The sequence below is a fragment of the Haemaphysalis longicornis genome, unplaced genomic scaffold (genome assembly GCF_048455015.1).
Source record: "Haemaphysalis longicornis isolate Haplotype H1 unplaced genomic scaffold, Haemaphysalis longicornis Haplotype H1 scaffold_8, whole genome shotgun sequence".
NCBI lineage: Eukaryota > Metazoa > Arthropoda > Arachnida > Ixodida > Ixodidae > Haemaphysalis > Haemaphysalis longicornis.
Window position 1 is genome coordinate 185,146,853 of NW_027526445.1, and position 144,179 is coordinate 185,291,031.

At 48.1% G+C, this 144,179-nt stretch overlaps 1 protein-coding gene across 1 annotated transcript; it reads right to left on the reverse strand.

Annotated features, from left to right (window-relative positions):
- Window positions 1-22,739: 22,739 nt before the first annotated feature.
- On the reverse strand, window positions 22,740-83,255 carry LOC144148619 (monoglyceride lipase-like). Its single transcript, XM_077680130.1, has 8 exons — window positions 82,864-83,255; window positions 44,510-44,578; window positions 42,243-42,355; window positions 41,733-41,869; window positions 40,104-40,214; window positions 39,038-39,211; window positions 24,239-24,370; window positions 22,740-22,931 (listed from the first exon to the last, which is right to left on the reverse strand). The coding sequence occupies exons 1-8, from the start codon at window positions 83,253-83,255 to the stop codon at window positions 22,827-22,829; spliced, it is 1,233 nt and encodes a 410-aa protein (XP_077536256.1). The 3' UTR covers window positions 22,740-22,826.
- Window positions 83,256-144,179: the final 60,924 nt, after the last annotated feature.

Sequence of the window (144,179 nt, forward strand, 5' to 3'; positions counted from 1 at the left end):
ACAAAAAATAAACTGCACTTAGCAACGTACTTACTGCAGCTTTTTAAGTATTTTTAAAATGTGGAAGCGGTACTTACAAAAAAATCCACTGAGCAGCGACTATATAAAAAAATTAAAGACGCAAAAACCTCCCTCTGAAACACTCAAGGTAACGGTACTCAATGGGGCCGATGGCTATAGCACGTTACGAAAATTGCAATGATCAGCGTCGCCGCTATTAAGACGATAATATTTGTCCGGCTAAACGCTTTTCTGTATGTCTGTCGGTCTATCGCTAGAATCAGCGGGGAAACCGGCTGTGAGCCTTAACTGCCGAGCAAATGGGAATTCGTGCGAGCTTGGTACGATGAAGAGGAACGTTGAGGTTGAATAGAAGGTGGAGTAACGATTTGTTAAGAACGAAGAAAGTAGAAACAGGGGAGAAAGGGAAGAAGATGAGCAAACGAGTGCGGCCTGTGGGGTACCAATGTGGAAGGACTCGGAATGGGATGGTGAAGTTAGGGGGAAGAGTGGATTTGGAGTGTAGGAGTGTAAGTGTAAGGAAAGGGGAGAAAGAAATGGCGATGGTGATGCGATTTTACGGGAACAAACGAGGGAAGAGTTGTGTAAGAGCCAGAGTGAGGGAACGAAAAAGAAAAGGGAGAGAGATGAGAAAGTGTAGCGGAAAAAAGGTGAGATGAGGGGAGGGCTAAGTGAATGAAAAAAATGGTGAAGTGGGGAGGGTATGGTGAGTGCAGAACTCAAATAGAAATGAAGAGAAGGAGGAGCTGGAGGAGGAGGAAAGATAGGAGAGAAGGGTGAGGAGGTTGAGCACGAGAAAGAATTAGGAGCGGAAGGGACTGGAAGAGGAATCGATGATTGAAATAAAAAAGACAGATGGGGAAGGGAAGCAGACTGTTGAGAAAAGGGGAAAGAGGAAAAGCAGGATAGAGATGTGGAATGAATAGGAGGCGGGATGCGACGGCGAAAGCAAGGGGGTGGCGGGGGACAGGTCGATGGCGGTGGCGTAGTGAAGGCGTAGTAGTGGCGCAGTCGTAAATGGACAATATGATGTAGAGATGGTGTTAAAGAGGGGGATGAAGGACATGTGTAATAGAAGGAGGACGATGTAAGGGGAGGGAAGGACTAAGAGGGAGTCAGTCGAAAAAAGTGAAAAGGAAGAACGGAATAGAATAGACGAAGAAACTTTATTAACACAAGGATGGCTACTCGGATTTGATGGGTTCGGCTTCGGTGAGGGGAAGCACGGCTGAACTTACATTCGCAAATTGGCGCCACTAGCGAGGGTGAGGTCCCGCAACGAAGCAAAACCTTGCCTGCCTATAGTTGCGCGGCAGTACAACCAGGATTAGAGAAACGTACTGCTGCTCATCCCGTACAGTTCCACTCGACTTGCCTGGTGCCCGTCCAAAGAAGGGGTCAAATGTTTATTGTGGCCCCAAAAGTGCCTGCCAAGCGCGTGGAAAACTGCGTAGGATTGAGGGGAGGGGGTAGCTGTATTCTGGCGACGTGAATGGCGGGTCGGTCCTTTTGTAGACTGTAAGTTCGCCCTTTGTGAGTTATATATTCTCTGAGCGCAGCCTGAGTTCGAGACTCGTGGATAAGAAACTGGAGGACGCGCGATTCTCCTGCGGGCAAATCCTGGTCGCTGGTAAGGATGTGGCTGTATAGTACACCCAAGGGAATTTCTTGTAAGTGGGACAGGTTTCTAGGGAGTTTTGGTGAAGTGAAATTAGATGGAAGCAGTTACAAATAGCAGCGCTCTGAGTGTGCGCCGTCTTATTGCGCGAAATGTGCTCAGTGTCCTGGCACCCAGACTACCATAATTTCAATTGCTTTGGTGTTGAATAGCTTCTTTTCAGACATCTTTACGGGCGCACAGATCAAATTTTTACAAGTTGCAAGGTGCAGCGCGCGGGTTTCTTTTGGCTATTGATCGGAATAGTGGTATGTGGCCTATGGTAAAGCTGTGTCTTAAAGGATAATTTGTCCGAGAGAGAGCAATATTTCTTGAAGTTGTAGGTAGTACAGAATGGGCTTGGTATCCCCCAGGCTTACAATATTGAATGTTTGGTGGCAAATGGTGTTGGTAGAAACGGAACTATGGGCGTTACACTCGGTGATTTGCGCTTCGTTTCAACGCCCTTTCTTTTTGCTGGGGTTGACTTTTTCTAAACATTCTTGGACTCGCTGCCTTCGTGTTGACAACGAGGAAGTCAGCCCACGGGGAGTCGTTAAAAATTGGTATGCTACAGGGCTTCTCGATGACAAAATTGCAAGCCGCGCATGGCCGGAAGGGGGAAGCACTCGTAGGAAATCGTGGCCATCCTGAAGAGCTTTCATGATCTTCAATAGAGAAAGGGGTTGAGCGTACTTGTAAAGTTTTTCAGACTTGCTATGCTTGCGAAGGCTAGTGGTGACTCGAGGAGTTTCTTATGTAACACCTTGAACTAAATACGTGAGCCTTAGCCACGAAGCAAGAATAAAATAGGAGGGGAAACAGAGCTTCCTGGGGCAGCCTGATAACGTCACAAGAACTTGGCGAACGTCAAGTTTCCGCCATCTGTCGGCAAACGAACGTAGTACGCGGTCATCCCCACGGCCGGTGCACGTTCTGTTCACGCTCGCCCAGTCCAACCCGGCCGCGGCATCGCGTCGGCATTTCAACGGGCCGCCGAAACATTCCGTGGCCGAAGCGAGAGTGTGTGCGCTCTTCTGCTGTAAATCTCACAACAAACGTGGGCACCGAACGACGCACACAGGACGACGTAATAAGCATCGTTCGGGTTTCCGAAAAAAAAAAGACACTGGAGTAAGTTTCTAATTTGCAAACACTCGTTGAAAGTTTCTAGGATAGGTCAAGCGCTGAACGTCCAGTGCTTAGATGCTCTGAATCAAGCGCATCTAAGCACTGGACGTGCGCTTTTCGCCTCCGTGTATCTCGCAACGTGTATTCACGGTAGTACACGGAAACTGTCATGTTTTTAATAATACAACTGGTATAGCACAGCAAGTCACAACCTGGTCAATTTCACGCAGGACGGAAAAGGCGCGGCCTATCTAGTCGACATTGCAATGGCTGCAAGGGTACCAACGATAACCAAGCGTAAGGGTGCTGCAGCTGCGTGGTTCTTGAGTGCTACCAAAACTATGGCAATAACTACTAAAATCACTACAGCGAAAACTACGGAAGGAAAGCGTGTCATCTTGTGTAATTTCGCAATGAAGTTTTCAGGATCCAGTTCAGTATTTGTTAAAAAATCAGTTTTGTTTTTTTGTAAAGCTGAGTTGTCGAGTTGATTTTGTCCCTTTCGACAACGCGAAGACAGTCATAGTTTTGACATTTAAATCTCCCCTATATTTTTCACGTTAGGGTGGAACTTTGAACACCCGCCTGTGTACGCCCACTTTCTCCATGGTTTAATTGTAGCAGTAGCCTATTAACCACAAATACCTTCTTAATACAACAACGGCTTCTTCAAAATCAGTGGTCAATAAAAATTCTGCGAGGAACTTAAGCCGAAAGCCGTCACCGGATCATTCGTTAAACTTCTGGACGGTTTCTTTGGTGATCTACAATGTTCTTGCCTATTTCTTCGAAATCGTTTTGTCGTCTCTTGGCGCCGAATACATCGAATCGCACCTGATATTCGGATAAGGCAATAGGGGGTAGTTGTGTAAAGCCACTGTTTTTGAGGGCATGAAGATGGAATATGACGTCAAAGGCATGAATGCGTAGAAATTCTTTAGGGTTCTTGCAATTTCTCCGAATATTTACTTCAACTTGTCTCGAATGATAGTGGGAATTTCCTGTTACACCTTACCTTCTTAGGTGAAAGCTGTTTCATAGCATCGGAGAGCGCCCATCATAGTTCATTCAGGTTATTCGTTCTATCTTCTACCTTTGCCCCCTTCATTTCTTACAGAATGCATTAGTAGGTGAAAAAAAATGTTATATTTCAATCTTCCACGATGTTATTCTCTCTTTTGCTGTTGTGGGGCTTAATATATCCTAGACATGAATGTAAGTAATCTTGCTCGTGGTGATGAATTTCATAAACTTCTCCAATCCGATTTCGTGCCCAAACTTTGCTAAAAACAGCTCAGAGGGTCGCGGTACCGTATTTACGGGTATCTCTCTGTGTTTTAAAATATTTCACTCAGGCTTTTGCTGGATCTTTTGCACTTAAAGGTGCCGATGATATACAAATCGCTCTTACTGCTTACACTGACTGCATCTTTTCGTGCAGTGAGCACGAAGTTCTTCTCAAATGGCTTTCTAGGCTCCCGTACCTTTCTCTTATTTTCTGTAAGCTTAGTCCTTTCTTCAATATGGCTGTAGAGAAAGGGACGATCCTCCGAGAAACCTCCTGATGATTCCTTTAATCCTGATTATGCTTATGGGGCACGAGAGAAACAGCGCTACTTCTTTCACAGCATCCTCCCCCGCGCAACAATGAGAGAGCATAGTCCGTGTCCAAAAACTGCTTAGTCCCAAAGAGTTCCTTTTTAGTCCATGTAAGCCAAGAGAGTTTGACACTTCGCGCCTTCCATCTCCACCTTGGCGTTGGTGGACCCACGAACCGAGCACCTGCGGCCACTAGTGGCAGTCTTGTGAGGAGACTAGCTGAATGTTTGTCCTTCTTGGCAGCAAGTATTACTTGCTTTTTCCGCCTCATACGATTTTTCCTAGTGGCACCCGGGTACATGTAGGAAATATTCGAAGAAGGCTTCCCTGTCCAGGAGATCATGCGAGTTGAAGTCCTGGGGGCTAATTCAGCCCTGTGCCTTGACATGCGGCGCACTCTACGCTTTTTCGCTGAAAACTGCCGGTGCCCACGGGTATTCTTCCCATCCGCAACCTTTAGCTTGCGGCGCCAATACTTCCGCCGTGGGGTTGAGTTGAGATTTAAAGCAGCTTCCTGCTCCTCCATGTTCGCACGTTTCCTTTTGACAGTTTTTGCTTTGCTAGTCATGCCCACCTTTTTCTTCGGAACCATACGTATTAACTCTAAAGGACAAAGGTCGCGCCATAACAAACATTTGTTTCCGTCTTCGACCAGCACATCAATCGAAAGCATCTTGGGCTGTGTACTCTTGCAATTTCCTTCGTTATTCGCTTGAGGTGCACTGAGAATACACGGTTCCTAGATTGTTAATTGTGATGTCAGGTTGTTTGTGGTCGAGTCGTTGCTGATGGCCTTTGCTTGCGCTAGTAAAACCGTGCTATGGATCATTGCCCCTTGATCTGAAACTTTATTTTGAGTGGTAACCTGCTTGTACTCAGTCTCTTCGGTGTTAGACACGAGATGGCTGGTTTCCAGCAGCGTTACACCGCACGAATTCACATTCGGTTTTGTCGTAAGGTGGCATTTGTCATCCACTGCTGCATTACGTTGGTTCGCGTATGAAGTATCGGTACTCTTCCAGTATTCTTTCATGGGATTTCGGTGCTCCTGCAGCTCTGCGTATATTCGACCTCTGTAAGACGCAATTAGGTTTTCTCGGGCTCTCTGCGCTTGGTCCACTTTAAATTCAGCCTTTGCCTTTGCCATACAAACTACTTCATCAAACTTAAGCGCATCTTCAACCTCGGCCTCAAATTCCTCGATGTCCACGGTGTCTTGAACTTTTCGATTAATCACTTTCAGTTTGTCACGATATTCAATTAAATTAAGAAGTTCCTTCAACTCACTTATTGATGGTGTTTCGATTGGGAGGAGGTCTCAATCTTGGCGATGATGGACGTGATACCTTGACGGACGATGCGCCGCCTTTGAAGTAGGGCCTCCATACTCCGGTCGAGCGTCGCAAATTCCGTAAAGGCTGGCGACCGGGCTCAGAGGGCACCAGTCGGCATCGTCTCCGCGTCAGTATCGGCCCCGAATAGGATCATCATGTCACGCATCGTGCAGATATCTCCTAAGGGTCGGCTTGCTCCATCTTCTTCTTCTTAAGCTGCTCCGATGTTCCTCGAATCGCCGTCTTCCATCTGCGGCTTCATTCTGGCTCCCGAGAGGTGAGAGGGCGGCCGAAGAGAAGCAAAATGCGCTGAATGTGGCTCACATCCCGAGGTCCCTTGTCCGGTGTTTCGGCACCAAAAATATGTAGAGAAAAGGACGAGCCGCCGAGAGACCTCCTGATGATTCCTTTTATCCTGATTATGCTTATGGGGCACGAGAGAAACAGCGCTAGTTCTTTCACAACAATGGCCATGGCCAATCTGCTTTATTCGAGGCTGCATTTAGTGTACGTGCGAAACCTCTATATTTATTGTCGTATAGAAAAGTAATCCTGATAATTTAATTGAATGCAGAACTGCTAATTTTAAGGCAAAAGCCTTTACGGCCCCTTCCCGCGAAAAAGCGCGTTGTCGCAGTTCTGCTGTCAAGGAAATTGTAACAGCAGTAAAGAGAAAATAAGTCACGGACGCAAGTCACCCGATCGGATTAAAATTATGGTCAGCACAGTAGCAGCTTAGTGCTATAAGAACTGTGTTATCCCCGAAAGTCGCGACCATAGAATAATAGTCTGTAGGAAGATGAATTAGTTTATTCAGTGCCTAGTTAGGAAGCCAATGTATCCCAGGCTACTCCATATTACTTAATGGAGGGTAAAAAACCGGGTTGAAAAAATAACAACTTCACGACAAAAATGTTGGTTAGGTCCCGTTAATGTCCACGAAATGTCCTCCTGGGTTCGTTTTCATGGATTTGGTGTGAAATGCTGACACCGTCGGTTAATACTTCGAGGCGGCACCTGTTGAGTAAAATAATGTATTTAGGGCATGGACAACCTTACTTTGATGACCAGCGTCAAAGCATGGACATTGTAGAATTTCTAGACACATTATGCGATGGCTAGCCACTGGCAATTTTTAGTACAGTTCATTTCTTTGCCGGGGGTACAACGGGAGTAATAACACGCGGAAAACATCTCCCTCAGGCTCTCCACATACACATTATGGTGAGTTCGAGCACTTGATTCTGAGCAAAAAAAAAAACGTGTGTAGGCAACGCCGAATCGAACACAATATAACGGAGTTTCCACATTTCACGGCAGCTCGACATTTCATCGGAACTGGCCGGGTCTATTGCGCACAGAGAAAAGCGCTTCGTGGGGCCATCAAACCATGCCTCTGCCGACAGTTACCACTCAGTTGTTGTTTTGCCTTTCATTGTGACACGTATATCTTGACCTACTGGGGAGAATTTGGGAGCTTTGAGGGGCTATGAGCCCTCTTCACTAAATTCACAAAGCTATGAATTTGAAGCGTAAACGTTAAAGAATAGTGTGAACCGCGTTACACCAGGACGTGATGGCGTGTATGTAGAACAAGTGCACAACAGCCACACCCGACCCCGATTCTATGGAAGCTGTGTCGTGTGCAAGTCTGCTTGCTGGCTTAATTCTAGCAAGAAGACGAAGAAATGAAAGTGAAGAGAGAGAGAGCAAGGAGTAGTGGGAAGGACGTTGCACGTGTGGGAGTGTGGTAAGAACAATGGTAGTATGAGTTTGCGCTGTTCAGCTCGGCGCTGAAGCAACAACAAGCTCTTGTAGACTGGGCCCTGGAAATGGCACGGGCTCAGGCCTCCTGGACGTATGAGGCTGACCCCTTCAACCCTCACTCCCTTTCCTTCCCGGCTAAATGAACAATTATTACTAACACTTCTACAGATGCATAAACGGTGTAGCGGAAAGGAAAGGTGATTGAAGTAATTATCGCCAAAAGACAGATGCGAGAGGACAGAAAGCGATATAAATCTTATTTTTCAGGAAAGAAAAGTTTAATAAGCATCGCCAGGCCTTCGCCTTGAAAGTACGAAAGCGGACGGAAGCGTTAATGTCTTCTTTTGCTCGCTCGCAAACGACACTTAAGTTAGCGGCCGTCTTCAATGTTGTTTGGAAAAGATCCATTGCCATTATTTGCCCGGACGAAATCCTTCGGAAGTTACTCTTATCAAGTTCATTTCAGCGAAGGGTATCAACCGAAGAAAGGAAGCAGATTAAAATAGAGTCCAACGGGTTTTCCGTGATAAATATTTGTCTCCTAAAATGACCTTTCAAAGAAACGTGTGCACTCCGCAAAGATTCTTTGTCAGGGGAAATAGCACCGAAGTGACCTTAGGCGTCCTTCTGAAGTCAGTAACCTTCAAAATTCCTTCGATTGTAACCGGGACTTCATACCTTACTGTGATTCATTTGACTTGAATTCTGACCTTAATGAATTTGCAGCATACGCCCATTGTCATTGCTGTTCATTTGTCTTACACTTGTGGAAGTTCCTGGAAAATTAAAAGATCTATATTTATTCTCCTCTTTTGCCCACAGAACTTTTACTGTAGTGACGGGGTGTCAGTCACAAAGCTAGCAAATCATGATTTATGAGAATTTTAATTGATATAAGCTGATTTTATTGCAATAAAGCGGAGGTAAAGCGAAAGCAAGCGGAAAGTCAGGCACCCTATTCTCCTTAGTTTGTTCAGAAACATACTTTCGCAATATCAGTGCTGGTATATCCCCTAACCAATGCCGACAACCGTCAAAGAAATAAAAGACAGTTGAATGAACAACATCTAATCACCCCAGCCATGACCTGAATGCATGAGCATAGCGGTCAACCCAAATGTTGAAACTCATCTCTCTCATCGCTTAGCTAGGAATTAAAATGCGTAATTGGATAATCAATCTGCGTATTGCGTTGTGAAAATTCTGGGAGTGCTTATTTATCAGTCATTGCGTTTTTTGTGTGAAATGCTTTCCGAGAAATAATCGTTCACAATGATTACCTGCAAGATTTCAAATTCACGTTGTTAAAACATTTCGGGGAACCACAATCTATGCAACGCTAAAAGTGATTCCACATTGCCCAATTTACTAATACTATAGCACTTCTTTTTCGGTCAGCGAACGCCGGCACAAAATTTTGTGGATTCACATTCCCTCTTTTTTGCATTTCGTTAGTTGGGAAGACCTATCAGTTGCTCTGTTTCCGCTTAAAAAAGAGGTTGACAAAAAATTTTGGGACTTTTGTTACACGTACAGCTATATTTTTTGAAGCGGCTAGATAATATGTTAGACTTCAAGGAACCTTGCAATTTTTTTTCGATGTTTCCATAAGTGTAAATGTTTTCGTAATGCAGTTGGAACCGCATCTAGTACTCCAGTACACGGAGCAGTGGGTACAAATTACCTGCTGTCACCAAACTTTAATGCTGTGAGCACAACAGATAAATTAAAAATTATCTGGAAAAATTTCTTGGACCGTTGAGTGACGTAACTCGAGCTGAGTCTCAACCATGTGCCGGCTTCCTTTGAACAGCAGCAATTAATAAATTCCATAAGCTTATTAATAAAAGCGCAACAAATGAAAGGAGAAACTGGAAGATGTATAAGGTATGACAAGAAACATAACGCAGTGTCGGTCTGTGCAGGCGATGACCAAAGCGTTCGTTGTGCCACCAGGCATAAAATTAAAGTGAAAGTGTTCATCTTTAGTGCTGCAGGGTCTCTTTAAAGAAAAACCTTCACTGCAAGTATCTCAAAGACGCGTGCTCCCTGGAGTTAAGAATTCATGAGTGCATCGCTACCACCAGTGACCCACAGCGTAATATCGTCCGCGTATAGGCTGAAATGAAGGTGCAGAATTGTCTGAAGTTTCTTTGGGATATCGAGGAGAGCCAAGCCGCGTTCCCTACCACGGCGCCAGGTCAGCCAGGGATGACTTAATCACCTACCATGATATCACTGCGCATTACCTTCTCACTCGCCGTGAATACCCTCCTGCCAACCCTGAGCTGACCAACGATCAGGAACGCTTATGGCGATTCCTGCAGACGCACTCCTTGGCCTGCCGAGCACTTCTACTCCGAAATCACCCCTCGCAATTCCCCTCGCCAAATTGCCCACTCTGCGGGGACCTATTCAAGCTGGTTCACTCCGTGTGGCCCTGTCCTCAAGACCCCTTTCCACCCGTAGTTAATGAAGAGCAGTGGGAGGGAGCGCTGGGCAGCTCGGAACCAGAGGTCCAGATACTTCTCGTCACCCGTGCTGCCAACTTCGCTCCCGGCCTCAAACCGGCGCCACACCGCTTCGGTAAACCAGCCTAAGGCTCAATAAAGTGATTCCTCCTCCTCAGGAAGAAAGAGGTGTGGTACTGCCTTGAAACTTGAGTTTTTGTTATTCAAGGACAGCTTATATGGGTGTTCCCGGATCTAACTTTTCATTGGGAGGTTACTTCTAAGTTGTTGTTCATATGAAACAAGATAACAGAAAAGTAGCGACTTCAAACTGAAATATCTATCGCTAAAACAGATTGTTGCCTCCCAAAACTGGTCGCAAACTTCGCGCAAATGTTGTCTAAAGACGAGTTATGCGGCCGCTGCAGGGTAGCTGGCTCTCCTCGCAACCTGACCACTTGTGACGCTGGCACATTGCTCCCCTCTTGTCTCAGCACTGCAGTGATAAACGCGATAAGGGTTTGCTGAATTCAGTTCAATTTTCCCGCTCTCGCACTACCGGCGCGCCATCTATTGTGACCTTTTGTCACTCATGTGCTTGTTACTTCAGTAACGTGCTCGAAGCTCTTGCGCGAACTATTTTGTATTTAAGCCTACAATATACGTGTTATGGCGTTTATTTTGTTTGATAATGCAAAAGGTCTATTTTTAATCGACAGCACAGTGCTAGAACCAGATATACATTTTGAAGCGCTTCGAATTTGCCACAAGTTTTTTTTTTGTTGTTGAACAATGATGATAAGTATGAAGTGCGGTACCATATCTAGTATATGAGGGATGCTTTGCCTATATAAACTTCTCGACCATGAATTGTTATAACTTTTACCTCGGCAGTTGAATTAAGAGACGGTTTGACAGATCGAAGTGTTCGGGTTAGAGAAGCCTACGGAAGACTGCCGTCTTAAAACGGAATGTGTTGATGTGTCGCTTAGCATTCCTAAAGACGGAAAGTGTCTGCGTGCACAACTGAAGTGCATGCGAATATACCTGCCTGTATGGAACACACACGCCAGCAGAACAAACTGCTCTGTTAAATAGGACAATGCCTTCTTCGTCTTAGGGGAAGTACGCTCAGTGCTTTTTTTCTGAAATTGATATAAATACGCAAATTGATGTCCACTGGATAGCCAGGAATGTTCGCTTACTAAGTTGTTGCCCATCGGGAAGCAGGAGTCCCTTAGTAAAAAGGGGGGCAATTCATCGCAGTTTTTTGCCAATACTTCGTCAGAGCTACGGAACTCAGAGTTAAGGGTAGCTGAAAGTTAACTATAGAGAAGAATTTCCACTGTGCACTGGGCGTCGCCATTTTTAACGGCCGGGGCGCCATCTGGCGGGCATTTTTTGGGGACTGCGTTGCGAGCAGACGAGGCCGCAGTCACTACGCTGTTGTTTTGTTCCGTCCCGTGCGTGGACATCAGACGTCCCAGCGGCACCAAAAATCGGTAAGTTTAACAGTGGTTTAAGGAGGACGTTCAAAACGTCCGAGAGCTGTCAGTTTTGGCCATAAATTCCGTTCTCGACCCGGTAAGGCGGCGTGCCACCCTACCCTTTTCAGACCCCGCGTGCATTAAAATGCACATTTGCTTCAAACTCGGTTTGGAATTTCGCGCCCCTGGTGCAGCAAAGACAGCGCGCGCGATCGCTTCCCCTATCATGTGCTGCCATGTGGACGTAAATTGAGGAAGCGCACCGCAGAGCGAGCGCCGTTCTGAGCTTTGAAACAGGGCGTCTTTCTGGACGTCAACGTTCTACTCAAGGCGTCCAAGTAAGTTGCAAGTTACGCTATACCTCTCACGTAATATTTTTAAATTATAGTTTTAATCTACTCGCAAAGTGTTCAGGAGTAATTTACACACGAACTCTAGCTTTAAATGCCTGCATTTTTGTTTGCCTCAAGCTGTTTACTTGAGTGTACAATATAATGCACACTCGGTCTCAATGGATATTTTGCATGCCCCATCCGCTTTACACTCTCATGTGTTCCTTACTCTTGAGTGTAATACTTCAGCGTTTATTTCTCCCAGTACTCAGTGATAAAAAAGCTGAACGTGTCCTGGAAGCTATAGCCCCAAGTTACAAACCCCCAACCTTCTACTTCCCCTTCCCCCACTTGACGTAGAGTCTTCCTGCCACAATAAAGGCTACCTCCTCCTCCTCCTTTTGCTGGGGAGGGAGGAGGGGGGAGAGGTCAGCGCGATTTGCACTTTTTCAAGTGCTGATCGTCAGCGGTGTTGAGGTGGTATACGTCCGTATTTCCACACGTATAACCTGCCCTTGCATACAACCCGCACCCCCACTTTCAGTCTGCGAATAAAAAAAAAAAAAAGATTGGCGAAGCTTGCACCAACTCGCGCAAGGCTTGAACCATAGCTAAGCAGGAAGATTTCTTTCTATGTAAACACTGAAGGACACACCACCATACATTGCATTAGGTTTGAAATTGTTTATTTGTTGATTTGATTGATTGTGGGTTTTTAACGCGCCGACGCTACACAAGTGACCAGGCGCGCCGTAGTGGAGGGCTCCGAAATCATTTTGACCACCTGGGGATGTTTAATATGCGTGGGTCGAAATCTCGCCTCCATCAGAAAAGCGTCCGCCGGGGCCGGGAACCGAATGCGCTAACAGCACTGCGTCACATCCAGCCGCGCCACCGCGGCGGGCAATTGTTTTTTAAATAATAATAATCTTTATTTCACTGCACTGAATACATATTCGGGCCAGCCCAAGCCAAAAGTCTTGTTGGGCCTTTTGTTAACCTGTTCCGTTGTCGCTTTTCACGGTGGTGGTAGTAGTCATCGTCGGACGGCACACCCCACGGCTCGCCCGCACATACCAAGATGTCAGCGATCACATCGCAAGAATCCTGGCTGATCACGACGGCTGAGCCACAGTCAATACGCTTCGGAATATTGCCCGCAACATCCGCTTCCGGTACTGATGAAGTGAACAACGTCGCAACCCAGCGTTGAAGACGCCTACACAACGAGACAACAGTGCAATAGTACAAATAGTACAACAGTACAAAGAGAGTGCAATAAACATTTTTTTATGTCATGTACAACCCGTTCACTGCGTCATTTATAACAATTTGTTTACTTTTTTTGCGTGCCATGTAATGCAAATTTGCAGGCTATTATCATTTTAATATTCCTCGGTATGGCGGCGTATTTACCTAACTTCCTGCGTTAAAAACTTTGAAAGAACACTCGCTGGCCTACATCATTTTGAAATGGGCGACGTATATATAGCAGGCGGAAACATCGCTTTAGAAAACAAGCCCGTAATGCCAGTTTTCCGTGTGACGAATATTCCGGTGATACGAGAATTCCTCGTACGAAATGCCCTGTGACGAGTTGGCATTCCTGACCAGTTTACCTGGGACGAGTTGGCCTATGACGAGTGGACTTGTGACGACTAGGCCTAGACCCGAAAAGTTGCTAGGAAACACAAAATAGGAAGGGTGGAACGTCCTTCGCGTATTCCTATCCCTTGATCCCTCACACGATGTAATCCAACCGAACGACACCACCAGCGTAAGTCCCCGTGTGCGTGGTTGCAGGCAGGGCGCAAAGTGAAGTCGAGTTGCTTGCATCAACGACATTAATATTATAACGTCTGTTTTATTTCGCACGGCGTATACACACCGACCGCCATTCGATATATGCGCATCTTCGAGTCTGCTGTGTGCAGAGATATCGTTTCGGGCCACGCAGACGTTGTTGCGGGGAAATGGCCCGAACGGGAGCTGGCGCTTCCTCGGTGTACGAGTGCCAGAGCAGACAACCCCTGTGATTACCCAATCTCGGACAAAAACTTATCCCTTTTATAAAAATATGAACCATGCGAAAATGTTATGTATATTCCAAGCCTGTTGGTTGTTAAATATGTGCCCACACACGCCATGTAGCAAGAACCAAGGCAAGTTAATGAAACCATGGGGAAAAAATGCTGTGCAATAATAGCTTTAACAGAAATGAAAAAAAAAGTATAGCTTCTGACATGCTAAAGACGTTCGTCGAAACTTCAGCCAGGTAGGGTTCACAAGACCAACTATACGCGAAATGCACTGCTTTTTCGCGAGACATAAGGGGGGGGGAGGGGGACGCTGTGTACAAATACGGAGCGTAATCAAGCAATGAACGGTTTAGCAATCCCACACACAAATCTCGCGTTCACTTTCCTATGTTTTTCTACTTCAACGAAGAGCTGATCGTACGGCGGACGCATTTTTGGAAGTATACAGGGTAGGCTGTTCAACAATTAAGCGATGAAAGGCGTCGTTGGAAAAGTGTGGTATGTGATGAGGCCGTCTGATTTCAGCTTATGCTTTATTCTGCATGCTCCCTGTGTAATATGACGATATTTCGAAGAAGCATTTAGCCGCGGACGCGGATTACATTCTAAGCCCGTCTCCGCGCTGCGCGCAGAGGATATATGTAGCAGATAAATATTTGCGGGCGCTCACCTCACGACAAGACGACTCTGTCGTGTGCTGATCCCCGACTATAATTATGCATCGTCCATCGTACTTTTGTTGAATACTCCCGAAATTAACACAGACTGGCTTGTAAATGGTGGTGATCAATATCTGAGGTATAATATTGGCAAACGTAACTGGCGTGCGGTCAGGTATGAGTGCTACGCTGATTATGTAAGCGCACAAAACCGATTTAAATCGTAGTGTATAGCCGTAGCATGAACATCTGAGGAACCAGTGGTCACGGAGACACGGCTAGTAAGTTCAGGTCAGTGTAACTGCAATCGGCTCTATCATACGCCAATTCCGCGACGCTGGCCTGTGGCACACACCTGGCGCTTATACAGACCGAATATACCCCACTAAGATCGCGTCAGAAACATTTACACTATCCTAAACACACCGCATCTGCGAACAGAGTGACTGCTCCACATAAACATGGATTTCAAACGCCCGCAAACGGTAAATCTCAGTCGTGAACGTTCCGCAAAAGCAGCGGCGGCACTGGGGAGCGGGGAATTTCCTCTAGGTGGCGTTGGCGGGACGCGGACTCCTGCGGCTGCTTTCGAAACGGGCCGCTAGGGGGATTTCAGTGGCACCCCTACAGGCCGCGCTCGAGGCGTATACTGACTCCAGTCTATAGTGCCTAGAATATTCTAGGCACTATATCCAGTCTGCAAGCGGGCCAGCCTTACGTCACGGTCTCACCCGTGACGTCAGGGTAGAGTGTACTAGAAGTTTTAAAGTGGCCCGACCGGCCGCCCGGAGAGGTGCTCGTTTCGCGCAGAAAATAGCGGCGGCGCTGTAGTCAACAACAACTGAAAGCGGCGGCTGGCCGCGCGTACGGCCGCGCGCCCAGTCGGGCCAGGAAACGCTGCTTCTTTACGCGCGGAACGCTCGAAATTTGTTCTGCGGGACGTCCAATTGCTTCAACATACTGTAGGTACAGTGGACTGTGGGCAACGAAAGGAATAATAAACGCTGCAGCTCATTTTGCGTAAGTTTTGCCTTTCCCGCTCGACAACAACGAAAAAATTACGGATTTTTTAATTGAGTGCATTCTTAGCGGATTGAAAATAAAGTATTTGCATCGGCATTTTGGCTATTCCAACTTCCCATCAAAATTTATTTTGTGTGAAATTGCCTGATATGAACCAGTTCATGATTGCTTTATGATTGTGCCTTTATTGTGCAGCTTGATGGACATAATTAGTCGACACAAATGACATGAAAAAATATGAGGACTGGGATGATGGCTTTTCAGGAGAATTTCTTATTTATTGTCTCGCACTTTACGCTGCTCCGACTGCAGTTATGTGGGTTAATATCATAGGTTGTGTTTTTTTATTGCTTGAGTTGTTATTTAAGCAGCGGCCCGCTTGTGATACTTAGGGGTCACCGTGGTGTTAATGCTGTCGCTTGTCCGAACAGAAAATTACACGCGCAAGGGAGATATCTTTTTAAATAAAAAGGGGATAGCCCAGCGGTTAGCTCAGTTGTCCCAATCACCGTCTTTCACATAACTATGCCCACAACATTCTATTGATCGCACCACCTTTCACCTGATTCGGTCAAGAAAGGAGTTCAATCAAATTAACACAAATTTAATTCACAAGTATGCTGAGAGTATTAGTAGACGCACATAAAACCGAAGCAAAGCACAGATCAGAAAATATATTGACCGCGACAAAAATGAAATATAACACGGGAAATCATACCCAAAGTCAAGAAAGCTAACATGGAGGTTCAAATACACGGAACTAGAGCAAAATACACATTGTGTTTTCATTTTCAATAGCCCAGCATATAAAATGTTACACGGGAAATCATGCGCAAAGTCTACATAGGTAACGGTTTAGGGATGATGCTAACAGGGAGATTTAAATTGACATTTTTGACCAACGCATTTTCATAACTCGCCTGCGATCATTAGCGACGGCTAAGTTTAAGGAGTTGCTCGCGCCTTCGCATGTAATCACGAAACTTGTTTAACCCTTTTAAATAGACAGGAATCCGTGTCGCAATATATACACAACAAACCAAATTCGCTGTCAAGGTCTCACTGTGGTGGTCGCACCAAGGTGTTTGTTGGGAATAAGGGCTGCAGCACACCCATAACGCTGTCATGGTGGGGCTCCTTGTCGCTGAAGCAACCGCTAAAAACGTCCTAGAGATCGCTAATAAACTTTAAAAAATGCACGGAAGGATTCAGAAGTCCCCCAAAATTACAAGAGGTAGTAAACACAGCGGCATCTTCCCCTGGCATGCAGGAAGCAGTAGTTGGTCCTGCAGACTTGGCACTTCGTTTTCAGTACACACTTACTGACCAAGTGCCTGCGACATAGTAGGTTAATAAAATAAGAAAGCCCACTAACGACAGTACAAGCCCCAACGTTAGGGATATCTCAGAAGAGGCTCTTAATATTTTCGTTCCAAATAGGAACGTAAAAAAACAGCAAACTTTTTTCAGCCTATAGAATGTGCGCCCCGCCGCTTTTTCTTCACGCGCAGACTCAAGAAGGGGAAGGGAAAACATTCCTGGTGCCTGTCCGTCAAATTAATCCCTCGTTAACTCGAACTCATGCTATCTCAGAATATCTTCTCGAAACTTTTTCTTACCGTGTGTTTACCTCCCATAGGCCATACGCATTTGCCCGCTTTATCTCGAAACGTTTTTTTTTTCGGAGGACCACGGATATCTTGAAATACTGGCAGAGAGGACACAAGGCAAAGTCCGCTACAGGCAGCTGATAAGGTCCCCGTTCGAATGCATACTCCCACTACGCACCGAACGCGGCCGTGGAGTGCAAGTTTAATTACGCGGACTACGCGTCCCCGTTACCGGAATGCTGTCTGGCGCGTACATCATTGAAATAGCTGTGGACGACGCAGCTGATCATGCGGAGGAGGAGAAGCCACCAGAAGTGACTACGACGGCAGATACAACATACAACAACGGCCGATACAACATAGATGCTGCGTCTGCTTCGTAGCAAGGTAGAATGTAGCGGTGGCGACCACCAATTCATGCGATGTATTGAGAAGCTCGAGTAGGCTTTTCTGGTATGCAGATGCGAACGCGACACAGCCGAGCACAACACAGTTCTTTCTTCTGCTATAATAAAAGTTTCTTTTTCCTGCGAATGATTTTGCCTTTATAACGAAATCTCCCCTGTGCAATAGTGCTTTTGTTAGAAGCACTAGCGGCTATTTCAGGGACCTAGCTACAAATTTCCTACATTTGACTTAACTCGAAACTCCGCGCTTATCTCGAAATTTTCAGCTAATTTTACGACTATGAGTTAACGAGAGATTACTGTAGATCAACAACGTTTTCAGAATACGCATCAAAACATGAGAAAGTATGGGGGGAGAGGGAGGAGGGGGGTTAGATAAATGTTGGGTCGTACTAGTTTAAAGTTTGATCAAACGGAGTCATAACGGTCTGCGTCTACTTTCTAAATCACCAAAGTAGATGTAACTGACCAAAGGTGCGGGTTTGATTCCCGGCCGCGGCAGCCGCTCTTGTGATGGAGGATAAAAGCGAAAAACGCTCGTGTCTTCGAGATTTCGGCGCATGCTTAAGATCCCCAAATGGTCAAAATTAATCCGGAGCCCTCCACTACCGCTTGCCTCATCGCCTGTGTAGGATCGGCGCGTTAAACCTCATAATCCAAACTAAATCAGCTGAGCAAGCGTAAAACACCGCAGCGAGCAAAGCAAATCTTGCCGCGCGCAGGTGCCGGGTAGCGTCGGCTGTTCAGTTGTCGGCGACAGCAGCGCCGCCGCTATACCGGTTTATTTTCTGCGCGAAAGTCGACCCGGCGGAGCAATGGGAGAGGCCGCCGCTCGGGCCACTCTAAAACTTCTAGTACACTCTAGTCAGGGACGTTCGCCGCATCGTCTGCTACGATTGCGCATGGTCCGCACTCGCCCGCGGAGTCGACATGTCGTCTGAATCGTCAGACTCGGATGAGTCGCTGCCACCCGATAGACTGAAGAACTTTATTTGGCCAGGCGATTAGGCCGGCTATGTCTTCGCCGGCGTCCGTTTTTTAATATCACTGCGGTTCGAACCGGCGCAGACCGTGATAGCAACAGCTTGTCGCCACTCTTATAATCAATGTGATCGCGAAAAAGAAGTTCCACATGCGAGAAAGTAGATGTTAGTGTGGTGAAAAATTGTGCTAGGGGTTGTTATAAGCGCTGAATTTAAAAGCGGCGTTCAGATATATGCCGCGATGGTAAGCCTACGCTGAGCGGCAGCGGAGGTTCGGCGCTCTGACCCAGCACTGCCGGCACCGCGGTGCGGCAAGCGGCCGAATTATGGCGCCACCTACGCGCTAGAATCAAAATAGGCCACGGCAGATGTCTTACTCACCGATCGCTGAAACGGGAATTATCGCCAAAATAAAGCTCTGTATGCGAAAAAGGGGATTATAGTGCACTGAAAAGTTGTGTAAGGGATGGCCATTCGCAGTTGTACAGATACCGGCGATCAAATATTCGCCACTATACTAAGCCTAAAGTTCCCAACACCCAAGCTGAACGGAACAACGCCGAGCCCGCTGGCTTGGGCGACAGTTCTTGCGGTCGCCGCCGCGCACGAACTCAGTCCACGTTTAGCGCTGCATGTCGTCGCGTGGAAAATAATGCATATTGGCGTCGTCGTCGATTTGCTCGGAGAGGCTTCCACGAGCAGTACTTCGAATTCCGCGAGCTTGCCATAGCACAACTTTGGCGAGCTCGGCCGCGGTGCGCGTCGACATCGCGCACCGCGCGGTGCCGGCACCGCGCAGTTTTCGGCACCAGCGCAAGGCAACACCATGCGCCGGCCACGAACTAAAGAGCAAAGACGTCGAACACGCAAAGTGCGCAAAGTTTACAAGCATTGCTCACACAGCTACACCCACGTATCCTGCCCAAACGAATACCGCGAATACCACCGACAACAGCAGCGCAGGATATCGTTTCCAGTTCCGAAAACGACTATATGACGTAACCCTGAACCGGCCAGACACGTCGGCCGATGTTTCGTCACGCCGAAAGCGATTTCGCTAGTGCTGCCAATTTGTGGAAGCTCGCGGCCGGGACAATCAAACTGGATTTTAGATGTGATTGCGGCCTCGGATCGCTGCAAAAATATCTGTGAGGCATCTGTACAAACTACTGAAGCCAATTATATCATTTTTAGGCGTCAAAATATGTGTAAGTACTCCTTTAATCAAATCCGGGCATGACTATAAAAACGTCGTAGGGGAAATAGGCACTGATTAAGCCAAACTGCCGAACATAACAATACTTTTAAGCATGTGCGGCGAAGCAATCTGATCACCGTTCTCGCGTCATTCATTTACCAGGCAATACGAGCAGTTCGCGCGGTGAGATCAAAAGTGAGCGACGCGTTTCCGTCGCTGTTACAAGGTGTTTGCTTGCGCACACATGTCCCGTCACAAGTATTTCATAATGAATTTACAGCGTACTTTTTTCGGCATCAGTTGCATCGTCCTTGGCGTTAGCTGGCTGCGTATGTAAGAGCTGTGGGTCGCGATGGTAGCAACTACCTAAACGCGGCGGTCGCTGATTGCTTGCCCGAATTATTTGGTTTACAGACAACTTTTTTGGTAATTTGCATCAAATCCACAAGGAGCGGGTGAGACGGTGGCCACAAAAAAAAAAAAAAAAAAGCACGCTTCCGCATACGCACGGGAAATGTGTTGCAGCAGACGACAACACGATCCGGCGTCCTACAAGTGACGTCACTCGTAGGTGGCGCCACGGTATGTCCTCGAGGCCAATATAGTGGAACCTTTCGTTGCTGTTGCCGTTTGAATTTTTCTAATGCTGCCAGGTAGCGCGGGCAACAGCAGGCGACGGTTTTCTGCAGTTGATGTAGTATTTCCTTTGCTATCGCGAAAGCCGCGCATCCATGAATTTTTTAATAAAGGATCACTGCAAATATCACTTATGCATTGATTTTCTGCCTTATATTTGCGTAATGTCCTGTTCTTGTTCAGCAATGTTGACGAGTATGAACATTGGCACTGGACTTAGACGTTTAGATTTGGCTGTGGTTATATAATACCCCTGCTACACTGGGGTCTAAATGCCATTTGAACCAAATGTCATTTGACTCAAATGCCAAGTTGTGCTGCTACACTAGGTTTTCAAATGCCATTTGGCTCAAATGACATTTGAGCCAAATGAGCACCGAGAGAGACATTTAAGATTTCAAATGCCATTTCCAGCACTCTCGGATGCAGCGTCTTCGATCGGGAATAAAAAATATAATACTTCCGTACGTAAAACAAACAAAATATTGTTTTTTATGGAACTTTGTTCACTGTTTATTTACTTAAAATACGAAATCAACGTATTTAATTTCCATACTCTCAAAACCAGTGGATCAATTGCAAAAAAAAAAATTGGCCGCGCATCTGCTAATTTCGTTGCAAATGTCGTCAAAAGACGATAGTCTTTATCGGCTATTGCGAAGTAAATGCCTCCCTTCGCTTTGCCGCTCACCTCTCATGTTGTTCCTCTTGCGTCGCGCTCCTCCCAAGGTAAAGACGCCAAAGGTTTGCTTAAATCATTTTAAATTTCCCGCGTTATACTGCTCCAAACCGGGTGTCTCGATGCGAACGCTGCTGTACGGCGGAGACGCGCGTTAATCGAGGCGCCCTACTTCAACGTTTATAGAACCGCGTTTCCCTACTCCACGTGCCTTGCAAGCAGAACGTGGAACCTATCTAGTGGTACCTTGCGTAACTGTTGCCGGTTGATTTCTTCAAATGGCGCAAGAAGCTATAGTGGCGCGGGCGACAGTAGGCGACGGCGAAGTGAATTCTTTTTCTGCAGTTGATGAAGTATTTAATTTCGCAAAAGCAAGCATGCTTGATTTTTTTATAAAGGAACACTGCAAATATCACTTCTGTATTGATTTGCTGTCTCATATTTGCGTAATGTCTTGTTCTTCTTCAACAATGTTGACAAGTATGAACCTTACACCGGACATAGAAGGGTAGATTTAGCTGTGACTATATAAGACTAATGGGCAGGCATTGTTTTGCTTTGGCCGGGTGGCTGAATCGAGTCACAGACAGACAGACGGACAGACATACAGACATACAGACAGACCAAAATTTCTGGGTTTAAGGAGCCCAAGAAAGACTATCGTCTTTAAAAAACAACACAAACAGCCACCGCGTTAGAGTCAAAATTGCTGTCTCTTCTAATTTGATATCATTTTACTGCCTCAGACTGCTCCTAAGTTTGATTGGTGTGTTAGTGTACGAAAACGGAACGGAGAAACAACAGCGCCACTACAGCACAGCGAACAGTTGTGAAAGCTTTTAAATGCCATCGAAATTGTAGTGTAGCACGGCGGATTCTGAATGGCATTCGAAGCAACCCATTTGAGTCAAATGACATTTGGTTCAAATGACATTTGGACCCTAGTGTAGCAGGGGTATAAGACTACTGCGCAGCTTCTGTTTCATTTTGGCCGGATGGCTGAATGGAGTCACAGACAGACAGACAGACAGACAGACAGACAGACAGACAGACAGACAGACAGACAGACAGACAGACAGACAGACAGACAGACAGACAGACAGACAGACAGACAGACAGACCAAAATTTCTGCGTTTAAGTAGCCCAAGAAAGACTATCGTCTTTAAAAGAAATGTTATTCCGCCTATCGAAACAAATTTCGCTCGCCTATGCAACCCGACGGACCAGCGACACGCAAGTTTGTGGTCGAACTTGCCGATATGTTTGAACGCCTGTAATTTTAGATCCTATAGGACGCCGCTGCGGTGGTTCGATGTTAAAACTATCTTACCGCATTCGTGAGCGTCTTCTGGTTAACGGTACCCCGTTTACTCTAAAGAATTCAAAAAGCGGTTGACATGAAACAGGCAGAGAATGTGATCCAAATGTACCAAGCGATCCAAATCCGAGCCTTGAACAACGTGGAAAAAACAGTCTCGAGCGCATCCCTTACGGCAAGAAAATACTGAACTTCGTCGAGCACTTTTTCCAGCGTACTCCGTGACGGTCACAATTTTCTTATTTGTATGTAAAGAAAATTATTTATTCCCGCTTCATTTGTATGTAAAGAAAACAATTTATTCCCGCTTCTCAAATATATATGCTGTCGATCATACCCAACTGCACGACCAATGTACACTTAGCCCAGGACGATGACATATGCCATTGTCCTAGAAATGCGGTCAGTACATTTTCTTAAGCGTCTCCAGACAGATGGTCCCGACGTGGCACTTGGGTCTTCCGCATGTAGCTCGCTGCATCTGAACGGCTACCACTAATTTGGAAGACGGGCCGAGATCCATTCGACGATATCCTTACGCACCTGTGGGCCCACACCGTCCGGTTCCGTGAGGAGACTGTGGTACGCCCCGTTGATGATCTGCAGCAAAGACAGAGCGGGGGGATTATAAAATAGAAGATAAAATCTGATATACAACATACACGGAAGTTGTCTATGGAATGGATGCGGGATTTTGCCGCGTACGCGCAAAAACAAAAAAAAACACGCAATGTAGGGAAGCCAGGTCACAATGAGGAAGATCACACGGAGAAGGACCTAGATCCTTCAGTATTTTTATGTAAGATGGCTTATTATTTAACTTCGAAAAGCATCTTCCAATCCTGCTAACTGAAACCGCTAACTGCTAACTGAATTCCTGGTAACTGAAACCAACTTTAAAGGAGGGGGTTGTTGAACGTGTCGAAGCTACCGCTGGGCTATGTGGGGCGCCGTAGTGGATGGATCCAAATCACGGTGTAAGATATACTATTAGGTGAGGATACAGCTTGCAACACAAAGCGCGGGGACGCGGGTTCTATTCCCGGGCGCGGCGGCCGCATTTATATTTAATGGAGGCGAAAAGCAAAAACGGCCGTGTGTACGAGATTTTGGCGCACGTAAAGATCCCCAGGTGGTCAAAAATAATCCTGAGCTCTTCACTACGGAGCGCCTTATCGCCTGCGTTGTCGCGTTAATTAAACACTACAATCAATCAGCTTGCAAAACAAACGTGTACTCGTCGTTTTAGTAAAGTCGCCATACTGACGCCCCTGAGACTGTTGAGTGCAGCGCCCTCCAGCGGCAGAGAAAAGAAGCTGCCCGAAAGCTAGCTATTCGGAGGTGTTTGGGTCTTTTCGGCTGCTTGTCAGGCATTCTCGGCAGGTTTCGTAACCGGTCGTCTGCTAGATGTCTGCTTGCCGCGGCTTGGCCCGTCCCGCCAGCCAGTGGAGCAGACGGTCATTTGACCAAAGCCGTGCGAAAGTTTCAGCGTGTTCTGGGCAGGCGTTTTGAGTCGGTAATAATCAAAAGACGGCAAGTGGCCTGAGACCACCCCGAGAATATCGCACGAGCGGGACCTTAACCATAGACGAAGGCAGGCTTTGGATGAGTATTACAATAATTACAGCTAAATTAAAGGTTAACAAAGTGAAACGTACATTTAACCGGACTAAGTCAAGCTTTCGCTTCGCATTATGATCCACTGTTAGCTGACCTAAGCCGCAGGCATTTTTTATAAGCGATCTGGCAGCAGCGTCCATGAGCCCCTTCGTTTTCGCGTTAAGAGTTTAGTCGTTGGATGGATGGAGCAGACAACAAAACTTGCTCGTGCAGTGTTTCTCCGAGGAAACACATCACAGGGAACAGAGCCGAGTGGCGACACCATAGTGCGGCATTCTACGGCTCACCTTAATAGTTTTGTCTTCGCTTGGCGCCTTCTCGAAGAATTGCTGCGAGTCCGCAGGATCACAGAGCTTATCCGCAGAGCCGTGTTGTATCAGGAATGGCAGTCCTACTGCTTCTATGTTGGCTTGCATTTTCTACGTACGAAAGAGAAAGAAATAAAGCATACTGCTGCCCAATGGTTCATTTGTTCTCCATGGCGTCTACTGGGACGCCAGAAGCAAGAGAAATACTCCAGTAAGCATTTAGTGTTTTCTCCAGTTCAGCACAGTAGAGGGTTGAAATGGCACCCTCGCCGTGTTTTGGTAAAGGTCTTGCCTGATTCGGTTTTGCTAAAAATCTTGCCTGAAAAGCACGCCTGTTTTCTTGATGTTTTCTTAAAATAAACTGGCTACAGAGCAAGGTTGGAGCTCTCGGTATCCCTTAAAATGCAGTTATGGAACCAATTTTCTTCGTTTTAGAGTTCTTTCCAGAAACCTGCCGCATTGTCCTAGCCTATGGGCAAGCCAACACATGACAGGCTACCGACTTTTGGAGAAACCGGAGGCATTTCACTTGAAGGTGCTCGAAAAGCTCCTGGTAGTCGTAGTTAAAGACAGCTCCGTGTAGGAGGTCGTTCGTTAGAGCCGGCATATAATGATTTAATCGGGTCATCTGTACATCAGCGACAAGATTCCGTCTGTTTCACCTATTTCTTCATCATGGTTTAGTAATGATGTTGTGCGTGATGGGAAGCTTGGCTTTTTCTTCCCTCTCATTTTGTGTTCTTGCTTAGGTCCACCAGTCTATTTCCCTGCGTAACATTAGTGTTCATAAAGACTGCAAAAACAGCCTAAGTTTGACGTATTTGTATGAATGAAACTGGTTGTTCATACCCTTCTCGATCTGAAAGAAGAATCTTTCATATGCAGCTAGTTCCCGTTGACGTTGACCCACAGGTAAGGTGCCCGATGTACATGTTATGCGCATTGCCTCCGATATTAAGATATTAAAATTCATTAGCCAATTTTCTCTCCAAGTGTAAATGTTATGTAGGACTGATTGTAGTGGATGCGTGCCATTGTTACTTGTAATTTTTCGAAAAAGGATGGAATCGTCGGCGTACAAGTGGATGTTGGATTCGACGTGTAGGGTAAATCGTTCACATATATAAGGAATAATAATGGCCCAAGTACAGAGCCTTGAGGAACTCCAGATGTGATAGTAATTGAAGGTGAGTCATAGTTGTTAACGGTAACAAACTGCTGCCGGTTAAGTAAGAAATATTCTATAAATTAAATAACATGACCATATATATTAAATGCGGTAGGGTAAATCGTTCACATATATAAGGAATAATAATGGCCCAAGTACAGAGCCTTGAGGAACTCCAGATGTGATAGTAATTGAGGGTGAGTCATAGTTGTTAACGGTAACAAACTGCTGTCGGTTAAGTAAGAAATGTTCGATAAATTAAATAACATGACCATATATATTAAGACAAGTCAGTTTATAGAGTAGTAATTTATGGCATACTTTGTCGAACGTCTTTGAAAAGTCTGAAAATATGCAATCTACAGTGGACTGGTTATCAAGGATGGCATATATTTTGTGTGTAAAAGAAACAAGCTGCGCTTCACAAGAATCGTGATTACGAACACCATGTTGTCCTTCACTAAAGAATATATCTTGTCTTTTATTTTTGTTCAATAATGTTGGCAAGTATGAAGGTTGCCACCGGATGTAGTATTTCGAAAATGTTTTCCCTATATAAAAGTCTCTTTCAAGAATCATTTTACTTTTAGCAGTGCGGATGAATCGAGGAACTATCAGGCAGACGGTCAGACAGGCAGACAGACAGACACGCGAAGAGACAGACCAAAATTTTCGCTTTTAAGTAGCCCAGGACAAAAAATAGTTTTTAAAAAACCACTGCGGAGTGTTTCCAAATCTCACTTCCCTGGCTGATCGCAGATTCCTAGTAAAGGATGAAAATGCTACGGGTATTCTTCCGAAGTTACGGAGTGTTTGGCGTGCTGAATTTGGCGTCCAATGACTCGCTGCACACTGGCGTATGTGCCAAGCTGTGGTGTGTCTCCTCGTTCTTTGACTTCTTGCGCTTTTATCCTGGGTTCACTAATTGTTTCCATAGAAGACGCCTGTGCTGCTGCACATTTGAACAACCCGTGTGACCATTTAAAATGGTTTCGCCACGGCGAAACGAGCCAATGGTTTCGCCGTGGCGTGCGTGACGAGAAATTCCAAACGTGGCTGGGAAGGTGGAGAGAGGGCGCTTTTCAATCATGGAGCACAGTGTAGATGGCGCGGTGAATGGGCGCTATTACCCTGCGCACCGGAACCTGCCCACTCCGGCGGGCGGATCGGCGGGACCATTCCGTTGGCTTTGTCGTCTGCTTTAGCGACGGTTGTTTTGGGCCTGTTTTGGCGCAGCTTCGCGTCCATTGTACGCTTCCTTCGCACGGCTTGATTAACTTGTTCGACAGCACCTCCTTGGTAACCCGGACCCGACGGAATTAAGTGGTCGTACGGCAAAGATACGTTAAGGATTAGTTTGCAGAAAGAGAAAACAAAATGTAGAGACAAATACAGACACCTGGACTCTAGAGAAACAGTATCTTTTGTGCACTGCTTGCCACGAATGGGACTCCGTATTCTAAATTGGTGAATACCAATTCGGTTGTGTTTTAGCAAGTAGTATTAGTAGTATTACAAAAGGCGAAATGGGCAACTGGATCGGATAAATAGCGATTATAAAAGTTTCCTCAGCTTTCTCGCAATTCTCAAACTTACGAAACTAACTAGTTTCCGTGTCTGCGCTCGTGATGCGCGGTGGTGTAGCCCCGCGCCAGCACATCGGGTTCGCTAGGTTCCGCTGTCACACCCTTCCAAAGACGCCGTCTCTACGTTTTTTTTCCTCCGACGCACGGCTGGGCTACAGCGGCGACGTCCGCCGCTCCAGCCCGGCCGTGGCCGTCGTTGCTGCTGCGTTCGGGACGCCGCCCCCGCGAAGCCCAGTAAACGGCAGGCAGAATTTCTGGTTCCACTCTTTGTAGAGCCGCGTGCGTGAATTCAAGTGACGTCGCATGGGCAATTGTTGTGGGTGTCGTTTACAGCTTTGCTTTCCAACCATCTTCCCAGCGTGGATTCGAGCCTTTTTTAGGGGCGAAGCTCCTTAAGTCATGGGTCTGTCCATCCCTTGTGTCTCGTGGTACGTGACCGCCGCATACTTTCGGAGATGTCGCAAAGTGGGCCGCGTTGCACGCGCAAGAACCGGCTGCAACCGGCAGCGCAAACTCGGCACCGGGAGCGCGAGCTTGTCTGTGTTCGCCAACGGAGGCGCGAGCGCACGTGCACTGCGAGGGGGAGATCAGGCAAGAGATCACGCCACGAACGCAGGCAGTCGTTCTCGGAGGGCAGGCTCGCTCAAGAGTGCAGGCACGTGCTGACGCGTTCCATTTTGGGAAAGCTTCGCATGCGCTCCGTCATTTTTCAGTGATTCCAGTGGTTAATTGACTCGCAGCTTTATGAAAGGGCATCGACTAGATGTATGAAGTTGCATGGAGCACCGGAAACCCGAATTCCGAGGTAGGGGGACCATTTTTTCGGAAATTTGAGGACTTTTGTGTGCCCGGGAGCCGCTAGGCCTAACGACAACTTCGGCCCCGGCCGAGGAAAGCGGTAGGCCTAGGCCGAGCCCCGGCGACGCCGAAAGCGGATCACCGATTCATCGGTTGCTACGCAAGCGTGCAACGACCCAAGATGTCTACCGCTATGCGAGTAGAAGTGGATGGCGTAGAAATTTCGCCGGATCAGTTCACTAGAGCGCAGGGGTGGAAAACCGCTGGCGAAAAAGTGAAGCAAGGCGGCGTAGGATTGCTAAGCCTAACGCCCGTACTCCAAGTGAGCCAAGATGGCGCCAAGGCCCCGACTGACGTCAACGGTCGGGGCAATGACCTCGGTGGCGCCACCGGCAACGATCTACGTCAGCAGAGGACGAAGAAACGAATAAACAAGGGCAAGCTGCTGAAGGGCGCGCGCATGCCAGACCTGCCGCGTGCAGATATGAAGATTGTCATGCGGCCACGAGGCGGGCTGCACGTAAGCGAGGTGGCCCGCGTGGAAATAAGCCGAGCTGTAACGGCGGCGGCGCAAGTCGACGCAATTGCTGCTAGAGAAGATGTGATATGCCTAAACCACCAACAGAACATCATAGTCGTGAGTACCTCGAAGAGGAATCACGCCGACAAATACGCCATGGTGGAGCAAATCGACATTCGGGGAACGTCCCACGAAGTCAGCGCGTACGAGTCGGCCCCTTACGGAACAGTGAAAGGAGTAATACGGGGCATCCCACTGGAGGACACCGCCCAAGAAATACAAGATTTAGTCGTGCACAAGCACAATCCCACGGCCTTGCAGGCGAACCGCATCGGCAAGACCAGGTCGGTGGTGATCGCCTTCGAGGGACACAAAGTGCCCAACCACGTCCGGTATGGGAACCTCCTAGTTGAGTGCACCCTGCACAGGAAGCAGATTGACGTGTGCTACGCATGCGGCCGAGTGGGGCACAGGATGGACGTGCGCCCAAATCCTCAAGACAAGATTTGCCGGGGCTGCGGTGTCGCCAACCCCGGAGAAGACCACAAGTGCGTACCCAAGTGTGGCCTGTGCGGGGGGAAACACCTCACCGCCGACAAGGCTTGCAAGGCAAGATTCAAAACGCCTTACGTCGTCCGTCGACGGCGCTGGAAACGGCGCCGGGCGGAAGAAGACAACGAGGACAAAAAGCAATGCAAAAGAGGTCCTACAGGGCGACCCCAACGTAGCGCCTCTTTGCAACGGGGCCGGTCCCAGACGCCGGTCCGCAACAGCAACGGCGGCGGCCGCCAGAGCCGCTCTCGATCGAAGTCACGATCCGGGGGCGGTGGCGGCGACGGCGGCAACCGCCGCCGGGAAACGGCGGGTCGAGGTTCGAGCGGAAGATCCAGTTCCCGGACCAAGTCCCATTCGAGATCCAGGGCCGTTTCGAGATCCAGGGCCGGATCAAGACTCCGGGCCGAGTCTACCGGAGGACGAGGGACAACCGCCGAGAAAAAGGTGGGCTGGACCAGCAGGTCTTCTGTCGCTCGGGTTAGCGAACCCGAATTCCCGCCCCTCACCCCCTCCCAACCCCTTAACCTAAGAGCTAGCCCGCAACGGGATTGCAATGAAGTAAAAGAGCTCAAGAAAATCATAGAGCGGCAGAACGCTCAGATACAAGAGCAGAACGCCCAAATTAGGGCCTTAATGAGCAAAATCGATGCACTAGCTAGCGGCAGCTCAGCAAACACGAGACCCCAAGGCGATAACAACACGGTGGAGAACGCCGGAGGAATGCGCAAGGTGCCGCGGAGGGACCCCCCGTCGCCCCGCTTAGGGCGGGATGCGGGGGTGGCACGGCCGGCGCAACAAGCGCCGAGCAACCAAGAAGCAATGGACTCCGAAGAAAGCACCGTCAACCGCGAGACGGCGACAGCGGCGGCGCAGATTCCAAAGGGAGGAGAGCTTACAGCGATCCTAACGGCCATCACCCAAATCAACGAGAAACTGAGTGCGATAGACGCCAGATTCGAGGCCCTCGAAGGCCAAGTGCGGACGCTGTCGATCAAACACGAATGGCTAGCGACCAAAGTAGCAACCCTTACCGCAAGGAACCGCTTCGCGTCCCTGAAGAAAGAACGGGCGGAAAAAATCAAGGCATCGATCGCGTGTAGGCGCGGCCACCTAGAAACATCCGAGGAAGATGAAGCAGGGACCAAAGAAGAAAAAGAAGACCAACGGGGGGGACGTTACAGTAATTTATCAATGGAACTGCCAGGGGATCCGCAACAAGGAGGCGGAACTGTTACTCCACATTGACGGGCTCGAACACAAGCCCGATGTAATAGCACTACAAGAAACGAAAAGCAAGCCCAGACTAACGGGATACGTGACGTACACGGACCCGACGGAGGAAGGGACAGCGGTGCTCGTCCGCAGCAACGTGGCGGCTACTCAACACGTCACGGCGCAGGGCGGATGCGAGCACACGCTCGTCGAGATTCACGCAAGAACAATTGGCAACACGAGAAATCTATACGTCATGAGCGCGTACTGCCGCCCGTCACAGAGGCAGTACGACTTTGATCGAGTAGTGAGCCAGGCGAAAAGGTTGGCGGGGAGCAGGCCGCTCCTGATCCTCGGCGACTTCAACGCCCCTCACACAACGTGGGGGTACAAGTACCAATCGAAGAGGGGTAAAGCTCTAGCCAACACCATGGAGGACCATGAGATGGCCCTGTTAAACGAGCCAGACGTGGCCACCAGAAGGGGCAACAGTGCCAATAGGGACACAACTCCGGATCTGTCATGGCTATCGGGGGCACTGGACGTGTCCTGGAGAAACCAAGACGTGGACCTGGGCTCCGACCACAGCGTAATCGGCATTACCATCAAGGGACCCCAATACCGCGCCATGCTGGGGACGGCACGCGTAACGGACTGGGACAAGATGCGGGAATACACGCATCAAATCAAAGAGGCTTCGGAGAACGATAAAAAAGCTGACCGAAAGCAAACGTACGCCGAGTGGGCGAGGGATCAGAAAAAGGCCCTCGAGAAATTCACGCAAGAAATAACGACGACGGCGCAGACACCTTTCGTGGACGCCAGGCTGGCTCACATGTGGGCTGCCCGGCACTCGCTAACGCGAAGGTGGAAGCGCCAGCGTCACAACAAGAAGCTGGTCAAACGTATCGCGGTCCTTAACAAACAGATCGCCGGATACGCAGCCAAGCTATGCCAAGAGAACTGGCTGAACACTTGCGATGGCTTGCAGGGTAAGCTATCGGCACGGAAGACGTGGTGCTTACTCAGGCACCTAATCGACCCGATGAGCCGCAAGACCGCAACCAACCGCAACCTCACCAAGATCCTCAACACGTACAAGGGAGACGGCCGCAGGCTACTGGAAGACCTGAAGGCAAAATACCTCACGACCGAGCGAGGCCAGTACCCGACGCCCGAGAGGTACGGAGGCCCTGAAAACGAAGAGATGGACAGACCATTCACCATGACGGAACTCTGGTCGGCCTTTGACGAGCAACAGAAAGAGCGCCCCCGGCAGGGACGCGATCACGTACAAGTTGCTTGGAAACATGAGTGAAGCGGCGGCCCGCGGCCTCCTGGGGCACATCAACGAAACCTGGCAGAGCTCGCAGCTGCCGAAAGAATGGAAAGAGGCAGAGGTTCGATTCATCCCGAAACCCGGAAAAGCGCTGACGATTGACAACATGCGGCCCATCTCCCTTACGTCGTGCGTGGGGAAGGTGATGGAACGTATGGTCCTTCGCAGACTTCAAAAACACTTGGAAGAAACAAACCAAATGCCCGAGACCATGTATGGGTTCAGACAACACCTTGGCACCCAGGACGTCCTGATCCAACTGCAAGAACTCGTCGTCAAGAAGGCGACGGGGAACGCGGCGTGGGGGATACTCGCCCTAGACCTAAAAGGGGCCTTCGACAACGTGTCTCACGCGAGCGTGCTCCAAAATCTAAACAAAACGGGATGCGGTCGGAAGACCTTCGGCTACATCAAGGACGTCTTAACGAGAAGAACCGCGACCATCAGGATAGGGGAAGAGAAGTCGGAACCCGTCGAGTTCGGCGAGAGAGGCACCCCTCAGGGGTCAGTCTTGTCGCCCCTGCTCTTTAATCTGGCCCTCCTGCCCCTGCCCAGTCTACTCAAACAAATCGAAGGCGTGGACCACGCGCTGTACGCCGACGATATTACAGTGTGGATGAACCGAGCCGGGTCCGATGCCTGGGCGCAGGAAGCCTTGCAGAGGGCGGCAACTACCGTGCACGAATATGCAAAGACCTGCGGGCTGAGCTGCGCTCCCCAGAAATCGGAGCTGCTCATGGTTCAGCCGGGACGACCCAAGAAGGAACTGCCGCCGAACGTGACCATCACCATTGACGGCACAGCCATTAAACCGGCGCAACAGATCAGAATCCTGGGTCTGCTGCTGCAAAGCGACGGACGAGCGTCCGCGGCCGTCACGAAGATCAAGAACACCTCGGAGCAGATATTAAGCATGATCCGAAGGGTCTCTAACCGTAACAGAGGCCTGAAGGAAGACGACACAATGCGCCTAGTGCGGGCATTTGTCGTGTCGAGGGTGACCTACTCTGCCCCGTACCTCCAGCTAACGAAGGCAAACAGAGACACCCTGAACACGATGCTGCGTAAAGGAACCAAGCAGGCAATGGGGCTGCCGATCTACTCGTCCACGCAGAAACTGCTGGACATGGGGGCCCACAACACGGCGGAGGAGCTGATCGAGGCTCACCTGTCCAACCAAAGGGTACGGCTAAGCCAAACGGAGCACGGCCGGGTCGTCCTGCAGAAAATAGGATGGCAGATAGAACCACTGCCAACCAAGGCAGCCCTTCCCGAGCAGTGGAAAGAGGCCATTCAAACCAAGCCACTCCCCAGGAACATGCAACCGGGGAAGCACTAAGGGAGGCGTACCGCGCGAGCCAAGGCCCTGGCTCGACACCTGGAGGAGAACCCTAGGGTACTCTACGCGGACGCGTCGCTCAGAAAACAGGACGACCGAGCAACGGCGGTAGCCACGTCCATCGACAAGCTGATCGTCAGCGCGTCGCTGAGGACGACAGACCCAGCCGTTGCGGAAGAAGCAGCCGTGGCACTCGCACTCGTGCAACCGAGCGTGGACACCGTGGTCACAGATTCAAAGTCAGCCTACGGAAACTTCCGAAGAGGAGTGATCTCTACCGCGGCGCGAGCCATTCTCTCCAAGCACAAGCCTCCGGGACGAGCCATCGAGCTCGTGTGGGTACCGGCTCACTCGAAGGTGGAAGGCAACGCCCTCGCCGACCACCACGCCCGAGAACTGTCCATCCGGGCCGAGGACGAGCCGGCTGAGCTACCGCATCCCGTGACCAGCTTTAAAGAGATTACTCAGATGTATAGAAACGGGAGGTGCAAACTTCCCGAACCGCACCCACAGTTAATCAGGCAACAGCAAACGATCCCGCGGCGCATGCAGGCGGGATCGCTAGCGCATCCCGTTCTGTTACATCGAATGTACCCGAGGCAGCACGACACACTCTGCCCTTTCTGCAAAACGGAAAGAGGCACTCTGGCACACATCATAGCCGAGTGCAAAGACCTCAAGAACCCCCCACCGCCATTTCCCCCCAACACCCCCAATCCCCAACCCCCGAGCGATGGGAGACCTTGTTGTCGAGCCCCGCCCTGCCAACTCAGCTAGCACTGACAGCCAGGAGCCAGGAGTTGCTGGATACATATGGGTCCCGTGAATAGGGAACCACCCCGTCTGGTGCCTGCGCCCACCATCGAATTTTCGAGCTCAGTAAAGTTGATTCTCTCTCTCTCTCTCGTTCTCGGAGATTGAACGAGACGCAAGGACCTTTGCTCGTTTCCTCTCGTCTTGTTCGGGCACAAGTTCGCCCTAAATAAAAGTTCTTTCTTTACCGTTGTGTCCCATCCTACGTGACAAATTGTGGTGAAGGTGCGGGGTAGTCCTCGATGGCGCGGAGTCTTTCACCAGGTCTGGGCCTGGGAGCATTGACTCCGAAAATAAAAGTTGATTTGTACAATGTGCGCACACAGTCTTACGTCTTTCTTAATGATGTAATGGGCGAACTTTCACGGGATAGTTACGGTTACCGATGATCTCCCCCTCTCGGGCTTCGCCCCACTTATCATCATTCATTCCGTGGATATGGCGTGATTTTTTTTTTGTTTTGTTTTGTTGACTTCCAGGTGGTCGCCGCGGGTCTCGGGCTCACGTGCGCGCGCTTGCCAATTTCTTGGCCTTTTTAACTGCACGAAAAATTACGATTCGTTAAACAGCTTCGCTATTAATAAAGTACAGTGGAACCCCGGTGATTGATTGATTGATTGATTGATTGATTGATTGATTGATTGATTGATTGAAGCTTTATTCATTTTTAGATACGTCCCCCGGACTTACGACGACCCGGTTCTTACGACGTATTACTGCAGTCGCGGCAAACTACCCATAGAAACAATGCATTAAAAACCCCTATGATATGACGGTCGGGTGCACGCGGTCCGCTTCATACGACGGACCCTAGTGCGAATAAACCGGCGGTTTTCCGATATTTTACACCGCTTCGCCACCTCGTCCCGACCATCTCTATTCTTAACCCCCGTTTGACGCTGCTTCATGTGCAAAGGTCCGCAGGCGGGCCAGACCACTGGCTGAACAGACGCAAGCAACCAGGCGGGTACTCATGAGCGGGGGTTAACTGCGACGGCTCCACGCGACAGCAGTACGTCAACGCCCCAACCGCAAGAAGTCGAAGTTCAGGTGAGAGACGGATCGGGTTTTAAGCTCCCGTCGAGCTGCCAACGAACGCGACAACACATACGACTCAATCCCACGCCAATGACCGAACCGCCACTTTCCCCGCCTGCTCGATCCAAGTTTCTTCATTTCACAACGCCTGATATCGCTCCTCTGTGTTTATCAGTGTCTTTCAAAGCCGCGTTGTCACTCCGCTTCTTTCTTTGCTAGAGTACCTCAATTCCCGCGCAAACCGCCGCAAAGGTGAAGACACGTGCAGGTCCGCGCAGAAGTAAACGGAGCGCGGGAGTGGTGGCCGAACGGCCGAACTGCATCGCTGCGCCGCGTATGTGCGCCGACGGGAACGCCGGTCTAAGAGTGTTTTCGCACTGCCCTATCTGATATGTTTAATCCCCGCTCTTCTGGCGTGTTATGCGGGGCGTGACGAGGGGCGCTGCTTGCATTGCGCTCGCAGGTATCAGAGCTGGACGAAGCTACGCGCGCTCGGAAACGTGCCTTGCTGCTCGCTGTAAAGGGTGCCATAAAATTGTAGGCCGCTGCGGTTTGGCATAGCATGTCTTTGCGATGTAATTGATTGTAAAACGGCAACAAAGTTGCCCTGGGCTACATAGAAATCACATTTACAGAAATTGTCGTTGTTCGGAAGAATAATCTCGCTTCCAACATTTTTTTTTTAAATTTTGGGTTTCTCCCAATTATTCTTGCCACTCAGTCCAGGTCTGTCCCGAAGAAACGGAAATAAAAAATGTCTATCCTGTGGAAATTTTGTATTAGTGAACGCCGCAAAGAACAGCTACAATGGTTGTTTCCTATCACAGCGGTCCTCATAGGGCGCATATTTTGCTGTCACATTAACCCTTTCGCTCCCGCTGACGTGTGTAGCCGTCATAAGATGTTGTACCGAAATGACCAATGACGAGTATGGTCGTCATCGGTCATTTTGGAGCCCTCACGGCGCTTTTTTTTTTTCAAGCATTGAGGTCATGTGGTGAAGCCACCTTTTAATTCAATGCGGGGTTTCATTTAAAGCTCCAACATTTTCTTAACTAATAGAAGGTGCTCGTTAAAAATAACAACGTTGGCTTTAATGCGACAACAAAATGTTCCCCCTATGAGGCCCGCTCTAATAGAAGACAACGATTGTATCTATTCTTTACGGTGTTCTTCAACACATAAATTTCCACCGCATGGGTATTTCACATTTTCCTTTCTTCAGAGCAGACCTGAACTGAGTGGCAGCAGTAACTTGGGAGAAATTCAAAATTAAAACGGAGTAATGTTGGAAGTTAGACTTTTTTTTCAGAATAACAGAAATTACTGTGAATATGCTTTCCGTATTATCCAAGGTAATTTTGTTGTCGGCGTACAATAAATTACACCGCAACCGCCTATTGCGGGTTTCAAGCCCCGACCTACTAAACTCATGATCGCGTGTGATCGTTCCGCGGTCTATGAACTCTGCTCAAATTGAAAGCAAACATTTCTCCGGTGCTTTCGAACATCTATTCAGTGCGTTTTACCACTTCTTTTATTTGTACCACGAACTACTGAAAACTGTCCCCAGACCTCATGTCGGTGTCCTTTTTTGTCTCTGTCGTGTTTCATTTTTTTAATCTTTCACCTGACGTAGCATGTTAGGCTGTCTGCTGGACAGTCATAAGCATCATTAAACTGCACTCTCTCTTTCTCTCGCAGCGGCCTACACTTTTTATGGCACCCTTTACAGCGCGCAGCAAAGCACGTTTCCGAGCGCGCGTAGCTTCGTCCAGCTCAACAGCGGCGGATTCGGTCGCCGCTGATGCCTGCGAGTGCAATGCAACCAGCGCCCCTCTATAGCCCAGCGCTGCCTTTTGAAGACCGTCACGCCCAGAGTGACCCGCCAGAAGAGCGGCGATTAAACATATCAGATAGGGCAGTGCGAAAACACTCTTTGACCGGTGTTCCTTGGTTCCCGTCGGCGCCCATACGCGGCGCAGTGATGCAGTTCGGTCTAAGGTCACCTTAGTTCGGTAACCGCTCCCGTGCTCCGTTTACTTCGGCGCGGGCCTGTACGTACCCGTTGGCACTGCCATTTTAGGTCACTCGCTGGCCGCGGCATCTTGAGCAATGCCGCGTTATAATTTTCGCTGCAACATGGTTTACTCACCAAGTTCGAATCACCTTATCTATTTCGCGTTGCTGGGTCTTGTGGGAAATAATAACAGCCATGTGTTCAGCATTTTGACCCAATGCCAACAGCACTGGATCGTTCAAACGTTGTCTCCACCATGAACGGCAATGCCGTTATTTTTACATCTCCGCCTTGTACTATCGTTCGTTTCGCTTGGCCTTGGCAGTTTCGCACTCGCCTTTTCCTCTCTTAATTTGCTCGACCACGTCGGTCTTATCTCGTGCGCGCAAGGCGCGGGGCTGGCGGGCTAGCTGGACGCCATGGAGAGGAGGGGCGCACAACACAGGCGTTCCTTGTTTTTAAAACTTGGGATTTTGGCTATAGGTTCGCAAATCACGCGAGAAAGCGCTAAATATAGTAGGTAATCAGTTTTTAGCCCACCTGTCGCCTTAGAACGTCTACCAGGCCGGGATTTACCAGCACCCCGGTCATACGACGCTTTCTCGGGGTCCCTTGAAAGTCGTATCATCGGGGTTCCACTGTAGTTGGATTTGCTTGCCCCCCCAGTAGCCACTGCTTCTGCAGTGGAGCGAGAGAACACACTGAAAAATGCGCCACGTCCTACACGCGCATCCTTGGAGCGCGCTGCCCTGGAGCGATGACGTCACCTCAATAATCAGCGAATCGCATGAATCGCATTTTAAAGCGTTTTACCCCGCCTCAAAATATCATCACCACAGCTCCTCCTTGCCCGAGTTTCGCTCACACTCGGGCCTTCTGGAATAGCACCCCAAATGAGCGACTGAATGTTCGAGCTGCAAATTTCACCTGTCGCGGGCAGCTATAGCAGCAGAGGTGAAAAAAGGGGGGAGTGGGGCATGAATTCTTAGCCTTTCGAACGGAAGCAGAAATTACGACTTCAGAAGGCGCAGCGAACTTGCCAGTCCATTGGAGAAGAAGTGGTATCGAGAGGGGCCAGCGGGGCCAAATGAGTACTACCATGGCAGTCACGAAGTGCTTTCGAGAAGGTGGTGGTCGTTCTGGCCTTCTGCGCTGAACATGCTACAGGCCCGTGAGGTCAGATTGGGTTGTCATATTCATGAGAACCTTGTTCTTGCAGCTTTAGCATAGCTTTGCAGGAAAAGTAAATGTACGTTCCGACTGCGAAGAACGGCCTCTGACAAAAATGTTTCGCAGGAGCAAAGCCCGCAGAAGCCTTTAAACACATTTGGCAGTGTACTTGAGTGGCTCAGCGGCTGCCGTTGGGCGTTGGGATCATTAACAAAAAATCCACGCATAAGTAATCCGCTAAGGGACAAGGTAGGTTTCATTTTTTTTTCAGGGAAAATGTCAGAGGCAGCATTCGCACCGTGAAGGCTTCCAGGGGTGGCTGGCTCGCTTACATCTTTACTGGTGGTGACTACTTACGTACTCGACGAAGGAAGACGACGAAAAACCGTGCACCTTCCCCCTCCTTTTTTGTTTTTTATGTTGGCGTCGCATATTCTGGAAATTGTCTCAGGACCAACACCCCTGACACACGGGCGCCTACAAGGCCTTTGCAGAGAAGGACTGCTACCGAAACGGCGTTCAACTCGGTGACACACGACAAAGGAGAATCTCCTTCACCGAAACGAGCATTTCTCGTAAGGGGTGCTCACCTATCTCCTTTCCCGCACAAAAAGGAGCAGCTGGCGGCGCAGCCTCGTAATCAGGCGCTTGCAAATCATAAGCTTCCCAGAACTTAGTGAAACCAAATGTGATTTCATAATACTTTCATAAATTGCTAAAACTGCAATGAAATAAATTGCACCGAACAAGTCCAATCGTAATGTATTTCTGTAAACATCTGCCCACTGTTGCCAGATTAGGTACGGAACATAGGCTAAAGAAAGCACTCCATCGTTGCTATTTAATACAAATATGTGAAATTAACAACAATAAAACGCACAGCTCCTATCTAAAATAATACAGAAGGTCTGTTAGTCGCACTTTCTTTTGTTATCGTGCATGCTTTTTCCACAGAACTGCTAGCTCCACTTTATTGGTGTGTCAGTTACAGCAACTACGTAAAGGAGATCGGGGGTTGCTGTGTGTCAGGAGCGGCACTCATTTCCACAAAATGTTTTTTGGCGTGGCGGAAGGGGTCTAGTTTAAAGGAGATCTAGCGTTGCCGTGTGTCACAGGTATAAGAAGCACGACTGGAGCAGTGGAGCAGGGGGAAGGGGGGTACGGACGCTGGCGCAGCCCGAAGGGGAGGGCGCCCCTTCTAGTACCGTTTGTGGCCTCACCTCTAGCGCCGCCAGAGCGGCAGCTGCCCAGCCGGCAGTCACGCTACCATGGTAGTACAGTGGATCTTCAGCCAAGCGCTTCACTACAGCGGGGTCCCTGGAGACCTTCTCGAGTGGCAACTTCCCCAAGGGGAGCCCCGGAACCACCCAGCGCAGAAGGCGAGCCACGGTCCGCTGGAGACAAAACGAAAGGAACCCGCCGTCGTGAGAACCCATAGTCTTTGGGAAACGAGCACAAGGCGGGTGAGAGGTAAATGTTAGGGGTGAGTTGATTCTGCCAATAATCTACCGAGTCACTGAGTGGCAATGACATTTAAAGTGGACTCTTGATAAACGTTGGGCGTGCGTACACATGCGCAGAGGCAGAGAGAGCAAACAGAAGCAGTCAGTAGAAGAAGCAGTACCCGTCAGGCTGGAAGTTCCACTTTCGCTGCCAGTTACGCGGTATTTTATTGCTTAATTTTTAACGTGCCAAGAAGTAAATCAGTACTGATGCCAACCGTGCTCACTGGGTAGCTTAAGCTTTCTCACTATAGCCCTGAAAAGGTAAGGTCGGTCTTGAAGTGGCATAAATTGCTCGAAAGTCATAGTCACGGCCCAGCGCACGGATCAGAACGCAATGAATTAGAGGCAGCGCTACCGCACTGATGCTTCAGCGTATAAAATAATTTGTGACGATCACAGTTCATCAAAAAACACTCCTGGCCTTCCAACTGCGATGGCATGCAATACCTTGAATGCTTTCGCACTGGGAGTGTACTGCACTGTAACATGATTTGCCCCCTTCTTGTCTATGAAAAATATGCTGACACAGCTATCAAAAACAAACAAAACACCCTTTGAAACGGTGTAATTAACGATAATTTAAATTGTGTATCCTTGGTGTAAATGGTGTAACACCCTTTAAAATGGTGCATTATTCTGTTTTGCAAGGGTGCAAGGTTATAACGACAAAACATCCTTAAAAGGTGTTTTTTCTTGCCTTTTTGCTAGGGTGTGAGGGTGTTAGTTATGGACAGTGATTACACCCTTATGGGTGTAAAGCGTTTTACACTATGGAACCAACCTTAAGCAAAGTGGCCTCCTGTTTGTCGAAGCCCAGGAGAGGCCCCAGAAGAACCATGCCTGCGAAATCCTTGGGCTTCCGCTGAATCGTCAAAACGCATATCAGACCGCCCTGCCAAGCAAGCGCCATGCACCAGGGACAATAAGTCAACTTGCCGCCAAAAATATTGAATCAGCTCATGCTATTATGCTACACTGTAAAATGATTTACATCCTTTTTGTCTATTACGATCACCCTTGCACTCTACCGAAATAAAAGAAAAACACCCTTTCAAGGGGTGTAATTATCGATAAAACAGGCTTTAAAATTATATTCTTGTGTTTTTATTAGGCTTTAAGGGTGTTATCCACGACACAACACCCTAAAGGCCGTTTTCTTTTGTTTTTTATGCTAATGTGTAAGGGTGTTACTTATAAAGAGTGATAAGTAAAGGGTTTAAATTAAAGGGTTTAAATTATTTTACAGTGTAAAAGTTCACAAGAAGTACGGTATAGAAAAATATTCACTTTCACTGCACGACAGGCCCAGCCTGGTGGAATTAAGGTTGCTCAGAAGGGGACACACAATGGCTGGGCACATTCGAGGCGGTTGCATTATATTTCCTCTAGAATCACACTGAGATTTGCTCTAGGGTGCCACAAAATTTCTGGGTATGTCCAGGGATGATCTGAAGTTGAATCGATATTGGTTGGGATAAATGGCACACGGGATAAGCATACTTGCATCCTTTATAGCCCCTGAAGTGTTTTTTGTAGTAGTAGAATAGATTTACTCGCCGGCGAGATAAAATATAGCCGGAGAAACAAAAATACTTAATGTTCAGAAATGTCTCGAAGTGTTAGGCTGAATGTCAGCCTGCCGCCATAGAGGAGTACTATTTACTGTACTTTTCAGTTATTAGGCCTCAGTGATAATGGAGGCATTATGAGTTGTATTATTGGGAGAAAAAAATCAGACGTGGGCTCTTCCTACCAATTCTATTCAAATGTGGGAACTGTTACTTCCGTAATGGAATCTTGTCTCTACTGCATCACGCTGATATTTAACAATTAACATATGACGGCTCAAATTATATTTCAGCTGCAAAAAGGTATCGACAATTATACTTGGGTTTGAAAGAAATATTTGTTTAAAATAACGAACTATTACGCGGCTAATTCTATCGCTACTTGACGTACCACTTGGCCCTGCTATTTCTCAAGGCGAAAGAGACGAGACGAGCAGTGAATTTAAAAACAGTTCAGTACTACTGTCACTCAGTGTGTCATTAATAATTGATTGACTGATTGATTCGCCTGATTAAAATGGAACAAAGCTGTTTTAACTGTGCAAGTATTGTAACAATCAAACTTACAAATGGGACATTACAGATGTCATGGCTCAAATCGCGTGACTGAGTGAACGAGCTGTGTCAAATCTAGAACAAAATATATGTGTCGAACTCTGAATATAGGAACGGTACTCTGAAGCCCACTAAATGGTTACATACTCACAGAGAAGCACATTCAACTGGGGGGAATTGGACAACGCTCTGCAGGTAATATGCATGCTGCCTACGCACAAAATTCCTTCATCGGCCAGCCAGAAAGTCTGGATTGCTTCTGTCCTTTTCTAAAGCCGTTCACTTACCATGGAATGACCGATGAGGTGGACAGGCTTTCCAGGGAAGGCAGTGCGGCGGACGTCAACGTGCGTCAATAAGTCGTCCACGTAGGTGTCGAAAGACTTGATCGTGGCCCGGGGTCCCTCACTCCTGCCATGGCCCACTGAAAAGACGTAACCGCGAGACTGCGTCAACGTTCTACCGAAAGGCGACTTTCAAACATGTCTGGCAATCTGCTTGAGGCTAGCATACTATTTTAAAGATGTCAGTTTTTCTCGAACATCGCACGCTGGTTTCGCTAACCTATATCAAGAGCATTGAACGCAGCCAACGACAGGCCGGCAGCAGGCCCATCAAGATGGCCGCCATCATCTTTCCACTGGGCTTCTCCGTAAACAGCATTATGTCTAGATTGAACGCCATCAACCACAAAAAAAGCTGAAAGTCCATTCTTTCGTGGGCCGTCACGGAGTATTGTAAAAATAACCCGCGTGTTTCAATGACAAATCGCAGTAAGAGCCGTGAGCCCGACTTGCCGTGGTCGTGAGCGAAGACGCAGCAGCCCAGCCTGACCAAGGCACAAGCCAAGGTGTCGTACTTGTGGCCATGGCAGTGTTCTCCGAAGCCGTGCGCCACAAACACCAGCGCCCTGCAGTACAAAGTCGAGAACGTTTCGTGTTTAGCTATATGCGCAAATTAACGCGAATGCAAAGTAATCGTAGGGGTTCGTGCATTGAGGCACGCTTTCTTGAACGAGATTTTGCCCCGTCTGCACTCGGACCATTAAGGAAACACACAAGTTTCTTGGTGTTGCTCAAGGCTGAATGTGGCTGACACGACAAATTTTTATATTCCCATGTCCAACGCTTTAGATGTTCCTAGTTCCGAGAACAGCCACCCCTTGGCGCTGAATCAAGAATCCATAAACGGAGATGTATAGGTTTGAGGGCTCTGGGATTTCAGTATTCGATTCCCCGCGCACTGTGAGACATGTAATCCAGTTTTAGTTTTTTGGCACGTGCTCCTATGGCGACGAAAGCCTTCGCGCTACCCGCGATCTATTTGTGGTGAATACGAGACTGATAACCTAAGAACTTCGACACTACTCCTCGACGTAGTTGGCTACACTTAAGCTACAACAGAGTGCCTGCTCCTGCGCAGTAATTCCAATCCACCCAGGTTAGCTCAGTTTCTAAAGCTGTGTTCCACTGAGAGCTCAAGCAGCCGCGGCGGTGACTGGTTTTATGGTAAAAGTAAAAAATAAAAAGCCGCCTGTGCTATAGGTCGACGCATGTAGATCTTCCAGGGACTTACATTAGTCCTCACACCTATAATGCTCGGGCCTTTAATCCCAGGAATAGCGTTCGCACGCAAACACACTTTGCCACTTTGTAAAAGTTCTGAAAAAAAAAACGATAAAAAATGTTGAACTCACACCACCAGAGATTTAAATTAATTTCAGCAGGGTAATAAAAATATATCAGGTAGGTTTTGTTCAAATTCAAGCAGAGGTACAATTGTTCAGAAATATTACGGAGGAACTGTATATTGTTCCGAGAGCCGGAAAAGTAGGCTGCATGAAATGTTGCGGGCACTGCGCTCCCGTTGCCTGGTCTCGTACATGTTACCATTCTTCTGGCATTTTTTTGCCGGCAGTTGGTATTTTACTACGTCCCACGAGGCTGCATTTTTAGATGCGACGGTGAGAGGAGCATTTGTTGCCGGCGGCCCTGGCCTGCGTCCGTCGTCGTCGTTGTCCGCGTCCGCACAGCTGCGTCTCTTCTCCGCTCACCCCCTCTCCTCTCGCCGTGATAGCGCGCCCTCTCCCCAAATATCTGTGGCGCGCGCAGTGCGGCGCGCTCTCTCACTCCGCTGGTGGGCGGCGCTGCGCGCGGCGCAAGTGCGCTGTGCGCATGAGCAGCGCCCTCTCTCTCCGCGGTCTCCTCTCCTTCGGGCGCGCTGCCCGTATAAGCGGAGTGCCGCGCTCCGGCCGGTCTCTCAGTCGACGGTCGTCAGCGCTGCGCTTGCTCTCTCTCTCTCTCTCTCTCGCATTACCCGACGATTTCTCGCGCAATTAGAGAAATCGACCCAACGGAAACGAACAATGGAACCCCCTTCAGCGTCGCATCACACCAGGGTTCCCGCGAGGGGAGGTGGGCGTAATTTTTTGCGTGCACGCTTCATTCGTATGTGTTTTAATCCAGCGTCTTGCGTAACTTAACCCAACAAACCACAAGGGTCGGTCTCGAATAAACAAAAAAAGACGTAATGCCGAAACACAACCGGGCGAATCTGTATTCCGTCATACCAAGTTTCTGAATAAATAAACACCTGAATAATGCGACAAAAATCAGAAACAACAAACTTTAAAAAATAAAAAAATCAGAAACAACAAACTTTAAAAAATAAAAAAAATAACAAAGAAACAAAGAAACCAGTGACTTCGCGAACCAGAAACAGCGCAACCTGCAGAGGCTAGCATACCTTCACAATGAAGTAAAGCTGAACAACCAATCAGAGGATAGTGCTGGAAACTATCCCTACCAGCTATAGTGCCGGCTGCCAGAAATATATCCACTTGCTATCACGAAACATTTCCTGATTATAGCGTAACCGAGCAGTAAATGACGAAGTAATTCTGCTCTTTTATGCTGCATCTTTTGGTCGCACATTGGGGTTGCAATTGTGATTTAAAACTGAACAAATGCGTCAACAGGCGGCCGTAGGGTGACTCAGCAAAATGGGCAACGCGTTTTGGGGCGATGTGGCAAACGGAAAGGCTCGCGTGTCATCACTGACTGACCTTGGGTCCGTGTGGCCCTTCCAAGATTTGCAGACGATCTCGTAGCCATCTGCATTGATGAACGACAGCCTGCCGTCAAGGTAAACGCGAGTTGAGGAGCCAGAGGCTGTAAGAGGAGCTTCCATGCTTGGGAGGTTGTCGTGGCGCCAGATGAACGACTCATACTCACTCAGGAGATTAGCCAGAAAAGGGGTGCTGGTGCGGGGAAGCTGTGCATAGGATTTTAAGAAACATGTATATATATGGAATGCACCTAAAGTAGGCGTTCAGGATACAAAAATTAGCGGTGGATTAGCTCGGCTATTGCAGGATATACGTAGGGTGAGCTAAGGTTCAGCTAGTTATTCTTAGATTTCCTGGTTGTCTAGGGTTGGCTTATTATCATGCTTACTGCTTCTATAACTATTTCCCATCCAATTCAATCCAATCCAATCCAATCCAGTCGCGGCGGCGGCGGCTCCGGCGTGTTAGCTGTGCTCCGTTAGACGTCACTGCTCCTCGCGCATGCGCAGCATGGCTCTCCAGGAGCCACGCTAGACTACTCAACCTCGGCCAGTGTAGCTCACGCTACAAAATTATAAAATAAACAGAAAATAAATAAACTGCCCGAAGGTGAAATATGGCACAAGAAAGTCAAGTCAAGAGAACCGTGATAACTACACTGTGAAATGACTTCCACCCTTAAAGGTGTATATAACTGTTTATATATATCACCCTTACACCGTAGCAAAAAAAAAACAGAAAAATGAAAACACTGTTTGAAGCTGTTGGGTCGTTCATTACAACCTTACACGCTAGGAAAAACACAAGAATGCACTCTCCTGAAGGGAGTTTAGTTTATTCCCCGCTTTCAAAAGGTGTTCTTCCTTGAATTCGACAGGGCATAAGGGTTTTACTTACTGAAAAAAGAAGGTGTCAATCATTTTGCATTGTGCGTAAAGAAATAAAACAAGAAGAGGAGGTGGTGAAGCAGAGGCCCCCTTGAGAACCCTAACGCTAGTGCTGCTGCAGTAGAGAGGCGCGGAACCCCTAGGGGGGATTGTCCTGGTAAAAGCCCGGAATTGATAATAATAACATACAACTAGCACCGAGGTAAAATAGCAATAATACTAAACAATTTAGGAATATGTAAACGGGGAGGCGTTGCGCTGCTGAGCACGAGGTCGCGGGTTCGATTCCCGGCGGCGGCGGCCGCTTTTCTGATGGAGGCGAAAAGCAAAAACGCCCGTGTGTACGAGATTTCGGCGCACGTTAAAGATCCCCAGGTGGTCAAAATTAATCCGGAGCTCTCCACTACGGCGCGCCTCATCGCCTGCGTTGCGTCGGCTCGTTAAACCCCACAATCAATCAATCAATATGTAAACGGGGCTAGTTAAGCCCTTCCACCCAGGTCAAGGCATAATCCGACAGTATATAAGGGCTACAACAGGAGTTTCTCGACGTACAGCCCGTAAAGGTTCACAACAGTAAATACTAGAGGGAAATGCGGGCTTCATTTCGCTGGTGAAGGACAAATAGACAAAAAAAAAATCAAGGAAGCTCCCACTAACGTGTAGGACTTGCAGGTAGCGAAGCTGTACGCAACCTTCAAGACCATCACGAAGGTTTAGTGTACGAGCTCGAACACAACAAGGAAAAGTTGTACTGTGTGGCCGTCAAGACCTCGCGCTTAGAGGTGACAAGGATCCGGGGAGTCTTTCTCTCGAGGAGCCCTTACAGAACGACGGCAACTTCAGGGCTCTCCTGCGTGATGGAGCGAATGGAGGAGACACCATTTTGGCCAATCACATTCGCACAGCAGGCAGTAATGCTCTTTACTTTAGCCCGGACATTCAAAATGAAATTATTTCAATAATTGGCAAGCTTACACAAAACAAAATTGTAAGACAGGTAAACGAGGCCGGACTTTTTTTCCGTGCTGGCAGATGAAACAACGGATGCATCCCAAACCGAATGATTCTCTTTGTGCATACGCTACGTCGGTCCCACTACTTCGAGCATTCGGGAAGATTTCCTCTGCTTCATGCCTGTTGGCGACGTCAGTGCGTCTAGCCTGGCTGACACGCTGAAGTCAGCAGATACGCGCCCAAATTTTTTTTCTTCATGGTACCCGTCGGCTGTCGTGGAACATACACTCTTGAGCGATTGGCCAGCAATTCGGAGTTCTAAGGGGTAATGAGTTTTCTTCACTAAATTAAAAAAACTATGAATTTGAAGCGTAAACGTTAAAAAATAGTGTGAGCCGCGTGAATGTTGGGCGTGCTGGCACGCAAGTTCTATGGAAGCTGGGGCGTGCGTCAGTCTGCTTACTGGCTTAATTCGAGCAGGAAAACGAAGAAACGAAAGTGAAGAGGGAGAAACTCGTAGCCAGAGTGACGTTGCTATTGTGGGAGTGTGATAGCAACAGTGGTATCACAAGTTTGCCCTGACCAGCTCGACTCTGAAACAACAAGCTCTTCTAGACCGGGGCCTGGAACTGGCGCGGGCTCGCGGTCTTCTGACATATGAGGCTAACTCCTTCCACTCATACTCCTTTACCTTTCAGGCTCAAAAAACGATTATTACTAATGCTTCTACAGATGCATAAAGGGTGTCGCCGAAATAAAGGCGGTTGAAGTAATTATCGCCAAAAGACAAAGAGATAAGAGGAGAGAAAGCGATACAAATCTGATTACTCAGCAAAGAAATGGTTAATAAGCATTACCAGGTCTTAGCCTTCAAAATTGAAGGCAGACTGAACCGTTAATGTCTTCTTTTGTTGAAGCGTGCAAAATGATGGGCACGTTGGTTCATACTGGGCATGAAAGAACCAGCACAAAAAAAGACGCTGGAGGCGAGAAGAAGCAGCTCAAACACGCCGTAACAAGTGATTTATTTTGGAAAAACAGGACATCTATATGCGATTCCCGCGCACGCGCACACTTTGGCCAGCGTGAAGTAACGCGGTTACGTAGATAAAAACAGATATTCTTTATCCGTTAAGATTACCGAGGAATCGATCACACAACTCTCCTTATTTTCTTTTAATAAAAATGCCTCGAGTAGCTCTCACTCGCATCTCAATTTCCGCCGACCTACAGTGCTGGCGAGGTGGAACTGGGGAGTACAATCCTAGCAATAGTTTACGTGCAAAGCTAAATTACTGCCCATGCCTGAGCCCAAAGTTGTCCGGTGCTGCCTCCGCCGACCATTAAGGCACCCACCGCTTGCAGATGTATATTTTTTCCGCAGGACAATGGGACAGAATAGACTACTTCCACCGTACATGTCGTGAACCTCCTTTGGTGGTTTGTCTTGCAAGGGTAGGCTTTCCGCTGAGCACCAGAGATTTGGGAACACAAACCCGAAACATAAACCCATTGTCCTGTGAAAAAATTACACATCCGCAAGCGGTGGGTGCCTTAATAATTGGCGGAGGCAGCACCGGATAACTTTGGGCTCAGGCGCGGGTAGTAATTTAGCTTTGCACGTAAAAAAAGTTACACCATCTTCCCGTATGGGAACCCTGAGTAGTATGCGAAGCAGCCATGGCGTCGACTGAAGTTCCCATTAGTTTTCAGTTCGTCGTTTCCGTTGACGTTCGGCTTCGCGTGCCTTCGTTGTATCAGTAGCTTCTTGGCGTAGTTTGAATGAGTGAAGGACATAAGGCACGTTCGTAGCACATGCTCCCGTCTCGGTTTGTAGCGCAATGGGAAGAGGACCACGTGCCTCCCGTTGCGGCCAGGGAGTCGTGGGATCAAAACCGGGCACCGCCTAACTATTTCTTTTTACAGTGGACTGCGCTGACGTCCGCCCAAACGCTGATGGGGCTGAAGAGATGCGCATGCGCAGTAGAGTGCGGACGGCGGACAAGGACAACGAGGGAGGGAGGAACACAGCCCCGAGCATGAGATGCGTCGCATCTAAAAATTGCCAGGATTGTACTCCCCAGTTCCACCTCGCCAGCACTGTGGGTCGGCGGAAATCGAGACGTGAGCGAGAGCTACTCGAAGCATTTTTATTAGGAAAAAATAAGGAGAGTTGGGTGAGTGATCCCTCGGTAATCTTAACGGAAAAAGAATATCTGTTTTCATCTACGTAACCGCGTTTCTTCACGCTGGCCAAAGTGTGCGCGTGCGCGGGAATCGCATGTAAATGTCTTGTTTTTCCAAAATAAATCACTTCTTACGGCGTGTTTGAGCTCCTTCTTCTCGCCGCCTGCGTCTTTGTTTGTGCTGGTTCTTTCATGCTTCTTTTGTTCATGCGGAAACGGCAATTTTAAAATAGCGGCCGCCTTCAATGTTCTTTGGGCAAGAGCCATTGCCACTATTTGCCTTGAAGAAATCCTTTGAAAGTGACTATTATTATCAAGTTAATTTCACCGAGGGTACTGACCGAAGAAAGGAAGCAGATTAAAACAGAGTCCAACGGGTTTTCCGTGATAAATATTTGTCTCCTAAAATGATCTTTCAGAGAAACGTGCGCACTCCGCAAAGGTTCTTCGTCAGGGAGAATAGCACCGAAATGACGTTGGATGTTTTCCTTAAGTCAATAACCTTTCCAATTCTTTCGACTGTTGCCGGGTCTCCATATTTTGCTGTGATTCATTTGTCTTGAATTATGACTTTAGTGCATTTGCAGAATATTCCATCGTCATTGCTCTTCATTTGTCTTACACTTGCTGAAGTTATTCGAAGAATAAATGATCTATATCCAGTTCTCCTGTTTTACCCACGGAACTTTTATTGTAATGACTGTGTGTCAGTCACGAAGCTAGAAATTTATGAATTATGGGAATTTTAATTTATATAAGCTTATTTTAATGCGATAAAGTGGAGGTAAAGCGAGAACAAGCGGGAAGCCAGGAGCCACATTCTCTTTAGTTTGTTCAGAAACATACTTTCGTATTATCAGTGCTGTTATAACATCTAACTAAAGCCTACAACAGTTAAATAAATAAATACAGTTTAATGAACACCATCTAATCACCCCAGCCGTGACATGAATGCATGAGCATAGCGGCAAACCCAAATGTTGAAACTCGTCTCTCTCATCGCTCAGCTAGGGATTAAAATTAGTAATTGAACATTCAATCTAGGTATTGCGCGGTGAAAATTCTGACAGTGCTTGTTTATCAGTCCCTGGCTTCTTTTTTTTTCTGTGAAATGATTTCCGAGAGGTTCTAGTTCACAATAATTACCTGCAAGATTTCAACCCCATCTTGTTAAAAGATTTCGGGGAAGCCCAGTCTATGTTGTGCTAAACGTTTTTCGCCACATTGCCCAATCTACTAACATTATAGCACTTCTTTTTCGGCAAGCGAACACTGGCACAAAATTTTGTGGGTTCACATGTCCTCTTTCACATTTTGTTAGTTGGAATGACCTATCTATGTTTCCCCTTTAAAAAGAAATTGACAATAAATTTTGTGGACTTTTTTTACAAGTACAGCTTCAGCTTATTGAAGCCGTTAGAGAACCTGTTAAACTTCAAGGAACCTTGCAAGTTTTTTTTTTTAATTTTTCCATAATCTGAAAAGTTTTAATAATGCAGTTGCAACCGCATCTAGTACTGCAGTAGACGGAGAAGTGGGTAAAAATTACCCCCTATCACCGAACTTTAATGCTCTGCGCTGAACAGATAAATTAAAAATTAGGTGCAAAAATGTTTTGGACCGTTGAGCGATGTAACTGGAGCTGAGTCGCAACCATTGGCCGGCTTCCTTTGAACAGCAGCAGTTAATAAATTCCAAATGCTTATTAAAAATCGCAACAAAAGAAATGCATAAACTGGAAGAGGTGTAAGGTATGACAAAAAAATCACGCAGTGTCACTCATTGCAGGCGATGACTAAAGCGTTCGTCGCGCAACCAGGCATAAAAGTAAAGTGAAAACGTTCATCTGCCGTGCTGGAGGGTCTGTTTAAGGAAAAAACTTCACTGCAGATATCTCAAAGAGGCGTGCTCCCCGGAGTTAAAAATTCGGGAAGAAAGAGGTGTGTTACTCCCGAGAAGGTTGAGTTTTTGTTATTCAAGGACAGCTTAATATGGTTGTTTTCGGCTTGTAAGTTTTTCATTGGGAGGTTACTCTTCCGTTTTTATCCATTTAGAACAAAATAAAAGAAAAGTAGCCATATATGACTTCAAACTCGAGTATCCAATGTGGTAAGAGATAATTGCCTCCCAAAACTGGCCGCGTATCTACTCCCATCGGCGCAATTGTCGTATATAGGCGAGTTATGCTGCCGCTGCAGGGCAACCGCCTCTCCTCGCAACCTGACCACTTGTGACGCTGACACGTTACTCCCCTCCTGTCTCGAACTGCAATGTATTAAGGCAATAAGGGTTTGCCAATTTCAGTTCAATTTTCCCGCATTCGCACTGCCGGCGCGCCATCTGTTGTGACCTTTTGTTACTCTTGTGCTTGTTACTTCAGTAACGTGCTCGAAGCTCTTGAGCGAATCATTTTGTATGTAAGCCCAAAATATACTTTGCATCGCGTTTACTTTGTTTGATATTGAAAAAAGTATGCCTACGTCTATTTTTAATCGACAGCACACTGATAGAACCAGTAATACATTTTGAAGCACCTCGAATTTGCCTCATGTTTTTTTTTTTTTGTTGAACAATCTTGACAACTATGAATTGCGGTACCAGAACTAGTATACCGGGGATGCTTTGCCTATATAAACGTCTCGCTCATGAATTGCTTTAACTTTTAGGCTGGAAGTTGAATGAAGAGACGGAGAGACAGATTGAAATGTTCGCGTTAGAGGAGCCCACGAAAGACTACAGCCTTTAAAACAGAATTTGTTGATTTGTCGCTGAGCATTCCTCAACACGCAAAGTGTGTGCGTGCACAACTGAAGAGCATGCTAATATACTTGCCCGTATGCAACACACACGCCAACGAAACCAACTGCTCTGTTAAATAGGACAGTTCCTTCTTACTTTTAGAGGAATGTGCTTTAGTGCTGAAATTGATATATATACATAAACTAATGTCCACTGAAGAGCCAGGAATGTCCACTTTCAAAATTGTTTTTCTACGGGAAGCAGGAGTTAATTTGGCAAAAGGGGCGCAATTCATCCCGATTTTTTGCCAAAACTTCGTCCGAGCTCAGAACTGAGAATTAAGGTGAGGTGAAAGTTTACTACAGAGCCCACGAAAATTATGTGCCAAGGGAGAGCTTTTGAGAAGGAGTGCCCACGATTATTCATAACGCTGACAACAACGGCTTAGTTCTGTGTTCTTAAGCATATGCATTTTTTTCCTATTAGGTGTGCACCATATTCTATGACGACGCCTTTTTGTCAGGTCTCTTTGGTGGATCGGGGACCTCCAGTTGTGTTGTTCCTACTTTAATCCACCATAACGAATGGCCCAACTAAATATGCTAGCAACACTTTATGTACTTCAACCATTGTACATGGAGTTTGTGGCCTCTGATGTCAAACTACGTGCGTAGAAGGACCAAAACAACTCTTAAAAGGGCAGTAAATAGAATTCGAAAAGTTGCGATATTACGTGCGCAATCACTGGAGTACTACCCAAGGAACGTCCTGCCGCAAACACGGCTTTAAAGCGTTAAATATTGGTTGAGCTCTCGTAAATTAAAGAGCAAGCAGTCATGCCTGGAGCGTTCGCCCTGTCTGCGCGCCTCCGAAGCACTGTGGAAGCGATGACGTTACCGACCCTGCGAAAGACCACCTGGAGAAGCAGGGCAAAGCGCTGGAGCCTTCCAACCATTGCCTGCGCTCGGCGGTACGTCACGCTTTCTTTTAGCAGCTGCAGCACAAGCGCCACCTACTCTGCTGAGCGGCAGGCTGGCCGTCAGATGGGCTCCTCGCGTCGGCTCGTCGTCAGTTTCAGAACAGGAAAAAGGAGTGCTTTCAAGAAAAAATAGGGGCACCAAACACCAACGTCCTCTCTCACGACTGTAATTGATTTCCACCGACTACTAGCGGCCCGCTAGCGTTCCCGCACGCGGCGCTGTCGCGGAGAACAGCCCTCCGAAGCTGCGTTGCGGAGAAAAGGCTTAGCACCGCCGCAGTTATTAATACAGTCACCACTTTACAAAGCCACACCGACAACTATCACCAACGCAATCTTTCACTGCACTATGAACCCTTTTCACGCGTTTATCAACTGATTTTGAGCAATGATCATGGTATGGCGGACAAGTGATAGCTGCTGCGGCGTGTGCCGTATCGTGCATACACCGCAGTGGGCTTTCTATCGAGCGACCCTGTACGCAAATGCTTGCCGCAGTCGCGCGTGTAGCGGCGCTTCCGCTTGCAGAGACGCTCCGTGATTTTCAGTGTTATTCCTACCTTGTAAACGACGCGCTTTATCTACAAGCTCAGCTAAGGTCGTGTGACGGATGGCGACGATCGACAATCGTCCCTACAAAGACGCCGTGCCGGCATGGTGGAGTCGCAACCGAATTTCTCCAAAGCCGGGAACGCTGATTGACTGCAGCATTTAAATGGTATCACCAATAGCAGTGCCATACTGTTCAGAGCTGCGTGCGTCATTGAAGCTGCTCCTGAGCATTTTGCCGCACATCAGAGCGCGGCGCCATGGCGACGAAGATTGGTAGAGGTACAAGGAAAGAAAGGAAAAAAGATATTTTTTGCGTGTTTGCGCGGACCCTTACGCAGAGGTGTAATATTTGGTAGACATCCTGAAGGAGTACTCTAACGATTGCGCTATTGAAATGACGACCTTCGGAAGCCTATTTAGGCCTCCTGTAACAGTTTCATGTACCATAGGGATCCCCTAGGCACACATCTGGCAACTTCTACTGCTCCAGTGGTAGCCTGCGGTTCGCAGAATTTGTCGTGGCGCCGATGTGCAAAAACGTGGTGGAATGGAACAGAATGTACGCGTCACAGTTACTAACGGGCCACCAAGAACAAAAAAGCAAAAATCGAAAAGAAGAAAATTCTTCCCCGAGCCTTTTGTATGGTGAAGGACTACTTAGCTGAGCTGTTTCGGTTCCAACGGGTGAAACACATTCACGAAATAGAGAACGACTGACCAGGGCGCAGCCAAATGAGTGCATGAAACTGCTGCATCTTGCAGGCCGGCCGTGCTCGTATGACTGGCAGCGGGAGCGTCTGTGCCGCGTTCGACACACACTCTCTACCCCGCGTCCCACTCGTTTCCGCTGGTGCTCGACCGCGCCCTCTCCCTTTCTTTGTGGCCACAGTATAGACGGTATTCGTTGAAAAGTGTATCGGTCAATTTCTTCGCTTGGCAACACTGCAAACGGCCACAGACATGGCCGATGCGCCACGGACCCGGCGCAGCTTGGGCCACTGCGGCCGCACGCCGAAGAAGCAAGAAAAAGACCGGCGTGCGTCATCTGCTCCGTTCCAATCAGATTCTGAACTGTGGCACCAACAGAGATATTATTAATCGCAATCACAGTGAACTCGACGCAATACTTTGTGGTCGGCGAAGAGTTCGTAACGTGAAACACAGTCATGTGTTTCACAGTCGTGGGTCGTGCTTAGCACGGACAAGTGTCGCCATCCCGCGGGGCCCGACGTAACGAGTGACGGCGCACAACGGCGCGCTACCGGTAGCCAATCGCGGAGGCCACGGGCGCACTCACACGGTTGCATGGAGGAGAACAGGGGTGCCTGATATGCGGGCCGTGCGCACAACGTCGCCTAGCAACAGACGCTTGGCCACAGATATGGCGGCGCACACTTGGTTGGCTGCATGCATTCCACGCCATTGAATACCGAGGATAGCGCCGAGCCACAACGCCGCACCCTCCAATGCTCGTCGGCTGCGGCCACGCCTGTTTGCGCGTAGAGTTCGGTTAGAGGACCTTGCCCTACTAAGGTAGCTTCATGAGTCCCCCCCATGACACCGGCACCAGGTGACCGACCGATGTGGGCGTACTTCATATCAGCTCAGCTAAGTACCGTTACAAAGACTCCCCAACGGCCCCCACACCCACAGAACATACACCGCTCCATAGACCTCGTCAACGCGATTACCGGGATACCAAATTTCCAGCAGGCACGCCCCTACGTTTTATTCTACGAATCAGGAAAAATTCTCAGTGGCGACCACCACGCCAGCCCTAAATGTAGGGTTAGCCGCGGTGAAGGGCTGGCTTCCTCGGCAAGCGGGATACCTCGCTCCAGCTCGCTCACACCGACGCCGCCGAAGCGACCGGTGCTGCGTTCACAAGCCTGTTGCCGCTCGTTCACAGCAGCCATGCCCTCACTCATACTTCCTTGGACCCTGGCGAAATCATGACGAGGCAGTGCTGGGCACAATACCTCTGCTTTCTTTTCCTGCGGAAACAGGGCTAGAAGAGTTTCTGTAAACCCTCTGAGCATATACATTTTATATATGGGTGAACTTCCCTTCCCGCCTTCCCTTTCTTTCTTTCCTTTTTTTTCTCCATTTTCCGCTGTCAGCTCACTGTATTCACTTCATGTAGAGTAGCACGCTCTACCGTTAGTGAGGCTGACCACTTCAGCTTTCGTTAGAGGCGTTCCCCCCTCTCTCTCTCTCTCTCTCTCTCTCTCTCTCTCTCTCTCTCTCTCTCCCTCTCTCTGTCTGACGAATATGACCTCCACGGCGATGACCATTGAAGTTGAAGGCACCGAAATCATGCAAACCCAGCCAATGCACCCTCATACGAAGACGACAGCAAGCCAATCAATCGACGCCGGCTACCGGCACCTCGCCTTCTTCACGCCCGGTACTGCAAAGCTGCACCCGTGGGAAAACAAGACACGCCCGCAAACTACCGCCCCTAACTACTCACGGCCAGGGATATCAAAGTGGTCTCCTTCTTCGTGGAGGTCTCAGCATCTCTGAGTCCTCCGCGCTAACCGTCGCCACCGTGATTAAACAACGGGCAGGCTTGTACATAGATGACACGGCCCTGCTGAGACTTCACAAAAAAGCCAATTTAATGGTTGTCAGCACCCTGTCTGAGGAGAGAGCAACATGATACGCAGCACTCCAAAGTTTCCAGCTGGCTGACTGTACCTCCCCCTTGGCCACGCACATTTCGGCCCCCTCAAACACTTCTTAAGGAATTGTCTTTGACCAACACACACAAGAGACGATTGACCAGATCACCGAACAACTCATCCATTACAACACCCACCTCAAGGTGCTAGATGCACGCCTCATGGGCACCACCTCTTTTGTTCAGGTCTTGTACGACGGGTCCATGTCGCGATACTGGGTCAGACACAGAATGACGACCCACAGATGCAAGCCACTGCGCCGGAAAGTGCAAACTTATGCCCTGTGCTGGACCACTGGACACAGGCAAGATGTCTGCCCGCAGCGAAGACCCCCTGCCCTTCCACCCCCCCCCCACCCCCGCAACCGGTGGCCAACTTGTGGTAGTCCTAACTCCACTGAAAGACTCCATGTGCTCCCAAATGCATTCTCTGCGATGGAGCACAGGTCACGGGCTCTCCGGACTGTCCTGGATGTTTCCGTCGAAGACCCAAACCAACGTATGCGCAGATGTTACAACGGAACACCCGGAAGAACATACACAAGGAAGATCAACCCTCCTGCAGTCACCCTAAACATACCAGTATTCCCGCAAAGACGATTGACAATGCTCTTCGAAGAATCAACACCATCCCCAAACCAACTCCCATGAGCAGCCAGAACACCCCATCGACGACCCACGCTTCCACCTCTCCAACTAAAATGGACCTAGGATGCGTCAACCAGAACCATTCCGCCAGCCAACCAACCTCTCAGAGATTAGGGGTCAAAGGTCCTCCAATCCATTGGTCACTCAAACACCCCTCCTACCACCAGCACCCGATTCCCAACTTCGCCCTGCTGTACTGCAGGAAATGCAGGCCATGCGCGCCGAGCTCACAGCAATGAGAGCTGAAAGTTCCTCCCTACGACAAACTTTAGCCCAACTTCGCACTCCCCAGACCAATGCAGAACCCCCCCCCCCCCCCCGTCGAAGAAAAAAAAAAGAAAAGCCCTAAAACCCCCTGACCCCCTGAACACTGCAAATACGACCCCCTGGGAAGAGAGGCTCACGCGCCTCGAGCAGCTACATATAGAGCAAGCTCAACTGATCCAAAGCATTTTGCAGAGCCAAGCTACAACGCAAGCTAATCTGCACAGACTAACGCCCTTATCCCTCCCAATTCTCCTAGTTTTGATTTAACTTATAATGGCTCGCAATAAAGGGCGTTTGGTTTAGCAGAGGAACTGTCGTGGTTTCCGTAGAAAGAGAGCCCCCCTACAATGCCTCTCCGGCACCCAAAACGAGCATCCTTACGTCATCGCCATACAAGACCCCGTCGGCCCAGTAAAGTTTCGTGGATATACCACTCATCAACATACCAACGATACAGCCATTCTCGTACAGCGCAACATCTCAGCACAACCGGACAGCCTTTTTGACAGCCCTATACGCCTCGAGCGCGGCCTGTAGGGGCGCCACTGAAATCCCCCTAGCGGCCCGTTTCGAAAGCAGCCGCTGGAGTCCGCGCCCCGCTCCCCAGTGCCGCCGCTGCTTTTGCGGCACGTTCACGACTGAGATTTACCGTTTGCGGGCGTTTGAAATCCATCTTTATGTGGAGCAGTCACTCTGTTCGCAAATGGGGTGTGTTTCCGAGAGTGTAAATGTTTCCAACGCGAGCTTAGTGTGGTATATTCGGTCTGTATAAGTGCCAGGTGTGTGCCACAGGCCAGTGTCGCGGAACCGGCGTATGATGGAGCCGATTGTAGTTACACTGACCTGAATTTACTAGCCGTGTCTCCGTAACAGCCGGTTCCTCAGATGTTCATGCAACGGCTATACACTACGTTTTAAATCGGTTTTGTGCGCTTACATAATCAGCGGAGCACTGATACCTGACAGCACGCCAGTTACGTTTGCTAATATTATTGTTCACCACCATTTACAAGCCAGTCTGTGTTAATTTCTGGAATATTCAACAAAAGTACGATGGACAATACATAATTATACTCGGGGATCAGCACACGACAGAGTTGTCTTGTCGTGAGGTGCGCGCCCGCAGACTTTCATCTGCTACATATATCCTCTGCGAGCAGCGCGGAGACGGGCTTAGAATATAATCCGCGTCCGCCACTAAATGCTTCTTCGACATATCGTCATATGGCACAGGGAGCCTGCAGAATAAACCAGAAACTGAAAGCAGAGGGCCTTATCACATACAGTCAAACCCGGCTATAACGAACCCGGATAGAGCGAATTATGCTATATATCGAACAAAAATATTTAAGTTACGGCTATAGGGAAACTGATTCCTTATAACGAAGTTCACATCCGATATATCGAACTCCGCGCGCCTAGAATGGCCGCCGAAATGCATGGTCTCGGAGCGGCGATTGAGATGTGGATTGGCCGCGACCACGGAGCAAGAGCCGGGACTGGGACATTGCGCCTTGCCCGCTTGCCCGGACCGACGTGACGGCCGACACTTTCCGTAACTATTTCCGACGCGTGGGACGTACGACGAAACCCGCCCAGTTCAGCGAGTCCAGACTAAGACAGCAGCATTGGTGAACTGTGGGAAGAGTTTGCCAACGTTGCCGATGCTGTCGCGAGTGAAAGCCGTCCGATGCTTAGAGCAAGGCGCTTTCGGTAGTCGATGTGCTCCGCCAATGCTTCTTCGATTTTGGAGAACGCAGACTCGTACTGCTGCAAGTAATGTTTCGTGTAGAGAAGGCTATGCTAGTTGTAGCCTCCAAAACCAAAGTGAAAACAAAAATCACCGCTTTTTTTTTTGCAAAGTAGGCAGTGAGGGCGGAAAGAAGCTTTATTAATTGCAATAAATGGATTATTTTTGGTATGGTTAATGGCTACTTTACTGTGTTCGTTTCTCTATGCGGGGATGGTGGAGTTGAGCAGGGGGGGGGGGGGGAGGGGGCTACCGCGCAATGCGAACTCGTAACAATAAGCTCGTTACAGGCGGGTTCGGATATATCGAAATATTGGATATATCGAACAAATCGTGGTGCATCTTGCAGTTCGCTATAAACGGGTTCGACTGTACCACACTCTTCCAACTACACATTTCATCGCTTGTTGAACAGCCATACTTCCAAAAATGCGTCCGCCGTACGATCAGCTCTTCGTTGAAGTAGAAAAACAAAAGGAAAGTGAACGCGAGATTTATGTGTGGGATTACTAAAACGTTCATTGCTTGATTCCGCTCCGGATTTGTACACGGCGTCCCCCTCCCTGTCCCCCCCCCCCCCCACCGATTTCTCGCGAAATAGCAGTGCATTTCGCGTATAGTTGGTCTAGTGAAACCTACCTGGCTTAAGTTTAGACGAACGTCTTTAGCATGCCAGAAGCAGCACTGCTTTTTTTATTTCTGTTAGAGCTATTATGTTTCTAAATTCCGCATTGGCACAGCATTTATTTTTCTGTGGTTTCATTTCCTTGGTTCTTGCTATATGGGGTGTGTGGGCACATATCTAGCGACGCATAGGCTTGGAATATGCTTTAGATTTTCCCGTGGTTTATATTCTTATAAAAGGCACAAGTTATTGTCCGGGAGTGGGTAATCACATCCCCGAAACATATTTTTCTGTGGCGTATATATGCGAAGGCGACATGAAGGACTTGAAAAATTACAGGCCGATCAGCTTACTGTCAGTCGTCTACAAGGTATTTACCAAGGTAATCGCTAACCTAATCTCTGCAACCTTAGATTTCAGTCAACCTAAAGAACAAGCAGGGTTCCGTAAAGGTTATTCAACAATGGACCATATTCACACGATCAATCAGGTGATAGAGAAGTGCGCTGAGTATACTCAACCCCTATATATAGCCTTCATAGATTATGAGAAAGCATTTGACTCGGTCGAAACCCTAGCAGTCATTCAGGCATTACGGAACCAGGGGGTAGATGAGCATTATGTAAGAATACTAGAGGATATCTATAATGGGTCTACAGCTACAATCATCCTCCACAAGGAGACACAATCTCTCCAATGCTATTCCCAGCATGCTTACAAGAAGTATTCAGAACGTTGGATTGGCAACAGGTGGGAGTAAGGGTTAATGGAGAATACCTCAGTAACCTCAGATTTGCTGATGACGTTGCTCTGCTAAGTAACTCGGGGGACGAATTGCAAAGCATGCTTTCCGCACTGGGCGAACAGAGTAGAACCGTGGGCCTGAAAATTAATATGCAGAAAACTAAACTAATAATCATTAACCTCGGGACAGCACAGCAGTTTGAGATAGATGGGGAGGCAGTGGAAGTGGTAAGCGAATATATATACTTAGGCCAAGTTGGGACCCCAGATCCCAACCATGAGGCAGAGATAATTAGAAGGATCAGAATGGGGTGGGGTGCATACGGCAGACATTCTCAGATAATGAATAGCAGCCTACCATTGTCGCTGAAGAAGAAAGTGTATGACAGCTGCATCTTACCGGTACTCACCTACGGGGCAGAAACTTGGAGGCTCACTAAGAGGGTTCAACTTAAATTGAGAACGACTCAGCGGGCAATGGAGCGGAAAATGATAGGTGTAACATTAAGGGACAAGAAGAGAGCGGAGTGGGTCAGGGAGCAAACTGGTGTTAAAGACATATTAGGAGAAATTAAGAAGAAGAAATGGACTTGGGCAGGGCATGTAATGCGAAGGCAAGATAACCGCTGGCCATTAAGGGTAACAGAGTGGATCCCTAGAGAAGGCAAGCGTTGCAGGGGGCGGCAGAAAGTTAGATGGGCAGATGAGATCAAGAAGTTTGCGGGGATACATTGGTCAGAGTTGGCACAGGACCGAGGTAATTGGAGAATAATGGGAGAGGCCTTTGCCCTGCAGTGGGCGTAGATAGGCTGGTGATGATGATGATGATGATGATATATGCGAAACGAAGCCGCATTCGTTGTCCACGCTGCAAAATGAAGCCAACCTCTCATTCTGCCAGTATCAGGTCTAAACGAGGCGTCAGTAGAATTCATTTGTGCCTGATGGTGGTATGCTGCTGCCGTCGCCGACGCCCGGGTCTGCGGCGACGAAGCGCGCAGAACCGCGTCCCGGGTAGTTCTTGCAGGCGATCGCGTACTCTACGAAGACGCAGCTGCTTTTTAAGTGACCTAAACGTTCTCTTTGCCTATAGTTGTCACCATAACAAGTTTTTTTAGGCGCGGAAAGGCGAAAAGAAGCGAAATGGAACCAAAAAAATTCCCCCGCACCTCCCCGAAGGGAATCGTGCCGAAATGCGAATGCATTGGGTGCACCGATGAGTGTGTTGCGAGTAATGGCGTAATTAATGACGAGAGTGTGAACGTAATCATTTATTCATCAGCACCTGTTTGTGTTATCGTTGTACCTGACGGCCACAATGACTGCCTTGTGATCGCTAAAGTGCACGGTCAAACGGTCTTTGAGAAGCATACGCGCGTCACAGTTTCGCGTAAAGACCATATCAATGCAACTCCCGTGAATGGTAGTGGGGCACATGTCGAAGCCGGCAGAGAGAGAATGCATAGAGTGCCTGGTCTGCATGTACTCGACCAGCCACTCGCCACTCTTCTTGCGCACGTCAACGTTGAAGTCGCCAACCAAGACTATGGGGTCAGAGGGTTTGGAGCGCACGTGCATTGCGAAGGCGGGAAATTGGAATCGCATTTGGTGGTAACAGTGAGCGGAGAGAACGGTGCTACAGCCCGTTATGGCGAATCACTGCTCTGCACTTCCGACAGCTTTCACATTGAGTTTAACAGCTTTAATTTTTTATCCCATAGAAGCTGCAAGTGGCGCGGTCAGCCTGGGGAACTCCCTGCGGTGTTCCTACGGGTGGCCGGTATGGCCGGGTGACACTACGGGTGGCCGGGTGACACTAACTTCTTTTTCAGCAATGCAATCGGTCAGTGCTGCCCGAAACAGAATGACGTTCTGCCCGGTAAAGTACTGCAGTGGTATGTGCAATCTTTGCTCTTGCTTTTGTTGACGTTCTTAATGTGTTTTTCCAAGCTCACGGCACAAGCCAGCGCACGTGCTGTGAGCATCTCTACGGCTTTTTGTAAAAAAAATGTGCACTGTTCGCACTTCTGTAGCATATTTCTCGTACTAAACGTCAAGCTCTTCCTGCCATTGAGCAGTGCGTGGGAGCACTGACTAGAATCAGAATGCTTATTCCTCCATAATGGAGAGCGCCCAGGTTCCAGGGATACATTGACTGCGGCATTCCACCGACAGGTGAAACTGCTGTAGCCGCCACATGGTTTGCTCAATAAAGTTTGTTTTTCCTCCCTCTTGGTGACACCTACTTTGTCGACAACAATGACAAATATGTCAGGGATTACTTTCCCATTAATGTGCAATTGTGACCAAGCAGGCGTAACGGCCTATCGCTGCAGTAAAACCTTCTGAAGAGGTAACTGAGGCAGGAACACGCAATCACATCATACCAGTGTTACGAATGGGCCAGCGCCGCAGTACTTCCCCGCATCACTCCTCGGCTGTGCGGCGAAGCCACTCGTGCGCCTTCGGAAACAGGCGCAATCATGTCGGCAACAAGTTGCGACAAAGCCTCGTCAGACGCTTCGCTCTCTGCGCATTCGGCGGCTGCCTGCACGGCTCGTCTCCACGCTCTTCAAGGACACAGAGGCAGGCCCCGGTGATCGCAACGGAGTCCTCCTCTCTCCCCTCTCTCGGACTCAACGTGCCCGAGGCTATGAACAGCTTACGAACTCTGGAAAGAGTGTAGTGCGTGTTCCAGCGTGTTGCGTTTGACCGTTACCGCTTTCGGGTATAAATATAGCTCCCAAGCGTTGTAAACCATTCCTGTTAGAGCAGCGAATCGATGTTGTCGCTCTGTTCGAGTCCTGTATTGTAACCTCGCCCGTCGGGGCATTGTTCTTTGGCTTCGGCTCACCTCTCGCTATGAAGTAAACAGTTACGTTAGCCTACGGCTTCTGGACTTCTTCACGGTTGCAACAGCGGCTGGCCGCTCGCATCATACACGCTACCACTCGTATGTCGGAGGCCACGGAGCTCGGATCGGGTGCCCCCGCCCGGTCGCAACAACTGGTGGCAGCGGTGGGATGGCAACTTCGTAACACCTGAAGCCAGCGGTGCGAGACCCAACACCACGGACGTCAAGGCGGCTTCGGACTTCGCAGAATTCACGGCGGTCAAGGGTGAGTGCGGGACTTTTCTTCACTGAGTTTTACCAGGCTTCTGAGGATAGCTGGTAAGGCGTGTGTTTTTGTCGCGTGGGTTATTCGCGCAAAACTTTTTTGGAGCAGTGGGAAAGCAGTACTCTAGACCGGCCATGAATTTGAAGGCGTTGAAAAAACCGCAGTTGTTGGAGCTTGCAAAAGAGTTGCGCTTGGATGTTACGGACGCGCTGAGAAAGCCAGAGCTGATACAGGCCATACTCGCTGTCGGGGCTGACGATGAGGAGCTGTCGGAATGCATTGAGCTGATCAATGGCAGGGAGACCGCGAAACGTCAGGCCGCCGAGGCAGAGGCTGAGGCTGAGAGGCAGAAACGACAGCAGGAACGCGAGGAAAAAGAACGACAGCACCAGGAAAAGATGCGATGGTACGACCTCGAGCTCGAGCGCCTTGAACAGGAAAGAAGGGAGCTCGAGGGAGAAAGACTCCAACGGCAGAACAAGAACCTAGAGCACAAAATTCAACTCGAGCAGGAAGAAGCGAAGCCTGATTAGAAATTTTGCTCGAAAAAGACCTCGTTGTCGTGGATAGAGAAACTGGCCACGGTAACGAAAAGACAGTAGCAGACGCTCGGGAGCGCGAGTCGGAGGTGACCGTTGCTGCCCCGCAGCGCGTCAAGGTTGCTGAGAGAGATAACGACGGCACATTAGCTCAGACTGTCGGCAGAGGGCAGTGCGTGTCCACTAAGTGCGATAATGTGTCGGCGTTTGTTTTGGAGATCTCGGCGGAGTGTTCGGACGGTTCAAATTCGCGGGAGGCCTTGGGAATGGCTACCGACTTGAACATGAACATTTCGCGAGATAGCGAGGTTTCGCTGGAGTGCGTAAACCATAGGGCTACCGAAAGACAACACGAGTCCGCTGAAACGGAGGTTGTTCCTTCGGACGGTAGCACAGAAACGAGCGATGTGGTGGCAAAGCCTGCAGTCGAAGCAGCGAGCGGTTTGCACAGCTCAGCTGGGAGTCATGACGATCTCGCCACTGAGCAAGCCGATTCCGTCCTGCCAACAGCTCAGGTAGCTGACCTCGAGCAACAGCCAGCCGAGCTCGTAGAGATTCAGGTGTAGCGGGCGGCTGAGCCGTCTGTTGAGACAGGGCAGCTTGGATCTAGCGTAGCCTTGACAGCCGCAAAACAGAACGAAAACACCCTTCGGTGTTCGCTTGCTGAGGCTGTCGCCGAAAGCGCTAGGGACAACGAGGTAGTGACTGCTCAAAGCTACCAGGTGCCTAATGAGCACGTCGTGCCCTTTTCACTCCAAGCTGATGCTCCCGATGATAGGCCAACATCGGCGGAGCTAGTTGAGGTTGCGGTGTCGACTGCGGCTGAGCCGAAGTCGGGAACCGATCAGCCTAGAGGAGAGAACGTAAACACGTTCCGATGTTCGCTTGCCGAACGCGTTCGCGAAAAGGCGAGCAAGAAGGATAGAGGGAAAACTTCCGCGCGTGCTTGCGGCGCGTGTTTCAGTGCAGGCACGCGAAGGGGCAAAGCCGTGAGCTCGCATCGCGCCAGGCGGACGCCGCCTCCAAGAAGGAGTGCGCGCCGCTCGTTTGAACGATGGAAAATCCTTCTCGCTCCTCCGCGCGCTCGACTGTTGTCGAAGCGAACGGCCGGTGTCCTCTCACGCGGTCGCAGCAGCGTTCAGAGAACGGGTGCACCTAAAGTACGGTACAAAAAAAAGGGAAAGCTCGGAGCAATGATGAGAGCTCGAATCGCAGCTCTCAGCGCGAGAAGTGGCTTGTAGACGCCTGACTTTCTCAATTTCATTGTTTTTCCTGGAACAGGTTTCGCCCTTTACGATTGCAATTTTTTTGTGTGGGACATTTCCAATCACGCGAAATCTCAACTTTCAGGTTTGTTCACGTGTCTAAAGTACTGCTGGGCAAAAATATAACTAGAGTAGTTAGTTATTAGCGTATTTTATCGCAACTAAAAGCCTGGTAGATCTTCAGTGTTGATTTGTCTTCGCACTTGCCGGCGATGCGGTTGTGTCTTCCTGTGTTGTTCTGTTGCTTGCCTGACCAAGCCAGAGACGTTCTTGGGGAGCCACTACTCGTCCAGTGACCCGCCCGGTGAAGCTCCAGCACGGTGTCGTATAGACAAGGCCTGGAGTCGAGCGTCTGCCGAACACTTCACTTCGACAGCATCCCTCCGGACAACGGTTGCAGACCCTTATCCATCGGGATCTCGGACCCCCGGCGGAGAAGCTGTAACGAATGGGCCAGCGCCGCAGTACTTCCCCGCATCACTCCTCGGCTGTGCGGCGAAGCCACTCGTGCGCCTTCGGAAACAGGCGCAATCATGTCGGCAACAAGTTGCGACAAAGCCTCGTCAGACGCTTCGCTCTCTGCGCATTCGGCGGCTGCCTGCACGGCTCGTCTCCACGCTCTTCAAGGACACAGAGGCAGGCCCCGGTGATCGCAACGGAGTCCTCCTCTCTCCCCTCTCTCGGACTCAACGTGCCCGAGGCTATGAACAGCTTACGAACTCTGGAAAGAGTGTAGTGCGTGTTCCAGCGTGTTGCGTTTGACCGTTACCGCTTTCGGGTATAAATAGAGCTCCCAAGCGTTGTAAACCATTCCTGTTAGAGCAGCGAATCGATGTTGTCGCTCTGTTCGAGTCCTGTATTGTAACCTCGCCCGTCGGGGCATTGTTCTTTGGCTTCGGCTCACCTCTCGCTGTGAAGTAAACAGTTACGTTAGCCTACGGCTTCTGGACTTCTTCACGGTTGCAACAGCGGCTGGCCGCTCGCATCATACACGCTACCACTCGTATGTCGGAGGCCACGGAGCTCGGATCGGGTGCCCCCGCCCGGTCGCAACACAGCTATAAAATGAACACACAAGAAATGGCAATGATAGTTGGAGCACATACCGTTGACAGTGATGATACATAATGACGAGGCTGCATCGCTTCATCGAGTTTCCCACCACGTCATAGGACACAAAAAATAATAACAGGGGGTAAAGTTATGGTACAGCCAATTAGACTAGTGAACACATAACGGGAATATTTTGAACGACTGGTGGCTATGAAATTAGGACTCGCGAAAGAAAAAGGTCAAGCAAAAATAGAGTAGAAAAAACACTTAGAGGAGCAGGTTTCCGCCTACACTATATCACCATCTTTTAACAAGTCTTGTCAGGTTCACACTAATTTTAGATGAAAGTACCGAATACTATGCCGACTGTAGTTGCTTCAGGAAGTTTTTCTCACCATATATATCTTCAGTTTTAGCAGTTGAATTGTGACGACTTTGGGTTGCTGACTTTTCAACAAAATGGTCAACCTCCAACTTCCAGCTCCAGCAGTGCGAAGATGTGGAAGAGAAATAACAGGAGCCCACCATGTCGGGTCGAGCAGGTCCTCCAACTCCGGGTGAGTGGAACCGGTACCTTTAACACGTTTAGTGCTTTTCTGTCAAGAGGCCTCACACATTTCTATTGGCGATGAGGGTTTTCACCAGCAGCAGAGGAGAGAGAGAGAGAGAGTATAAACTCTTATTTGTAGCAAGCGCTTATGTCGGGACGCCCGCCTGGTGATGGGCCTCTTAGTCGAGGTAGCCCTTAGCTGGACTGGCCGTCCCGGTCCTAACTACCAGCTGACGCTGGTACGCAAGGTTTGAACTAATTATTTAACCCACCGAATGCTTGGATGTTGGGTGAAAATTACTTTTTTAGACTTTGGTAGCTGGATGCTCGAATGAGTTTTGTTACTGTGGCATCTTGCCACTGTGCACCACTAAAGGCGGAAGCCGGGAATGAAAAAACCGAGAGTAAAAGTAAGCGCAAACTGAAAAAAAGGAAATAACGTGATGCAGGCTGATTGCTGCTTCGATGCCGGAAAAGATGCCGGAAAATAACCATGCGCCAAGTGGTGAAAATGAAGTAGACGAAGAGTGCGATGTAGTTGGTCCGCGTATGCCGGGTCCGCGCTGTCTTGAGGCCTCCAATATGTACTCCCCATAAGGTTATCTAGAGCCCCTTCTTGAAAAGGAGCAGGGCAGTAGTAAGGCACCACATGGCTAGGAGTTCACGGTGGCGGAATGGGAGACGTTTTGGTTACGTTCAGGCGGATTCTCCGGAGCATTACTTCCCACGGCAGGGTGAGTCGCCCGAAAGTCGGTCAATCACTCAGGGACAAAACCATGCGTGGAGTGGCGAGCAGCTCTTTTCTCCGGACGGAAGCGTCCTCCGCGGGGTTCCACGGCAGTGTGAGCGAGGACTGTGGCGGCTAAGGACGGCCAGACAAATCGGCCTCAGCGTAAGTGCGTGGGCTCAGGCATGCCCAGGGAACACGGAACAGGGGAACGGAATGTAGCTCGGAATGTAGGCAAATGCCTATTCTTTTTCTTGCCCTCCTATGGCGCCATTTTGATATAGAACCGTGAACTAGAGGTTCAGAAGGGTTTGTGTGGTTTGTATAGTGCCTATAAATGCCTGTTTTTGGCGTTTCTGCCGAAATACTCATTTACGCTTAAAAACACCTCTTTTCTATGCCTATTTTAAATATGGGCGCCTAATTAAACGCTATTTCGCCTGAAGCTTCTCTTCCGGGCGCAGTTTGAGATCGTTATTCACGCTATCGGGCAGCTTTGGTAGTTCATTGCTAGATATGGTTCAACCTAGTCTTCTAGTTCAACGAGCATCCGGAAAACAACCACTCTCTCCTGTAGAATGCGGCGCTCATTCTCAGTGGCAAGGGGCCTAATTCTGCAATTAAAATCTGGGAATGGTGGTAGTTTGCTATTGTTTCCACAATTTCCCCTGTGACTCTTAGACTATGCTCTGCGTGCCCTCCAGGCAGATATATTCAAACATCAGCAATCGCATGTGCATTATGTAGACTCGGTGTTGACGTTGGCGCGCGGTCACATAGTCTGCGTGCAAAAAGAAAAACAATTTTAATCTTTGTAACAATTTTCATCCCAAGTTACTTTGCGAGTAATGCGTAGCTTTGAATCGTCGTTCCCAAAACAGTCACAAGGATAATAGCACTGTTTTTTATACATAATGATAGCATATGGTAGCCCTACCAGTTATTCATGTAGATTTGTGTTACTGCAATTGGTTTTATGGAGTAATCTTTAGAGCCTTTCAACATAAATCCCTCTTTGTTGGCATTTTGAGCTTACTGCATAGTATAATCTCCTGTATACGAGTGGAAATCACCGGATTTGGCCATTTTCTATCTCTGAAACAAGAAGTTCAGAAGCCGCGAGTTTCACCAAATAAACTTGAAATGCTGTACGCACCCTACGTTGTCGTCCCTTGCGTTCCTTGGTGGCTTCACGCTGACAGCCTGAACTGCCGGTTTCAGTTTGCTGAGTGCATTCGTCAGTGCATTTTCAGTGCATTGTGGGCACTGTGGGTCAGTGTGGGTCAGTTGGTCAGTGCATGGTGGTCACTACGGTTAGGCCACAAAACAAATCGCTGTATTAACTATTTCGCGTGGGCAACGTTGTGACAAAGCGACACGGGCTTGGCATCATAGCAAATATTGTGCACTTTTTCGATTCATGGCAAGGGTTTGTTTGAAACGTACGCAAGGATGGTGAAACACGCAAAAGACGTTCTAAGAAGTCTCTTTGGGATTTAGCAATCTCTCAAATATCTGGAAATGGAGTCACCAATAATTTGTTTTCTTTGCGCGTTAAGAATAGCCAGGTGTAGATACTTTGTTCCGCAGAAATTTGTCAGAGTATTGAAACGTTTTCGTCAGTGTAACTCTTGAGCCTCACACGCATGCGCAGTGAGTGAATGAAGGGGCACCGTGTAACATTTGGAGAACTGAACAGAGAGCAGGAGACGAGTTGATCTCGCAGACTACATCTATGTGAAGATATGTTACTCTTGTGGCAAAACAAAAGGCAGCTCTGTGTGGCGCAGATCTTATACAAACGATGATGAACACTTGCAGTTGGAATCAATCAGGGAACTCGAAGCACCTCCCCTAGCCGGCCCCCCGTGCCTCCAGGTGAGTTACAACCTTGATGTACCCACTGTTTCCTGCGGTTATCTTCCAATGCTTGGTAAACTTGAACGCTATAATGTCTGCCGCCACGATATCAGCGGTCAACCGGCGTCGCTGGGCACAAGTAATACAAGACATCCAGCTGGGGTGCAACTTTTAGTTTCGTCCATTTGATGTCTGTTTCGAACGAGCTATGATTGGCTGAGAGCAGAAAATCAGGTTTGGCGCAGCACCAGCAAAGCGAGGCGTCTTTTTCTCAGCACGTCGTCGGCCAGAGGACCCACAAGTGCACATAGGCCACATATGAAACAGGCGCGAAGTGCACACTTTTCAAACGGGCAAACTCAGAAGTCGGCCGCTTTTAAGGCATTCTCCGGACGCGCTACTCCCTTTGAATGTGCCCCGGTGACAAAGCCTTGCTCAATCGAAGAAAATACGAAACTCTGCGCACTCTAAACGCTGATGGTCTTGTGCAGCCCGACAATAGCGTTTATTGAAACTTGAAATGAATTCTGCAGGACCTAACTGCGGCAACCAGATACACCAGATACTGCTCCGATTAAAAATAAACATACGAACAGCCAATTTCAATAAACTTTCTTTAGTGGATGCTTTGAAAACAAAACAAATCATGGCTCGTTCGCGTCGGTGGGGTTCGTGGCATTTTCATGGTTGCAAATGATGTGGATTAGGCAGCTGTAGTGCCATTATTTAACTGTGGAGGAGCTGAGACTGTCCAAGTGCGGAAGGACAGGAGCTCATACATGAACCTTAGGTTGTTTAATCACTACGAGGCCAGTTGCTATGGCGGACGCTCAATAGAAGCATGTAATTTAGGTCACGCCAACCTCAGTTCATCATTGCCCTAGCAAACAATTTAGCGGAGAAAACACAACTACGAAGGGCGAGCAACCGTTGAGAGTTCACTGTTTAAGTGGGCTGTAAACCGTTAATCCTGATTTGTCGTTGTATTGATATGTTTGAGCCGCCCTTTAGATCTAATAAAGGAACCGCAGCTAAGCGAGTGAAGCAGCTGAATACCCGCGTTAACCTCCACACAAGCTCGCTTGGTCGCGCATTCACAGACAGCCCAGATGCTCCGTTGTATAGATGGTATTCACATTAACGTTTAGCGGTCGATTTCTTCTCTTGGCAATACTATCAACTGCTATGATCCGCCCATCAAGTCTGCGGATGCGTCTGAATCTCGAAGAAAAAAGTCCCCGGCGTCCTTAATCTGCCCGTTACCACCAGACTCTCGGCCGTGGCGCCGAAGTCAACAGATATGAGTAATACCAGTGACATTGTGTGCTGATGCTCTACTAGCCCCAGAGAATTCTGCATCACGACTGAAGAATGGAACCGCGGTTGCTCTGTGTTCTCAGCACAGTTGCTTGCAAACACGCAGATCAACATATGTGCGCCCGCAAATTGTTCACGGCGGAGTCGTTCAGTACGAAAGCCAAATAATGCGTTGAGAGAAATTGTGAATGCTCACGGGCACGCCGGTCGAGGTACGGCAGCAGCGTAGTAGTTCGCGCTAACGATGGTGGGCGTGTTGTTAGCAGGGAGACAGCGCCATCAATAGGCAAGCGACCAAAAGAGATTGCGCTCGTCCACCAGTGTGCAGTCAGTGGCCATAGGAAAACACGGCAGGTAGAAGCTGACCTGTGTCAACAACTTTATTCGTGTCGTGCCACAAGTAGGCGGCAGGACGCTGCAGGAAAGAGTAGTTAACGTCGATGTAATGCACAGTGAACTAGAATACCCAAGTATTCTAGTTCACTGTAGTAATGCTCTTGATTTCACTTGGACGCCTTATGCATTAGCCGCCGTGCCCCAGCCCTCGCGTCCCCGTTGCTAAGGCGACACGCATACTTGCCGCATGCGTGCAATGCCAGTGGATACAACCTATAGCACTCGCATTTGCCGATCCGTGTGAAGGCTGCCAGATAGTTCAGAATTGCGCACGCAACGAGTTTTTGATGTCAGTTATTAAAAATTAACTCTGTACAAAATTATCTTCCTTTGCATATCAGAACAGATGCCCTTGAATGAGTCGGGACTTGTTCTGCTCGTTGGACCTGATATCATCCTGTTCGCGCCTTGCCGGTGCCTCATCCATAAAAAAACACGCTTATTCAGCCCAATTTTTCGTAGGGTCAGAAATGTTCTCGCCTTTGATTGTCCCACAATTGTTATCGTCATACCCTTGCATTAGAATTGTAACTTTTTAACTCGCCCAACCCGCCACGTGTCACCTCTAACTGGCCATCACTGGGAAAGTTCTGGGAAAGTTCTGGCTCCACTTAGCCAAAAAAGATAGTTGCACCCAAACTCTGTATTGGTGATACCTTTTTAACTGAGTGTGCGAGATGGCAGATGCGCTTAACAAGCACTTCTGCTCGGGGGTCACGCGTTCTGACGGCATGAGCCCGCAGTTTTCTAGCTATGAACACATTATGCCTGTTGGTGATGCTAGAATTTCAGAGGAAGGCGTCTTAGAGATTTGGCTTAATCCGGACGCAACAAAATCACCCAGAGCTGACGCAATTCCGAATGAATTTCTATCGCGGTACGCCGAGTGGTGTTCAAAATATTTTACCTTAATATTCGAGAAATAACTCTCATGCGCCGAACTCGCAGCCGATTGAAAGTGTGCGCAAAAATAGTCCCCACACCAAAAAAAGAACTCTGTCTGTCCCCACATCATACAGGCCAATACCTTTACTCTGCGCATGCGCCAAAGTCTTGGAGCCCATAATTTTCAAACAAAATAATACCTTTCTAAACAAGAACGCAATAATTGATGCAAGACAACATGGCTTCCGGCGAGGCTTTTCGCCCGTAACCCAGCTCGTCGAAACAGTTCACGACATGGCAGCAGCTCTAGATAGGCAAAGCCAAATTGACCTGATATTCTTAGATTGCGAAAAAGCTTTCGACCACGTCTCTCACTCCAAACTCCTCCTTAAACTAAAACGTATTTTAAAGAACGACACTTTAGTTAACTCGATTCAAGCTTATTTGTCACTACGAAAACAATGTGTACAAATCAATGATGCAGCATCGTCACCTGTAAATGTAGAGTCAGGCATTCCGCCAGGATCAGCATTAGGGCTGCTCCTCTTTATCGTATTTATAAATGATATCGTTAGTGACATACGCGTCAAGATAAAGCTTTTTGCAGATGACGGCATTTTGTATAACGAAATACGCAATTCCAGTGATCAGGAACACTTAAACACCTCGCTAGCAGTAGTACAAACATGGTGGTCGAAACGGCAGATGACTATTAATTGAAAAAGTCTGTTACAATGACCATTACCCGCTAAAAGAATCCCTTAGTTTTCGCTTACAGCATTATCACACAGCCTCTACCCGTCGTGTCTTCTTACAAATACTTGTTGGTAGTAATTACATCAGATCACAAGTGCAATGAGCACATAACATACATTTACGATAAAGCAATGAAGAAAGGGGTTTTTAAGGCGGTCTACAGAAACATATCACCTGAACTAAAAGTTTTGCCACATAAAACATTTATCCGACCTATTAGAGAATACGCTTCGATTGTCTGGGATCCACACACTCAAACCAACATCACTAAAATTGAGTACACCCAGAGAAAATAGATTTATTTACAATTCATACAGCTGGCGCACGTCCCCGTCAAGTCTTTAAAAAACTGCAGAGCTAGAGAACCTTCCAACAAGGGGTTATCGGGACCGATTGAAATTTTTCTACTTACTCTACAATGGTCAAACAGGAATAGATAAAACTTTATACATTCTACCGGCTAGCCACCGCTGCACGCGCTCCTATCACGGTGAAACGGTTAGAGATTTTTCATGCAGGACTAACACGTTTAAAAATTCTTTCTTCCTACGCACGGTTCCTGAATGGAACGCATTACCCACCCCATTGTTCACTGCCAGACTGTTTCATCATTTCTTCCTGGACTTTCGAATAAATCGCAGCGTTCATCTCCCGTCTTTCCTCCTGAAATCGCCACACGAAAAAATATTTTGTGCTTGTTTTTGTGCACTTTCCCGTTCGTTGTCTGCTTTCTTGTTTAATTTTTTTTCGTTTCCGAAGTGGCAAGGGAAAACATTTCTTTGTGCTGAATATTGTGCATTTTTTGTTTATTGTCTTCTATCTTGTTGATCTGTGCTTGTACCGAATGCCTACTCCTGCCTAAGGCCTTGTAATAAGGCTGGCAGTTCTTGTAAAATAAATAAATAAATAAGGGTGCGTGCCGCATTGTCACGCTATGAGCACTGTCAAAAGCTTTATAAGAGTAAACACGGCATTGCGTACCACTCCGCCATTGCAGAGCACAAGCTCGCAGAAGGCCTAGCGCATTCTGCAAGCTTGTACGTTCAGAAAAAAAAAACACCTTGAAAAAAATTCAGCACAAATTCACAGAATTCTCTAGTGATGCATAGCATTCTGATGTTTCTTGAGTGTAAGGTCCTTACAGGCAGATTTTTTTGTGTTTTTTTAAATCCTGTAGAACCAGTTATCTCCATTCACACCATTATAACGATTACAGGTGGAACGTTCGCGAAATCTGCATTATTGTGAAAATGCAGGGCCGCATTACACGGTTCGCCATTTTCAGTATTTCCTTATGTTTTGCTTATTTTTTAGTTTTCCAAATGTCGTTAAAGCACTCATCTTTTTTGCGGTATTATAACGAATACATTTGGAACTTAGCGAATTCTGTATTATTGTACAAGTACAGGGCGTTACAGGGGTCGCCATTTTCCGTAATTTTTGTACATTTTTCTTTTTTTAGTGTTTCATCATATTGTTCGATGTATTATCTTAATGTACACTATTTTAACGATTAGCGGTGGAACACCGGCGCTATATGCTTTTTTGTGGAAATGCACGGCGTTACGTTGTCCTTGCTGGGGGGGGCACTCCGCAAAGAATGCCTCCAATTAAAAGGTTCTGGATCGTACCATTGTCTGCTGCTGTGCTTCCGTCACGCCATTTGGGAATATCAAGATAGAGCAGTTTGCATTAACCGATCGGGAAGCCGGAAAGAGACGTTTCAAAATGTAACTTTTTTTGGCTGATTTATAAAAAGTGCTTGCTCAGATTGGGTCTCCTTCTGCAGTAGCTTTTAGTTATCGTGACGTAATCACCCCAGAAGACAACCATATGCGATCAAGAGCTACCAAGGAGTGTGCCCGATAAATGTACGGACTTCGGGAGTGCGCCAGAACGGCGCTATACCACTCTGCATACCATAAAGCTTTTGACTGTACAATGAATCTTTTATCGGGAAAACCAGCGCAGAATGGAGCCATCTCCCTCCCATTATAACTGACATCCTCGATGCGACCAACTTGAGCCATTCGTAACACTTTTATTGAGCCCCTCGTTTGTAATTTGTTATTTTGTCTGACTGCCGTCATTGCAAAAAATACGCGTCAATCCACCCTGGGAAGGTGGCTGGAAAGGGAAGCTGCAAACGACAGCCACAATGATTATCCATGCGACGTCACTTGAATTCACACACGCGGTTGTACATAGAATGAACCTAGAGACAAGTGACCGCACTTAACCATTCTCTTACTTACGTGAAAGAGATATTCTTTGTATGGGCAAATCAATGACTGATCCATAAATGGTGGTTGGTTAAGTTGTTTTGGTGAAGCACATGAGTTGAAACAATTTTCTTTTATAAACTTAGACGCGGTGTTAGAGGATCTCACTTCTCCGCCTCGGCAACCGATCTTGCCAGTTCCGTCGTTGGGGGAAGAGACGGAGAAGTGAGATGCCTTGCGTTGGTGTGAACTTCCTGTAATTTTGCTAACCCCTAGCGCACGCGCAAGGCGCCCACACGACCGCTACATGTGCCGTGTGCGGAGCGCACAGTGGTGCGAGAGGTCGCGTGACGCTATCACGTGGCATTCAGTGAGGACTCAGTGGGCAAACCCGCAGATGTGCTAGGTAAAAGCAGTGTCTGTCTCCCTCGTGTTATTACCAAAAGACCTTGAAGGCTCTTTGAATTAATTTTGAAGCTTGCATCGTGAATGCGGGCGTAACAGTTTCACCTGTGTGCTCCTCCACACGGTCTTCGTGTTGGAAATCACCCGCAGGATATGTCCAGGGACCAGGGAAGAGCGCAGGAAACGTCGTCTGCGCACCCGGCCTTGAGTATTTGGCGAGCATTGACACGATCATAGTAGAGCAGCCAGTGGATGTCGTTGAAGGTGAGATCCTGCTTTCAAATACCCACCATCATAGTTGCGGTTTAAAACAAAGCACATTTCGGCTGACCAGTCTGTACACAATTAGCTCACCTCCACGCGGGGAGCGGCGCGTTTGCGCACGCGCCTTTTCCATTTTGCCGTCTCCAAACCATTCCTCTAGTCTTCATTAGTGTTTTTGACCACGGGCGTACCGGTTTTCAGAGGGCAAAGCACGTGAGAATACGCGTCGTCCTCAGCAGTGTTTCGCCTTTTCGTCAGCCGGTGTCATGGTAGGTGCCCTGGATGTAGAGCAGCATTACGCATTTTAAAACACGCGGGTAGGCAAAAAACTCTACACCCCGGTCTTGTATGCCCCTCAATCAATAATTTTTATTACGCTTCACCGTCACCTACGATGGATTATCAACTATTTTGTCCCCATAAGTGAAGCGTCGAAGCTTCTAATAACAACAAATTTTTTCATTACAACGAAATTTTTCATAACAGCCGCGTGTTCTGGCGTATTAGGACTAATTAAGGGTGAATCGCGATATAGACTGCGAGATAAAGGATTGTACTTTCCATTATGTAGTAAGTCGCATTTTCACTAAGCCATTCAGACCGGCTGCAGCACAACTTTCGTATTAATTACACTCGCTCATAGACGCGGCTTATCGTGGTGCGGCATCCGTGAAAGGAAATAAATGCCGCAACCATGTCATCGGCTTAACTTTGAAGAATTCTGCACCTGTCATCTTTACCCCCAATCGGAAGATCAAATTTTGAGAGAGAAGTGCAGGATAACAAAGCGGAGACATCTCACAAAAACATACATTATTGAGAACAAGAGCGACTATGCGAACCAAGGTGGATGCACAGAACCATTCTCTGTAATTAATGTAAGCTTATTGGCTTGGTATCGACTACGGCCTCTTCCCTAGTTCTGTGTGGACGTTCTGACACATCATGTGGAAGGCAAACACTTCACAAAGCACGATGACGCGAGTGATAGAGCGGAATCTGGTCTTAGACCTCATTGCTCACCCAAAATTAGTGAGGATACCTGGGAGTGGATCAAACTCCCACGGCTTGTTGAGAAAAGCGTTTTGGAATTCAATATAAACTTAATGGGCGAAAAAAAGCCTATTCTGGACAAAACCAGAGACATAGATGACGCTCTTTTGTTAACGAGGCTCCAGAACAGCACCGATGAACTTTCTTTATCCAATGGGCCGCATGAAACAATTACCTGCGCAACCGCGCCTTGAGGTAAGCTAGACAATGCTTTAGAGTCCGTTCAGAAGAGTGCAAAATTGTTGGATCGCTTTAACACAGAGTTTAAGGGCAGAAAGGAAACATGCTAAAGGAACAAGTTCTGTCAAAAAAAACGTCAAATGCAACATTTAACAAATTATAGACAGCATAGTACGAACGAAACGATAGAGTCTGCATGAGAGCCTGGTAATCCTAACTACTCGACCATGCTCTGCATGGACGTGGAAAGATATATGAAGTGCAAGGGGCGACGCCAGTGTTCATAAACAGCCAATATACTAAGATTATATAACCTTTTTATTTCAGATAAGCCGAGCCCTACCACCGTCTTTCTGGGCTATTGCGAGCATACGGAGAATAATTCTGAAGTCACTCCCATAGGACTTTTTTCGGCGCACCCATTAAACAGCCCAAAATTGCGGCGTCCGCATGGTTTTGATTGCAATGGTTTCTATATTTGACGAAAGTTGTCCCGTGCAGCTATCTTGTTAACCGTAGTCATCTTCATCATCAACGTATAGATACGCCCAGCTGTCTCCGCTTCATCATAGTCTTCCTCTAAGATTTAACGGAAGTTACGCAGCTTTTAAAATATTGTGCGCGTAAACGGCCAAAAGAGCCTCATTTAGTCAAAAAATGCTGTAGGAACAATGGGAATGACATAAACTGTTAAAGTGGGAGCACTTTTGTTTATGTTTTTCTACTTTTCTTTGTCCAGCTTTCCTGGGGTATAAAACGAGCAACAACTACATAGCGAGGAACTCGGCGGGCCAAATTATATACGATATCAGAGAACGTGAGTATACCAGGGCTCGGCGTCGCTTAAAAATTAACAAGAATCATCGACCGGGTTTACTCGGTTGATTGCTCGATTGATAGGGTGCTTTTGTTAATTTCACGCTTGACGGTTGTTTTCACTATCACGTGGCCGAATCATTCAAGTTTGAGCAATTCCAGGCATACATAGCGAGTTCGCATGGCCTCCCTGGCAAGCAAGACTGTTAACTACTTCGGGCATCAGTATGCTTGTATTTAGGCCTTTTCACAGATATCCCAGATGAGGTAACCTAATCATCATCAATGCGCTGGTGGGACTGGGACGCTTAACACCGCATTTGTTGTCATTCACACTACTTATGGAATGAGAAAAATCAGCACTCATCGATGCCCTATCCCTAATTGGAGGGTGCGCTGATCAATCTTAGTTTATGGCAGCGCCGGCGTCGAGGAACCCTATTACAGTGAAACCCCGCTGTTACGTCCCCCAGACTTACGACGACCCTTTTCTTGAGGCAAATCACCGCGGTCCCGGTAAACTCACCATAGAAACAATCTATTTAAAACCCCGATGACATGACGCTCGGGTGAACGCGATCCTCTTTATACGACGGACCCTGGCGCGGATTAACTGGTGTTTTCCCATATTTTATATCGCTTTGGCGCCCCGTCCCGACCTTGTTTATTCTTAGCCCACGTTTGACGCTGCATGATGTGCAAAGGGGAGCAGGCGAGCCAGACCACTTGCTGAACAGATGCAAGCAAGGAGATGGGTACTCGCGAGTGGGAGTTAACCTGCGACGGCCCTAAGCTTCAGCAGTACGCAAACGCGCGTAGGGTGCCTCAATGCCAGCACCGGACGCGTGAATCAAAGCACCCTAAACGTGCCTACCGTGGGAATTCCAAGTTCAGGTTGCACGCGGATCGTGAATTCGAAGCTCCCGTCGAGCCACCGAACAATGCGAAAAAAACATACGACGCAACCCCACTGCGATCACCGAACAATCGCTGTCCACGCCTGCTCGATTCAAGTTTCTTCCTTTTACGACACTCTCTATCCCTATATTTCTCTTCTCTGTGTATCAGTGTCTTTCAATTCAGCGTTGTCACTCCGCTACTTCCTTTGCTAGAGAGAGAAAGACAGAAACACTTTTATTTAGTCCTGTGGTCAGTGGTACTTGGTGGCCGCCGGTTGAAGTCTGGCGGTGACGGTGGCAGCTCTTGTGACCAGGAGTGTTTGCACGTCCAGGTCCGAGCTGCCCAGCGCACGCTCCCACTGCTCATCACTATTTACATACGGGAAGGGGTCTTGGGGGCACGCCCACATAGAGTGGACAAGTGTGGCGGGGGCGTCACAAAGGAGGCACTTCGGTGAGGGATATTGAGCGGGGTAGATGCGATGGAGTACTGCCCGGCAAAAGAGGGTATTAGTTTGCAGGAGTCGCCACAGGCGTTCCTGATAGTTGGTGAGCCCTGGATGAGCGGGGGGATAATGGCGGCGGGCGAGGCGGTAATGCACGACAATGTCGTGATAGGTAATTAGTCGGTGCCTCGCGGATCGGGCACCATGGTAGGGTGTGATGCTAGCCCCGACATGGATAGTAAGCAATAGTGCCACATTGTGGGCCGCCTGGTTCCCTCCCTGAACAGTGTGCGCCGGGGTCCAAATGAGTTCGACCGTAGAGGTCGGCGGATTTTTTAAGAGGATTTTGGATGCCACGAGGGAAATTGACCCACGGGCGAAGTTTTGCATGGCCGTTTTCGAATCTGTGATTATAATTGTGGGAGTAGGCCGGGTTGTTAACGCAAGTGCTACTGCCGCCTCCTCCGTCGCCGCTGGGGAAGTGGTACGCACGGTAAGAGAGGTAACAGGGGGGCTATCCGGGCTCTTGATGGCTGCGAGGGCATATCCATCGTGATGGCGGTATTCTGCCGCGTGAACATACATGATGTCTGGGCGGATTGGCAATTTCTTCGCTAGTGCTCATGTTCGCTCCTCCCTGCGAGCCCTGTGGTGCTCGGGGTGCATGTCCCGTGGGAGGGGACGAACGCGGAGGCAGGCATGGGTGGTTCTTGGAATGTGGACCTTCGGGTCGGAGATCTCTGGTGCGCGGATACCCAAACGTTTTAGAATGTGCTCACCAGTGGAGGTAGTTGAAAATCGGCGGAGTTGGTTGATGTGGTGGGCTTCAATAAGCTCCTGAGCCGTATTATGGATCCCTAGGCGTTCACGTCTGGCAGTGGGTGCATTCTGGGGAATTCGTAGTGCTGCCCTGTATGCCTTCCTAATTAGGGTATCAACTATGGCCAAATTCGCATTGGAGACTCGGAGGTAGCGGAGGGAGTAAGTAATCCGGCTGATGACAAATGTCTGTAAGAGTCGTAGCCAGTCCTGTTCTTTGCGTCCATGATTTCGACTAGAAATTTGTTTAAGGAGTCCAATTGTTTGATTTACATGGGAACTTAATCTTGAGATGTATTGCATGTTCCCTTGGTTGCGCTTTATTACCAACCCTAGCACTTTAAGGGCAGGCACGTCTGGGATCAGGTGGCCATCTATGGAAACTGCGATGTTTGCGGGGCTTCGCGATCCGAATTGAGATGGTAGAAGGAGCAGTTAGGATTTGGCGGGTGAACACGCAAGGCCTGCCAGAAGAGCCTCTTCGGCAACCGCTTGGGTCCCTTGCTGCAAGGTGTCCTCAATTAGTTCGTCACTACCTCCTGTTACCCATAGCGCTATATCTTCCGCGTACAGACTGTAGTGAAGGGGGAGTATTAGTTCTAGGCGTTTGGGAATGTTACGCATAGCCAGATTAAAAAGAAGAGGTGATAATACTGCCCCCTACGGGGTACCAATGGAAGGAAGAGTGATAATTTTCGATTTAGGATCTCCTACTTGAAGAAATGCCGTGCGCGCCGTGAGGAACACCCGCACGTAATTGTAAGTGCATTTCCCAGGGGCAATCGATTCTAAGCCGCGCATGATGGCAGCGTGCGAGACCCGATCGAAGGCTTTTGTGAGGTCTAGAGCCAATATTGCTGCTGTGTCGCGCTTGGTAGTAGGTGTTATTACGTCTCGAGATAATTGTAGCAGGACGTCTTGGGTGGATAATCCGGGCCTAAAGCCAATCATTGAATGCGGAAGAGCATCAGTAGATGTAAGGGGGAGCTTGAGGCGATAGAGGATGATGTGTTCCATGGCTTTACCTATGCATGAGGTGAGTGAGATGGGTCTGAGGTGATCGATGGTGAGAGGCTTCCCGGGCTTCGTAATGAGGGTGATCTGGGCGTGCCTCCATGCCTGGGGGAGATAACCGAGCTTCCAAAAGTGGTTAAAATAATCTGTAAGAGCCGATACGGAGGAGTCGTCCAGATTACGGAGCATTTTGTTGGTTATTCCATCCGGCCCCGGCGCTGACCCGGGGCGGAGATCAAGGAGGGCGCTCCGTACCTCTGCCTCTGTAATATCGGCATCAAGATCAGTATTGGGTGGTCCTTTATATAGTGGGAGCTGTTGGGTGTCACCAGTAAGGACATATACATAGAGAGCAAACTTTGTCTAGTAGTTCTTCGTTGGTACTAGGAAAATTTTGTGTAACCATTGTAGGCCGATGGGTCTGCTCGGTCTTCGCGCGAGTGGGGTCTAATAGATGCCTGAGGAGGTACCAAGTGCGTTTTATTCCGAGGTTTCCCTTCATTTGATTACAAATTTCACGCCACTGATCTTGGGCAAGCTTGGCGGAGTGCCGCTCAATTTCATCCTTGAGGCGGGATAGTTTAGAGCGCAGTTTCCTGTTGTGCTTTTTTTACGCCATCTGCGTTGTATCTGCGGTAGGCAGCCCAGAAATTCTGTAGGGGGGAATCAACCATATCTGAAGGAATGTCTGGATCTAGCACGATACTTGTGTGCCGAGCATCTTTAAGAATATGCTGAGTCCAATTGTCTAATCCCGAAGTACTAATTTTGGGGAGATCAAGAGTTTGGCGTACTTGTCGGAAGTTGTCCCAGTTCGGCAAAAAGGTCTGCCGAGGGCGGCCGCGCACGAAGCTGGCTACCGTCACATCCGTTTGGAGGATGAAATGATCACTTCCTAATGTGTCAGGAGTGCAGGTCCAACATGCGTGTTTGATGTGATAAGTGAGGGTGAGATCGGGTGATGAGTCACGCTGCACGCTATGCCGATCCTAGTTGCAATCGACGGGCCCGACTCTGTAGTAAGACGATGTGCTTGAATCTGATCCCAGAGAAGTCTGCCCTTGCGTGTACAATGGTGGTATCCCCAGGCTGTATGTGGCGCATTAAAGTTGCCTACTATGATAAGCGCATGGGGTCCAATAGTCTGTTTTGCAAAAGAGAAGAGAAGATTAAATGTATGCCCTGTTGCCTTCGGACTGCTGTACACACTGAGGATGTACAGCCGCTCAGCGTCTCTTTTGTTCGGAAAGAGAGTCACCAGATCGTGAGGACCCGCGATGCCATCAAACTGTGTGCGTTCAGCAGGAATATTACGATCAACTAGTACGGCTGTTGTGAGGTTGCCGTTGCCTTGAAACGCCTTGTATCCAGGGAGCTTAACTAACGAGCCTACTTCTTGTAACGCGATGACTGTAGGGGGAGTTCCCGTTGCCTGAGTTAGAAGTAGCAGGGCTTGTCGTTTTTGCCGATACCCCCTGCAATTCCACTGCCAGACCCGAATGGGCCGCGGGTCCTCCTTATTCCCTGGGGATGTCATAATTAAGGGCGAGGGCCGGATTAGGATTGCAAAGGGTATCAATTTTGTTCACGAGCTCTTGAACGCTGTTGCGCATATCTAAGCGTAAGGCCTCTACGTTAGCATGGACGTTGGATATGCCGGCTTGCAGGGCTTGGTGAATCTTCGAGCACTCGGCTTTTTGCTCCGTCAGCGCCTGCTTACAGGATACCCCAACCTCAGTAATTTGGTTTTGGAATTGCTCGTCTGGTGTAAGGGGAGATTCAGAGAAGGGCGAGTTGTCTGAGACCGCCTCGCGCTTAGGGGGAGGATGGGTTGGAGAAGTGGGGTCCTCTTGCCTATAGGGGATATTAGGGACTTTAGAGCTTGGTTTTCCTTTCACAGAGCCGCATTCTCTTGGCAGAGGAGGGATATTTCAGCCCGTATAGCATTGAGTTCCAGAAGAATATCCAGTGAGGGGCTGAGGGGAGGAGGTGGGTGATTGATTTACAAGCAGTGGACAGGCACTACCGGGCAGCTCACCTAGTGGTCCGGGGTGGCTTCTTGTCCACTTGGAGGCGCGTGCTTATGCTTGGCATGAATTACTTGTGGTTGGCCGGATGGTGGCTTGATGGGAGATCCCTTCAGGAGACCTTGGCGGCCGGAGGGTCCGGTTTGCAGCAGTGGTGGGAACTCTTGTCTAAAACTTTATCCATGGGTCGATGAGGCTGGATCACCCGTTGTGACGATTTGGGCGTATGTAGGTGCCCGCCGTAGTGGCTGATATCGACGTGGGCAGTCAGCCGATCCGGTGATGTGGGGGCCTTCACAGACGATACATCGTGGGGAGCAGTCATGGGGTTCGGCGGGGTTAGCGGTGCCGCAGCGGGGGCAGCGGGGGGTGACTCGAGCATTAGGGCACACATCTTGTCGGTGGCCCATGGACCAGCAGGCATAGCACGCTTGTCTTCCGGCGAAACGGCTTGCATCGGTAGAGCGAAGACCGATACCGAAACCAAAAAGGGACTTTTTGACCATCAAACAGGATCTGGCGATGTTTGACGAGTTCAGTCGCTTGGCGTCAAGAATTTGGAGATCCGGATTGTAGTTCTATATGCTGTCGAACATTTCTCAGGTGTGTCGTCTTCTAGGATATTAAATATGACCCCGACTACGGTCTTAGCCGGAGATGCTACGTCAGCAGAGACCTCGTATTGCTTCCCGCGGACCGTCAAGGAGGTCATACTTGCGTACTTGTGGGCACGTTCGTCCGATGGGGTGCTAATGACAAGGTAGTTAGCTGTTTGCTGCACTCGAACTTGGTCCTCACGGTTCGGCACACCGTGAGCTTGAACCTGTATTGCGTCGGCGAGGGTAGCCTGGGCTAGCGACGCAAGCGCCAGGCCGCCTCGGGGACGTAGAACAATCTTGATATCAGTTGCCGGGAGTGGCGTCGCCGGCGGTGTCCGCTGAACCGGTCGCTTGCGGCGGGATTGCTTCTTGGAGTCGATTTCGGGCGGACTTATTTGCTGGGCCGTTGCCTGAGCAGCCGCGCGTAGGACATGCTGCCGGTGCCTGATGGTTGCCCAGCCTGGTCGTTCGAATTCGGCGGGGTCCATTTCTTCCCCTTCCACGGTGTTCTTCATGACTGGGTATTACGCGGTGGCCGTGCACGCGCCAGAGCGGCCGATGCACGAGCGCAGCTGCGGCGGCGACGATGAGGCGAGCGAGGGGGCTAGGCCTGATCAGGCCTAGCGAAGCCGACGACGTGGTGTGGGCTTCGGGCACTCCGAACTAACCTTCTGGTGGTTCGATGACCGAGATGATGGTGTCGAGGTGATCCGCGTAACTTGCCGGTTACCGTGGTACCCCTCTCGATAGCGTGGATAGCGATTACCCAGCGTAAGAGCGGGCGAAACTTGGAGCCGATGCGAGGGGCTTGTGCATCTTGCGGCCCCCTAGCGGGAATCCACCTCCTTTGCTAGAGCGCCTCACTTCAGGCGCGTTCGCCGCAAGGGTGGACACACGTAGACGTTGCCACCGCCATTTTGGGTCACTCTTTGGTGGCCAGACCAAGTCACTGTAGCAAGACTGCGGTATAATTTTCGCCGCAACATGGCTTACTCGCGATGTTTGAATCATCTAATCTATTTCGCGATGCTGGATCTTGTTGAAAATGAAAACAGCATGGAGAGGTGTGACTACCCTGGTGCGAAGTAACATCCCGGAATGCCAAGAAACCCTAATCGCTTTGGGCCTGGAATATGTTTTCGTCAAACTTTTACCTGCCCCCAAGAAGAAAAAGCAACAATGCCTCGACATACTGAACATTTATAGTGCTGTCAAGCAGCCGCAGAATCTCACGTTACTTCTGCAAAAGCCCTGGTCCTACGCCCTGGGCCAGAAGCTGCTTATTGTCGGCTATTTCAACGCCCCGCACACTGAATGGGGGTATCCGCATGTGTCATGCGAAGGCCGTGGGGTGCCCTCTACTATCCTCTCGCATCAGATGCGCCTCCTCACGGACCCGGCACACCGCACTCGACAAGGCAACAGCGTCCAGAGAGATACCACTCATGATCTGTCCATCACACATAACATCGCCAACTCCGTCTGGCGCAACACTGGTCATGATTTGGGAAGAGACCACTATGTGGTTGAAACCCTCGTTCAGGACGGAACCCCGCAGCCGAGCACCCGTTCCCACAAGCTGGTTGACTGGGACGTCTTCCTATCCATTTTTGTTGTCAACTTACGTGACACCTTAGAAGATTTGGATGACTGAACTGCCAAACTCCTCGAACCACGTGATGGGGCAATCAAACCTGTCCCTGAAGAAGCTCACCTTGATGCGGTTGATTCTCGTCTCCTCTACTTATAGGAAGCCAAGGAGGGCCCAGTGCGTGGACTCCAGAGGCAGAAGCACAACCGCCCTCTCCGTCGCCGCCTGGCTAAGCACAACCAGGACATTAGCAGACATGTAACAAACTTGACCAACCAGCATTGGAATGCCCTTTGCGACCGCATGGAGGGCAACATGAATGTTCCGCATACCTGGAATATTCTCCGCGGTCTGCTAAATCCAAAGAAAAAAAGAGCCTGCCAAGAATGAGGTGATGAACCTCCCCCACAAGTCATCGGGTTCCGAGCAGGAGCTTCTTCGACAGCTTCACGAGCTCTATATTCCGTCCGCTGCCTCCATTCCTCCCCCGGGTTACACCGGCGGCCCCAACGAGACCTTAGATCGCCCCACCACGGTTTCCGAAGTAAAGGCTGCTCTCACTCGTGTCAACGTTTGGTCAGGCCCAGGACCTGACGACATCACCAACAAGCTTATTCTTCGGAACCTCACCGGAGCCGCAGAGCAGGCGCTCACAGACTACGTAAACACAGTGTGGACGTCCGGCTGTCTGCCTGCCTCCTGGAAAACGGCAAAGATCTCACTTATTCCCAAACCGGACAACGAACTGGCTATAGCCCATCTCAGACCCATTCCCCAACCTCTTGACTGGGCAAGTTACTTGAACATGTGATCCTGGCCCGTCTTCAAGCCTATATGGATGATCAGGGTCTTTTCCCTCACACCGTGCTGGGCTTTCGTCGTAATATCTCTGCCCAGGACGTTATGCTGTAGCTTCAGCATCATATTTTGGATAACCCCCTTATCTCCCAGCAAGACACTAAAGTCAACATGGGCATCGATTTGACCAAAGCATTTGATAATCATCATCATCACCAGCCTATCTACGCCCACTGCAGAGCAAAGGCCGCTCCCATTATTCTCCAATTACCCCGGTGCTGTGCCAACTGTGACCAATTTATCCCCGCAAACGTCTTGATCTCATTTGCCTAATTTTCTGCCGCCCCCTGGAGCGCTTGCCTCCTCTAGGGATCCACTCTGTTACCCTTAATGACCAACGGTTATCTTGCCTTCGCATTACATGCCCTGCCCACGTCGATTTCTTCTTCTTAATCTCTACTAATATGTCCTTAACACGCGTTTGTTCCCTGACCCAGTCCGCTCTCTTCTTGTTCCTTAATGTTACACCTATCATTTTCCGCTCCATTGCCCACAGAGTCGTTCTCAATTTGAGTTGAACCCTCTTAGTATGCCTCCAAGTTTCTACCCCGTAGGTGAGTACCGGTAAGATGCAGCTGTCATACACTTTCTTCTTCAGCGACAATGGTAGGGTGCTATTCATTATCTGAGAATGTCTGCCGTATGCACTCCACCCCATTCTGGTCTTTCTAATTATCTCTGCCTCATGGTTGGGATGTGGGGTAACAACTTGGCCTAAGTAGATATATTGGCTTACCACGTCCACTGCCTCGCCACCTATCTCGAACTGCTGTGCTGTCCCGAGGTTATTGATCATTACTTTAGTTTTCTGCATATTAAATTTCAGGCCCACGGTTCTACTCTGTTCGCCCAGTGCGGAAAGCATGCTTTGCAATTCGTCCCCCGAGTTACTTAGCAGAGCAACGTCATCAGCAAATCTGAGGTTACTGAGGTATTCTCCATTAACCCTTACTCCCACCTGTTCCCAATCCAACGTTCTGAATACTTCTTTAAGCATGCTGTGGATAACATTGGAGAGATTGTGTCTCCTTGTCTGACACCCTTCCTTATAGGTATTTTACTGCTCTCCCTATGGTGGATGATGGTAGCTGTAGACCCATTGTAGATATCCTCTAGTATTCTTACATAATGCTCATCTACCCCCTGGTTCCGTAATGCCTGAAGGACTGCTAGCGTTTCGATCGAGTGAAATGCTTTTTCATAATCTATGAATGCTATATATAGGGGCTCAGTATACTCCGCGCACTTCTCTATCACCTGATTGATCGTGTGAATATGGTCCATTGTTGAATAACCTTTACGGAACCCTGCTTGTTCTTTAGGTTGACTGAAATCTAAGGTTGCAGAAATTCTGTTAGCGATTACCTTGGTAAGTACCTGGTAGACGAATGACAGTAAGCTGATCGGCCTGTAATTTCTCAAGTCCTTCATGTCACCTTTCTTATGGATTAGGATGATGTTCGCGTTCTTCCGAGATTCCGGTACACTTGCGGTCATTAGGCATTGCGTATACAGGTTTGCCAGTTTTTCAAGTACAATTTCTCGGCCATCCTTCAAGAGGTGTGCTGTTATCTGAACCTCACCAGGTGCTTTGCCCCCTTTCATTTCTTTCAAACCTTCCTTACTTCTTCGGTCGTTACTGGTGGGATGTCTATCTCCTCTGAGCTACGTTCTCGTTCGGCATTATCCTGGATGTCCTGGCTACTGTACAGATCCTTATAGAACTCCTCGGCCACTGTGACTATTTTACCCCTATTTGTGATGACATTGCCTTGCTTATCTTTAAGTGCATACATCTGATTTTTTCCACGCCAAGACGCCTCTTCAGTGCTTTCAGGCTACCTCCGTTTTTTACAGCATATTCGATCCTCTCCATATTATACTTCCGTATGTCAGCTGTCTTACGCTTATTGATTAACTTCGTAAGCTCCGCTAGTTCTATTCTGTCAGCGGGGGTGGAGATTGTCATGGTTCGCCGTTTCCTAATTAGATCTTTCTTTTCCTGTGAAAGTTTACCAGTATCCTTTCTAGCCATCGTGCCCCCGACTTCTACTGCACACTCCGTGATAATGCGTGTAAGTTTGTCGCTGGCTTCCTGTGTCGTAATCTCACATTCTCGGACTCCGAATTCAAGAAAATGGGGCTAACACTAAAACTATCCGCACCCTTGAAAACACAGCCGACCAGATTGGCAGACTTATCGCCCGCATAGACAACCGCAACCATGGCCTCAAAGAAGCTAACCTGCTTCGCTTGGTGCAAGCATTCATTACCAGTCGCATCACATAAGCCACCCCCTTTCTGAAGTTTTACCCAGTCCGAAATTGGACGCCTCCAATGCATCATCCACAAGGTGGTCAAGCTGGCCATTAGTCTTCCCCGTCACACCTCTACTGACAAGCTTCTTGACACGGGGACATAGAATACTTTCGAGGAGCTGGTTAGAGCTTCGGCGTCGGCCAACTCCACCGCCTGGCCTCTACACCGACCGGTCGCTCCATCTCAACAAAACGGAATCTCCTTTGCTACGCAGCCCTGAGATAAGGTCAATTTGAGCGACTCTCTCCGATCCCGCTACAGTGTGGCCCCCATCCCGCGGAACATGAATACTGCATTCCATCAAGAACGCCCACTTGACCGTGCTAAGGTCTTACACAAGGCCCAAGCTTCGCACCCCACTACCCTGTACGTCAACGTAGCACAATATCCCGACCATGCAGCCTGCGTCGCCGTAGTCGTCAACACCCGAGGAGACTCTGTTGCTTCGTGCTGGGTCTCACCCTGAAGTTGGTGAAGAAGTCACCATTACCCTGGCCCTTACAGCTACCCCGGCCACCGCAATAATCTCAGACTCGCAGACGGCTCTTCGGAACATTGGGACGGGTCGTGAATCGCCCACCACCGCACGCATCCTGCAGACAGCACAGAATCCGCCTGCACATTGCACACGCCTGATATGGACACCGGCCCATTCGTCCCTTCCGGGTAACGAGCTGGCTAACGAGGTAGCCCGAGATTTCTGCTGTCTCTCCACCTCGGGCAGGAGGGCAGGAGGGAGGGGTCGCCTGGTTACGTATCAGGAAATAACGCAGCACTGCCGCCTTAGTTTGACAAACTTCCCCGGCACCGTTCCAACCTTAAAGCGCAAGCAGTCTGTTCAGTGGCGTAGGCTGCACAATAACACCTTCTTGCATCCCGAATTGTGCCACCTCCAGTTCCCCACGAGATACTGCCACACATGCACGTGTGCGGCGCGCCTTTAGCTTCCCTCCACGAAATAGTGTACGCGTGCTCCTCCAAACGCCCTCTACATGCTACTATGTCCCCTTACCACGCTAGAGCAATGTGAGGCTACGCTGCTCGGCTTCTACCCACAAGTGCAAGAGTGTGCAATCCAGCTGGCTGAACTCGCCGCTAGGGCCCACGGCCTCCTCGCCGTCGACTAGGGGACTGTAATGTGCCGGTGCTCCCAGCCGGCGCCTCTTTCTTAACAGCTCTGGATAAATAACGTTTTTAAGCACCACTACCACCACCACAGCTGCGTGTTAAGCGTTCTGACACAATAGCGACACCACGGGACCGTTCAAAGCTTGTATCCACCATGCACGGCAATGGTTTTTTTTTAATCTCCACTTTTAGTATCGTTCGTTTTGTTTGGCCTTAGCTGTTTCACACTCACGCTTTCCCTCTCAACTTGCCTTAGCACGTCGGCCTTACCTCGCGCGCGAAAGTCGTGGGGCAGGCGGGCAATAAATAGCGCCGGACAGCAAGGGGGTCGCGTGGCACGCGACGCTTGGCTGGCGGCCTAGCTGGACGCCATGGAGGGGAGGCGGACACAACATATGCATTGCATTCTTTCAAACTCGGGATTTCAGTTAAAAGGTAGCAAATCACACAAGAACGTGCTCAATATAGAAGTATAAATAAGTTCTTAGCTTACCTGTCGCAAGAGACCGTCTACTAGGCTGGCATTTACCCGCAGCACGGTCGTACGACACCCCGGCCATACAACGCTGTCTCGTGGTGCCTTTAATGTCGCATCATCGGGGTTCCACTGTGCTTTAGTTACATCAGTTAGCCTATCGTGCGCCTAAGTGGTGTGAGTTCCAGTTCGACGACGATTTTTGCGCGTTCTATACGTCCTTGTATTTGTATTAAAATGCCTATATCAGGCTGTCTTAACTACCTTCTTGCCGTTTTTACCCTTGACGTTTGTGAGCCAGCATGCATCGTTTCCTGTTGTGAGGGCCTGTTCTGTAACCCCGAGTATGATCCTCGGCAGGCTTGCGCATAATTTCAAAATGGCACTCTTGGTTTATGTTGCTCACATGACTTCAAGCGATTAACCAGTTCAACAATTAATCGCGTCTAATGTATTACTCAGTTGATTTGAAGTTTAATCGATCAGTCACCAACTCGGGTCTTCACCCGATTGTGATTGGTGCATTCATACGCGTAAAGCGAAGCGTGCATGAACTGTAGAATCCGTGCATAGCTTCGTGCCTCTCCTATACTTTCACGTTTCCTTGTCTAAATACTGCTTAAAAACACAGAACGACAAGATACAGTAAACACTTTTAAGTGTTTTACGGGAATAGATGTCCGAATCATGGGCAAAATATATAAAACGCAGGGGAATGTCTATTTGGATTCATCGGCCATCACGCAAAAAATGTACTGGGATAGCGAACTCCCTGGCGCGCGCTAAAAGTCATGCAAGTTTACCAAGTGCCTAATAGGACTTAAGTTAACAATAATGAAATGAGTGACGATTGCGTTGGTATTCGCCCTGTTTTGGCATTACCGAAATTCTGCTAATCCGCAAAGCTCAGTGCTGCTTGCATCTGCCTGCGAACCGGAAAGGCGGTTTAGTTCTTTAGGGATCTGCGCTGAACAATGAGGCAAACAATGAGACAGGCACATTCGTCCCAGTACAAACAGCTATGTTTCTTCCCTAGAGCAATTGTACTTGTCGACAACGATAAGGAAAACGGCATATAAGAATGCCAGATTATCATTTATTTATTTACAATCACAGACATGGTACCGTTGGCCGTCGAACAAAAGCACCCAGCTGTACGATACTTGTAATTTTTCTCATGTTCAGATTTTCCGCTCATGGAAGTGCTTTCAACAGTGATTATATACTCTGTAGTTATTTAGTTAATGTAAAGTTTTTTTTTTGCGCAGCTAATAGTGGGGGTGAAAACTTGCTTTGTGCAGTTTCAAGTCTCCACGTTGTGCGACAAAGTTCCTGAGCCATGGAAACTATTCTATAGAAATGCATAAGGATTAAGATTTGAAAGCGAATTACTCAAAACGTATTCAGTCCTTTTCGTGCTTTCATCTTCGCGTTGACGTCTTGCTTTATGCCAAATATCACTTTCCTGAAGTGGTTTTGCTAGGTTCCCGAGAGGCATAAATTTTTAGCGAGAACGCTGGGTATGTATTGAAAACAAAAGGTATTAAGCCCTTTACTGTCCCTTTAAGCTCGCGTAGCATACGAATCGATGGTACCTGTGACCGGGATACCCGAGGTCTCAAAGCGAACGCGCCCCGAACTACACGAACTACCCTATTCAAATGCTCCCACAACCACAGGCAGCGAGCTGCTCGATGAGAAAAAAAAAATACGCAAAAAAATCGCATGAACTCCTCCCCAAAATATTCAGCGGGTGTGGGCGTTTTAGTTACTCAGGCATGTGAGCATAGTTGCCCCGAATATTCGTTGGTCTCTAATGCGGTGAGTGCGAACCAATCCGCATTTCTTGAAGAACACCAAATAATTTACAGGATTGTTCCCCCCCCCCCCCCGCCCAGTGTGGCTTCCAATAACGAAACATCGGGGGAAGCTAGACACGATGGGGCTTAACTTCACCGCTTATTAGTCCTTTTGAGGGAATGTTGGTTTTCTCGAAAGGCTACAGTCACGGCCATGCTGTTCGCTGATGCGGGGCCGTCAGGATATTGTGTTTCAACCTCACTATAGCTTAAAAGAAACGCGTCTTCTTCATAAAAGAGGTCTTCCTGGTTTAACTCCCAGTCAGAAAATATTTCCCGTTTTTTGATTTCTCTTTAAATTACTGCGGGCAGCGTGCATGCATATCTGTGGGACTATAGAACCCCCTAAATGAATTACATGCATTTGAACAATGGCAGATATTTTTTGTGTCCACGCGACCTTCCGCATCCTGTATTTACCGCACCATTACCGAAATGCAGGTTCAGGGTGCTGCACGAAAGTGTGCTGCGGCGCAAGACGGTGCTTAGAGATGGATATGCTCGACTACCGGGGAGAAGCTGTGGTACACGTTATCCGGCCGCTGAGATGCGCTCACTGCTTGTGCTTTTGCTGCCTGCAGGTAAGAATGTAAACTGCGTGACGCCGTTAAATTGTGAAGAAATATAACCCTAGAAGAGAACAAAACCTATTTTACTGCGATGGATGTTGAGGGCCTTTTGCTCCGCTTCCATGAACCAAAATATCAATGGTATAATGGCGATGCACCGAAACCGCATTATAACTTTAGCTGCATATAGGCGGTGGTTCCCTCGCTTGGAATGGATAAACATGCATCCATAGAATTTGTCAGGTCACGTTCTTTCTACACCTGCTTAGTACAACGTTTCGGGCATAAATGATTTTTAAAGCAAACACACCCCAATTTACAGTTTCCGCTTAGTTTCAATGAGGACGCGACTTGGCAACACCAGCCACACGTCTCTTGTATGCGTGGTAGGGCGACATCGCTTGACTACGTTTGGATTAGAAAAATATTCCTGCCTTCAGAAACAGCCGCTTCAACAGCCCTTCGTCAGCTGGATATTCTCCTTTATGTCACCGCTTGAAGCCTAAAATATTACTAAAGCCAACGAATATATTCATGTGCAGCTGACATGCATGCCTGAGGTATAGGGCTGGTGGATTTTCACGTAAACGAGGCCTTTCGTGCAGGATGATGATGATGTTTAGATTTTTGTGGCGCAAGGCCGGCTGAGGGCAAAGAGTGCCAAAGAATGGGTGGTTCATTTAAGTGACATGAATGTAAAAGGAAATGATTTCAGTAAAAACAAACGAGGTACAACACAAGGTAATGAAGATGACTGGTGTAAAGAGCCAGGTTGTCATGATGCATGGTAAACGATGAGATGTAAAAACTTCACATCAGTGAGAAACTTAAAAACACGCTTGATGGAAAACATGGGCTCGTCACCTACAAAGTATGATGGGTGAAGCTGAATGTGTTGTCTGTACAGATGTGGAAAGTGTTTGCGTCATGTGGTATCAAGTGCCCTGCAATGAATGAGTATGTGAACTACGAATAGGGCTTCTCTGCACCTGCTGCACTGGGGAAGTGCAGGAAGTACAACGGTTAAACGCGTACAACAGACTTGAATTATTGTTTGGAAGTTATCACTGTACCATAACAGATTAGCGTGTTCAAAACCACAAGCAAAAATTAGCTTCGTGTATAAGTTCAGGAGCTAACGCGGAACCCAGCGGAACCCAACAGCGCTGTACCCAGCGCTGTTGCTCCAGAAAGGGGCCTAGGTGGAGGCCCGTTGAGCGCAGGCAGCAGCGGCGGTCGTGCTGCAATCTTCTTCTGCGAAGTCTTCGCCAGTGGAGCCGCAAACTCAAACTCAAACATGTCGAGGCCGAGCGGGCACAAATCTGGGACGGCTTATTTATTCTCACATATCCGGGTGCAGCTAAGGCGCGTTAGGCTTACCAAATGAATTTTCGCGGAGCAGCCCTCTAGCACCCATTACCCGGATTTCGTGGTGTAGGCGTCCGCGTAACCGAGCGACTTATGCAGCAGCGAAGGGAGGAAGAAAATTGAGATAAGCGTCTGGCGAACGGAGAGGAAGAGGGCGGCACGTGCTGCTTTGGTGTCATCTCTCTTGCTGCCTCCCCCTCACTCTTGTTTCATGCGCCGCCACCAAAGAGCACCCGCCCCCTTCCCCTGACACTGTTCCCTTGGCCGCAGATCCAAACCAAGTCACATTTTCGCAAGAGGTTCAAACACAATTTGCAACAGCATGCTCGCTCCTCCAACATGCGTGGCCAATCCGAACCACGTGAAATTTACGCGCGAGGTTCAAACATGACTTGCAGCAACACACTTTTTGACGTCGGCAACGCGCTGCGAGGTAACAGCACAGTAGCGAGCGCCGCTGTGCTTTCGCTGGGCTCTATTCTACACTGCATAAATTCACAGTGAATTCGCCATGTTTTTTGTGTAGCACAACGTAAGCGATGAGTGACACAATGTACGTACAGCTATGACGACATTCAGTGTAATTTCAAGCTCTACTCATAAAGATCACGATCAAGGTATCAAATATTGTACATAAAAGATATAAAAACACTTGACATGTATTATAAAATTGGGGCGGGAGCTGAGGCTGGGAAGGGAAATACATTTCTGCAGGTCAAAACTGGTGTCAACACCACAAGGCGATCGAATAACGATCATCCAAAAGCGAGTGAAACGCGAATGTTGAGCTAAGGAACACCACACAATCTTTTTTACCGTTTCTATATTTCTTTCAATCGCTTTTAGTAACATAGTTGAGCTCTGTGCTTCAATGCAAGCTTTGTTGCGTTATCACCTTAAGGCCGCCACCGCCGCCACGCTATCGTCTGCTGCTATGTTACAAGTTTATGGCACATGCCCCGGCCATTGGTTGTATGACGCTTAAGGGCAGCCAAGCGCTACAAATGATAACCGCGGAGCGCACCGATGCCGCGGAATCACCAATTCGTCAAGCTCGACGTCAATCGACGCAGTAATCAATAAACAAGTCGGTTTTCTTCATTTTCCTCTTTAGTTCCATCATGTGATCAAGCAGCTTACTACAAGGAGTGTGGACAACTGCCATCATTGGCTTCTCTTAGTCATGAAGAGGCTTGTACTGCCCTCTTGTGCTGATGTTACGACCAATAAATCATTTTATTTTATTGCCAAACATACTAACAAAATACCGCACGTTATTTGTGTGCTGCGTGATCGCTGACTTGGAAACAGTCAAAACTATTATTTCTTTCTGTAAAAAACATCTTTCAACCACGCGTCGTGCACAACTTCACCTGCTGCAAATTCACGGCGCTTTCACGACTTCGCAGGTAGGGGAAATTTTTCGCCGTATTTCACGGTGACAGCTGCTGCAGTTTTCAAGCTGTTAAGTAGCAATATGTAACTTTCGCGCAGGCTTAAGTTGCCGATGTGTGACATGGGTTCGTTCCCGCCAACTGTTTAAAGTACGTCACAATTTCTCAGCGAATCACAGAGACGGCGTGACGTACAAGCCGTATTGTTGTTCAATAGCAAAGGCAGGCCTGCGTTCTTATGTCCGCTGCATTTAATCTAGTTTTTCATTGCCGGCCAGGAATGGTGTGCTTTCATTAAAGAGAAATAAGGCAAACATTAGAACTGGTGCCAGTCAACGTCATGAAATTTCCAAATGACGAAAGCCCACACAACAGCTTTGTCAGGCGGAAGCATGTGACCAAAATTGAAATTAAATCAGAAAAGAATTTCGGCCAATTCACAGTTCAGTGTGAATTTCTGCAGTCGAGAATAGGGCCCCTGCTCACATGACCCTGCTCACAAGGTCATTTCCTGAGATGCAGCGGATATGCACCGTGACAGAGCTGCTCAGACCGAGCTGCTCAGAAATTTCACTTTAGGAAGTATAGTAAGTGTGAGTGCAATTTTTTCCTTGTAAAGTTTCTTGACTAGCAATAACTACACAGGCCAGCTACAAGTTGATAGCGTCAGCGAATGTCTCTTCAACAGCAACACATTCTCCACAACGTATAAATTTAGCTTCCTCGTAACCCTGCGGCCATTTAAGGTATAGTCGATTGTGCAGAAAGATTAAAAAAAAAGAAATGCGGTGACGTATTTCATCCAGTGGCCTACGGAATGTGACTTCAATACGCACCCACTGTACTACGGGCGATCCCTGGTGCTAGCCAACTGAAAATGGAACTAGTCAATGTGTTGAGGCCTTCTATTTACGATTGTTATCAGATACAGTGTTGAGGCTTACAGGGGTAATTTCTAAGGGTTACAACTTCAGATGAGGCCTGTAGGAGCCGTTTGAGCTTTCCGAATACGTAATAAACAAATCATGTGTACGATGAGAGCGTGTAAGTAAAATTTTACGAGGAAGAAAAATACGGCAAGAGATCAGAATAATAACACGCACGAGACACAGGATCATGACGCTTTCATTATTTCTGCCAAATGCAAATCGACGGTAGGCGCGGTGGCATGGAATAATGTATTGTGGCAATATTCTTAATGCTACATGGCTCGCACCACACGCTTTTCGAATATTCATCACCAGGACAGTGCGGATCCGATGAGGGCAGAATCAGATGAGGAACACAGAAAACATACGGAAGTCAGAACTATATATATAGTTGTTATCAATGAAAGTATGAAATTTAGTGAAGATGAGGTAAGAATTCAATATAACTGGGGAGGTACAAGAAACACTCCTCAAACCAAAAGGACGTGTTTCCCTTCGTATTACTCGTGTGTGTAGGAGCTGTGGACGATGGTCACAAATTCGATAAGACACCTTGCCGAGTCCTGCAAATAGCAAAAACAAAGGAACACGGCACGGTGGTTGTAGTCCGTGGTATATTTATAGCCTAGAGCAGCGAAAGTTGTTTTGTATAGCTGGGAAGGGATACTGTCATGTCCAGGTGCACTGCATGGCCTGGCTGGGATGTCAAAAAATGCAAAGACGGTACCTGCGGCAAGTTGAGATGGAGTGGATGAGGTATGGCCACATTGTATTTGCATACAACCCACTCAGTCTCATCGCCGCTACCCTAATTTATTGCTCGGAACGCTCGATACCATGCAACAGTCTAGCCAGCAGTCTCGCATTGACCTCTGCTTCGATATCTCTTTATGCAAACTGAGCTTGAAGGTGATCTGTTTATAACAGGCGGACTACTGCACAGAAGAGTACCGTTTTTCCTACAAAGGCGTCGTAGGAGGCACTGCATCACGGCGATATGGAGTCTGTGAAACGGGTCCGATACAGCATTCGACAAAATCACTGCTGATGCCAATCGCTAGTAGCATCGGTGTAAAATCCGCACTTTCGTCGAATGGCATCTGTGCAGCGACTTCATGTTCCCGTAGCTCGCATCGTGGCGTTTTGTTTGCTAGTCAATGTTGTTACCTTTTTTCAATTCGCAGAAGTTGCAGGTCCAAGCGCCCCCGGGAACACCTATTGGCTTCGTATCTCAGCGGTGTTCACTCTGCTACCCTATCTTCACCGTCTACGATCGATTTCGCAAGCCGACGCTGACTATCGTGGGACCCTGCTGCACGCAAAGCCTGCCTTGCGCCTGTGATGTTAAATTTGAAGTAAGTGCGTCTGCCGAGTTTACCAAGCAAAACAAAAATAACTTGAAAAATGTAGCAGAATTCAAGGCTGTCTTTTGCGCACTGCGGCTGTACTCTGGGCACGGTGCGAGTGGCTATATAAAGAATTTATCTGAACGCTTTCTAAAGACGACAGTCTTTCTTGGGCTACTTAAACCCAGAAATTTTGGTCTGTCTGTCTGTGACTCGATTCAGCCAGCCGGCCAAAGTAAACGTGATATTGCGCAATAGTCTTATATACTCACAGCCAAATGTAAACGTCTAAGCCCGGTTTATATGTTCATACTTGTCAACTTTGTTGAACAAGAACAAGAAATGACGCAAATATAAGACAGGAAATTAGTACAAGAGGGATATTTGCATAGTTCCTTTATTATAAAAATTCATGGATGCTTGGCTTTCGATAGCAAATGGTATTCTACATCTACTGCAGAAAACCGCCGCCTCCTGGCGGCATATGAAAAATCACGCGGCAACAGCAACAAAAGTTTCCACTAGCTAGGTTCCAGGTTCTGCTTGGAACGCATGTGGAGCACGGCCGCGCGGTTCTATAAATCTTGTAGTCGGTCGCCTACATTCGCGCGCCTCTCCACCGTACTGCAGCGCTGGTATCGAGGAACCTGGCCTGTAGCAGTGGAACGCGGTAAATTCAAGTCGGCTTGCGCAAACCTTTAGTGTGTTTACCATGGGATGAGCGCAACGGTACAGGAACAGCATGACAGGCGAGCGGGAAAGCAAAGGGGGGCATTTCCTTGGCAAATGTGTACAGAGACTATCGTCTCTTGACGACAATTTACAACGAAAGAGCAGATAGGCGGCCACTTTTTTCGGCATACTTTCTACCGCCTGTTACCAGTTATCATTGTACAGGACCGGAGTCATTCATGAACAAAACGAGCTCGTTGTAAAATTTATCCTAAGGGAACCGAAATGTAGGGCAGGAGAAAATTCGGGTTCATGAATCACGCATGCATCTTTAACTGATGGGAGCTAGGCCTAAATGAGATCATTATTTTACATACCTTTTTTAAAGGTACATTAAATCGCACATTCTTGCTTATACACATAAAAAGAGCTATACTGATATAAGACCGTAACTTCTCCCTTATCTTGAAAGGTGCGCTCCCTGAACGGCGTAGCTGTGGGTACTATCACCAAGAAGTGGAGCGGACTGGTGAAGGAATTGTTCACCGATTGTGACAACTTCGGCGTCAGCTTCCCCATGGACCTGGACGTTCATATGAAGGCGACTCTTCTCGCAGCTACAATGCTCATCGTAAGTAGCATCCTTCGTCTTTTAACCATGGATTTCGCCCTGACGACTCAATTGAATGTTGAGCAGCCCACTTTCAAGTTCTTATCAAAATTACAATTGGCTGCACTTAGCTTCGTTTCTTAATTTCATTGACGTCATCAGATAAGTTTTCACATAGTTTTACAGTTTAACCAAAAGTGATGCTGACGCCTTGCCACGTTCATACTTCTGCAAAGATGGCGCGGCTCACTCAAACTTACTCGCAAATTTGTTTTGGAATCACCACTCACTCAAAATCGGGCTCGTTGCTGAGCAACACATCTGCTCTCACTCTCTCTAACTCAGCGTCAGCGCATAACTCAGAACTCACTCCGGCTCAAAACTCAGTGAACTAAGAACTCAAAGGGACTCAAAAGTCAAAATTTCCTCAGAACTCAAATTGTACTCAAACTCAAAATGTACTCCAACTCAAAATCTACTCATACTCAAAATGTACTCAAACTGACAACGTACTCAAGCTCAAAATGGACTCAAACTCAACATGTACTCAGAACTCAAAATGTAATAAAAACTCAAAACGCACTCAAAACTCAAAATGGACTCAAATACTCTGAAACTCCAAATTTAGTCAGATTCAAAACTTAAAATGTACGCAGAACTTTAAAACGTTATCAGAACTCAAAATGGATTCAAACTCAAAATGGGCTGACAACTCAAAATGTACTCAGAACTAAAAAACGCACTCAAAACTTAAACTCACCTCAGAACTCAAAATGGACTGAAAACTCAAAATAAGTTGAGAAATCAAATGGACTCAAAACTGAATCATGCTCAGAATTTAGTCGAGCTCAAATGGACTCCGAATTCATTAGCATTCCGATTTTTAAAATTTACGTGGGGTAAAAATCACACTTGTGCAAATTCGATCGCTCGAACTCTCGCATTCGGTGCGACATGATACCGGAACTCCTGTGAGGGCGGAAACCATTTACGCTGCAGATTTATTACAGCTATACCGGCTTGCCATGATGACTGGCGTTGATTGCAAGCAATTGTACGTATATATTGGATACCAAACTCTTGATATAGGCTGCGGGGTCGTGTTCATGACAGGAGGAGGTCCAGACTCGATGGTGTGCTTGGTCCTGGGGGAGAAACAAAACATTGGACGAGGGGACTTGCGCGCACTGCTCAGTTCATTTACGTCAAAGCTGCTTAGGGTTACGGTCCCATGCATTCTTGCTCTGCATACTGAAAAAACGCCTTGTGTCAAAGCGAACGGTCTCTGCGAGTCTCTGAAGCACGAGGCGTTCATGGATATGCCATTGTCTGTTTAATGAGTAGAATTGTTCGCCCAGCACTCCCCTACAGCCCCCACCCCACCCAGACCGTGTTACGCCGAGCAATCGCTATAATAGACTAAATGTGGATAATTGATCAAACAAAATTCGAAAAGCTAAAGAAAGGAATATAAAATAATTACGAAAAATGGCGACCGTGTAATGCCGGATTCATAACTAGTCACAGATTAGGTTAAAATTTTAATATTGTGCAGCTGGGGAATGTGGGGTATCAAATCGAATGTCTCGAGGACGGAAATGAAGTAGGACAAACACAAAAGGCTTCCTGGCCATAGTCCTGATTTAGCTATGGTGAGTCATAATAATGGTTGGAATTCATAAAATGACCCTTAGGCGGGTGGGGCCTCAAACTAAATGTTTCGATTAGAGAACTAGCGTTGGACACATAAGAAATACATCCTGGTTGTAATCATGACACAGTCACGGTGAGTCATACAATGAGTTTAAATTCATAGCGATGCCGGTAGGTTGTGTTGAGCATCGAATTGAAGATCTCGATGAGGGGATTCACGTGGGACAAATAGCAATTTGCTTCCTGGTTATCATCGCGACATAGCCATGGTGGGTCATAGATATGGTTAACATCCAAAGTGATATGCTGCTAGGGCATGTGGGGTGTCAAATTGAAAACTTGATCAGGGAAATCACGTGAAACAAAAAAAGTTGTCCTGGTCATTATCATGACATGGTGAGTCAATGATTGCTTTAAAAATCAAAGTGATGCCGCCGCGGGGTATGGGGTATCAAGTTGAAAGTCTTTATGAGGGGATTCACTTGGGACAAATAAAAGATGTTTCCTAATTATCTTAATGCATTACCCATGGTAAGTCATAAATTAGGTTAAAATTCAAAGAAATTCCGCAAAACGTATGGGGTATCAAATTAAAAGTTTCGGTGAATAAAATCAACTGAGGCAGATAAAAAGGGCATCCCGGTGACCAGTACTAGTTAGGAGTAGATAAACTGCGCAAATTCATCGCAGATGCTAGAAAGGTAGCACAATGGTAATTGTGGTGTCAAAGAAAAGGGTTTAAGGAAGCAAATTCGTATCGTAAGATAATTATGTACAGTCAATTCATTGCACACTTTGATCTTAGCCAAAAGGCCGACCGACGACGTGGTTAGAACTGTGTTCTCCAACGTTCGCGATGCAGCCCGCGGGCTCTGCCGAGCCTCCGGGGCTTCCCAATCCGCCCGCTACACATCTTGGCTCGATCGCTGCGGCTGCCCCTGGGGCGCTAGGCCTACCGTCCACTTCTGATGCTCCACAGAGTGTGCCTGTCCAACCTCCTGCAACATTGCGGTCTACGGGGATTGCACCAAAGGATGCGATTGTGACTACACGCGCTGACATCACCACTGAAGGTATGGATCACGACATCAGCTCAATCTCTTCCGAGTCTTCGACCACCATGACCTATGAGTACGCTAAAGACGGCACACTCCTCTCCGACGACAACTTTCAACTTGTTGTGCCTCCCAAACGACGTCGACGATCTAAAAGATCTCTGTCTATCGCGGCAGGCAACGCAGCTGCAAGTGCCCCAAAGCATGGGCTTACTGTGATCTTAAACCGCTAGATTCCAAAAAAATTATTACTCGCTTTAATCCACTGTTGCTGAAAGAAAGCCTGGAAGGCAAGGCACCGGACGGGGTGCTGCAGCTGCGACCGAATTACAGGCCATGGCTATAGACACAAGGAATGCCGACGCTACTGAACACCTCCTGCAAATAACAGCGATCAGGGACATTCCCGTGCGTGCCTATGAACCTCGCCCAGCAAGCTGCGCTATTGGAAGAGGAGTACCTCAGGGCATCACTGATATTGAAATACTTGAGAGCGTGCGGCAGAGAACACAAGCACGATCGGCGCGACGCATGGGGACATCAGAGGTCATACAAATTATTTTCACCACTGACACGAGACCTTAATATGTCATCCTGGGATACACTCGACACCAGGTGCACGACTACGAAGAGAAGCCGGTGCAGTGTACGCGATGTCAGCGTTTCAGTCATATCGCTGGAACGTGCAAGCGCAAATTGCGCTGCCCCCGCTGTGGAGACGACTATGAGCTGAAGGCCTGTACTTCAACTGAGAAGCGCTGTCCAAACTGTGGCAGGACTCATGAGGCTGACTTCAACTTTTGTCCGACGTTTCGACAAGAGAGAAGCATCTACAAGTACAAGAGCCAAAACAAAGTGGATTACAAGGCAGCGAAGGCGGTGGTCTCATCGAAGAAACGCTCCACGCGTCGCGACACCACCAGAACCACAGAAGAGATCAGAACACCGATTTTGACTTCTCCGAGTTCCCGCTGCTACCACTTCAGACGCCTGATCACGTTCCGCAAGTTTCAACCCCTCCCACCGCTCCGGCTGCCCCACGGCAGCACACCTGGACACGTGGCAGCCAAGACCGCATGAGCCGGCAGAGCGTGCAACCATCTACGAACTATGGCTCATCAATGTCTTCCTCATTGACGCCGTATGGTCAGTTCTAGCACCTTTCACGTCTCCTGTGACTCGTGCTATCCTTACTCTACTTGACACCATTACCCCCTTCCTTCGAAATTGGCTGTAACTTCTATTAGGAGTGATATGACGGTGCCGATGCAAACGCTTCGGAATCAGGCAACAGTGTTTCAGTGGAATGCCTGCGGACTATCATCTCGGTTGTCTGACCTTAGGCAACTCATCAATAAACACCGGTTCCCAGTCGTCGCCATTTCAGAATCCAGACTGCGTTGGGATGTCCGCCTTTCGGGATACTCTCTGCATCGGTCTTTGACGAGCTCAGAAAACAGCAGAGTGCTCCTTGCCATTCGTAATGGCTTAACTTTTCTAGTGCATAATGTTGAGCCAGATGACTCGAATGAGTATGTCGCGGCAACGGGGAAGCACAATCAGGTGGCTTTCACTGTAATCACAGGATACATTGCACCTAAGGCAAAGTTCAGCGTTAAGCGCCTGCAAGCCCTCTTGGACAGAACACCGCCGCCGCACTTGCTTACGGGGGACTTCAACGCGCTCCATCCAGCTTGGGGCAGTGTTAAGACGACACCAAGGGGAAACCGTCTGCTCGATGTGGCCAACCAAGCAGGACTATCAGTGCTCAACAGTGGTTGTCCCACGTTCTTTCGGGGCAGGGCTTCAAGCGTGTTGAATGTGACTATGGTGTCCACGTCTCGGCTGACTGTCGCATCTTGGTACCCAGACATTGAAAGCTTCGGCAGCGACCATATCCCAACGTACACCATGATTGATGGAGTTCGCGGCGGTACCATCAAGCGGCCACTGTCGACTGTAAACTGGTCGACTTTCCGAGACATGCTGGAGGATAATGCTGCTGCATTGGCTACGAGCGAAGAGCTGCCGGAATCTATTGCCAGGGCCCAGTCACAGTCAACACGGCGGAGCTTGGCGCCAAAGGCGTGGGCACCAGTGGACGGAGAGTATGAATGCCTTCGTGCGATTCGCAGGAGAGCAGAGCGACGTGCGAGAAAAACGCTGTCACCAGATGACATTCGAGCTTCAAGACATGCCCAGAAGCGCATTCAGAAGCAGCTCAATAAGTTTGCAAGACAACCTTGGAGAGAATTTTGTTCCAAGCTTGATCCCCGCAAACCGCTAACTCACATTTGGCAAGTTTTCCGCAGCCTGAGAGCAACACCGAGTCAAGCTCATCCGTTCTCATCAATAGCTCTCCAGCGTGGCGTCCGTGAACTGGACGTAGCTGACGAATTTTGCGCCAAGGTTACAGCTCCCCGGAGCTCTGCAATGATTTCAGAAGTCCTGACTGATTGGCTCTCCAGTCCGAATGCTACGCTCACGGAGGAATTATTCACTATGCACGAGCTTATCTCAGCGTTAGCGTCCGTTAACCTGCTTTCTTCGCCAGGCGCCGATGACGTTACATACTCAGCTTTGCGACATCTCGGCGGTAACGCCCTCCGGCAACTGCTTACCTTCTACAACAAGTCGTGGTAGACAGGCGGCGTGGAAGCAAGCTGGAAACTTGGTCGCCTAGTTCCGGTCCTTAAACCAGAAAAACCGCCAACCGACATCAACTCTTACCGGCCTATTGCTTTACTAAGCTGCATAGGGAAGGTAATGGAGAAAATGGTGCTGCAGCGACTCGTCTGGGATCTTGAGGACAGAGAAGTGTATCCTCCAGAGATGTCAGGGTTGAGAGAAGGAAGAAGCAGCGTTGACAACGTCATTACTTTGGTGAAGGACATTCATCGGCAAAAGGCTGCGAAAAAGATAACAGTAGCTGTGTTCCTAGACATCAAGGCGGCTTTCGATAGCGTTTCTCATGACGCTGTTCGAAGCGAAATGGCTTTTGTAGGGCTACGAGGGCGGATCCACACTTGGCTCTGTAACTACTTGCATAAGCGGTACGTATACGTGACCACCAAGGAAGGCGACACAAGGCGGCATGAGATTACACAAGGCGTCCCTCGAGGTGGAGTCCTAAGCCCTGTGCTGTTTAGCATCTGTCTCATCCGGATCACGAAAGTGCTACCCCAAGGTGTTACATATCTCTCTACTGATGACATCTGTATCTGGGCTTCTGGCAAAAACCGGAGAAGTATACGATCAAAACTACAGAAAGGTCTTCTTGTAATTCAAAAGTACCTTAGCACCTGCGGCTTGCTAATTTCACCCGAAAAGGGTGCCGCGGTCGCCTTTACGAGGCGGGATTTATCCCGCTATCCTCTGGTCATAAATGAAACAGAAATACCGTACGTTCGCAACCATAAATTTCTCGGAGTTACATTAGATCGCTCACTATCTTGGGCCCCCCATATCCGTATCCTTAGAGAACGCCTGCGCTCATTTGTGCCCATTTTCCGGATGCTGACAGGAAAAACATGGGACTGCTCAGTGCCTTCGCTACTACAACTTTATAAGGCAGTATTCCTTGGCCTTCTGCGGTACAGCCTCCCAGCACTGATTGGTTTGTCTAAGACAAACTTCAGAGTGATAGAGTGTGCACAGGCTCAAGTTCTGCGCATCTGCCTGGGCCTTCCAAGGTGCACATCCACGAATGGAACTCTCTGCGAAGCAAGGTGTATGTCCGCCCGGACACTCCAAGCCCAAGAGTTCCTTCGCACCAGCCTCCGTCACGTAACCCGGTGTGCTGACCATCCTCTAGCACAGGTGTCTTCCCCGCATGCACGGAGCCTCCTACCGGCCAACTTCGAACGCCCAAGCAAGCCTGCCTTTCCGCCATGGAAAGCTGCACCATGGGATATAGGCCTCACCATAACAGGTATAGGCAAGAAATCATCTCTGCCTGAGCCAGCCTTGCGATACTACAAGCTGGAGCATATCAGTTCGCGTTATCTTGGCCACGTTCAGGTATATACAGACGGATCCGTGAAGGATTGGACATTGGACATTGGATTCCGTCAGTGGGACTAACTGTGAAAGAGAAACTCAGTCACAAGACGTCGTCCACCTTCACTGAGTTAACTGCTATTAGGGCGGCACTCTTTCACATCACCAATAGTCCCGCTCGACAATGGGTGATTTTTACCGACTCGCCGCCTGCCTTGCAAGCACTGATGAAGCCATCCCACCGCTACGGCCAACTTGTGCGTGAGTTAAACGCATTGCACACACTAGGGCTACGAGACGGGCACCGCATCTCGCTTCAATGGCTACCAGGTCATTCCGGCATCCAGGGGAATGTCATCTCTGACGCAGCAGCGAAAGAGGCGCACAATCTGCCTGTGTCTATTGGAATCCCGTATTCCAGACAAGACGGAAGTACGGCCGTGAATGCGATTGAATGGAAACTGCAGTTATAAGCTTGGCAGGACCCTCTTAAGATACCCTTGCCTCTGCACGTGATCGACCCTCAGTGCAATTTCCAGTTTCCGCGAGGTCTGCAAAAGAAAACTGAGGGTGTCCTTTACGAACTACGCCTGAACGTTGCCTTCACTGGTAGTTTTCTTTTTAAGATAGGCTGGGCGGACTCGCCATTGTGCTCTGTGTGCTCTGTGAGAGACGATAGACAGCATGTCTTGTGTTACTGCCCGAAGCATACAACTCAACGCGAAACAGCTAAAAGAACTCTAGTGCGACTACTACGAGGACACTCTTTAGAGCTGCGTCACTTTCTTGGCCCGTGGAAAAATCACGCTAAGCGGCGCGAGGGACAAAGGCTCTCTTAACTTTTCTGTCTGACACGGGACTAACCGATGTTCTTTAAACTTGGGATCCTCAGATTTTTTCTCCTAGTGCTGTAAATTTTTTCTACGGTCCGAACTGATTTTATTTTCCTCTCCCTCTTATTCGTTGTTGGTGCGCACTTCTTCCCCTCTTCTTTTTTTTTCACCTCACTATGTTCACCCCCATCTGAAGTAGCAAGCCCCGCCGTTTGTGGGGCTAACTTATTCAGTATTCATTAAAGTTTTCTCTCTCTCAAATTCATTACGAAAAATTCGGAATTGGGTCGTAAGCTCATGGGGGCTGTACAATTATTGGCTTCCATGTCGGGATTCGCGTGTAGCTAAAGTGAACACGTACTACTTAATAATCGCGAGTTCAGCTTTGAAAGACGGCAATATTGTAAGCGCGAAACTCCAAAGCGTAGAAATTCAGTTATTTCACTTCCACGTCATCCCCACAATCGAATACTTCGAGGAACACTTCGGCTTCTTCTGGCCTGATCGTTATATTCGTTGGTTCCTGGACCGGTGATCGGAGACGGCTGTGTCGTAAAATAAATGTCCCACTTCACCAAGTACCGAAGGCTATTGAAATATTTAAAAAAATTAAAGCCGTTCCACTCAATGTGAAAGCTTTCGGAAGTGTGGAGCAGTGATTCGCGATAATAAGCTGCAGCGCTGTTATCCGCTCACTGCTGCCACCCAATGCATTTCAAACTTTTGGCCTTCCCAGTACTCGCGCGCCCCCTACCTGAAACCGCGTCAGCGGGAGTGTGTTCTTGTTGTGATTCCTTTACTTTCATATTCTGGAGCTGTATTGCGTGATTTCGAACGGGGTATTTTTTTTGCACGGCTGGAGCCTTTTTGTGGCATTTCGAACGCGCCATTTCTTCTGCATGGCAGGAGACTTTCTGAAGAATGTAAAACGCACCATTCTTTCTTTGCGCGGCTGGAGCCTTTCTGCGTAATTTCGAAAGCGCCATTTTTAACACGAATGTGCGTTATTCCCGGATACACCAACATTTTGCTGACGTCATATCTGTCACGGAAGCGATGCTAGAACAACGAAGCAAGCGCCCTGTAAAGGGCGCACCCGTGCACGCAGGTTTTTTTTTTTTTTTTTTTTGCGGGGAACCAACCTTTAGCCCTAAATAGTACGTTATAATTACGGTTTTTCGTTTTCTGTTTTTATATTTTAACACGAAAGTGCTTTATGCCACGATATCCTAAGAGTTCAGTGAGGTGATATGCATCACGGAAATGACGCCAGTACACCTTTGCCGAAGCGGCCTGCCAGCAGGACGCCCCTCGCCAAGCACACCCACAAGGCAGCCATCGACTCGCGTGTCATGCTCAGCTGCAGATTTCGCTGCACATTTCACTTTCGTGTTTTACTTATTCCTATGGCAGAGGAATTAACCAGTTTTTTTCCTTGCGTCATTTTTTTCGTTACTATTGTAAAGAGAGAGAGAGAGAGAGAGAGAGAGAGAGAGAGAGAGAGAGAGAGAGAGAGAGAGAGAGAAACAACTTTCGCTGAGCCCATTTCAGGTGACGCTCGCAGGCGTCAGACGGGGTGGAACCCTAGTCACGAGTCCCATATGAGTCCAATAGCTCCTGGCCCCTGGACGCGAGCTCTTGCTGCGTCGACAGGTCGGGGCTGGACATCAAGATCTCCCATCGCTCGGGTAGGGGGGGAAGGGGAAGGGGGAGGGAAGGTAGAGGATTCTTGAGCTCAGTACACTCCGCCAGTATGTGCGGCAGGGTGCCTTCCGTCTTTTTGCAGAACGGGCAGATGGGGTCGTGTTCTGCCGGGAACATCTTGTTTAATAAAGCTGGGTGCGCCAGTGACCCCGCTTGTGCTCGGCGCACTATTGTTTGTTGCTTGCGGTCGAGTTGCTGGTGCGGCACGGGAAGCCTGCACCTGGCGCTCCTGTACAGCGTGGTAATCTCGCGGTAGCTCGTGACTGGGTGCGGTAGCTCCGACTCGTCCTCGGCCCGGTCTGCTAGTTCGCAAGCGTAGTGGTCGGCGAGGGCGTTGCCTTCCACTGTCGAGTGTGCCGGAACCCACACGAGCTCTACGTCTCGTCCCGGTGGGCTGCGCTTTGCGAGAATTGCCATGGCCGCATGGGAGACGATCCCCTTGCGGTAGTTGCCGTAAGCCGTCTTGGAATCAGTGACGATCGTATGCACGTCTCCGTGCGTGAGGGCGAGAGCGAACCAATCCAACAAGCGTTAACTTGAAGCCATCCAAAATCGCGCAACACGTTTTATCTTATCCAACTACTCCCGATAAGCTAGCGTAACTTCAATGAAAACAACACTTAAATTTCCAGAACTTTCTTTCCGTCGTAGATGCTTCCGCCTTTCACTTTTTCATAAAATATACCATGCCGTTTTCCTGTACTAAACATTGTAGCGATTCCTTCATCCCAAGCATAAGCAAAGAATGGAACCACCTTCCCGCCACCGTCGCCGCAATCCTGGATACCGACACGTTCAAAACCATCATTCTTAAAACGCCAGTTAAACTGCCATCAATACGTGAGCCAAATATTGCACGTGCACGTGGAGCGGCGAGCGCGCAAATTGCCTTGAAAGACGCGAAAAAACCAACCGCACTCTCTTCAGTTCTCATTGTGCACCCCTGGCATGGTCTAAACAACGTCGTTTGGCCCATGGCTGTCCTGTTGGCTGTCTGATTGATTGCAGGGTTTAACGCGCCGACGCAACGCAGGCGATGAGGCGCGCCGTAGTGGAGGGCTCCGGATTAATTTTGACCACCTGGGGATCTTTATCGTGCGCCGAAATCTCGAACACACGGGCGTTTTTGCTTTTCGCCTCCATCAGAAAAGCGGCCGCCGCGGCCGGGAATCGAACCCGCGACCTCGTGCTCAGCAGCGCAACGCCTTAGCCACTGAGCCACCGCGGCGGGTGTCCTGTTGGCTGTCGCTGGTCCACTTCGCGGCTTATTTCTCGCATTTCCTGTGACGACCCCCCGTCGTCGGCATTGTGCACCGACCTCTTCTGTGCCTGAACGTGTACGCATTGTTTTGGTGTTTATTTTGTGTTCTGAATCCGCGCGGAGTTTGAGTGACAGACTGAATACCCTTCTCTCAATGAGACCGCTCGACAATAAACGGTTATTGCTTCAAAAGTGCCCTACCAGCCTGAGCGCGCGCTTCTCAGCAGGCAGCCATACCTGCTTTTTTTATGGCACCAGAACAGAAATAGCCCCCACGTTGCAGAGAAAGGAGAAAACTCCCCGGCATGTCAGCTATCGAAGGCCGCCGAAGAGAACGCCACGAGCTGGTTCCCTCTCCAGGATAGAGCGCCTACCTTTCGTCGCGTTGTCCGCGGTAGGGTAAAGAGCAAACAATTATGAGCGATTTCTCATCGCGCGTAGTGTCGGTGATAGTGAACGAATTTTCATAATTCTTGAGGGAGGAGATTGATAGAGCGCCCGGCGTTCGTCGCGGTGTCGGTGGTAGGGTTGAGAGCAAACAATTATGAGCGATTTCTCATCGCGCGTAGTGTCGGTGATAGTGAACGAATTTTCATAATTCTTGAGAGAGGCGATTGGACAATAGACTTTACACCAGAACGCATTCCGAGTAGTCGATGGTAAATGTTGCAGGGTCCCTTCAACTTGATGCCCAACAAGCCCTAGTGGCATCACTTTAAAATTTCACTCTATCCATGACTCACCAGGACTATCTTATAACTATAACCAAAAAGCATTTTCATATTTGTCCCGCGTGATTCCCCTAAATAAGACCTATAATTTGATACCCCCAGCCTAGCAGGATGATATGGAATTTTAATCAAATCTGAATAACCATATGACTCATGACTAACTAGGACGCTATATTTATATGTCCCACATGGTTCCCCTAACTGAAACCTCCCGTTTGATACCCAACATGAATTAGTGCCCTCGCATTGAATTTTAGCCCAATTCATGACTCACCATGACTATCTCATGATTACAACCACGAAGCCTTTTTTATTTGTCCCACGTGATTCGCTTCATCAAGACTGCAAATTTGATATCCTGCATGCCCTAGCGGGGTCACTTCGAATTTGAACCAAATATAAGACTCCCTATGACTATCTCATGACTATAACCAGGAAGATTTTTGTATTGGTCCCACGTTATTCCTCTCATCGAGATTACTAATTTGCTACCCAACGCATCCTAGTCGCATCATTTCGAATGTTAACCCAAACATACACTAACTATGACTATCTCAAGATATACCCATACCGCATTTTTGTCAATGTGATTTCCCTAATCGCCACATTCAATTTGATACCCCGCACATCTTAGTGGCATCATTTCAAATTTTAAACCAATTCATGACCCACCATGACTATGCCATAAAATATTCAGGAAGCATTTTTGAATTTGTCCCACATGATTCTTCCCCTCCTCGAGAGCATTAATTTGATATGCCACACGCCCTATACCGTCATGAATTTGAATTTTACCCCAATCTAAGACTAACCATGACTAGATCATGATACAACCATAATGCATTTTTCTCCCACGTGAATCCCCTCATTTAGACCTTGAATTTGATTCCCCACATGCCCTCGCGGCATCATTCTGATTTTGGACCCAAGCTATGATTTATTATGACTGCCTGATGACTATACACAAGAAGCATTTTTATGTACCCCGCGTGATTCCGTTAAATCTGGAACTTCAATTTGACACCTTACACGCCTTAGTAACATCAGTTTGAATTTTCACCCGATCTCTCTCATAATACGGTCATTATTCTATCTAAACGGACTCACATCGTGAGAGAAAGCGTATGTGTCCGACTAGCTTCTTATCGAGATGTTGTCTCCAGTAAGAGCTAGCCCTCCTAACATATTTACAATTTGGCTACGAAAAAACGCATGGTATGTTCCCACACTACATTTATTTACAAATTTAATATAAACTGCAGCAGATCATAGCAGCACTTTTAAGCACAGTTAAGCAATCCGGTCACCGTTCTCACGTAGTCATTCATTTACCAGGGAATGCCAGCAATACGCGCGGTGGGATAAAAAGTGAGCGACGCGTTTCCGTCTCTGTTACAAGGTGGTTCCTTGCACACAGAAAATCGTACACGTCACGTCACAGATATTTAATAATGGCTTTGCAGTGTACTTTTCTCGGCATCTCTTGCATTATCCTTTGCGTTAGCTGACTGTGTACGAGCTGTGGGTCGCGATTGTAAACGCGGTGGTGCCTCCGGGAACAAGCGAGTCGCTGATTCCTGGCCTGGATTATTTGGTCTGCAGACGACTTTTTTGGGTAACTTGCAACAAATCCACAAAGTCGGGGGAGACGGTGACCGTAAAAGAAGCACGGGGTTGCTTACGCACAGGAAATGTGTTATAGCAGACGACAACGCGACCTGGCGTCCAACAAGTGACGTCATTTGTACGTGGTGCCCCGGTATGTCCTCGAAGCCAATATGATGCGTTTTTGTGATAGAAGATGCTGGTATTTTGGGAAATATTATCTCTTTGTTTGTGGTGCTGGCGCTTGGGAGATATCCCTAAAGATATCCTTCGTGATCGTAGTGTGCAATCCCGTAGGACGGGAACAAGAACCATGCAGGTAGCGGAAATCTCACTCCTTACGAAGCCGTTGACACATTTTGAAGTGCGGCAATGAGAATCCCGCCCCTCGTGACATTCGCTACTCACAAGACCAAGTGCGAGATCCCGGCCGCGCCGTCTCCCCCTTTTTGCGTTGCTCCGGAAACTTTTATGCTTATTATGCTTATGCTTATAAGATTATGCTCGTTCTTAAAAACCGCTTCTCGAACATTACCAACATTTGACCATATACAGATCATATTATATACCGAAAAGACATTCTGCCACTATGTTTTGCAAAGGCTCTTCACAATGTCAAACACTCTGCAATTCTTGAACCCCTGGGCCGACTCTGCCATAATAAACTACTCAACAACTACTTCAGCAACTTTCTGTGCGAACGCAAAGCGCCCCTATAGGTGGCCTTCAATCACATCAGAATTTGGGAGCAGGGGCAAGCCGCAGGGTTCTCTCCGCTCCCCGTTTCTCTTCAATTAGCCTCGAAGAGGCGTCCCGAAACACCAAAAGAGATTGATTGCCTTTAGCACAGTTTCAACGCATATAATGCATTGCTTTTGCTTAACGGAGGCAGGGACGGGTACAATGAAGACATCTTACAATAGGGCGTGACGGCCAGACGAAGAGACCCGAACTCGCCGGTGACTAGGAGGTTCGCTAACCGAACATCGACCAGCCCCACAGTGCCCGGCATACGGGCTGTAGGTCTCTGAATACAGGTTAATGGACACAGCCCAGAGACTGCCCTCCAGCTCGACAAAAGCCGCATCAGAGAGAGAGAGAGCGAGAGAAAACATTTTAATGAGCTTAAATGTGAGACTGGAACTACTAGTCCGGGAACCCATGCGTTTCTCTCGCCGTCTTGGCCCGTGTCACCAAGAGTCTGGTCCTCCGGTTGACAGCTGGTCAACAGTGTCTCCCACAGCTCAGGAAAGGAACAGGTGGAGAGGGGTGGTAGGGCTGGGTTCTGAGCGCATTCCACAATTATATACTGCCTAACTCGTTTCTCCGCATCACAGCTGAAATCACGTTATGAAGGAGCACGATCTCCTGCGAATCGTTCGAGCCTTCGCTGTTAGTACTATAAATACGGCACCCCACTACTAGTCATCAAAATCACGAACCTTAAATTGGCGTCCTTGTTAGACGGGAGTGGAAGTAGGGCATTATCGTTCTGATCACAGCTACGAATAAATGTCGCGAAGCTCTTGGGCTTTGAAACACCCTCAGCGAACGTGTTGAAGCTCAAGAACGGCTGAACTGCAGTCAAACGGAGGAGGTTATTCTCGACACATCGGGATAACACGTCGGTGAATTGTAACGCACACGGTACCATGGGTACCTTACTCTTGAACGCCGACCCGCCGTTGCGAAAGCCCTGCAAAAACGATACTGAAACTTCAAAGACACGGTATACGTGGGCGCGGCCTATTACGTAGTTCGCGATAACATGACCCTTGCGATAGTCAATCGACCGGACAACTTCATTAAGTTCGGAGAAGGCCCTGTGAGTGAAACGGAGGCGGCTATTGCTTGGGTAATGACAGCTTCTCCTGAAAAATGAAATCCGTAGTGAGCAGATCTAACTGGTAGTTTCATATTACTAGAGGTGCCATATCTCCCCAAAGGCGCTTACAATTATCAGAACTGAACTGCTCATCAAGCAAGATAAAGGATGACCTTGGATTCTATCCTTGTCAGACACGACATAAAATCTTGTCTATTACATCAGATTCAAGACCACGAAAGTGTAATTATAAAATGTTTTTTTGGGGGACGATCATTCTCAGTTCTTGCAGTTTATCGTGCACCCGATTCACCGCCCGATTTCTTCCGGTCACTTTACGATTACATGAACACATGCAGGCACGATAAGGCAATACAAGCAGGCGATTTCAACTAGCCAGGAATAGATTGGAGCTCTCCCTTTCTGAACACAAAAAACTATGAGCATGCGTCGTACCTATTTGATATTATGATGAGCCAAAACATGAATCAAATTGTTACCCAACCGACACGGGTGCAAGGCGCGAGTGCATCCTTGCTTGACCTGGTTTTTAGAACGAGATCAATTGAACTTTTTTCTGTAACGGTCTACCCTGGCCTTTCGGATCATGACATGATTTATTTTTCTTGTCCCGTGCAGGCTGTTTGCACTACGCACCATGCCAAATCAATCACTGTGAAAGACTTTCCGCGTGCAAATGACGACAGTGTTCTGGACCACCTCGATCTCTCCCACAGCAGATTTCAGGGAAGTGACCCTGAAGTATTGTTGAACAAATTTAAAGAAATATGGCTGCATTGTCTAGATAATTTTATCCCTGGCAAAGTTACAAAAACGCGCAAATAAAATCCTTGGATCACGCGAAACGTCTTGCACATGAAAAGAAAACTAAAGCGGCTTCAACGCAAGGGTGCCCCACGCAACGTTATTCTTTCTGCCCAGGACACACTGAATGAGGCTGTGAGGATAACTAACTGTAGATACTTTCAGGATACTCTACCCAACTTTTTTACGTCTGCCCCACAAAAATGTTGGAGCTTCTTGAGCAAAAAGGCCAATTGTGTTGAGCAAATAACGCACGAAGGAGCAACATTTGTCGACAAGAAAACGATTGCCAATCATTTCAATTTGTACTTCCATAACGTTTTTACCGCCTCTAACGAGCCACTGCACCGAGTGTGTCGAAGTAATGTCGACGTTCCAGATATTGTATCTCTACCAGGTATTGTTTCGTTGCTCCTGAATTTGAAAACTAAAACTTCGAACAGTCCTGATCAAATTCCCAACACTTTTTTACGACGATATGCCGAGATGTTATCGGAATTTCTTATAATCATTTTCCGCGCTTCCATCCGTTCCGGCCGTTTGCCTCGTGATTGGAAAGTGGGACGCATTGCTCCAGTGCACAAAAAGGGTGACAAAGATGTGGTGCCAAACTATCGTCCAATTTCTAACCCGTATTCATCTTGCAAAGTGCAAAGCTAAATTTATTATAACGTTCCTTAATGAAAATAACATACTTTCGTATGTTCACCATGGTTTCAGGAAAGGGTTTTCCACAGAAATGCAATTATTCTCTGTTGTGCATAGTTTTTCACAAATTTTAGATAAGACAGGTCAAGTTGATGTCATCTTTTTGGATTTCAAAAAGGCATTTGACCTTGTTCCTCATGATAAGCTATTCAAAAACTGGAATCGATTGGCCTTCCTGACTTTACAATTTCCTGGATTTTTTCCTATTTATCTGACCGTGTTCAGTTTGTAAGCATTGCCGGAAATTGCTCTCACCCGCTCCCTGTAACTTCTGGGGTTCCCCAAGGGAGTGTTCTTGGGCCGTTATTATTTTTAATTTATATTAATGACATTGTTCATACTGTTTCCGCTCCGGTTCAGATCATACTGTTTGCTGATGATTGTGTGCTGTTTAATGAAATCACTTCCCATGACGACCAGCTCTTGATAAACACTAAGCTCCATAATATCTTTGCATGGTACGAGCAATTGAAGATGAGGTTAAACACAGACCAAACCGTATTTATGCGAGTAAGCAACAAAAAAACTATTTTACTATATACATATCAATGTTGTACCCAGACACTAGCTGAGGTTGTTGAGTATAAGTACCTTGGTGTCACTCTAACCAACAACCTCAGCTGGAATAAGCACATCTCTAATGTTTGTGCGTCCACTTTCCGTAAACTTGGTTTTTTGAGACACAAACTGACGCATGCTCCTTCTAGTGTTAAAAAACTAACATACTTGACTGTTATACGACCCTCGTTGGAATATGCATCAATCGTCTGGGACCCATAAAGAAAAAGAAATATCGAGGCTCTTGAAGTAATCCAACGCAAAGCTGTCCGTTTTATTCACTCTAAGTACCGAAGAACTGATTCCCCCACAAACCTTATGAAATAAAACAGTATAGCCACACCTGAAAAACGTCGGAAAGTTCACAGGCTCAAATTTCTTTTTCTTTTGAATAACAACAAGCTGTCAGTAAACCGTGATTTGTACCTAATACCGCTTACGACAAGACAAACCCAGCATTGGCAGACTTATTCATTAACACCGTATTTCGCCAGAACAAACATTTTCAAATACTCGTACTTTCCTCGAACCATAAACGACTGGAACTGCCTACCTCAGTCGTTAACCGGCTTTCTAGAAGCACTTGATCGTATTGAACCATGACCCATGATGTATCTTTTTGTATCTTTTTATTGTTCTTGCTGATTTACAGTTGTGTGCAGTGTTATATTCTTGCCCCTCCTGCTGGGGCCCTTAAATGGTCCTGCAGTATTCTGTAAATAAATAAATAAATAAATAAATAAATAAATAAATAAATAAATAAATAAATAAATAAATAAATAAATAAATAAATAAATAAATAAATAAATAAATAAATAAATAAATAAATAAATAAATAAATAAATAAATAAATAAATAAATAAATAAATAAATCTGACACGGGAATAAGCCCTGTCCTGTCTGTCTGGGCACAAATCCGCGCCCGATGCCGCTTTGGAATTTTCTAAACCATTTAGTGACGACTACAGCGCTCACTCGCATCACTCATTCACAGCATTGATATGGTAGCCCCAGTTGAAATTCTCCCTGTGGACCTGTCCGTTCCTTTTGAGTGTTTTTGTAACATCTCGCCTTATTTTGTCTTGTTGCAGGACTACATGTTCTTCGAGGAGGTCTACGGACATTCCAGCGACAAAATGCCTGGCATGGTGGCATAATCGGCTCAATGGCACGCCTAAATTCGTGGCTGGGTGCCAAGATTTGCAGATCTGAGCGAATGATTCGGTGGAGAGAAGTGGTTGCCTGCTCGCTGTCATTATAACCTGGCCAGACAGTAATTTTCGCGATTCCCACCCAAAATGTAACCTGCTGCCTTCCGAGACGCTTTTTTGGATATCGCCAAAATCTAGCACTTTCGCCCGGGTTGTGTATTCTTCTCTATTTGTTATTTCGGGCGCAACCAACATCCTGTCTTTTTTTCGCTCACGTTTTCTAATATTTCCCTTTTTTTATCTTTGATAACCATACCCTATAATAGTACATTGGACACAAAGTATAGAGCGAATAAATTCAGACCAAATATAAGCACCTCAGAAAAGGAGACAGCTAATAGAAAATTTTGAATCTCACCTCGGCACTTATTCTATGAGATTTCGTTACTGAAATTGAGGATTCAAGACAATAGCTGAATAAAGGAAAATTGACAGTGGAACATTTAAAAGGGTAAAAGTGACTAAAGGTACAGTTGTTAACTGGAACGAAAATGATATTCATTGTCACTTTCATCCTGTAACAACTAGGACATAGCCGCAAATACATTAAAGATCCCCATGCCGGTGGTAAAACGTTATTCGGGAGGCCTCTGCGGCGCGCCTAATCGCCTGCGTAGTGTCGGGCGTTAAACATGACCATCACAATAAAAATCACAGTAAAGACAATGGGCACATACAAGTTTCCCGTCCAGCAAACACATGACCTGTAAAAAGCGGGAGTTGTTATACAGGTGACTAGAAGCTGAAAGTCTTTACACAAGCTCATGATCGCCTCAAACGAGCGCTTACTTATCCCCAGTCGTTTGCACAGGTTTTCATTCCTGCTCCTCGGACACAGCATTATTGAACATCGCTGTTACATTCCGTTTCACTCGAAGCATTATTTTTAGTAACACTCATCACTTTATTCCCAAGAAACCGATAGTTGGTGGCAAAAATGCTGGCGACAGCAACACTTTTCAGCGCAACTACTCAACGTTTCGTCTAATCCTTCTTTACAAGGACACCCAAGCGTAATCATTCGAATTACCAGCTGTGGAGGGGGCCAGCAGACTGTAGCAATAAAAAAACCGATGGTAAATACAAGTTCTGCTCACAAAGGTTCGACCTCTGAAATCCCAAACCCGTTCAATGCTTACGGCAGTTTTGAATCATACTTATTAAATGTTATAGTGAATGCTATTTATACTGTCTAAGTAGAGAGGGAGAGAATAAACTTTATTCAGTTTGCCAACTGTGATGCTTTGTCATCGGCCGTGAGCCCTTGGGCTCTGGAAGCGTCCTCAGCCAGCTGGACGGCCAAGGGTTGATCTTTAAGGCAGGAGGTGAGAAGCACGGTCTCCCACTTCTCACTGTTAGTGATTGTGCGGCTATATGGGGTCGCCTGTGGATATTGCCATAACGTGTGCACCAGATCCGCTCGTTCCTGACACCTATGACACCCGGTGTGGTAGCCCCCATCTAGCTGCACGCAAGTGGGTTTGCCGCTTACTGAAGGATGCGTCCGTGGGAGGGAAGCAGGCACGGGCTAAACGATAATGCCCTGTAGTGTAACTGTACGACAATAATTATATCTTTCTTTGCAAAGCCCACTGTTGCGCAATATAAAAAGGAGTTAGGTTTTAGTTATTGTCATCGAGCAAAATAAAGAAAAACTGAAAGCACCATAAATTCGGTCAGTAAATTATTAAAATAAAGCGTTTAATCAATCCTGCAAATTTTCTTATTCGGTTCGAAATATGGCTTTTATTCAAAAATTAAGTTATCGTGAAGAAACACTACGTCAGCGACGAACTAAAGTGGACTTAATTGAATTGATTTGAACTCGTCAGCTAAAGTAGCGCCAGTACTGCCCAGATCGGGATTGTACGGTTGTTCAATGCTAACTTATTTTACGGGTACTAGGAACCAGGCAGTCCTCCAGCAATTTTCGCTAAACGCTTCGAGTCAGCATGTAGGCCACAAAAACGTCAACCACTGAAACAAGGCTTTTATACAGTCGAACCTTATTATAACAAACTAGTATCGGGGCAGTAAATTACTTCTTTATATCCCATATTCATTGTAACAGTTGAATTAAAAATATGCTCAAGCAAATCGGCAATCTCGTCAGCACATAAATCGCAGATACAAAAACGCGTTCATCTAGGCTTCGGACCTACTATAAACAAGGTAAGCGTTAGATTCTTCCTTGCGGCATTTCAAGCTAAGTGGACCAGGTCAGGATATAGAACTTGCACTACCGCAATAAAAGTTCATTTGATATAACTGGTGTGTGTTCGTGTGTAGATTAAGGAGTATGTCGTCTTCGTCAAGTGGCTTTTCACAGCACTAAGGAAGATGAAGTTCTCCACAGTGTCAACGCATACAAGCGCCTTTTCCTACTACTTCAGTTTTGCGAACTAATGAAAAATTGACTTTTAATTTATTTATTTTGTTTTTTGACGCTAGCATTCTAGTTTTGAGCATCGCGCGAACCAAGTATTTGGTTCGCGCGAACCAAATACTCGTTATATCTGATACCGTTCGCACCTTTCGCGGTTTCGGTTTAGTTGATCACAGAAATGAAGCGTGAGCAACTGAAGTTCATGTTTAGTTCGCCATAGACGATAATTGGCTGTATCAGTATTCGCTATAACGATGTTCTACTGCGCCTGCAATTTCTTAACAAGATATGCTTAAGGTATCAGGAGGTGTCATCAAAGTGTGGCTCATTTCACGCGTCATCACGCCTCAATTTGAAGTTGCGCTATGCTTATAACCCGGACATTATTTAGGGGTCTTAATTCGAGGCATTTGGCTGACCTTACAAGATAGCGTTGAAATTGGTAAATTTAAACGGTGGACAACCTCCAGCTGAATCTGCAAAATCCGGACAACCCTACATCTGACTCCGGTAGAACCGTCAGTTTTTATAAGAGCCGGCCACACCAGCGAAGTTTTCTACGGAAGACCCCGACCACGAGATGCTCGCTTTGACTGTCCTTTCTTTCTCTAAAGGACTGCTCGGCTTCTTGGTTAGGTTACAGGGACTATAGTCCTGGCTGTAGTCCTGGCGTGTTTTTAACGTGGTTCATGGTCCACTAGAGCTCTTCAAGCTCGTTAGGGGGTGTCACCTATGCCTCCCAGCATGTAGGGCGCTTTGTGGCAGGAATTGGTTGCAGAGATGATCTCAGGGTGCTTGGTATGTTTGGGCATGCTCAGAGGGTGTGTTCATTGTCGGGGTATAGGTCGCAGTGTGAGTATTTTGGTGTGCCTGGAAGCCCGTCTATGTAGTGTTGTATGTGTTGTGTTGGTAGCGTGCCCGTTTGTGCACGTCGAATGAGGACAGCGTCAGGGCGGGCGAATTTTCTGGGGTAGGGGAGCAGGGTTGCCAGATCCCCGAAGAAAAAAGGAGCCAGAAAATTGACCAAAGTAACCAGAAAAGGAGGCAACTGGCCGCAGTAGATTTATTTCGGAGCCAGAAAAGTAGCCAAGTGCAATTTACGCTTGTTTGCGCATCGCCCCAGAAAAAAAAAACAATCAGACACATCAGCTTGACTTTCGTCACATCACAAAAACACTAAAAAACATAATCTTCACTTTTGTCGCATCACATTAGACTAGAGAGTCGACTAGACCGGAAACCTCAGGTGTAAATACTCGAGTACACTTTCTCCAGCATTTCCCGCGGCACCGAAAATATAGAGCTTGTGACTCCTTTCAGCCGCAATCTAAACTTGATTAGAGGATCGCGAGGAGTAGGTCGTGAGAAATTCTGTTCCGCAAGTCCCTTTTTGTGAGATCGACGGCTGAAAATACCCTTTCTGCTTCTGCGTTCGATATGAGTAGAACAAGGAGCTTCATTGCGCTGTCTGCAATGTCTGCTGCCGAAACATGCTCCGTGCAGTGGCATTCTTGCCCATGGCGAAGCCGTGTATGCCAGTGTATACCTTCCAGCTGCAGGTGCACGGCCCAACCGGCAACACAAAACGACAAATCGAGCCCAGAAACAAACTGCGAAAACTGTATTACAATGTTGCCGAACCTTGCTGTCATGCCGCCCATGTTCATAAACGTTGCCCATGTTGGGGTTCCGGTGCAGGCAAATGCTTTCGGAATAAAGAGAGCGCAGTAATCAGTACTCCGATGAAGTGGTTGCAGAATAAATAGACGCCACCTATTTTGTGAACGTTTTCAACCATTTTGGCGTACGCGGTAGCTGTTGACACTAGCGCCAGAACAATAGCCAAAAACTGGCCAAGTAACCAGCGCCTTTTTTTGTCCCCGCGGCCTGCCAAAACTAGCCAGTTTGGCGTAAAGTAGCCACATCTGGCAACCCTGTAGCAGAGGGTAGTTATCTGATCTCTGACGTCCCGTAAGTACTTTATACGAGTCTGATGCATTTCTCGGCGGTGCTCTTTTGAGTCATAGAAGCGAGGCCAGGGTATTGGGGTGCCCGGATCATAGAGAGCCGCTCGGGCTAAGGCATGAGCCTTCTCATTCCCCTTTACACCTGCGTGTCCAGGGACCCATATCACAGTGGTATGAAGCTCGGGGTAGTTACGTGTGATGCTAGCGAGTGTGTAGCGCATGTGGGGGTACATATGATTCTCCCGTAGATTGCGAATTGCTGATTTGCTGTCCGTGATGATGACCAGTTTTGTTTGATCTTGGTGTGCTTCTATGGCGTTAACAATAGCCTGAAGCTCCAGAGATGTCGTCGATGGTTTTGGGGCGTACTTGTCTACTGCGGAGAGGACGTCGCTATGAAAAGCTGTCGGTCCAATTTTGGTGTGTGTTGTACGCAGCGTCGGTGTAAATGACCGTAGTTCCTGAGGGAAATGTCTCCCTGTTGTAGCGGTTTGCCCTGTCAGCGCGGCGACTTGCCTGGTCTGGACCCATATTTTTGGGTATGGGCTTCAAGGTTATGTTGGCGGGACATGACCATGGTGGCGGCTCTGGTGGAATATGCTGGAGCTGCGAGATGTTATGGCCCAGATCAAGAAGGATGAGACGACCTAGAGGCGACGTTTGTAGTCTTTGGATTTGGGCGAGGTGGTGCGTGTAAATCTTCTCCCTGAGTGTATTGAGCGCGCCTGTGGCATATAATAGGTCATTTTGGGTGAATCTTGGGGTGAAAGGCATTTAGAAATCGTCGGGCCGAGTTAGCGGGACTTTCACGTGACCTCCCCCGCCTATCGCCCGTCCCGCTGACCTTATCGAGCCGACGTTTCTCTGTCGGACGGCACGCGCGCTAGTCAAGATGACATCGACGCGGGCACCACGTACCCCGTGGACAGATGAATTCCTTACATTGCTAACTTTATTCAACTAAAAAGAGAACCGAATAATTTACTCTACAGCAAACAGCGAAAAATAAGGATATCTTCATAGACGTGGAGAGTTCTACGAAAGAACTGGGCGTATAGTGGACAGAGGAGCAAATCGGACGTGTTGGAAATCTTGCTTTGGGTGTCGTACGAGAGCTCGATGTGTGTCAAACTTACGGCCCGATATGTTTTGCTCAACGCGTAGCAGGAAATCCGCTTGTGTGCCGGGGTGCCGAAATGTCATTGTTTTATTTTCTCTTGTGGTCGGCGTATTTTTTAGGATGTACTTCAGAGAAAACACTATGTAAAACAAAAAGGGAATAAAGCTGAATGAATGAATGAATTCGTGACTCAGAAACAATTTTACTCCTATACAGAGCGTGGTAAAAATTCAAGTTAATACAAAAATAACCGCGTTTTCTTGCTTAAACAAATTCACAGCTGGTAGTGTGGCTCAAGACGTGCTTTGCGGGAAAGCAATGTGGCGTTCTTTGGCTCTTATTGGACATTTTTTACAGCTCCTGCAACGATTTTCAGAGACAGTGCAGCTGCATAGTTTGTTTATATTGTTGACAGTAAGTGTGGGGAAAAAGTGGGAAAAAATACTGAGGAAAAGTATCAAGACGGGAGCTGAGATAGCCATCCCGGTTGGCGAGCGACAACCGCGTAAAAACCATAGCGGCGACAGCCCAGGCTCGGAGGCGCGAAATCCGGTACTGGACGACTGCTTGCTACTCGCATCGACTCAAAGCATCGCTTCCATGACTGCTCACCTAAAGTCTTCCGTAGTAGTTCAGATAACAGCGTACAGGTCGAGGTAAGTTGGGGACTTGTCGCCAGTGATCGCGGGCGAGATGGGCACCGTGGTGTCGGAGGAGGCGGCAATTGCGCTCGCCCTGTCAAAAAGGCCGATCCTCCCCCTCCCTTCCCCCAATCTTATTCTCTAATTCACTGCTAAAGCACAACGTCGTACTTGAAGCAATGTGATGTCTAGCATAACGTGTTCGACATAGCTAAGAAATGTGGTTGTTCTCTCGTTCATAGGAATCGGCCAAACAAGAAAGTCAAATGTACTTTCACAAGATCAGTTCAATGTTTACTGTGCATCGATATGAACTTGCACAGCGCTATTTATAGTTCATCGGTATCGGGCCGTTAGACTCATAAGACTGGATTGCACTCGCCGGAGCGTTGCGTAAATCCGATTGAAACCCCAGGCGCACGCTAACCGTGCAAACCAAACCGAACGGGTTGTAAGCGAATCGTTTGGTGTAGTCAGGGTCCCCTTGTGGGTGTGTTAGGCGAGCGACGTCGTGCCAGCGGGCCGCTTCGGCAAAAGTGCGACCACTTTGGTATTGCTCCGCGGCGTGTACGGCAGACGCTTGCGTTGCGTCGAGGGCAGCTTGAGGAACGCGGGAGGCAGAGTTCCTAGTTGGACGGTGAATGCGTGAACGCGATTCGCATCCCACTGGCGTCTGCCGTCGCAGAAAAGGAGTCAGGAGAGCGACATTCGCCAGTCCGCGTCGTTGCCTTTGTGCCTTAATGCAACAGTTCTCTTACGCATGACCACGGTGGAGGAATTATTCATCCATCACACCCGCAGCATAAAAAAAGGGCTGCTATACACTGCCCTATCGAGGCACCAACTTTCGGCGCTCATTAGCCTCATGACGCACTGCTTCGCTTTACCTCTCCTTGAGTGCAGAACCATTAGATTTCAAAAGGATATCAGGCGCGTTCGTTGAGCTGTGTAGGCTGGTGTTCACAGCCCAGCTTGCAGAGCTTTTCACACCTCCCGATCGGGCCAGAGTGATCGTGGGCTCGAATGTTAGCGGCTCCGCGTCAATGGCGCTTTTTATGGAGATGTCATTTCCGTGACGGATATGACGACGGTGAGGTCTTGCTTAACCCCGCCATAAGAGCCTTTCGTTTCAAGGAATAACATCATAATTTCTTTATATTTCTAGGCAACAAAAAGTTCCTACCAGATTGCATCGTGATAAACCACAATGGCGCGTTGTCTTGCAAAACGAGTACATGCTGGACAGTTCATATTTAATGTAATCTCATTTTGGGCTGCACTTACATAAATGCTTGATCGATGCAATGGTTTGCGGCGAGTAATTGCTTGTTTTGTGAGATAGCTTGATGGCTTTGCGACTCATTATTATGAAGACTTATTGTCTTGGGGTAACGATAGCTAACGTTTTCGCAACCGAATGAAAGCAACGAAGCGAAACAAGACAAAGGCGAGGATGGGCAGCTGTGCTACGAAAAACACAGTAATATAGGCAAGACATAGGTTACCAGCGAGGCATACAATTTGGCGAAAACATACAAGCCTAGACATCAAGGGACGTACACGTGCAAGTACTGTGAAACGTCGTTCCCCCTATTTTGGCGCGAAATTTGATTATATGGGTTTTGAGATAATCACCAAGACATTCAATGGCAGGTGGAAAATTTCACAGTTTCAGCGTATATAGCCACTGTTGATATAAACGAAGCTAGCAGTAAATACGCTCTCCCACAAAGATAGTTGCATGCAAAGAACACAGCTAACAACCAGGTCTTTTTCCAGCAGAAACACCTGGTGTGAAATCATAAAGTTTAATTTTAGGTGGTGTCTATTCTTCTGGCAGCCGGGAGAAACAGCTGCTCAATAATCTGCCGGCACTCGCCTATTCCACGCAGAAATTTGGACTAGTCCGTAATACGACTTCGACATGGTAAAAAGCGCACTAGACAGGAACAGAAGAAAAGACAGTGACACGGGACGTGCGCTAATCCCGCGTAACTGTCTTTTCTTCTGTCCCGAAAAGCACTCGGGACACTTTTTACCAAAAGCACTTTTTACCGAAAAGCACTTTTTACCGAAAAGCACTCGCCTCTCACTGGCTTATAAAAAAGGTGTCTTTCCGATAAAAATAAGCGTTTTGTTATTCTCACGCACCACACCTCATCTCCAGCAGTGAAAAAAGTGCTGGCCAAAAGTAACCTAGCGCGGCAGAGCGTAACGTATACCTTTACGTAACCTAAAAGACCTTACCAAGCCAACCTAAACTGACGTATCCTTACCTATCATAAGTTGAAGTAACCTAACCTAGCGTAACCGAACCCAACTACAGTGAACACAACGAATCCTCAACGCACAACAACCCAAAAGAAGTAAGCTGTCTTGATCTTGTGATGATCGTAGGAGAGACCCCACCTAAAAAAGCGTTTGGTGACAGACGCACTATCGCTAAAAACTTGTCAAGCTCGAAAAACCACGAAAAATACAACCATTCGGGAATAAAACCGTAGTCTTCCGTTTCAAAAAGGGTGTACCACACAACTCCCCTACGGAAGCAACCTGCAGCACGGGTTTCCGAGTTGTAATCGCCCTCAGACGTTACAAGTAATGTGGTAACCACGGAGAACACCCTGCGGTGTTTATCCGGGCTGCCGGTGGCTTAGACACTGCGTTAATTTTCAGCAATGCCATTTGTCACCGTTGCCTGAAACGGCATAACGTTGTACCCTGGAAAGTGCTGCAGGGGTATGGGCAGTCCTTGGCTTTGCTTTTGTACACTTTGTTAATGCGTCTTTTAAAGCTTACCACACAAGTCAGCGCTTGTGCTGTGAGCATCTATCCGGATTTTTGTCAAGACATGTGCACTATTCACACTTCTGTAGCTTATTCCTCGCACTAATCGTGAAGCTATTCCGCTACCATTAAGCAATGGGAGGGAGCACTGACTAGCGGCCGGCCAGAGCCAGAAGACCCTGATCTCTCGATCCACGACAGCGGCCAGGTGACAGGAGTATTTTGACTGGAGTACTTCACCGAAAGGTGAAAGTGATGTAACCGCCACACAATTTAGTCAGTAAAGTTGGTTTGGCCTCCCCTTGGCAATATCGATTTCGTCGACAATAGTAAATATTTCAGGGATTACATGCCCATTACTGTGCGATTTTGACAAAGGAGGCTTAACGGCTTCTCGTTTCAGTAAAACCTTCCGAAGGGGTAACTGAGATAGGAATACACGGTCACATCATGTCAGCCATTAATTGAACACACAACAGATGAGGATGATAGTAAGAGGAAATACGATTGATAGGTCTGTTCTTGAGGCTTTAGGTATGGCACACACCCAAACAGGGGACCGGCTAATCAACAGAAGACAGTGAAAATTAACAGAACTTTACCTAATTACGAGGCGCTTAGAACAGATAATTTAGAGCGCTTGGAAAAGGTTTGGTTCCATAAATGACAGAGACTGTTGGGACTTCCTTTTCCTCACCGCCAGCAGACGATGTCGATCATTATCATTTTCATTATGCTCCTCACCAGATGTCGCATGCTCTTTTTCCTAGTGGTTTCCATTTAGGCCTCATCCCATCAAGATGCGTCGCTCCACTTTCTGAATATCGCGCCGCGGCTGGAGGACCCAGAGGTCAAACACAGTGTATATAACAAAGACGCTGCATGGCTTCGTCGCCTTTCCCACCAACTTATAATACAGGAATAGCAATAAAATGGGGATGGAGTCAGGGAGCAGCAAATGAGACTTCCGAACGAATGAAGGGCCCAGTTTGAATCACTACCGGGTATTGAATTGGGACTAGCGAAAGAAAGAAAAGCCAAGCAAATAATGGCAGAAAAAACTCAGAGGAACAGGTTTGCGCCTACACTTGCATCCCATATTTTAATAACAGTCTCATCTGGCTCACATTAATTTTAGCTGAATATACCAGAAGACCTTGCTCACTGCACTTGCTTTTAGAAAGCTTTCCTTACTATCTTTATATCTTGAGTTTTAGGAATTGTCTTGTGATGACGATTGATTGTTGACTTCCCAACGAGATGGTCAACCTCTCACCGTCACCTTCAGCACTCCGAAGGAGGAGGAAAAAGAAGAAGAGCAGGGGCCCACCACCACCACCACCACCACCACCACCACCAGCCATGCCGAAGGTAAATACGCTCTTGATGATTTACTGCATGTATGTTCGACCAATTGTAGGATTTGGGTGTGTTGTATTCTCTGGCGCTGCGACCTATAAGCTCATGCCTTTGGTGAAGCTGGAACGACAAGCTTTGCGTTGCTGCTTAGGCCTACCCGGTTACGTCCCGATTCGGGTATTATACTTGGAGGCCGGAGTCCCAACGCTGAATTCCAGGTTTAAATATCTCACCATCAATGCATTTGCAAAGTTCCTAGAGTCACCGCTGGCCAGATCACAGGCCGTGTTTGTCCAACACGCATTTGCGTTTTCCGGCTCTAATTGGTCTCGTATCCGGCGCCCGCAGTTCATTTTTGCCATTCTTTACTTCATCCATTAAACTCCACGCTCCTATCAGTTCCCGTCTTGCAGTCTCAACCCACAGTAGTGGAGGTTTCATTTGATAACATTTTCCCAAAACATGCTAAGTTGCTTCCAACCAACTTAATTAAAAACATTCTCCTGGCTCACCAGTCTGAATACCCATCGCACGTGGTTATTCCAACCGACGCCTCTGGAAAAAATGAGAAAGTTGGGGTGGGTATCTTCTCTCCGGCATTTAATTGGTCTTTTTCATTGCGTCTACCAGATTATATTCCCATATTTTATGCGGAATTTCTAGCTATTCTTCTTACTGTTCTGAAACTCGATTCGGCGTAATCTTCAGTGATGATACTCACGGATTTCCTCTCCGTGTGCATGGTCCTTTCTTCAGAAACTGTCAGTCCCATGCTTAAAACTTTTTACTCCTTCGTTCCCACGCATGTGCGGGCAATTAGGCTTGTCTGGCTGCCTGGCCACTGTGGATTAGCCCTTAATGAAGCCGCGGATACATTAGCGAAAATGGCATTGTCGTTACCTACTGTGGAGGTGCTTCCCCTGTTTGCTTGCGTGTTGCTAGCCCGTTATCGACAATACCTGCTGGCCCAGGACGCGTCCGATCACGGACTGCGCAGCTCCCGGGAACTCGAACACCTCAGTTTTCGGTGGAAAAGAAGCCTCTACCAAACTCACTCGTGCGAAGTTTCGCTGACTTCGTTTCGCTGTGGTGTTCCCCCACTTAACAGGTATCTATACCGGGCAGATCTAGCAACCTTACTCTTGTGCCACTTCTGCCATGAAATTGAATCGGATGAGCATTTCTTCCTTTTTCGCCGCCATATTCTCGCATCACCGGAGAAGGCTGCTGGAGGCTCCCCTGCGGCGTCTTGGAATACCACTAACCTTGCCAGCGCTTTTGTCTTTTGGAGGCACGCAGCTAGGCCACTGCCATGGGGATGTCTGTCAAGCCATTCATTCCATCATATCAGAGACGGCTCGTCTGCCTTGTTAAAATGATTCTGATCAGGCTCTCTCGCTCCTCTTTCTTGTTCTATTTCTGTCTGCAACCTATATTCTAAATTATTTCTTCGACTGCACCTTTTTGCCTAACTGGTGTTTTAATAATAACAATAATAAAAAACTCTTCTTGGCCAATCCCCCTTAGTGGGTATGCGCCACTTTATGGGCCACCACCACCACCACCATGTCGGGTCCAGCAGGTCGTCCACCTCCGAGTGAGTGGTACTGGTGCCTTTAACACATTTAGGGCTTTTCTGATCATAAGGATTCACAAAATGTTTTCGTTGATTATTAGTGTTTTGATTACCAGCTGACAGAGAGTGTATTATTTGTAGCAAGCGGTATCTCGGCGCGCCCGTCTTGTGAGGGGCCTCCTAGTCGTGGCAGTCCTGAGGTTGACTGGCCGTCCCGGTCTTAACTAGCAGCTGACGCTAGGACGCAAGATTTGCACTAATTAGTTTGAACCCAAGGTTTGAACCCAATATTTGGAGGCTGGGTGGAAATTACTATTTCAGAATTTGGTAACTGGGTGTTCGAATAAATTGTGTTACTATTCTTCTTGCCACTGGGCATATGAAAAGGAGGAAGCAAAGAAAAAAAAAACGGAAGTAAAAGTAAATACAAGCAGAAAAAAATTCAGTAACGTGATGCAGGCTGCTTCGTACACTAGAATACAGAAGAGCTCAGTATCCCGCGGAAAGGTCAGTGGATGAGGCCAAAAGTAATCGTGCACCAAGTGGTGAAACGGTAGTAGAAGAACAGTGCGATGTCTTTTGGTCCGCGTATGCCGGGTGCGGGCTGGTTGGAGGCCCGCAATATTTACTCTGTAAGCTGGGCTGGTCGTCGCGTAAGGAGGCCGGCCACCCGCACCCACAAATGTTGCGCGCCACCTGTGGCCGACGGGCCAAGGCCGCGGAGGCAGGAGACGCAGACGCAGTGCTGGCGTTCGGGCCTGGAAGCCAACTTCGTTCTCTTCCCCGCTCGTGCAGCACCACAGCCTACCTATGACGATAGTGCTGCTGCGGATGCTGCTACAACTCTATATAAGATGACCCAGTGTCACTTCCTGAAGAGTACCAGGGCAGTAGTAACGCGCCGCGCGGATACCATGCAGTCCACGGTGGTCGAACGGCAAGCGTCAGGGCTGCGTTCAGGCGGAGTCTTCGTAGCACGACTTCCCACAGCGAGTTGAGTCGCCCAAAGGTCGGTCAATCAAGAAGGGATAAAACCATGCGTGGAGTGGGGAAGAGCTTATTTCTTAGTAACGGAGCGTCCTCCTCCGGCGGCTCCGGCAGTGGGAGAGGGGACAGTGCCTGGTAAGGATGGGTATCCGTAATTAACCAAAGTATCCGTAATTAACCGACAGCACCCACGTTAAGTTATGTAGGAACGCTCGTTGGGTTGTTTTTTACGACAGTAAGCGAAAAAAGTGGCAGTGCGTCGCCGGAAAGACCGGTAGAAAAATCAAGGACAAAAAGAATAGAACTCCCCCTGGCGCATTTTTAGGCAGGGGGCGCGCAAGCAGTGCCAAGGCGGGAAATTTGAAATGCATTGGGTGATAACAGTGGCGGATAACGGCGCTACAGCCCATTATGGCGAATCACTGCCCTGCACTTTCTACAGCTTTCAGATTAAGTGGAACGCCTTTATTTTTTTAAGTGTTGCGACGCCTTGATTGTTCAGTTCACGTATCATTGTGTATGAGAAAATTGCGAGTTGTACCAAACAGTCCTCATGTAAGAGGGTATTAATTTCTTCCTAAACCTTTATCTCTCGTTTATTACCTGTGTGTGTTTCTGTTGCGTCGTAATGAAATTGCGTCAGGCAGACACCAACTATACGAGGGCGCAACTGAAAAACGATGACGGAAGTTGCCATTGCGCCTCGTCACCGCATCCCGCTGTTCCCCTGCGCGGCGCAAAGGACGCTTTATTGCGAGTATTTTGAACGTGATGTGAGTAGTTTCGGTTATTTTTCAAACTTAACCAGCTTATATGTTACTGCAGCTACAGCAAGCAATGCATGTGAGAAAAGGCAGGCTATCTCACGCGTTAAGCGCAAGTACTCTTAAAAACGTGCGCGCGGGCTCGCATCCAAGCCCGTTGCTTATGCGTAACCTAACCTAACCTAACCTAACCTAATCTGTGTTGCGTGTGCTACGTTGTATCCAAAGGACACGGGCATGGCATGGTAGAAAATGTGCAGTTTTTGGAGCCGTGGCCAGAACTTGATTCAAACGTAAGCACGGACGGTGAACCACGCAAAAGAAGTTATTACTAAGAAGTTTTTTGGGGCTTTCGCTATCTCTCAAGCATCTGGAAATGGAGTCACCGATAATGGTTTTGTTTGCGTATTAAGAAAAGGCAGGTGTAGATACGTTATTCCGAAGCATTTCCTTAGTATTGAACCGCTTTCGTCAATATAACTGTGGATCCTCACACGCACGCACAGTGAGTGAATGCAGGGGCACCATGTAACGTTTGCAGAACTGAACAGAGAGCAAACAAGTTGATCTCGCAGAGTACATGTACGTGAAGATATATTACTCTTGTGCCAAAACAAAAGAAAGTTTTGTGTGGCGAGGTTCTTGTACAAACGATGATGCACACCTTCAATTGGATCCATTCAGAGGACTCCAAGCTCCACAGGCCGGCCCTCCGCGCCTCCAGGTGAGTTACAACCTTAATGTGCCCACTCTTGCCAGCGGTAACCTTCAAATGCTATTCGCGCTCTTGGTCTAATTGAACGCTAGAATGGGTGCCACCACGACTCCAGCGGTCAGCCGGCGTCGCTGGGCACAAGTAACACAGGGCATCCAGCTTGAGTGGAACTCTTAGTTTCGTCCATTTGATGTCTCTTTCGAACAAGCTTTGATTGGCCGAGAGCAGAACATCAGGTTTGGCGCAGCACCAGCAAAGCTAGGCGTATTTCTCTCAGCACGACTTCGGTTAGAGTGCACATAGGCCATTTCTGAACAGACGCGAAATGAATACCTTTCAAACGGGCAAACACAGAAGTCCTCCGCTTTGCAGGCGTTCCCCCGACGCGCTACCCACTTTGAATGTGTCGCAGTGGCAAAGTGGTACCGCAAGGAAAAAAACACGAGACCTTCCACACTCTAAACGCTGATGATCTTTTGGAACCCGGGTACAGCGTTTATTGAAATTTAAAATGAATTCTGCAGAAATTAACTTCTCTACCAGAGACTGTCACCAATAAAATAAACTTACAAATAGTTAATTTGAATAGGCTTTCGTTAGTGGCTGCTTTAAAGGGACACTGAAGTGATATGTAAACATTGCGGGATTACTTGCGCAAATTGTAGTCAGGAGTCCCCACGCCATGTTACGACCACTCTGGGCGCGTTTACGCGATTTTATTTAATAGAAAAATTAATTCGAAAATGCTGTCCTCCTCTCTTTACGCTCGCCCATTTTCTGCGGCGTTTTCGTGTGACGTCGTGAGGAGCCGAGCTCGCAATTGGCTGCGCTACTGCACGGCTCCCCGGCCTTCAGAGTCAGTCGGCCCAGCGTTTCGTCCGCCGGCCACCGACGGGTCGTCGCAATTTGTTCGCTCATTTGAAACGAAGCCAGGACACGTTTGTGAATGAAAGAATGGGCCTTTCTTTACTTGGATAGTTTGTACACTGTATCTAGCTCCAAGTCAAGGTCGCTTCACACAAGCGCTGCACAAGCGCACATGCGACGCTTCGCTCACTGCTACGCCAGTAGGAAAATATAAGGCCTCTTGAAGGCGGGATAAGAGTCAGCGAAGTCAATATAGGTACTAAGGAAATAAAATCAACTGATATTTTTACCGTACAGCGTAAAAATAGGGTGCGGGAAGCACTTTCTTGCGCTGGGCGAACAAGCACAGCGGTCAGCAGCACGACTACGCATCTGGGAACGCTTTTCCGTCTACGAAATGCAATTGCTAGACGTGAGCTATTGTGGAAACTCGGGGGACGCTTACTGCACGAGCGCAATACAACAAATAGTCACCTAAGCTGCTTGAAATGCCAAAACTAAATAAAAGTGTAAACCGGTTATCCATTATATACCTTATATTTCCAAGGTAGTAGCGCTCCCCGTGGCCGAGTGTTCTAGAGCGCTATGTATGTCATCGCAAGTGTTTTGCAAGTCACAAGTTCGAATCCCCGCAGATACGTGCTTTTTTTATAAGTTACCTTTTTCGTTTACCGCCGATGTTTTCTATACTGAGTTCACCTTTTTTTGGGCCGCAACGTTCATGGCTCCACGAACTAGTTCACAGAACGCGCGCAGGCTGGCACTGGCGCGCTAGCGAGTTCTCGTTGGCGTGCTGTTGCCATAAGCAACGACTGATTGCGGGCAGTGGGGACAGGCCAGAATGAACAGACCCTTGGCCTGGTGCGAACACGGTTTTTACGGTACAGGCATAAGGGAGGCAAGCTCCAAATATGGGGGAAAAGCGCATTACATTTGGGCGTCTGCGGGTGCGCGGAGGGCGTCCATGCACTGCGTAGGCCTCGGCTAGTGAATGCTACGATTCCAAGCCGTCCTGGGAGGCTTAGCTTTATGCATTTTTACAGCTCACTACATGGCAGAAGCGCGGTACGATGATTACTGAGTTATTGAGAATGCCTATCCAACAACACCACCGGTTGTTTTTTACAGAACCGAAACCAAAACCGAAACTTGTTTGGTTGCTCACCTTGGGCATCGTCCAATCACGGTGCCCGCTCCTCCCAAGGTACACCTTTAGTTGGTGCGGCCGCCGCAAACCGCGCATGGTAGTTTTTCTTCTTTCGCGCTTTGTAAAATAATTACCGATTTGTCAACCGGATAAACGATGAAAAGTGTGCTAATTTGAGCCAGTCTACGCAGTGCAAGCAAAAACGGGAGCTTGACAAATTCACTTCAGTGTCCGTTTAAAAAAATCGTAGCTCATTCGTGTGGATGGAGTTAGTGGCATCTTCATAGTTGCAAATCGACGTTGTCAAGGCAGCTGTGGCGCCATTATTTAACTGTGAAGGAGCTGAAACTGATGCACCTTTCAAGGACACGACCTCGCACATGAACCTTACGTTTGTTAATCACTACGAGGCCGGTTGCTATGGCGAACTCTTGATATAAGTACACAGTTTAGGTTACGTCAACCTCAGTTCTTCATTAACTCTAGCAAACGAATGAGCGGAGAAAACACAGCTACGAAAGGGTAGCCGCCATTAAGAGCTGACACTTCAAGTGTGCTCTAAACCATTAAGCCTGATTTCTTGTTGTATTTATATTTTTAGCGGCACTTTAAATCTAAAAAAGGAACCGCAGCTGGGCGAGTGAAGCAGGTGAATACCCGCGTTAACCTCCACACAAGCGTGCTTGGTCGAGCATTCACAGACAGCCCAAATGTTATGTTCTGTGGATGGTATGCACGTTGAAGTTCAGCGGCCGATTTCTTCTCTTGGCAACACTGAAAACTGCCATGACCGTTCCCATCATGTCTGGGGATGCGTCCTCATATTGAATAAAAAAAACAGGTCCCGGAGTCCTTCGACTGCCCCGTTACCACGAGACTCTCGACCGTGGCGTCGAAGTCAACAGATATGAACAATAGCAGTGACACTGTTTCGTGATGCTCTACTAGCGTTAGAGAATTCCCCATCACGACTACAGAATGGAGCCATAGTTGCTCTGTGTTCTCAGCACAGTTCGTTGCGAACACAAAGATCAGAACGTGTGCACCCGCACCTTGTCCATGACAGAGTCGTTCAGTACGAAAGCCAAATAATGCGTCCGAAGAAATTGTGAATGCTCATGGACACGCCGGTCGAGGTACGGCAGCAGCGTAGCAGTTCGCGCTAACATTGGTGGGCGCGTTGTTAGCAGGGAGACAGCGCCATCAATAGGCAAGCGACCAAAAGAGATGGCGCTCGTCCACAGGTCGGGTCAGTGGCCGATACGAAAACACGGCAGCTGGCAAGAACTTGACCTGCGCCAATAACTTCACTCGCGTCTTGCCACAGCTATGCGGCAGGACGCTGCAGGAAGCAGTTGTTAACATCGATGCAATGCTACAATGAACTAGAATAACCAAGTGTTCTAGTTTACTGTAGTAATGCTTTTGACCTCGCTTGGACGCCTTATGCGTTAGCCGCCATGCCCCAGCCCTCGCGTCCCCGTTGCTAAGGCGGCACACATGCTTGCCGCATGCGTGCAATGCCAGTGGATACAACCTATATGCACTGGCATTTGACGATCAGTGTGAACGCTGCCAAATAGTTTATAATTGCGCCCTCAACAACTTTTGTTGTCAGTTATTAAAAATTAACTCCGTACAAAATCTTCTTTTGCATATTAGAACAGATGCTCTTGAATGAGTCCGGATTAGTTCTGCTTTTTAGGTCTGATATCCTGTTCGAGCCTTGCCGGTGCCTCGTCCATGAAAAAACACGCTTAATCTGCCCAAACTTTTGTACGGTCGCAAATGTTCTAGTCTTTGTTTGTTCCGCAAAACTTATCATCATACCCCTGCATTAAAAGATAAACTTTTGAATTCGCCCACGCCGTCACGTGTAACCTCTAACTGTCCATTACATCAAAGAGTGCGTGCCGCATTGTCGCACTTATTAGTACAGTCAAATGCTTTCGAAGAGTAAACACGGGAGCGCGTGCCACTTTACAATTGCAGATCACTCTGGTGAAAGACTAGCGCATTCTGCAAGCTTGTACATCCAGCGAACAAACTCACTGAAGAACAGTTCTGCACAAATTCAGAGAACTGTCTAGTGACGCGAAGCATTCTTATTCCGCTTGACTTCTTTACAGCAAGATTTTCTGTTTTTTATAAATCCTGTCCACCCGATTATATAGACACCGTAATAACGATCACCGGTGAAACTTTCGCGAAATCTGCATTGTTGCGAAAATGCAGGCCCGCATTACACGGTTCGCCAATTTCGGTATTTCTTTATGCTTTGCTCATTTTTTAGTTTTCCAAATTTCGTTAAACCCCTGCTCTTTCTTGTGCTATTATGATGGTTACATTTGTAACTTCAGCAAATTCTGTATTATTATGGAAATGCAGGGTGTTTCACGGCTCGACATTTTCCGTAATGTTGTATATTTTTCTAATTTTCTGTGTTTCAAAATTTTATCAATGAAATATCTTATTTTAGGCTATTATAAGAATTAGTGGTGCAACAATGACGATATGTGTGTTTTTGTAGAAACGCAGAGCGTTACATTGTCGTGGCTGTGGGTGTACTCAGCAAAGAATGCCTCGAAATAAAAGGTTCTGGATCGCACCTTTGCCTGATGCTGTGCTCCCGTCACGGCATATGGGAATATCAATATAGAGAACTTCGCATCACCCAATCAGGCAACCTGAAACATATGTTTGTTATTGCCACTTTTCTTGCTCCTTTATAAAAAGCGTGTGCTCTGATTGGGTCTCCTTCTGCAGTAGATTCTAGGTATCGTGACGTAATTGCCTGAGAGGACAACCATATGCGATCAAGCGCTATCAACGAGCGTGCACGATAGATCTACGGACTGCTGGAGTGCGCCAGACCGCCGCTATACCACTGTGCATGTAGTAAGCGACACGCGTTACCGTGTTTACTGCCATAAACGTTTTGACTGTACAATAAATCTTTTGATTGGAAAACCCGCGTAGAATCAAGCCATCGCACTCCCACTATAACTGACATCCTTGGTGTGGCCCGCATCAGCTATTCGTGACACTCTTTTTTGAGCCCCTCTTTTGTGATTTGTTATTTGGCCTGACTGCCATCATTGCAAAAAAATAGGCAATTCACCCTGTGAAGGTGGTTGGAAAGGAAGCTGTAAACGACACCCACATGGATTACCCATGGGACGTCACTTGATTTCACACACGTGGGTGTCCATAGAATGAAACCAGAGACAAGTGAAATGCACTTAAGCTTTCTCTTAATTACTTGAAAGAGATATTCTTTGTATGGTAAATCAATGCATGATCTATAAACGGTGGCTCGTTAAGTTGTATTGGTGAAGCACATGAGTTGAAATAGGTTTTTTATAAACTTAAACGCGGTGTTAGAGGATCTCATTTCTCCTCCGTCTCGGCCGCCAATCTCGTCAACTCCGTCGTCGGCGGAACAGACGGAGGAAAAGGGAGATGCCATTCATTGGTGTGAACTTCCTGTAATTTTTGCTAACTCCTAGCGCGCGCGCAATGCGCGCACACGGCCGCTACACGTGTCGTGGGCAGAGCGCACAGCGGTGCAAGAGGTCGCGTGACGCTATCACGTGGCATTTAGCGAGAACTCGGCGAGTAAACCCGCAGATCTGCTCGGTAAGAGCACTGCCTGTCTCTCCCGTCTCCACGTGCGCTCGTAGCTCAATCGCAAAGACAATGGACTCTTGCACCGTTTCTATATTCGTTCCAGATTTGATTCCTGGCGGTGGCAGTAACTTCTTTTATTTGTTCGCGGGAATTTTGTGCTGACACCAAAGTCGTGGCAGAATCCTTTGGGGGTAGAGGGAAAAACTTTCCCTTAAAAAAAACTGCACTTTACGCATTTTACAATTTTTACTGTTATTCCCTAAAGGCCTTGAAGGCACGTTTAATTAATTTGGCGGCTTGTAACGTGAATGTGGGCATGACAGTCACCTGAGTACTCCTTCACACGGTCTTGGTGTTGGAAATCACCCGCAGGATATGTCCAGGGACCAGGGAAGGGCGCGGAAAACGTCGTCTGCGCACCCGGCCTTGAGTATTTGGCGGGCATTGACACGATCATAGTAGAGCAGCAAGTGGAAGTCGTTGAAGGTGAGTTCGTGCTTTCAAATACCCACCAACATGGTTGTGCTTTAAAAGAAAGCCCATTTTGGGTGACCTGTCTGTACACAAATAGCTCTACCCACGCGGGGAGCGGCGCCTTTTTCCGTTTTGCCATCTCTAAAACCATTCCTCTAGTCTTCATTAGTGTTGTTGACCACGGGCATACCGGTTTTCAGAGGGCAAAGCACGTGAGAATACGCGTCGTCCTCAGCGTGTTTCGCCTTTTCCTCAGCCGGTATCATTGTAGGTGCCCCGGATGTAGAGCAGCATTACGCATTTTAAAACACGCGGGTAGGCAAAAAACTCTACATCCCGGTTCTTGTATGATCCTCGTTTCAATAATTTTTGTGGCGCTTCACCGTCACCTACGATGGAGTATCAACTATTTCGTTCTTATACACGAAACGTCGAATTTTCCAGTATCAACATAATTTTTCATTACAACGAAATTTTTCACAACGGCCACGTGTTCGTGCGTATTAGGACTGCTTAAGGGTGAATCGCGTGATTGGCTGCGAGATAAAGGATTGTACATTCTACTATGTAGTCAGTCGCATTTTCACTAAGGCATTCAACTGGCTCCAGCACAACTTTCGTACTAATTACGCTCGCCCATAGACGCGGTTTATCGTGGTGCGGCATCTGTAAAAGAAAACAAGTGCCGCGACCATCTCAACGGCTTCATTTTTAAGAATTCTGTACCTCCCTTCTTTACCCCCAATCGGGAGATGAAATTTTGAGCGAGAAGTGTAAGATGACAAAGCGGAGACATCTCAGAAAAACCATACATTATTGAGAACGAGAATAACTTGGCGAACGAATGTGGATGCACAAAATCGTTCTCCGTAATTATTGGAAACATTGGCCTGTTATCGACGACGGCCTCTTCCCTCGTCCTGTGTGGACGTTCTGACACATGATGTGGACGGCAAACACTTCACACGACACGATGAGGCGAGTCATCGAGCGGAATCTGGTCTTAGACCTCATTGCTCACCCCAAATTAGAGAGAATGCCTGGGAGCGGATGAACTTCCCACGGCTTGTTCAGAAAATCATTGTGGAATTCAATCGAAACCTAATCGCCAAAAAAAGACTACTCTGGACAAAACCAGAGGCATAGATGTCGCTGTTTTATTAGCCAGGCTCCAGAACAGCGCCGACCAACTTTCTTAAATGAATGGGCCGCATGAAACAATTACCTGCGGAACCGCGCCTTGAGGTAAGCTAGACAATGCTTTAGAGTCCGTTCAGAAGAGTGCAGATATGTTGGATCGCTTTAAAACAGAGTTTAAGGGCAGAAAAGAAGCATCCCAAAGGAACAATTTCTGTCAAAAAAAGTCAAAAGCAACATTTAACAAATTATAAGCCGCATGGTACGAACGAAACGAAAGAGTCTGCATGCGAGCCTGGTAATCCTAACTACTCGACCATGCTCTCCATGGACGTGGAAAGAAATATATGAAGTGCAAGGCGTGACACCAGTGTTGATAAACAGCCAATATACTAAGATTATATAACCTTTTTCTTCCAGATAAGCAGAGCCCTACCACCGTCTTTCTGGGCTATTGCGAGCATACGGAGAATAATTCTGAAGTCACTCCCATGGCCAAAAGAGCCAAAAGAGCCATTTAGTCAAAAAATGCTGTAGGAACAACGGGAATAACATAAACTGTCAAAGTGGGAACAATTTTGTTTATGTTTTTGTACTTTTCTTTGTCCAGCTCTCCTGGGGTGTGAAACGAGCAACCACTACATAGCGAGGAACTCGGCGGGCCAAATTATATACGATATCAGAGAACGTGAGTATACCAGAACTCGGTGTCGCTTAAAAATTTAACAAGATTTATCGACCGCGTTTACTCGGTTGATTGCTCGATTAATGGTGTGCTTTTGGTAATTTCACGCTTGACGGTTGTTTTCCTATTACGTGGCCGAAGCAGTCAAGATTGAGTAATTCCTCCCTGGCAAGCAAGACTGAACTACTTCGGGCATCAGTATGCTTGTATTAAGGCCTTTAAATGAACACTGAAGTGATATGTAAACATTCCGGGATTACTAGCGCAAATTGTAGTCCGGAGTCCCCAGGCCATGTTTCGACCACTCTGGGTGCGGTTACGCGATTTTATTTAGTAGAAAAATTAATTCGAAAATGCTGTCCTTCTCTCTTTACGCTCGCCCATTTTCTGTGGCGTTTTCGTGTGACGTCGGGAGGAGCCGAGCTCGCAATTGGCTGCGCTAATGCACGGCTCCCCGGCCTTCAGACAGAGTCAGTCGGCCCAGCGTTTCGCCCGCCGGCCGCCGACGGGTCGTCGCAATTCGTTCGCTCAGTTGAAACGAATCCAGGACACGTTTGTGAATCCAAGAATGTGCCTCTCTTTATTGGTTAGTTTGTACACTGTATCTAGCTCCAAGTCAAGGCCGCTTCACACAAGCGCTGCACAAGCGCACATGCGACGCTTCGCTGACTGGTACGGCCGTAGGAAAATATAAGGCCTCTTGAAGGCGGGAGAAGAGTCAGCGAAGTCAATATAGGTACAAAGGAAACAAAAATCAACTGATATTTTTACCTTACAGCGTAAAACTAGGGTGCGGGAAGCACTTTTTTGCGCTCGGCGAACAAGCACAGCGGCCAGCAGCACGACTACGCATCTGCGAACGCTTTTGCGTCTAAGAAATGCAATTGCTAGACGTGAGATATTGTGGAACCTTGGGGGATGCTTACTGCGCGAGCGAAAAACAACAAATAATCACCTAAGCTGCTTGGAATGCTAAAACTAAATAAAAGTGTAAACTGGTTATAGATTATATACCTTGTATTTCCAAGATCGCAGCACTCCCCGTGGCCGAGTGGTCTAGAGCGCTATGTATGTCATCGCAAGTGTTTTGCTAGTCACAAGTTGTAATCCCCGCAGATACGTGCTTTTTTTATAAGTTAACTTTTTCGTTTTCCGCCGTTGTTTTCTATACTGAGATCACCGTTTTTTGGACCGCAACGTTCATTGCTCCACGAACTAGTTCACAGAACGCGCGCAGGCTGGCACTGGCGCGCTAGCGAGTTCTCGTTGGCGTGCCATTGCCATAAGCACCGACTGCTTGCGGGCAGTGGGCACAGGCCAGAATCAATAGACCCTTGGCCCGGTGCGAACACACTTTTTACGATACAGGCATGAGTGAGGCGAGCTCCAAATATGGGGGAAAAGCGCATGGCATTTGAGCGTCTGCGGGGACGCGGAGGGTGTTCATGCACTGCGTAGGCATCGGCTAGTGAATGCTACGATTCCAAGCCGTCCTGGGAGGCTTATCTTATGCATTTTACAGCCGACAACATTGCAGAAGCGCGGTAGGATGATTACTGAGATATTGAGAACGCCCATACAACAACGCCATCGGTTGTGTTTTAAAGAACCGAAACCGAAACCGAAACCGAAACTTGTTTGATTGCTAACCTTGGGCATCGTCCAATCACGGTGGCCCCACCTCCCAACGTCACAGCCTTAGTTGGTGCGGCCGCCGCAAACCGCGCATGGTAGTTTTTTCTTCTTTCGCGCTTTGTAAAATAATTACCGATTTGTCAACCGGATAAACGATGATAAGTGTGCTAATTTGAGCCAGTCTACGCAGTGCAATAAAAATGGGAGCTTGTCAAATTCACTTCTGTGTCCCTTTAACACAGATATCCCAGATGAGGTAACCTAATCATCATCAAGGCCCTGATCGAACTGGGATGCTTAACACCGTATTTGTTGTCATTCACACTACTTCTGGAATGAGCAAAATCAGCACTCACCAATGCCCTATCCCTAATTGGAGGGTGCACTGATCAATCTTAGTTTATGGCAGTGCCGGCATCGAGGAACTCTATTACAGTGAAACCCCGCTGTTACGTCCCCCGGACTTACGACGACCCGCTTCTTGAGACAGATCACTGTGGTCCCGGTAACCTCCCCATAGAAACAATCTATTTAAAACCCCGATGACATGACGCTCGGGTGAACGCGATTCGCTTCATACGACGGACCCTGTCCCGGATTAACCGGCGTTTTCCCATATTTTATATCGCTTTGCCGCCCCGTCCTGACCTTGTTTATTCTTAACCCACGTTTGACGCTCCGTGATGTTCAAAGCGGAGAAGGCGAGCCAGACCACTTGCTGAACAGACGCGAGCGAGGAGATGGGTACTCGCGAGCCGGAGTTAACCTGCGACGGCCCCAAACTGCAGTAGTACGCCAACGCGCCTAGGGTGCCTCAATGCCAGACTACCGGACGTGTGAATCAGAGCACCCTAAACGTGCATACCGTGGGAAGTTCAGATTGCAGGCGGATCGTGAATTTGAAGCTCCCGTCGAGCCACCGAAGAACGCGAAAAAAACATACGCAACAACCCCACGGCGATCCCTGAACAGCCGCTTTCCACGCCTGCTCGATCCAAGTTTCTTCTTTCCATGACACTCTCTATCCTTACATCTCTGTTCTGTGCTTATCAGTGTCTTGAAATTGAGCGGTGTAACTCCGCTCCTTTCTTTGCTAGAGTGCCTCAATTCAGCCGCGTTCGCCGCAAGGGTGGAGACACGAAGACGTTGCCACCGCGCCATTTTTGGTCACTATTTGGTGACCAGAGCAAGTCACTGTAGCAAGACTGCGGTATAATGTTCGCCGCAACATGGTTTACTCGCGATGTTTGAAGCATTTTTTTCTGTTTCGCGTTGCTGGGGCTTGTTAAAAACGAAAACAGCATAGAGAGGTGTGACTACCTTGGTGCGACGTAACATCCCGGCATGCCAATTAAACCTCATCGCTTTGGCCCCGGAATATGTTTTCGTGAAAATTTCACCTGCCTCCAAGAAGAAAAAGCAAAAATGCCTCGACATACTGAAAATTTATAATGCTGTCAAGCAGTCGCAGAATCTCACGTTACTTCTGCTAAAGGGCTGGTCCTACTACCAGGGCCAGCAGCTGCTTATTGTGGGCTATTTCAATTCCCCGCATCCTGAATGGGGGTATCTGCATGTGTCATGCGAAGGCCGTGGTGTGCTCTCTACTATCCTCTCGCATTAGTTGCTCCTCCTCACGGACCCGGCACACCCCACTCGACAAGGCAACAGCGTCCAGAGAGTTACCACTCCTGATCTGTCCATCACACATAACATCGCCAACTCCGTCTGGAGAAACACTGGCCATAATTTGCAAACTGCCACTATGTGGTTGAAACCCTAAGTCAGGACGAAACGCCACAGCCGAGCACTCGTTCCCACAAGCTGGATGACTGGGACATCTTCCGATCCCTTTTTGATGCCAACTTACGTGACACCTTAGAAGATATGGATGACTGGACTGCCAAACTCTTCGAACAGCGTGATGGTGCAATCAAAACTGTCCCTGCACAAGCTCACCTGCATGCGGTTGATTCTCGTCTCCTCCACTTATGGGAAGCCAAGCAGGGCCTAGTGCGTCGACTCCAGAGGCAGAAGCACAACCGCCCTCTCCGTCACCGCCTGGCTAAGCTCAACCAGGACATTAGATGGCATGCAAAAAACTTGACCAACCAGCATTGGAATGCCCTTTGAGACCGCATGGAGGGAAACATGAATGTTCTGCATACCTGGAATATTCTCCGCGGCCTCCTAAATAAAAGAAAAAGAGCACACCAAGAATGAGATGGTGACCCTGCTCCACAAGTCATCGGGTTCCGAGCAGGAGCTTCTTCGACAGCTTCACGAGCTCTATATTCCGTCCGCTGCCTCCATTCTTCCCCCAGGTTACACTGGCGGCCCCAGCGAGACCTTAGATCGCCCCACCATGGTTGCAGAAGTAAGGGCTGCTCTCAGTCGTGTCAACGTTCGGTCAGCCCCGGGTCCTGACGACATCACCAACAAGCTTCTTCTTCGGAACCTCACCAGAGCCGCAGAGCAGGCGCTCACTGACTACGCAAACACAGTGTGGACGTCCGGCTGTCTACCTGCCTCTTTGAAAACGGCAAAGATCTCACTTTTTTTTTTTCCCAAACCGGGCAAGGAACTGGCTATAGCCCATCTCAGACCCATTTCCCTAACCTCTTCTGTGGTCAAGTTACTCGAAAACGTCATCCTGGCCCGTCTGCAAGCCTATATGAATGATCAGGGTCTGTTCCCTCACACCATGCTGGGCTTTCGTCGTAAAGCCTCTGCCCAGGACGTTATGATGTAGCTTCAGCATCAAATTTTGTATAACCTCCTTATCTCCCAGCAAGACACTAAAGTCATCATGGGCATCTATTTGACCAAGGCATTTGATAATGTCACTCATCAAAGCATACTGACTGGGCTTAACCAACTTCGCGTGGGACCCCGCACCTACCAGTACATTGCCAACTTTCTTACTGGTTGTACTGCATCCCTCTCGGTCCAAGGTTTTGAATCAGATCCCATGCTTTTGGGCAGTACAGGCACATCTCAGGGGTTAGCCATTTACGGTTTTCTCTTCAACGTGGCTATGCTGCAGCTCCCTCCCCTCTTGGAACGCATCCCGGGCCGGCACCACAGCATCTACGCGGATGCCATCCCCGTTTGGACAGCTGGGGGCTGCGGTGGTGGCATTCAAGACCGCCTTCAACAAGCTTGCAACATCATCGCCACTTACGCCCACGAACGGGGACTCAGCTGCTCACCACGAAAGCCTGTGCTCTTCCTAATCACTCGAAGCATCGTCATCGTATGTCCGTGCCCCTGATATTCAGGTCACGCCACAAGGCAACCTCATTCCGCATGTGCCCTTCATTCCCATTCTCGGACTCCGAATCCAAGAAAATGGGGCTAACACTGAAACTATCCGCACCCTTGAAAACACAGCCGACCAGATTGGCAGACTTATCGCCCGCATAGACAACTGCACCCGTGGCCTCAAAGAAGCTAACCTTCTTCGCTTGGTGCAAGCATTCATTACCAGTCGCGTCACATACGCCACCCCCTTTCTGAAGTTTTACCCAGTCCGAAATCGGACACCTCCAATGCATCATCCGCAAGGTGGTCAAGCTGACCATTGTCTCCCCCGTCACACCTCTACTGACAAGCTTCTTCACACCGCGACATACAATACTTTCGAGGAGCTGGTTGAAGCTCCGGTGTTGGCCAACTTCACCAGCTGGCCTCTACACCGACGGGTCGCTCCATCTGAACAAAACGGCATCTCCTTTGCTACGCAGCCCTGAGATAAGTTCAGTTTGAGCGACTCTCTCCGATCCCGCTACAGTGTGGCCCCCATCCCGCGGAACATGAATACTGCATACCATCAAGAAGGCCGACTTGCCTGGGCCGAGGCCTTACACAAGGCCCATGCTTCGCACCCCACTACCTTGTAAGTGAACGTAGCGGAATATCCCAGCCGTGCAGCCTGCGTCGCCGTAGTCGTCAACACCCGAGGAAACTCTGTTGGTTCGTGCTGGGTCTCCACGCCTCACCTTGAAGTTGGTGAAGAAGTCACCATTGTCCTGGCCCTTACAGCTACCCCGGCAACAGCAATAATCTCCGACTGACAGACGGCTCTTCGGAACTTTGCGACGGGTCGTGTATCCCCCACCACCGCACGCATCCTGCAGACAGCACCGAGTCCGCCTGCACATTGCCCAAGCATGATATGGACACCAGCCCATTCGTCCCTTCCGGGTAACGAGCTGGCTAACGAGGTAGCCCGAGATTTCTGCTGCCTCTCCACCTCGGGCAGGAGGGCAGGAGGGAGGGGTGGCCTGGTTACGTATCGGGAAATAACGCAGCACTGCCGTCTTAGTTTGACAAACTTCCCCGGCACCGTTCCAACCTTAAAGCGCAGGCAGTCTGTTCAGTGGCGTAGGCTGCACACTGACACCTTCTTGCATCCCGAATTGTGCCGCCTCCAGTTCCCCACGCGATACTGCCGCGCGTGCACGCGGTAAGGCG

Excerpts from the sequence above, each read along its gene's own strand:
- LOC144148619 (XM_077680130.1), bottom strand. The coding sequence starts at position 83,255 with ATGAAGAACACCGTGGAAGGGGAAGAAATGGACCCCGCCGAATTCGAA. Across the intron at positions 42,356-44,509 it reads AAGGGCCACACGGACCCAAG|GGCGCTGGTGTTTGTGGCGC; the intron begins GTCAGTCAGTGA and ends TTTGTACTGCAG. Across the intron at positions 24,371-39,037 it reads CCGCTCTGGCGGCGCTAGAG|AAAATGCAAGCCAACATAGA; the intron begins GTGAGGCCACAA and ends TTTCGTACGTAG.